The sequence below is a fragment of the Pelophylax lessonae genome, assembly GCF_965119305.1.
Source record: "Pelophylax lessonae genome assembly, chromosome: 2".
NCBI lineage: Eukaryota > Metazoa > Chordata > Amphibia > Anura > Ranidae > Pelophylax > Pelophylax lessonae.
The window spans coordinates 266,505,916-266,650,094 of NC_138769.1; the positions used below are offsets into that span (position 1 = coordinate 266,505,916).

The 144,179-nt window shown below is 43.1% G+C and overlaps 1 protein-coding gene across 1 annotated transcript; it reads left to right on the plus strand.

Annotated features, from left to right (window-relative positions):
* The first annotated feature begins 44,639 nt into the window (after positions 1-44,639).
* Positions 44,640-109,355, plus strand: LRRN2 (leucine rich repeat neuronal 2). The gene is made up of 2 exons (XM_082247745.1): positions 44,640-44,885; positions 106,299-109,355. Exon 2 carries the CDS (start codon positions 106,465-106,467, stop codon positions 108,568-108,570), a length of 2,106 nt encoding a protein of 701 aa, XP_082103871.1. The 5' UTR covers positions 44,640-44,885; positions 106,299-106,464; the 3' UTR covers positions 108,571-109,355.
* The last annotated feature ends 34,824 nt before the right edge of the window (positions 109,356-144,179 follow it).

A 144,179-nucleotide genomic window follows, 5' to 3' on the forward strand; every position in this document is an offset into this window, starting at 1 on the left:
CGACTAGACTGAATGGTGTAATCACTTCCATTATACATGCAGACCAAGCAGGCATTATACTTAACAAGTCCACTGCAGTCAATTTGAGGTGTCTGTTCATAAACATGCAATGCTTTTTAAACTGGATATCTACTTTCGTGACTGCCTCACTGCCTGCCCCTGTTTTGTGAGGGGATTGTTTCTTTTATGTATGGGCTCACCTATGGGCGATCCTGGATACATCCGGCATAGACAGTAACGGGCTGGACTAGTGACCCATTCCTCTTTCTTATATCTAAGTTGTTATCGGGATACTAGGGTAAGACAGCTTGGGTCATGACATTTGATGGACGATGTATTATCTTATTTCCTCGAGTTTTGTTTTTAAACAACGGAGAATGTGATTATACACATCTACTTTGAGATACTACTGTTGGGTCCTTAGGAAGCTGTTTCTGCGAAACGCGTTTATCCACCAATAAACCTGACTATAGAATGTTTATATATATTTGTATATTTTGTACTATTTTTCGAATATCTTCAGTGTTTTTTTTTTTTTAATTAATAATTGAATGTCTATGTACTAATAAAATACTGTGACCTTTCAATATAAAATACTATTTTTTTGTGTTTGAATGAATATATGGCATAACTAAATCCCCTGCTGCCCAGGTGTGCTTGATCACCTTCCCATTCCATGCCCTTGTTCCCTTACCCTTCACATTCCACTTGCACACCATGACCCTATTTATTTGCTACTTTACATATTGGGGATGGTGCCATGCAGTTTTATCAGCTGACCCTTCTCCACACAAATTCTATTGACTATCTAAACGGGATAACTTTTCCTACACTTACCTCAAAAGTGCGAGGGGAGCTAGATTCACCAATTGCTATAGAGGAATTGCAGGCTGCTGTCACTTTGTTTTCTCAATTTTAATGCTCCAGGTGAGGACGGCCTCCCAGTTGAAATTTACAAACAATTTGCAGAGGTAATATTACCCAAACTACTAAGGGTATTTAATGCTGCTAGAGAACAGGCCATGTTGCCCTCCTTATGTCTAAAGCCAATATAGTTTTAATATTGAAACCCGGGTAAGGACCCACTGGACCCAAGCTCATATAGGCCGATATTGTTGCTCTAGAGTGATATCAAACTCTTGGAAAAAGTATTGGCGACTAAACTGAATGGTGTAATCACTTCCATTATATATACAGACCAAGCAGGCATTATGCCTAATAAGTCCACTGCAGTCAATTTGAGGTGTCTGTTCCTAAACATGCAGCACCGGGCAGACAATGTGGGCCACAGGACTTTGCTATTATTAGAAGCAATGAAAGCCTTCGATAGTGTAGAGTGGCCATTCTTGCGGCAGGTTCTTGAGAGATTTGGCTTTGGAGAGGTATACATTTCCTGGGTGAAGCTGCTGTATAGCCACCCGCAGGCAGCCATTAGGGCATCGGATAGGCTGTCCCATGCCTTTTCCTTGGGAAGAGGCACAAGGCAGGGATTTCCATTATCACCCCTGCTTTTTGCCCTAGCTATCGAGCCGCTGGCTATCAAGATTCGAGACAGCAAAGACATCACTGGTTTCTGCTATGGTGATAGACAGGAAAAGGTGATGCTATACGCTGAGAACACGATGATCCTTTTAGGTGACACAGATAGGTCTCTGAGGGAGACAATGGCCATAATTACAGAGTTTCAGAACGACTCGGGACTCAAAATCAATTGGTCTAAATTAGCCTTGATGCGAATTGATGTCAATGTTACAGGTCGAGATGACTCCGATAGCCCTATCCCAGTTGCCTCCTCCTTTAAATATCTGGGGGTACAAGTAACACCCAATATTCTGGATTATAGTCGGATTAATATGTCCCCGCTACTCCAAAGATTTAGAGACCGTATTAAAACATGGAACTCCCTTTGTATGTCTGTCGCGGGGAAGGTAAATTTAATCAAAATGATACTCATGCCCCAATTACTCTACTTCCTTCATAACTTCCCACAGGTGATCCCTTTGAAAACATTTAGAATTGTGAACTCAATATTTTGTACTCTGTTATGGAAAATTCTGACCCCTAGAATAAAGCTTGAACATTTACAGCGCCCTAGGGATGCGGGAGGACTGGCCTTGCCCATCCCTGGCTTTACTATATTTTTGCCCAATTGCAGCACCTTGTTGGAACGCTGCAGGGGGTAGACGGACAATTTCCATGTCCCTGTGGATCATCACATTATGTGTTGTTACATGCAGTACAGTCAAGGTCTCTCCCTATGGCCCTGGAAACTCGGGTGCTGGCTAAACCACATAAATTATATGCGACGTACAATCTTATTCAAAAGGTGTGGAATAAGGCTAAATATCTGCAGGGGATCACGGGATACACTGAATATAGCCCTATCTGGTCAAATGGGAACTGGAGCTAGCGTAGCTGCAACACATTGCTAAAAGAAGAAGGTATGGCATGCTTTACCTTAGCCAAATCTTTGGCGATGGCTCACTACTTACCTTCTCGGAGCTGAAAGATAAATTTAATCTACCAGACTCCATGCTCTTTTACTATGTGCAGTTGAGACACGCAGTGATGGTGCAGGATAGATCTTCAGAGTGGACCCTGTCTCGGACACCTATATTTACTTTAATTAGGGAGGCAGAGACTTCCAAGGGGTTTATATCCCAATGCTATGTTACGCTGTTACACTCTTTTCTAAAATCCTTTTACAGTTAGGAAGAAGTGACAGAGAGACATTGGGGAGATTACAGAAGACCAATGGAAAGAGGCCTTGCAATCGGTGCCAACATGCTCCCTAAATGTAACGCAGAGATTGACCCAACTAAATGTTGTTGAGGGTATACCTCACGCCACAGAGACTGCATGTTATGGGCTTATTGCCAGCTCCCACCTGTGCAAGATGTAAGAGAGATCATGGAGACCTAATACACCTATTATGGAGATGCCCCAAGCTGCATGTGTATTGGACAGGGGTGGTAGACACTCCAAACAGAGTAAATCAGGTATCTTTACCTATGGATCACAAGCACTGTCTACTTAATATACTAGATTTATTGGATTGGGAGAAATACACTAAAGAGGCAATTGTGAGAACCTGGTTTTTGGCATGCAACCTTATAATGGTGCATTGGAAATCTGATAGTCCACCTACTATAAAGGAGTGGATTACGGCAGTGGGTAATACCATACAAATAGAAAAGCTTGTCTACCAACACAGGGGATGCTCCGGAAAGTACATAAAGCTATGGGCTTCATGGTTGAATGTCCCTGGACTAGCACCAGTAGACTTGGTCATTGACCAGCTGCTGGGGTTGAATGTGAATGAATGTATCATTATTAATATTGTTGTTGGATATATACAATGGTGCTGGAAATGGGGGTATGGTTACTAATTCAATACACAGATCTTACGCGTATATATATATGTGGTGACATGGTGCTGCTGAAGTTGTGTTTGTATGTATATATATTTCATATGCATCTAATCTAATGGCTGTATTGTGCTGGCTCAATGCTAATAAAAATAATTTCTGGATAAAAAATAAATAAATACTTTCCGCTCAAAGTGTTCCACTGAACAAACAAGGAAGCAGCTATTACAGTAAAGGGGAAGTATGGGAATCTTTTTTTTTTTTTAATCATACTTACCTAGCTGTATGCAGCATCAGTCTGATGCTGCATCTGTACCCCGCCGGCTCTAGCACTGAGGTTCTCAAGGCTCTCTGAGCAGAGAGCTGGTGACTGTCAGTCAGCAGCTCTCTGGTCTGTCCCCTCACTGGAGCACTGGGCTGTAGATGGGGTGAAAGCAACCGGCTGGCTCAGGCCCTCAACAGCTCACTGAGAGGCTGAGCCTGGGTGCCAATCCACGCATGTGGGTGGATCCCGACTCCAATGACGCGATCTTGCCCATGCCTGGACCAACTCTGTAATGTCAGCTGACATCTGGCTGATCCACAGGAGAAGTACAGCCAAACGAGCTTTGGCTGTACTTCTCCTTTACGTCAGAAGCCGCTGAGGCACAGGCCAATGTAGCTGGGGTGCAGCATGATGCAGAGACAATAATTCACACAGGCAGGTGCAATGGACCTGTACTGAAGTAGTGCAGCAACAGTTCGCAGCAAGCCCAGTGGGAAAGCCTAAGTTTAGTATCGTGACAGGAGTAGATTCCAGCCAGAATGACAACATCGGTTGAGAGGGGACTGAATGCAGCCTGGCTGTCTGGTCCCAATCAGGAGTCAGTCCAGAGAAAAGAGACCCTACGCTTACCCTTCTCGATGGGAACCTTTCCTTTCCCTAGCGCTATTGCAGTCCTTCACAGATGGGGTACCTGTCCCTACTTTGTCCACTTCCCAAAATCCAAAAGCCAGGGCCTTAAGGATAAGTTCACCTTTTAGAAAAAAATAATAAATGCACATTTTTTGCATGTAAACAAAATGTGCATTTATTATTTTTTTCTTTTGGAGCATGTAAAGCATCACACCAGTGATCAGCAGATCGCTGGTGCCATGCAGGATTCCTTCAGATCTGTCAGTATATCAGTATACCCATACATCTCGTATGGGCAGGCAGATACTAAAGACACTGACAGGAAGAAATCAATGAACTACTACGTTGCTCCACAGCGCCGTGGTAGTTCATTGAGAACTAAAAGCCTACAACCTCAAATGATGTTGGGGCTTGTAGCTCATTTACATACAGAGTTGTGTGAATGAATGAAGCGGCCATGTAGGCAGAGCTGTGCTGATTTTAAAAAGTGACAGCTAGTATGAAAAAACTTCTTCCCGTACATCGGCTGCAGCATTGGAAACATTATCTGGCCCAACCTAAAAACAGGTGAACATATAACATGTTCCCAAAGGTGAACTTATCCTTTAAATAGGCTCTGTTTAATCCAGGATGGCTGCTTAGGTCACATGGGGTGGTAGCATCAAAAGGGATAGCTTCCCAAGTGACCCAATAAACTATAAAGGACCCTTGTTTCTCCTGAATTCCACTCCAGCAACAGTGCCAGTACGATTGAGCGCCATCTGCTGTGGAGAAAATATGAGAAAGAGGGGCTACTTCAGCCCCCACTTTCCTATGGGATGGCGGAAGGGGGCAATGTTAAAATTTTATTAGTCAGGTTTTAGCCATTTTATCACTGCTATTGATAGTGAAGGGTTGACCTTTTGACTTCTAGCTTCCCTGAGACCCACTTCCCGCTCAAATATCCCGCTCTTTTTGGTATCTGGGGAGCTTAGACTGAGTAAATGGGCAGTTTCTGGCCACCTCTATAATTATTATCGAATGGGATGCCTTCCCGCTTTTTATTCCCACTCTAAATGCCTGCCAGAACCTGATTTGGGGGCTATTTAGGCAGGGCTTGGTGACTGGAGAGCTCAATCTTCAGGATATCTCATCCCAGCATTCCCCTCCCTCTCTCCCCTTTGGTTTGTCGCAGCTACAATTATTATCTGGTTGGGTCACCTCTGCATTGCAGAGGGGGACAAGGAGTTGTGTGTTTTGAAGGATGGTTTTATTTATCTTAATATATTTATTGTACAACCTGTAAGAGACACTCAGTGCGCATGCCCAGGCACACAGGAAGGAATGTGCGAATGTGCGTACGCAATGTGCGCACGCAATTGGCGCCAAACGGCCTATTTATACCAAGCGGTGACAGGAGCACATTGCTGAGTGGTCTTTCAGCTTGTGTTCCTGTTTACCTGTGCCCTGACCTGCTCCTGGATTTCCCGTTATACTGACCCGGCTTGCCTTTGACTCTTCTTGGATTCCTGCCTGCCTACCTGTGACCTCAGCTTGTGCTTGACCCTGCCTTTGCCTTATGCCTTTGTACCTTGCTGCCAGACTGTGTACCGACTTTGGCTTGTATCCTGCATCTGTACCCCGCCGGCTCTAGCACTGAGGTTCTCAAGGCTCTCTGAGCAGAGAGCTGGTGACTGTCAGTCAGCAGCTCTCTGGTCTGTCCCCTCACTGGAGCACTGGGCTGTAGATGGGGTGAAAGCAACCGGCTGGCTCAGGCCCTCAACAGCTCACTGAGAGGCTGAGCCTGGGTGCCAATCCACGCATGTGGGTGGATCCCGACTCCAATGACGCCATCTTGCCCATGCCTGGACCAACTCTGTAATGTCAGCTGACATCTGGCTGATCCACAGGAGAAGTACAGCCAAACAAGCTTTGGCTGTACTTCTCCTTTACGTCAGAAGCCGCTGAGGCACAGGCCAATGTAGCTGGGGTGCAGCATGATGCAGAGACAATAATTCACACAGCCAGGTGCAATGGACCTGTACTGAAGTAGTGCAGCAACAGTTCGCAGCAAGCCCAGTGGGAAAGCCTAAGTTTAGTATCGTGACAGGAGTAGATTCCAGCCAGAATGACAACATCGGTTGAGAGGGGACTGAATGCAGCCTGGCTGTCTGGTCCCAATCAGGAGTCAGTCCAGAGAAAAGAGACCCTACGCTTACCCTTCTCGATGGGAACCTTTCCTTTCCCTAGCGCTATTGCAGTCCTTCACAGATGGGGTACCTGTCCCTACTTTGTCCACTTCCCAAAATCCAAAAGCCAGGGCCTTAAGGATAAGTTCACCTTTTAGAAAAAAATAATAAATGCACATTTTTTGCATGTAAACAAAATGTGCATTTATTATTTTTTTCTTTTGGAGCATGTAAAGCATCACACCAGTGATCAGAAGATCACTGGTGCCATGCAGGATTCCTTCAGAAAGACCATCCAAGTCCCAGTCATTATTGACTCCGGCGCTTGCAGCTGCTTCATGGACATTGACTTTGCTCAGCGTCACCAAATCCCTCTGCAAGCAAAAACCCGCCAACTATCTATCCATCTAGCTGACGGATCCCATCTCAAGTCCGGACCTATAACCCAAGAAACCTGCCCATTACTGGCTATCTCCAATAAAGGCCACCGAGAATACTTGTGCTTGGACATTATCCCATCTCCTCTGTTCCTTATCATTCTCGGTATTCCATGGCTACAAGCACACAATCCTCAGATAAACTGGAAGTCAGGAGAAGTGGCATTCCCATCCACCTATTGTCAGCAAAACTGCTTCCAGCCCAGTCCTGGGAAACCTGCATCACTTCTGGGCCTACAACCTGATTCCTCTGCATCCCAACTTGTGCCCGCAGCTTACCATGAGTTCTTGGAAGTCTTTGATAAACAGAAAGCAGATATCCTGCCACCTCACCGGCCGTATGACTGCCCAATTGAACTTTTACCAGGTGCTGAGATACCATTTGGGCGTATTTTCCCCCTCTCTGAACTGGAACTTGAGGCATTACGACTTTACATTGACGAAAACCCGAAAAAAGGCTTCATCCGGCCCTCTACGTCTCCTGCAGGGGCTGGTATTTTCTTCGTTGAAAAGGATCATTCTCTACGCCCCTGTGTTGATTATCGGGAGTTGAACAAGGTTACTGTCAAAAACAGATATCATCTGCCCTTGGTTCCTGAACTATTCCAACGTTTCAGGGCAGCCACGGTATTCACAAAACTTGACCTACGAGGAGCATACAATCTAGTACGGATCCGCGAGGGCGACGAGTGGAAGACCGCCTTTCGCACAAGATTTGGACACTTCGAGTATCTTGTCATGCCCTTTGGATTGTGCAATGCTTCAGCCACTTTTCAGCATTTTGTAAACAACATTTTCAGAGACTTTCTTGATCTATTTATGATTGTCTACCTTGATGACATTCTTATCTTTTCAGATTCCATTCAAGTACACCGTGAACATGTCAAGAAGGTTCTCGGCCGCCTAAAAGACCATGGATTATACGCGAAGGCCGAGAAATGCGAGTTCGAAAAGGAATCAATCCAATTCTTGGGACTCGTCATTTCCACTTCTGGGATCTCCATGGACCCCCAAAAGGTCAAATCGATCCTCGAATGGCCCACTCCCACAGACAGGAAGAGCACAGAGGTTCATTGGATTCGCTAATTTCTACCGCAAGTTTATCAAGAACTTCTCCGCTATTATCCTTCCGGTCACCCAGCTAACAAGGCAAGGTACCCGTTTCCAATGGACACCGGCAGCACAAGCTGCGTTTGACCAGTTAAAGGTCCTATTTACTACTGCACCTATCTTACAACACCCAAATCCCGCATTACCCTATGTTCTTGAGGTGGATGCTTCAGAAAATGCCGTTGGTGCGATCCTGTCACAGCGTTCAGGTACGAAATCTCTTCTTCACCCTGTTGCCTTCTTTTCCAGGAAGCTCAGCCCAGCAGAAAGGAACTACGATGTTGGAGACCGGGAACTACTGGCCATCAAGGTAGCCTTGGAAGAATGGCGCTACCTGTTAGAAGGAGCATCTCACCCTATCCTGATCTTTACCGATCACAAAAATCTGGAGTTCCTCCGAACAGCTAAGAGACTGAAACCACGTCAAGCCAGGTGGGCACTGTTCTTTTCTCGTTTTATCTTCCATATCACCTACAGGCCAGGCTCCAAGAATGGCAAACCTGATGCGCTATCCCGCTTGTACCCAGAGGACGAAGAGTGTAGTCAAGTAGACACAATCCTGACGGCCCAAAGTTTTCTACTGTTGCAAACAGATCTGTTAACACAGCTGAAGCAGGCGTCCACAAGGGATGTTCTACCATCAGGTATGTGCCTTCAGGAACAAGAGGGACTGTTTTTTTACAACCAAAAAGTGTTCGTACCCCCAAGTCTACGTGCCAAGGTCCTCGGCCTGTGCCATGATCACCCCTTGGCAGGGCACTTTGGAATATCTAAGACGGTTGACCTGGTACAACGGTCCTTTTGGTGGCCTGGTCTGAGGTCTGACTGCCGTAATTATGTTAGCACTTGTGGAATCTGCATTCGGAACAAGAATGACAAGGCCAAAGCCTGGGGTCTACTAAGGCCCTTGCCCATTCCCAAGAGACTTTGGGAGATGATAAACGTGGATTTTATAGTTGAGCTTCCTCCTTCTGAAGGATTCACGACCATCTTTGTGGTGGTCGACAGATTAACAAAGATGGCCCACTTTATCCCTATGTCAGGAACTCCCTCAGCAATGGAAACCGCCCAAACTTTTATCAAGGAAGTGGTTCAGCTCCACGGGGTACCTAGCAACATCACCTCAGACCGGGGGGTGCAATTTACTTCCAGATTCTGGAGAGACCTCTGCAGAACTTTGAAAATCGACACGTACTTTTCCTCTGCCTATCATCCACAAACGAATGGGCAAACGGAGCGTACAAACCAGACCCTGGAGCAGTATCCCCCGTGTTTTTCATCATTCTCACAGGATGACTGGTTATCACTTTTACCCCTGGCAGAGTTTGCATATAATGACGCAGTGCATTCGGCCACGGGTCAAGCCCCGTTTTTTGCAAACTATGGGTACTTCCCAGCTTTTATACCTGATGTGATGCCTGATTCCTTGGTTCCTGCAGTCCAGGAAAGAGACACATTTTTGCAAACCAACAACAAGCTATTGCAAGACGCCATTGTCAAAGCACAGCAAGACAACAAAATTTTTTGATAGGAAGAGAAGGGGAGATCTGAACCTCAGACCGGGAGACAAGGTTTGGTTATCCACCATTAATTTGAAACTGTCATGTCCATCTAAAAAATTGGGACCTAGATATATCGGTCCATTCTCTATTAAGAGACAGATCAATCCTGCTGCCTACGAACTTTCACTCCCGGAAACATACAAAATTCACCCTGTCTTCCATGTATCCTTACTGAAGCCTACCAGACCCAATCCATTTCCTGACCGTGAGTCGGATCCACCCCCGCCTGAAATTATTGATGGCAACGAAGAATACGAGGTTGAAGCAATATTGGACTGTAGGAAAAGAGGAGGTGCTGTCCAGTACCTGATTAAATGGAAGGGCTATGGCCCGGAAGAAAATTCATGGGAACCAGAAGCCAACCTCCATGCTACGGATCTAATACAAACCTTTTTTCAGTTTCATCCTGAGAAGATGTTGCAGATGGGCATCCGGAGGCCGCCCATTGGGGGGGGGGGGCAATGTAAGAGATGCTCAGTGCGCATGCCCAGGCACACGGGAAGGAATGTGCGAATGCGCATGCACCAATGCGCGAACGTGCGTACGCAACGTGCGCACGCAATTGGCGCCAAACGGCCTATTTATACCAAGCGGTGACAGGAGCACATTGCTGAGCGATCTTTCAGCTTGTGTTCCTGTTTACCTGTGCCCTGACCTGCTCCTGGATTTCCCGTTATACCGACCCGGCTTGCCTTTGACTCTTCTTGGATTCCTGCCTGCCTACCTGTGACCTCAGCTTGTGGTTGACCCTGCCTTTGCCTTATGCCTTTGTACCTTGCTGCCAGACTGTGTACCGACTTCGGCTTGTATCCTGACTCCGCTTCTGTCTCACGTTCCTGTACCCGTGCTGTCCGGCTGTTGACAACTCCTTGGCTTGTGTTCCGACTTCGCTCCTGCCTTCTCATCCAGCATCACCGAGTTCCAGTTCCAGGTGTTCATCCGGTGATCCACGGTCATCAGTCTTCTGCCAAGACATCACCTGCTATACCGGCCCTCGTGCCACTCTGTGTCCTACACCGCCTGTCATCTCTATCAGGGGTGTTGGACAGGAGGTGCAAGAGAAGCCCCCTCTACAGCTTGGTCTCCACCAGGTACGTGATACAACCTGAGTTGTTCATGAATGGGTTGTGGTTTTTAATGTTATGTATATTTGGTATTTTTATTAGTATTTTGTTAAACCAGTAATAAACGGCCGCGGCCTTATTATTTCCAAACCATTCGTCTGTGTTGCCTTTTTTATTTCATTAAAGGTATTTTTTAAGCTGGGTAGACAAGTCACTCTTTCCATAGACTGAACCTGCCTATACCCAAGCACATAAAACATAGGCACATGCAGAGATGCAGGCAAAGTAGGGTTTTGGAAATCCAAATTTGAGACCGCACTCAGGGTATATGATGAAATCAAAAAGTTCCTTTATTCCTCATAAATAAAGTAGACAGACAGTGTGCAAACAGACGTGTCGGGTTGACGCTTTTTACGACGCTGTAGGTCGCTTACTCATAACCTCATCGTGTGGTTATGAGTAAGCGACCTACAGCGTCGTGAAACGCGTCAACCCGACACGTCTGTTTGCACACTGTCTGTCTACTTTATTTATGAGGAATAAAGGAACTTTTTGATTTCATCATATACCCTGAGTGCGGTCTCAAATTTGGACTTCCTCTGTTCTCGGATGACGGATCTGACCTGCACCGGGTCTGGAGCACACACCTGAGCGGCTTCCCCCCTCCTCATTGCTTCACAGTAGGGTTTTGCATACTCAGAAGATTTCATAAAACGCAAGACAAATAATGTCTTAAGCCAGAGCAGAAGATTTTTAGTAGACTCTGATGATACCAGCATTCCTTCAGAGTTTCAGCCCCCTGAGACTACACATACATGTGACAGACCTGTTCTTTTTATCCATCAAGATGAGCTTACACTATCATAGATCAGATGATCTATGATAGCACAGAAAGGCAGGCAGTCAACCTAGGTTTTAGCACTCAAGCCAAACCTGCTCCTCAATGCATCATTGTCTCATGAGCCTTAGGCATTCCCATAAATCTGCAGAGCCCTAACCTTGCAAATATGGTAAATCACAAGGCTCTGCAAAAGAGTGGGGAGTTGACATGAATGTGGATCAGAGGATGGGATAAAGAGGACCTAGGAGCCACCATCATGCATGTGCATTGCAGACTTAGGAGTCTGCATTGAGTGCCAGAACTGGAAACTGGCCTGCAACTTAGTTTCAGGTTGACATTTTTGTTGTATGTTCCCAGCTGGGAGGTTCAGTCACGTGGAAAAGCTAGGGGGTTCCTACAACCTTCTGAAAACAACAATACTCCAGAGTCACATACTGCCATAGCAATAAACTGCAAGCCTGTCTCAGATATGTAAAACTTGACAGATTCATGGTACATCATCAATTTTCAAGCACTGGGCTTATAAAGTTTGACAACCAGCTTGAGAAGACTTGGAAGTCTAACTTTAAGGCTGCCATCAGTGACCTGAAGATTTTGAAAAGTTAATAAAATGGCTAGGCCCCCAATCCTCTAATCCTGAGCATATTAAGAGCTGTTCACATCAGCAACCCAGCTGTAAATCTTCACACTGCTTGGAAGAAACTGGATCAGAGCTACGGCAGTCCTGGAGCTATTGAAGATGCTCTGCTCAAAAGATTACACAATCTTTAATCAAACTACAATCTGTAGTAAGAAAAATGAGTTTTCAAGAACTGAATGCTCTTTTGCTTGAATTACAACTTGCTAAGGCAGATTCCTCATCTTCTGGGCCTCAGCTTTTTAGACATTGCCTGTGGTGTGAATCTTTTCTTTTCAAAACGACTGTAGCCCTCTTGGGGGAGGAAGGGGCGGGGATATAACAAAAGGCTTTCTTCAAACAGAGTATTGTGCTAAACCTTTAGGTAAATTGGAAAACTAGAACCTTCGCTAAGTGAAACAGTGGGTTTGATAATAAAGTTAGCACTGCCTTCACCCGGACAGGGCTTCTGTGAACAGACGGGATTCCCTTCCAGGAAAATTAAATAGTAATCTAATCAAAGTAATTGGGAGCAGAGGAACTACTGCAACCAGCGTATAACATTAACCATAAGTATATACAGTAGATGCACACCACTCTGGAAATAATACAAGCTTTGTACAACAAAATATTAAAAATAGTACATACATCCCCCATCTCTCCCTCTCTCAGCTCTTTGATAGGTACTGTACGTTGATCACAAATACAAACAGTAGAGGGCAGCAGATCACTACACTATACACATTTCTGTGAATATATCAAGAACATTGCAAAAACCAAAAATGACCAAAGTTTTACTGACTGAGCCTATCACCAAGGGTTTATCCTCACAATACATTCAGAGACTCCAGGTTTCCTGTGTCTGTGAATAACACAACTATGCTACCAAGGCTTTACACAAAACATGCTACCTGATCCTGACACAAACTCTGACAGAGACGATTAGAATGAGAAGATATAAAATCCCATTCATCTATGTCCAATTCATAAGAAACCACATCCCTTTAAAGAATGCATTTGGTTCTGCAACAAACCCCTGCCATATGTGTGCGCAGCCTATTGCATTAGGGTGTGCACCCAAATGTATTAAAACATAGAAGGTGTTAGTAGGGCAGTGGATGGTGTCAATGTTTTTTTTTAATTTTTTTATTTATTTTTTTTACAATTTTTTTAATAGCCCTGTTGGAGGGAATCTGCGCTGCACGAGGTGCACACCCAGCACACCCCCCCCCCCCCCTCTGCATATGCCTATGACCCCTGCATAATTGCAAAGTAGTAAAACAAATTTGGATTTGTTTTAAAGGATAAGTTCACATTTGAGAACATGTTACAGGTTCACCAGTTTATAGGATGGAGCATGTAACATGTTCCCAATGCTGCCCGACCCCCCCCCCCCCTTCCTTCTGACAGCAGCATGGGAAGAAGTTCCCCATACTAGGTGTCACTTTTTTAAATCAATGTGCACATACAGAGCATTATCTACATGGCCGCATCATTCATTCACACAGCTTTGTGTGTGAATGAACTAGAAGCCCCGACATCCTTTGCGGCTATCCGCTTGTAGTTCTCAATTAAGTTTATTGATTCTTCCTGTCAGTGTATCTGCTGTATCACACAGTTACTCAGACAGATATGCAGAAGATTTGCATGGCACCAGCGATCTGCTGATTGCTGGTGCAATGCTTTACATGTTCCGAGAAAAATGTTTTTTTTAGGAAAGTGAACTTATCCTTTAAGTGCTTTCACAGAATAACTTACAAATTACTGTAAAGTCAAATTGTAACTGCAAAATGTGGGTGTGGCCAAAGTCTTAATGGTAGGAGGGGTGTGGCTAAACAAAACCCAGCTCTCTCATCAATGCCCCCCAGCTCTCACTAATGCCCCCCGCCTCTCTCACCTCTCACAAATGCCCCCCCCCCCAGCTCTTTCACCGATGCCCCCAGCTCTCACCAATGCACCCCTCCCCCGCCTCTCTCACCAATGCCTCCCTCCTCTCCCAGTATTCTCAGCAATACCCCCCCAGCTCTCTCACTAATGCCCCCGCTCTCTTACCAATCCCCATCCTTATGTCTTACTAAGGCCCCCTAGCTCTCTCACCAATTCCCCCTCCTCTTATACTAATGCCCACCCCAGCTCTCTCACCAATTCCCCTCTCCTCTTTTACTAATGCCCCCCAAACTCTCTCAACAATTCCCCCTCCTCTCTTACTAATGCCCCCCTGCCCTTAGCTCTCTCACCAATTCCCCCCTCCTCTCTTACAAATGCCCCCCCCCGCCCTTAGCTCTCTCACCACCCGCCCTTAGCTCTCTCACCAATCCCCCCTCCTCTCTTACTAACCCCCCCAGCTCTCTCAACAATTCCCCTTTCTCTCTTATTAATGCCCCCCCAGCTCTCTCACCAATTCATCCCTCCTCTCTTACTAGTGCCCCCGAAGCTCTCTCACCATTCCCCCCTCCTCTCTTACTAGTGCCCAACCCCCCCCCGCTCTTAGCTCCTACCAATTCCCCCCTCCTCACTTACTAATACCCCCCCCTGCCCTTAGTTCTCTGACCAATTTACCCTCCTCTTTTACTAATGCTCCCCATGCTCTCACGCCAATACCCCCCTCCTCTCTTACTAGTGCCCCCCCAACTCTCTCACTAAGTTCCCCCTCCTCTCTTACTAGTGCCTCCCTAGCTCTCTCACCAATTCCCCCACCTCTCCTACTAATGCCCCCCTCCCCAAGCTCTCTCAGCAATTCCCCCCGCCTCTCTTACTAAGCCACCCCCCCAAAGTTCTCTCACCTATTCCCCCCTCAAGTTCTCCCACCAATTCTCCCCTCCTCTCTTACTAGTGCCCCCCCCCCCCCAGCTCTTTCACAAATGCAGAATATGTATCCCTGTGCTTTGTCAAGAATGTAGCATGGAACCGAGGAGGAGTTTCACAGCACTTCCCTTGGCTCCATACTACAGTCCTGACAGGAGGGGAAACAAGACAATTCAGGTTTCCCCAATAAAACAGGCAGTTGTGGCGCTGGGACCCAGGGCACACACCAGCAAATGTGGGTCATGTCCCCCTGGGTGCCTGACACAAACACACAGAAGTAGGTGAAGGTGGGCTCCAGGACTTCAGCCCAGATACGCGGGAACCTGGGACTTACTTCAAATCGCATGGACGTTCCCGCGGAATCTGGGACAGTTGGGAGGTATGCTCTTCTCCTGCAGATTCTATTCCTACTACATCAGACCATGGTGAGGAGAGCCACCAACAATCGCCTGCAACGGTCACGTCCAAATGCAATGAACTATGTTGTCTAGGAAAAGCAGATAGGATAATGGGACTTTTAAGGTGCTAATAATTATTGAATGATGGAGAAAAAATCATTTTTTTATAAAAATAATTAAACATAATTTTATTAAAGACAATGGTACAAACATGAACATGGATTCTTTTAAAACATATAAAAGAAAGGAGAAAGCACTTGATTATGTCTGCCCAACATGTTTCACCATCTTGTAATGGCTTCTTCAGGAGACTGACAAACATCTTTCACAAGTAAGCATTCTATGTGTAATGAGAAATATTATGAAAATATCAAAGAATATATATATATATATATATATATATATATATATATATATATATATATATATATATATATATATTAAATGACAACTATCAATAAATATGGTAGTCACAGTATTCAAAATCCATAAAGTTTACACAAGCCAAGGAAAGGCATACCTCAAACAACTGAACTTTAGCCCATATATGGAGGAAGCTGTAGATGGATAATGCCCTTGGATAGGAGGAGAGATAGAGTCGACCGCTAAGCATGCATCACACCAAAGAGGAGGAATGAGCCAAGCCACAGGGAAAAGTTGATACTGAAAAACAAAGAAATTATTTTAATTCATATAGGACAATGCTTGGAAAGGGCTCAGATACCACATAACATAGAAATATTTGCAACTAGTTATATTTACCCTCCAATTCAGGAATATGAATTAGAAGGACAGCATTAAATGCCCGAAGGACGTGCAACTGGTGTACTATTTCCTGGAGATCATCCCAATTTGACTGGAGATCATCTCAAAGAGATTCTATTGTGCTTTAAATAAAATACAAGAAATAAAAAAAGAAAACATTTAGCAAGCAATTAATAATGCTGTGCTGAAGGAGAAATAGGGAAAAGATGAAACCCTTTTTACCTTGCCCCTGGCTAGCTTGACAAGCCAAGCATGCGTAATTTGGTCAAGATAGGGTTAAACTCCTGAGATGGAACTCGTCCAAAGGCACCAGGTCCCAGGCATATATCCTGTAGATGAATGCATGTTTTCAATAGACTATCTTAATTTTAATGCTGGAAACAGAGAGCAGAAGCAAAAGGCAAACCATGGAGATCCCACATAAGAGGATTCAGATACTTAGGTCGGCTCAACAGACTGTAGCAAAGTCCAGATAAAAAATATATATTAGGAAACATAGGTTACCTTTATACAGTCTCCCTCCTGGATCGCCAAACAGTAAAGACTGACTGTTGGCACATTGCTGGCATTTTATAGACCTCCTCCACTCCGGCGGCGTCTGACGTCACCGCCGGAGTGAGAGCTGAAATCAAGCAGCTGCCTCAGCTGGCCCCTACGAAAATGAAGCGACGCCATTGGATAGCGGCGTCACATGATCCGCCTGAACCTGGAAGTAAAGCCGCGATAGCGCGGTGTGACAGGAAGTCAGGTAAATCTGGGAATGTAGTCACAGAGAGGAGACACATTCCCACCTGGTTTGGGAAGTTCACCAATTACTATAGGGTGTCGGCTGCCAAAGGCAGGAGGAAGGTGTAAAGAAGTTGAAAGGCCTTCAGCTGTTCGGAATGAGGAAATGAAGGCCTCTATAATTTGTCCAGAGGAAGTCTATGGATTGCTGCCTCTGGAAGCTGTCTCCTGAAGCCGTGTGGGCTGGGAGAGGAGGACAGACAGATGAGTGCCTCCCGACAAGCTGGTGAGCATGGGAGAAGACCCCCTGAAGTGATGTGTGCTAAGGAGGGTAAACCGCTGTGAAGACTTCACAAGGTGAGGACATGGATTGTTTTTCTATGTGGAAAGAAAACAAAGGAAAGTTCTCTAGCTGGAGAGAAAACAAAGGGACATGTTTTCTATGTGAAAGGAAAGTCCAATGAACATGTGCTGTGAGAAGATAAAACATAGACTATTGATTGTCTGCTGTATGATCAGCCAAGTCTGCCCAACAGTAGGTTGGGGACAGACTCTTAGGTAGGTTCCAGTGTGTGAAGGTAGCCGCCCACCGTGGCAAGGATTTATTTTGTTTTATTTTATTTTGGCTGTTTTGATGCTTGCACTGGTATGAAGAAAAATTGCAAGAATAAAACTCATACACTGTTTTTGCAACCACTTCTCGGCTATCTTAATGTGTAAATGCACCCCCCCAAGGGGTCATCCACGCCTACCACCGAGCTAATCCCTCACAGCGGATAGTACTGCCGATACTGTGGATTCCATATTAACTGAGGGAAACAGAGCACTATATAAAGAGAAAGTGACAAATTTTAGACATGCTGAAGGCAAAGCACCCTTCTAAATTTAACTAAGATACATCAAAGAAGTATCCAAGAGTCCCCATTTGATTTTAAAACCAGATTATAAATCGGAAATATAGATTCCCAAGGAATATAGATTCCCAAAAAGTAACTCTAATGAGGGTTTGTTTTGAAATCCCGAATTATCACTCTATCTATGGATAGACCACATCTTCAGAGGAGCATGCTCTACCAAAATGTAATTATTAGTATGTTAATAGAAGTATATATATTAAGTAACAAAAATAATTTATATTTTTATTTTTATCCAGAAGGGGGCGCCTCAAATTGTCTATCAATAAAAATTGGGTCAGAAAAATGAGCAGCAGATTAGAGACGGTCCCCCCTGTCCGGATCATGGGGAAAGATCAGGGCAGGAGGCACCGTGGATGCTCATATGGAGTCACAATTGCAGCAGAAAGGCTCAAAAATCTCCGACCATCAGTAGGGCCAAACAACCTCATCCATCATGGGCAAAGTATGAAAATGTACAATTCAACAATTTGTTAAGCTGTTCAGTGCAACAATTTTTTAGAAAACGAAAATATACAATTTCCACATCTATACATAAAGAGGACATTTACAAAGAAAAATTATTTTATCCCCTATCACAGGAATGGTTTAAAACTTATAGTATCATTGATACCCAGGTATCGTGTGGCGGACAGATTGAAGATCCTTGTTTCTCGCTGTAGTAGGTTTTTATCTACACTTCCACCCCTCTCGTTGAGAGGGATGTGCTCAGGGGCAAAGAATTTCATCTTATCATCGTCAAATCCATGGTACAACCCCATGTGACGACTAATCGGACTCTCAAATTTTTTGTTTAGGACTAATTTGACGTGATCTCAGATGCGGTGGAAAAATGGTCTTTTTGTCTTTCCAATGTAAAAGGCCTTGCAGGCGCATTGCATGATGTAAACAACTCCCACCGTTTGGCAATTTGCATGGAACATTGGTTTGTAAGTGTTCCCGTTAGGGAGAATCAATTCACTGGCATTTAACATGTACTTACAAAAGCTACACCTTTTGCAAGGGTAAATACCTGTCAACTGCCTGTGTTATCTATTTTAGAATGTGGCATGATGGCTATAGACCAATTGGTCCTTTAGAGACCTAGATCTCCTGAAGGTGATCTGCGGGCGATTTCCTATATGTTTAGCCACTTTGTCATCGGCCTCAAGAAGAAACCAAAATTTACTGAGAATCGACCGTACCTGGCTGTGTTGGCCAGAATATCGCGTAATTAAACGTACATTTCCGATATCCTTTTTCTTTTTATTTCTGTAGATTAAAGCATTTCTATCTTGATCTTTGGCCTTATGGTAAGACTTTTTTAGGCATGACTTGCTATATCCTCTAGACAATAGGCGACTCTGTAGGCCTTTTGCCTCCGTCTCAAAATCTTCTAACCTGGTGCAATTGCACCTCAGGCGAAGATATTGACTATACGGTATGCTGGATATAAGAGGCATAGGATGAGAGCTGCCTGCATTTAAAATGGTGTTTCCAGCTGTGATTTTGCGGAATAAAGTAGAACCAATAGTACCATTTTTATCAATGTAAATCTTTATATCCAAAAAATCTAAGCTTGTTTGGCTGTACGTGGTGGTAAACTTGAGATTGAAATCATTCTCCTTTAAAACATTGAGAAATTCCAATAAAGAGGTCAGAGAATTGGTCCAAATCATAAAAATATCGTCTATAAATCTTCTCCAAAGGAGGACCCCAGAGAGAATATCTCTGAGGTCCTCCCTGGAGAAGAGGTCGCGCTCCCACCCCCCCAGGTGCAGGTTGGCGTAGGACGGGGCACACTTGGTCCCCATTGCCACCCCCTGCACCTGGAGGTAGTGGGAGCCCTTGAACACAAAGACGTTATTGGTCAAAATAAAGCGCAAAAGAGATACAATGAAGGCATTGTATCTTTCAGAGGAATTTCCCCATTCCGAAATGAAGCCCTCTACAACTCTGACCCCACAATGATGTGGGATGGAGTTGTAGAGGGCTTCAACGTCTATGCCCACTAACCAAGCTTCTTTTGGGACAAGGACCCCATTAATTGCCTTGATGAGGTCACTCGTATCCTGAAAATGGGAAGGTAGGGCAGTAACATAAGATCGCAAGTAGTCATCCACCAATTGACTGGCCGGTTCGGTGAGACTACCATTGCCCGAGACTATAGGTCGTCCCGGTGGTCTTAACAAATTTTGTCTAGGAATTTGGGGCAAAACGTGTGAAAATAAGTCGATGTGTGCTGTCTTAGATGACCAAAGCAGTCAGTCACTTACAACTTTAGAATTCTTTAATTTGTTCAACATAAAGGAAAATATCTTGTCCTATACGCCAGTGGTTCTCAACTCCGGTCCTCGGGACCCACCAACAGGCCAGGTTTGCAAGATAACTAAATTACATCACAGGTGATCTCATTTGCTGCTCAGTGATTGTGGTATTCTAGTCTGCATCCCCCAAGGTAATACTTAAAATCTGGCCTGTTAGTGGGTCCCGAGGACCGGAATTGAGAACCACTGCTATACGCTACATACATGTGCTGGTTCCAAACAAATTTGTAAGTAAAACAATGAGGATTTTTTTAAATGTTGTGCTTCACAAGACTGTAAGGCCAAAATCAAATGCCTAGTTTGCAACAGGGATACTCAAGCGCTTCTTTCAATTTAGCACAATTGTTCTCCTGCAGATTCTCTTCCTACCACATCAGCCATAGTGGGGAGAGCCACCAACAATCACCTGCAATAGTAAGGCCCAAATGCAGTTAACTATGTTGTCAAGGATTTTGGGACAAAATGTGTCAAAATACTGTATATCTTGTAAAGATGTTTTCTTAAGGGCATTCTAAGAAAGCAGGTAAAGGATAAGTTCACATTTTTGGGCAGAATTTCTGGCCCAGCCATCCCAATATGCTTTTCTCTCACTTGCCTTATCCAAAGCAGTTTTAAAATCTTGTCAGTTTCAAACATGGGAGTAAGTCACACATGTGCTAGTCACAAGCAAGTCTCAAGTCTTAACCAGTGGCGGCTGGTGCTCAAAATTTTCTGGGGGGGGGGGGGGCGCAAACAGAAAAATGTAATAAGCATTGCTTTGTGGCAAAAAACGCTGTAAAAAATTGTGTGACTTTGAGGTCGCAAAAGTGTGAAAGGGGCCTTCAGTAATTAAGGTATAGTGTGCCCCCTTCCAATGCAGAGAGACCAGCGTGCCCCCTTTCAATGCAGAGAGACCAGCGTGCCCCCTTTCAATACACAGTGACCAGCGTGCCCCCTTTCAATGCAGTGACCAGTGTACATGCCCCCTTCAATGCAGTGACCAGCGTACATGCCCCCTTAAATGCAGTGACCAGTGTACATGCCCCCTTCAATGCAGTGACCAGCGTACATGCCCCCTACAATGCAGAGATCAGCGTACATGCCCCCAATGCAGAGGCCAGCATACATGCCCCCTTCAATGTAGTGACCAGCATACCATTCCCCCAATGCAGAGATCAGCGTACATGCCCCCAATGCAGTGACCAGCGTACATGCCCCCAATGCAGTGACCAGCGTACATGCCCCCAATGCAGTGACCAGCATACATGCCCCCAATGCAGTGACCAGCGTACATGACCCCAATGCAGTGACCAGCATACATGCCCTCAATGTAGTGACCAGCATACATGCCCCCAATGCAGTGACCAGCATACATGCCCCCAAAGTAGTGACCAGCATACATGCCCCCAATGCAGTGACCAGCGTACATGACCCCAATGCAGAGATCAACGTGCGTGCCCCCAATGTAGTGACCAGCATACATGCCCCCAATGCAGAGATCAGCGTGCGTGCCCCCAATGTAGTGACCAGCATACATTCCCCCAATGCAGAGATCAACGTGCGTGCCCCCTTACTTACCTGGAGCAGCAGCGACGGCGATCGGCTTCTCCTTAGTCCCCCGAAAGGCGGCGCGTCTCCTCCAGTCCTTCCGCTCCCACCTCCTCCTCGGCCAATGGCATGGGGTTTGCCTTGCGGGCAATCAGGAACCGCGTATCGGTCACGCTTCCTGATTGGCCAGGAGGAGGATCGGTGTGACAATAGCGAATTTTCATTCGCTATTGTCACACAATGGGTAGGCTCGGGACGCACTGCTCTGCGCCCCGGGTCCACCCTTTGCATCGAACTATTAGAGCCTCTGGCTCTAATCAGGTGATGCAAAAAAAAAATCCCCATCTAACTCCATGCGTCCGGCGCCTCTGCATGCAGATTAGGGGGGCCGGACACATGGATGGGGGGGCGGCCGCTACGGGTCTTAACCTTCAAGTCTCAAGCAAGTCTCACATTACTGTGGCGAAAAACAAGCAAGTCAAGTCGAGTCCCTGCTAGAAGTCAAGCAAGTCAAGTCAAGTCATTTATTTTGGTCAAGTCACAAATCAAGTCAAAATACTGATCTACCCCATTTCCACCTTTAAATGATCCGATGGAGCATCCGATCAGGTCCGCCTGATCGGATCGCCCGTGTGAAAGGACCCGGGGGGCCTAATTCACTATAAGTTTGGAGTAGAGCTGCTCACTTCTCCAGAAATAACTCCAGCCTAAACTCATTAGCATCCTAATTAGGTAAGTGGCTGGAGTTAAACCTTCAACTAGGTGCTTTAGTGAAATCGGAGTTGGAGTTAACTAAGACTGAATTCGGGTTTGGACTTAACCAAAATCCCTTTGCGTTTTTCATAAAAGGAAATTTGTCTATTCTGAATCACTATTACACAGCAATGTCATCTATTATGGTTTATTTTAATTTTAAGGTATAGTTATGTATCTTATGTGTTAAAACCACTTGCCGACCGCTCACTGGAGCTCTAGTGCGGCAAAGTGGTTAGTTCCCGTCAGGCGACGTAGACCTATGTCGCTGGACTCCTCCCCTCGTGGGCGGAGGCTCGCTCCCGCTGTATTCAGTCACAGCGGGAGTCGGGCCAGGGGAGGAGCGGCGGTGATCACCGCCGCTCTTCCCCGATCGTTGGGGAATCGAGTTTGGAGATCCGCCCGCTTGTGTAAAGAAAGCGGGCGGATCTCCTAAGTGACAGACAGTGACAGATTGCAGGGTTCAACATAGCTGAACCTGCGATCTGTCCCTGTGTCACTCAGTCACCTCCCCCCACACACGTTAGTAAGCACCAGGCATACATTAACCCCTCCCTCTCCAATAAAATTAACCCCTTCCCTGCCAGTGTCATTTTTACAGTAAAAGTGCATATTTATAGCACTGATTACTGTAGTAATGTCACTGGTACCCCCAAAAGTGTCAAAAATGTCAGTCAAGGGTCCATTCTGTCCGCCGCAATGTCGAAGTCCCGCAAAAAAAATCGCAGATCGCCGCCATTACTCGTTAAAAAAAAAACAACAAACAACCAAATAACTTTTGCGCAAACCAATCAAAATACGCTTATTGTGATTTTTTTTTACCAAACATAGGTAGCAGAAAACAAATTGGCCAAAAATTTAAAAAAATTTTGATTTTTACATTTTTTTTGGGGGGGGGGGGGGGATTTCATATAAAAAATGTGAAAAATATTGTTATTTTTTCGAAATTTACGCTCTTTTTTTGTCTATAGCGCAAAAAATCACACAGGTGATCAAATACCACCAAAAGAAAGCTCTGTTTGTGGGAAAAAAAGGACATAAATTTCGTTTGGGTACAGCGTTGTACGACCGCGCAATTGTCAGTTAAAGTCGCACAGTGCCAAATCGCAAAAAGTGGCCTGGACGTAAGACAGCAAAATCCTCCGGTGGTAAAGTGGTTAACCTTTAGATTTACTAATAGCAGACTACACAGCTGTCTAATTAGCAATCTTCATTCTTTATTCATCTTAAAAAGGCATATCTGATTGTATTCAGCACTTTGGTGTAGTGGTCTATGCTCATAGACAAAGATTGCTAGGTCATGAGTTCAAGGCCCAACCATGATAACACCCTGTGTGCTCACAGTTGTGTGTCATTATTTTTTTGGCCACATAGTAATGCATTGGCTACATCACCTAAAATTGCATGTCAATGGCCATGTATATTCAAGAAACAGACATGCATATGTGCAGGGTGCAATTATGCATTTGCCAAGTTTCAGTATTTATTTACAGCTGTCTAAAATTTAAGGAGGTGATGGAAAACTTGGGATTTGAACTCATGCTCTCAGTGTTCATAAACAGGAACACTAACCACTAAACCATTGAGCTGAGCATGATTACCCATGGAATATTTATTCCCATGTTTCAATAGTTAACCACTTCCTTACAGGGCAGTTACACCCCTTCCTGCCCAGGCCAATTTTCAGCTTTTTATACTGTTGCATTTTGAATGACAATAGCGCAGTCATGCAACCCTGTACCTAACACAAATGTATGACATTATTTTCACACAAATATTGCTTTCTTTTGGTGGTATTTGATCACTGCAATGTTTTTTTTTATTGGCAAAAAGAAGACCTATGTGTGACCCCTAAAAAAAATGTGTTTTTGTTTATGTAATAAAATTTGGTAAATCAATATGTTTTTGCTTGCACTGACGAGCATTGATGAGGCTGCGCTGGCAGGCACTGATGAGATACTAATATGCAGCACTGATGGACACTGATAGGCGGCACTGATATGCAGCACTGATGGGCATTGATAGGTGGCACTGATGGGCAATGATTGGCACTGGTGGGCAGCACTGATAGATGGTAATGATGGGCAGCACTGATGAGGAGGGCACTAACAGGTTCCCTGAGCACTGATTGGCATCAATGGTGGCATGGGTGGGCATCCCTGGTGGCCATGGGTCAGCAATCCCTGGTGGCTCTATTGACATCCCCCAAGGGTCTGCACTGGTAATCAATGCTCTGATTACAAGCACAGCCCCCCCACACCAACACACACACACTTACTTTGCATACGAATGCCATTTCTTCACAGCTGAAAGTGGCCCTCACCATGATTAGCCAGTTGATTGTGACCACTTGCTGGAATGTGTGCAAGCCAATTTCGTGTCATTTCTGGTCCAGGGCGAACGCCAATGTGCCATTTGCAATTTATTGTAGAGATTTTGCTTTATTTTAAAAATGGCGCACACAGACAACTAAAATGTATTGTAAATGTTTTACCTAGGCCAGTGATGGTAACCCTTAACCCCCCCCTGAATGTTTTTGCCCTACATTTCCCATAATGCTCATGTACTCTGTAGTGTAGGTGAGCACCATGGGAAATGTTACAAAACACCTGTGTTGCCAAGGTTCATCATCACTGACCTAGGCCAACTAAAAAGGTGAGTGAGCGCTGTAGCAATCTTTTATTTAGTAATCATTTTTAGTGATTTTTTATTAAATGTTTTGGTTACATTCATCCACAGAAGCTGAATGGAAATTTTGTATTATTCCTTAATTTATATATATTTTTAGCTAAATATATACATACACACTTTAATTATTCTTACAATTTAGCCCCCCCCACACACTCCCCCTCCCCCCACCCACACACTCCTCCCCCCCACACACACACACCCCTCCCCCCCCACACACACTCCTCCCCCCCACACACCCCCTCCCCACACACACACACTCCTCCCCCCCCCACACACAGCCTATGGGGAGCACCCCCAAACGTGTTAGCTTTACAGATCCTGAATCGGAGTCTATGGACTACACTACAGCTAACACGGACTCTGATTCATCTCCATCGGGGTCAACTACTAGAGGTGAATTGGCAGGCCCAGCTACAATTACTACTTCAAAAAATGGGGTAGGCAAACGCAGACCCCGCAGGAGGGACAGGAACAGGAACGCAAAAGGACACGGCGGGGCCGCAAGAGATACGGAGGAAGAAAAACGCTATCCATCCCACAGGCCAACACGCAAGTTTTGAATATGAATATCAATACTAATAATTTTTCTAATGTTTTAAATCTGTCTAGCAGGACTCTTTCTGTCAGTGAAATGTCTTTATTGTCTAAAGGGTTAAATGTTTGCCCTCAAAGACATCTTAACCTTTTTGAAACAATTCTTGATGTTAATAAATTTGTTAGGAATTTAACAATTAGAAAACATTTTTTTACAATTGACGGTGAACAAGGTAACCAGATCCCTGATTGCACGATCCCAGAGGAGGACTCACTCTCCTTTAGGGAACTCTGTGCAATCCGAGATCTGGAAGATTTACGTGTGAAGGGGCCATAGACACTTCTAACTCCGGTGATTTTGAAGCTCTCAGATCCGTTCCACTAAATATCAAGTCAGATTTTTATCCTGTTAACTCTCGTAGCCCTGAAATGATTGGGTTCCAACGAGCTGTGGAACGTGATCTGCAGCCCTATCCACCAGAGCCATTAATGGTTGTACACAATGGTCAGATAATTTAACAAAGGAAGAAAGATCAGCATGGGAGAATTTGCAGCGTGATGATACAATTATCATCCGCAATTCAGATAAGGGGGGTCTAATAGTGGTCATGAACGCTGACATATATGTGAGTGAGGCTATTCGCCAGTTAACGGATATTCATACCTATTTACCACTTAAAAATAACCCCACTAAGCATTATAAATTTATTCTGACCAGCATCATTAACAGGGGAGTGAAAATAGGTGTATTCAGTGAAAAGGAATCCATAAAAAATGATCCCAGAAAATCCTGTCATTCCCACATTTTACCATCTACCTAAAACCCATAAGGGGTTAGACCCCCTCTATGGCCGTCCTATAATCTCAGGAATCAATTCCCTTAATGAAAGACTAGGACAGTGGTTAGACAGGCAGTTACAGCCATTAGTACAGCAACTACCTGGTTATCTTAAAGACACCAACCACTTATTGGAAATGGTAGAAAACTTTGAATGGAATATTGACCATGCATGGATTACATGCGATGTGGTTAATTTATATTCGTCTATTCCACACAATCTGGCTGTTATAGCGGTGTCATTTTTCCTAGACTCACTAACATCTCTACCAGTTGAGCAAAAAGATTACATTTTGGAAGTCCTTGAATACCTTTTGTCACACAACTATTTTTGTTTTGATGGGGTTTTTTACCTCCAAAGGTGCGGGGCTGCGATGGGCGCTAAATTTTCGCCCTCACTCGCCAAACTATACATGGGCTGGTGGGAGAGGCCCCGCATGTTTGGGGGTGAGAACCCCTTCAGACCTTTTATTAAATTTTACTTTCGATTTATAGATGACCTACTGTTTATCATGGAGGATGGAGTTGAAAGGTTAAACTCATTCCTTGACTTCCTAAATTGTAACAATAAAAACTTAAAATTTACAGGAGAAGCCAACGCTAGAGAAATACACTATTTGGATGTGTTGTTAAAAGGTATTGATGGACAAATCATAACTACACTATACAGAAAACCCCTGTCAGGTAATTCACTCCTGTCAGCACAATCTGGACACCCCAAACACACGATAAAAGGCATTCCGGTTGGACAATTTATACGTGTTAGACGGATATGTAAAAATGATGCCGACTTTGACAGAGAAGCCTCCTCCCTTTTTCATAGGTTTTTAGACAGAGGCTACCCAAAGTGGATGATCAATAGGGCTTGGAATATAGCGAAAAACAAAAATAGATCAGATCTTATAAGGTTAAAAAGATCACACAGCAGGAGCATGCACCAAACCAAACTTACCTTTTCTACCCCATACAGTTCTGAATTTAGAGAAATTCGGGACATTATTAATCGACACCTCCCTATGTTAGGTACCGATGAAACCTGTGCAAAATTACTTAAGGGAGGCATTAATGTAGTCCCAAGACGTGCCCCTACCCTTGGCCAATCACTCTCCCCTAGTTTTTTCCGTAGAAATACTCCAAAAACCCCTACTTGGCTACATTTTAAAGGGAACTATAGATGTGGCAGTACTGGATGCCCATGTTGTAGCCACATACTCAGGGGAGACCAATTTGTCTCCACATGTACAGGCAAACGATATAACATAAGTGAATTCTTTAACTGTAACACCAACTATATCATATATTTGTTAACATGTAAAATCTGCCATGTACAATATGTGGGTAGAACGATTAGGCGACTACGAGATCGCTTCAATGAACACCTATATAGCGTCAATAAAAAATCAAAAACGAATGTAGCCAAACACTTTAACTTGTGCCACAATGGAGACACCACAGCTATGAACATACAAGTTATTGAAAAAATTAAAACACCACCACGGGGGGTGACATATTTCGGCTTCTATGCAAGAGAGAGGTCTTTTGGATCTTCCACTTGCGAACTAGGTTGCCACAAGGCATGAACTTTGAATGGGATGTAACCCATTTTTATGAATAGGTGCCTTCTTACATCTCCAAACATCAGCTACATGTGTGCATATCCAAAAGATAATGATCCATAGCGACCTATATCTAGGAAGTCAGTATTCTGTATCCTTATGTACAATAAACCGACGATTTACCATTATAATCTCTTTTGTTCATACATCAGGAGATGTCGGCGATCATTGACATGATTCATTTGGATCTGCACACATACGGCACAATGGGTCGGGCCAAACCATAATTTCCTTATTTGTAGATACAACATCCATTAGGTCTTGTGGAAACATATATCTTCATGATATTATATATAATTTCTGGCCCTATTCGCAGACTACGTATGTGTGTTCGGTATGTTATATAGAAAATGGTTCATATGGATATTCACAAATATTGAGGGTATTTTTCTCCTTCGCATAAAATAGATTTAAACCATTTATGATTGGAATCCTCCATATCCAGTGTCCGTCCAATGTAACACATTGGAGAATTCATCTCCAGTGTTGTTACAGTTCCCATGTCAATCTGCTAATAGTGTTGATACGATATAACAATAAATATACTGTATACTATATGATTTATTTCACACATTGCTTGGGATTGGATGTTGACATCGGGTAATAAATCCAGATACATAATTGCCTCCAAACTTGTTGCATTTCCACATTCAATTACAACAGGAATTGCCCATATACATAGCCGCATGTTTTTTCACAATTGGGGGCCAGGATCTCTGGATCTTTTGATTAACTGATCCTTTGTTCCTCAGATCCCTTGAATTCTGGCTGGATCTCGATATCCATTCCTGGGAGTTCATAGCATGACGTGGCCAACACTAAAGAGTTCATATTATATTACTTTCACTTTACATTTTATTTATATAATGAGCTTAGAGGTTGGGCCATCATCCTACATAATATTAACGATAATTTGCATAGTTAATTATCTCCCATATTTATGTCATTTTATGTGCGGATTCTGCGCAGTTGGATCTTACCATGTATGGACCCCCTGTCTTGCACGATATCTAGTGTTGTAGTCTGGTGTATTTAGCTTTGTCCCTCGGATCCTTTGAACTCTGACTAGATCTCGACGTCCGTCCCTAAGAGTTATAGCATGATATGGCCAACACTGCAGAGTTTATATTATTACATATACTTTATATTCTATTTATATAATGAGCTTAAATGTTTGGCCATCATCCTGCATAATATCAAATATACTCTGTGTAGTTGTTCATCTTCCAGGCCTATATTCCTCCATATATCCTTCCAATTATGGATTCTCTACAATCAGATCTTACCATGTGTGGATCCCTTATCCTTACAATTATGGATTCTTTACAATTAGATCTTACCATGTATGGATCCCCTATCCCTCCATATATCCTTCCAATCATGGATTCTCTACAATTAGATCTTACCATGTATGGATCCTCTATCTTGTTCAGTATCTAATGTTATAATTTGATGTATGTAGTCTTGATCTCCTCGAACTATATATCTCTCTCCGGTCACCCCGATATGATTGTAATTGTTTTTACGGGTGACCGGTTGATGCATATATACACAGGATCATATGTGTTTATTTTGTTTTAAAAACGATATTGTTCAAAATTGTTTTTATTGTACATATATCGTTTGGTCTGTGTATGTCATACGATCGATTTTCTTCTGACCCATACAACTAATATGCACGAATAGATTTATATATTTGACAAAAAACATTTTTAAAATTTAATAACAAACTATTTCATAGTTTTATATTTACATAATCGGATTATACAGATATCAATATATATTCACTATTCCTTGTATTTTTGTATATTTTTTGTGCATTTTTTTTGAGTTTTTATTCTCATTTTATAATTGACACATATTATTAAACAATGGTAATTTTATCCATATCTTTAATCACAATACATTTAATTTTCACATATAGTTTATACATATTTAGATTTTATCAGATTTTTTGCACTTATATATTTTTTCATACACAATTGTGTCACAGCATTCACATTTGATTTTTCACTGGTTTCACATAGATGTTTTATGGGTCTATCAGTGTCCTCGGTAATTAGGAAAATGGTTTACCCCTTATTTGCATCACCTGTTTTTTAATTGATGATTGAATTTTTGTGTGTGTATATATTGAGATGTTATATCCATTTTTCTTTGTAATGATTAAGCACACAGTCAGTGTGTGAAACGCGTCTACCTTGTCACGATTGTCATATTTGGATGTCCAGTCAATAAACCTGGATTTTGACTCAACCTGGAGTGCTGCCAATTCCTTTTCTTTTATCAAAACACCTGTGTTGCCAAGGTTCATCATCACTGACCTAGGCCAACTAAAAAGGTGAGTGAGCGCTGTAGCAATCTTTTATTTAGTAATCATTTTTAGTGATTTTTTATTAAATGTTTTGGTTACATTCATCCACAGAAGCTGAATGGAAATTTTGTATTATTCCTTAATTTATATATATTTTTAGCTAAATATATACATACACAATTTAATTATTCTTACAATTTAGCCCCCCCCACACACTCCCCCTCCCCCCACCCACACACTCCTCCCCCCCACACACACACACCCCTCCCCCCCACACACACACTCCTCCCCCCACACACACTCCCCCCCCACACACACTCCTCCCCCCCCCACACACACACACACACTCCCCCCCACACACACACACACACACTCCTCCCCCCACACACACACACACTCCCCCCCACCCACACACACACACACTCTCCCCCACCCACACACACACTCCTCCCCCCACACACACACACACTCCTCCCCTCCACACACACACACACACTCCTCCCCCCCACACACACACACACACACTCCTCCCCCCCCACACACACACACACACTCCCCCCCACAGACACACACACACTCCCCCCCACACACACACACACACTCCCCCCCCACACACACACACACTCCTCCCCCCACACACACGCACTCCCCCCACACACACACTCCTCCTCCCCCCCCCACACACCCCCCACACTCCCCCCCCCACACACACACACTCCTCCCCCCACACACACACTCCTCCCCCCCCACACACACACACTCCTCCCCCCCACACACACTCCTCCTCCCCCCCCACACACACACTTCACCCCCCACACACCTCCCCCCCACACACCCCCCTGGAGTAAAGGGAGAAACCCTACCCATGTTCATACTGTACTGCCATTGCACACACACAAAAAATACAAGAAATGGATTACATTCAATAGACACAAAGATATCAGAATTACATCCAGACAAATATGAAGAAAAGAAAACAAAAAAAACAGGAGCTGTGTACAAATGAATAAGCTTTATTGAACATGTATAAAACATCAGTAATCACTCAAGCAGGCATGTGAAATGTGAAATGTCCCCCCCCCCCAAAACCCCCAAATCAAGTAATTTTTATTCAAATTACAGTGCAAAGATACAAAATATGATGGATAGAGCTTACAATATCCAAAAGTCAAGCAAAATAAGTTGTATAGTTAGTATTAAGCATAAAACATACCCAACATACTTTTATGTTTATTGTTTGCAAGAGCCTGCCTTTCCATTTAAATACCATCAAATCAGTAGAACATACAGCTACACAGAGGCATGAAAATAAAAAAAACACATGTATAGAGTACATAAAGACACACTTTGCAAAAACTATACAAAACATTGAGAGCATGAAAAGTATTCATCCAACAAAATACACTTACTGCAATATGGGTCCTTAGGCATGCCAGCAAACCCCCCACCCCCAAAAGCAAATTTGGACATAAAGACATGTGGCCCTGCTGCCAGAAGCCAAAGGAGCTGCTCTTAGTCATCCCTTTATATAACCTTGGTTAAACTACACCCACCAGGTATAGGAAATGCCCAGCAAAGTAATAAATTGAGTCTGTTGGTTCCTAAACCAAAATCACCAGTTCACTAATGAATGAGTGTTTGGCTGGCCATACATGATCCAAGTTTCTTACAAGTCAAAACACATAAGAAATGCTTTCAATAATCTCAGCATGAGCACAAAGTGGCTTTTTCATTTAGACTAAGGCTGGCCATACATGATTCAATTTTCTTACAATTTTCTGTCCAATTTTCTTGAAATTTACCTTCAAGTATGTATTATGAAGGCCTGCCTAATTAGATACAAGTGCATGTGTTGTTTAGCTTTAAACTCACATTATGTGGTTTGTGGTAGATCTACCAGAAAATTGTACAACAAAAGTTGAACATGTATGGCCAGCCTAATGGGCCATACACACTATAAGATTTTCTAAAGACTTTTTCCTTTAGATTTACCAAAACCAGATAATATGGAAAAAGGGATACCGGAGGTATCAACCCCCAACGGGTTTTTAGGCAGCAAGTATAAACCAAATCATGGAATGAAAGATTTCAAAAAGATTTCTAAAAGTATGCTTTATTAGACAACAAATAGAAAAAGTGACAAGTGGTAAAATAAATATTAAAAACAACCCCTAAAGGGGAAGTATGTTATGAGCTCCTGGTTGCTGATACATATAGAAAGCAATAGGTTACATTTCATAATGATAATCACAAAAATAAAATGCAAAACAACACCCCAAACACTAAGTGGTGGAGGGGCATTAACCCCGACGCGTTTCGACCTAATGGCGGTCTTCTTCAAGGGGATTGTGATATCTAAAGAAAGCATATCATCATTAACAATATGTTCACATCGTAGGAAAACAACACCTTTTAAGCATTTTTATAATGAGTTTTACCATTGATGCAATAAACGGCTGAGAGCCAAGGAGCATATTGGATAATTAAGACATCCTCAAAGGTTGGAGGGGCATACCCTCTTCCACCATGCAGGGCGGAGTGGGCGTAGAGGTCTACAAGGAGTCACCGACAAACGGTCGCCAAATAGGGGCATGAAACACCTGATGAAAAATGTATATTATGATATAACTATCTAAGCACAATGACATATTGGTTTATGAGGCTGAAATTGCGAAAAGGAGCGGGGCAGTGGGTGAGACTGGATGAAATGGAGAGAGAAGAAGGAAAAGGAGTGACTCTGAAAGGGAAAGATAGAAGAGACAAGAAGCCTGTGGAAAGTATGTGAAGGAAGACCAGACTGGAGAGAACAAGAAATGTAGGGCAGAAATCCAGTCACCCATAAAGAAGGGAATCAAAGACACATGCTGGTAATGAAAGAGTGTGAGACATAGGGAGCCCAAACACATAAATCAACATAGGAGAAGAGGGATGCAGAGCAGGGGACTGAGGGCACATGAGAAACATAAGGGAAAAGGAACACCAAAAGAGAAGGCTGTGTAAAAGATTAGTGGAAAGATTGGAATGTGAAAACAGACATGTAGCCCAGCACTCCACACTTACCCGTGTCCATTCACTAAGAGCCTACAGACGGTACTGCATAACCAAAGAGGAGGATCCTTGTGCCCTTACTCTAATGGTGGCTTAAATACCTGTGTGTGAAATTGCATCAGGTGTATGCGCTTGATGGCCGGCGGTTTCTGCCTCGTGGACCGGGTGGCTCCTTCGGCGTTCCGGAAGAGGAGGCGGAAGCCTCCCGCCGGCATCGGCCGTCTCCATGCCAACACTCCCCATCCAGTGCGCATGAGCGGAGAAAGCCGCGCACGCGCACCGGAGGAAGCGAGTGGACAGAGGTCCGGAACGGCGCCAGCATGGGGATGCTCCCATAGTGGACAAAGTCAGAAGGGGAAGCAGAGAAACGGTCACCGATGGATGGATAGATGGATGGAGACATGGATGGATGGAGGCATGGATGGATGGAGACATGGATAGATGGATAGATGGATGGAGACATGGATGGATGGGTGGAGACATGGATGGATGGATGGATGGATGGATACATGGATGGATGGATGGAGACATGGATGGATGGATACATGGATGGATGGATGGAGACATGGATGGATGGATACATGGATAGAGACATGAATGGATGGAGACATGGATGGATGGAGACATGGATGGATACATGGATGGATGGATGGAGACATGGATGGATGGAATGAGACATGGATGGAGACATGGATGGACACATGGATGGATGGATGGAGACATGGATGGATGGACACATGGATGGATGGACTCATGGATGGATGGATGGATACATGGTTTTGAAGAGCTGACGGTCAGCGGCAGAGATCAGAGCACACACAGCACAGCACAGTAGCACACTGAGACATGCAGCCTGCAGGTGGACTCGGTCACTCCTAGAGAACTGGAGGCTGTGGATCGGCTGCAGAGGGAGAGAGCTGCTTGTCAGCTGCCGGGCCCCACTGACTGTTAAACTGAAGGAAGATGAATGTTTTATGGAGCTGGCTGGATCGAGAGGTGACGTTTTGGGAGGGATCATGTGGTTTCACTTACCTGCTCTGGCTGGCACTCGACTCTATCTGTGAGACGTCCACGCTGCTCCTCCTCGCTGTGAGTCTGGCGGCGGGCGGGAACCGAGTGAGTCAGAGTGACTGACGCACATGCCCGCCCCCCATGACGTCAGATGGGTTGTCCTGAATGATTGGTCTAGGCTGGAGTCTGGACCAATCACAGGATTAGAATGTAGAAGTGGGGAGTGTCAGGGCACACTGCTCTGCGCCCCGATGACACCCAGAACGGCGGCCAGTCGGCACCTCTGCCTGGGCCACGTGGGATGCCAAACCCCACCCCCCCCATAGCCAGTAATAGGTCCGGCGCCCCATAGTGGCTTTAAATGGTAATTTTTTTTTAAGATGATTGGGGGGGGCGGCGCCCCTGCGCCCCCTATCGGCCGGCCGCCACTGGTAGTGTGCCTCATTTTCTTTCCACCACTGAAGAGGATCACTTCTTCTGTCAATTACTGGTTCTTTCAAATAGAGAAGAAGTTCATCATCCAGGCTCATTATTGCAGATTCTGAGGAATTCTCCACATGAGGCCCCAATAAAACACTGAACATGGCATCTATTTGACCACAATGAATTTTCTCTTCTGTGCGTTGTCTTTTTGGACATATTTCTCCTGCATCTCTCTTCCACATCAGAAACCTTCTCTTCTTGACTTTTCTTTTCTTTAGGAACCTCCTGCACCTTCTGTTGAATATCTTCTGTCAGCCATTGTTTGGCCTTGGCCAATACATCATCAGAAGGGAAAGGATGGTTCTTGTATCGAGGATCCAAAAGACATGCAAGCACAACATTTTTGTTTTCCTCATGCTTCTCAAAACGTTTGGCGAGGCTGTCCCTCATGGCCTACCTACATGTTTTAATGCCACGTGTGTTGGGTCCTTCATTCTGTTGAGGAAGCATCATCAGCACTCTCCCACATGGGGTGACAGGGGACACAGATGAGTCATAATGACTCACCTCTAGTGTCACTTCCTCAATGGGTAGGAGGGTCTCAATGATGTTGGCTGTTGATCAGCAGTAGGACAAGAATGTCCTCCAAGTCCATATTCACCAGAATATATTGTAAGAGCTCGCTTCTGCTCCAGCATCCTTTGCAGCGTGTGTAGAGTTGAGTTCCATGGTGTTGGAACAGCCTGTATCAAGTTGTTTTTGGGTAGGCCAAGGTCTTCCTGAATGCACCTCAGTCGCTGCTTGGCAAGGATAGAATGGTGGAAATGGCCTGCGCACTTCTTCTGCATGCTAATTATGTCAAGCAAAGCTTTCTGGTTTGACAGACCATCATTTACCACAAGTTGGAGGGTGTGTGCCATGCAACTGAGGTCTGACACTTCTCATTCCTTTCACCATGTTCGCTCCGCTGTCTCAAAGCACAAGCATCACTCGGTCTTTGGTGATTCCCCATTCTTCTAGTATGCCTAGAAACATTTCTCAAATGTACTCCCCAGTGTGGGATCCTTCAATCACTTTTGTATTTAACACCAAATGCCTTCTTGTCCATCCGCTGTCAATGAAGTGGCACGTAAGACTCATTAGTGATTCTGTTTGTCCTGACCAGCAGTCAGTAGTGAATGAAAGTTAGTTGCCAGCATTCTCTGGTTTCAGCATAGCCTTTACTTTCTCAACGACCTTTTGGTGAATCTTTTCCAACATTTCAGTGCTGGGTAAAACTTGCCACTCTTTAGTGTGTACCTTGGCTCAAGTATGGAGTCAGACACTATTGTAAATGGCTGGTTATCAGTGACCATCATCTCTGTGATTACTCTGTCCAGCAGTTGGGATCTTCCATCCGATTTTAGCCACCTGTTTTTTTCTCTGAAACATATCTGTTATTGTTGCCTGGGATAGTGATGGTTCACCTTGTGATTAATTTTGTTTTTTCTGTGCTGCATTATACAATTCAACATGATGAACTCTTAGATGGGCCCAAAGATTTGATGTATTTTTGGTTTTTGCAGTTATTGATCCCTTGCTTACATTGTTTTTGCAAGTGTTGCACAGTGCTGCTGCTTTTCCTGGAGATGGAGATGAGAAATAGTCCCAGACCACCCTTTTAATTTTTCTATCTACATCAATCTCCATTGAAACTTGAAAGACACTAATGAATATAGGCTTAAAAAAAATGGCTGGCTGGCACCCTTTGGTGGGGGTGTTGGCTGGCACCCTGTTGTGTGGGTGGCTGGCAACCCGTGGTGGGTGGCTGGCTGGCACCCTGTGGTGGGTGGCTGGCTGGCAACCTGTGGTGGGTGGCTGGCTGGCACCATTTGGTGGGTGACTGGATGGCTGGCACCCTTTGGTGGCTGGCTGGCACCCTTTTGTGGGTGGCTGGCTGGTACCCTGTGGTGGCTGGATGGCTGGCACCCTGTGGTGGGTGGCTGGCTGGCTGGCAGGCACCTTGTGGTGGGTGGCTGGCTGGCACCCTGTGGTGGATGGCTGACACCCTTTGGGGGCTGGCTGGCTGGCACCCTGTGGTGGGTGGCTGGCTGGCACCCTTTGGTGGCTGGCTGACTAGCACCCTGTGTGGTAGGTGGCTGGCTGGTACATGCCCAGGGCCTGTGGTTGGCTAGCTGGTACAGGCAGGGCCTGTGGCTGGCTGGCTGTTACAGGCCTATGATGTGTGGGGGTGGCTGGCTGGCACCAGGCAGCTTTGCGGCGGCTGTGTGTGTACTGTGACTGGTCACTGTACTGTATGATTGATTTGAGAATAATCACTCACTGTCCCAACTGTGCAGAGACTACACTGTGGCCGCGGCGGGTGTAAAACACACTGTTCGCACTGTGAGACTCCAAACAAAGCTGAGGGAGGGGGCCTAAGAAGGCCGCAGAAGCTGTCCCAGACTCCCAATGCGCGGAGGCGCGTGGCGCAACATAAGCAAAGACGTCACTGCAATATTGCCAATCTCGATAACTGCGAGGAAAGTGCATATCGGCCCTCGATATATCGGTGTTGCCGATAATCGGTCGATTCCTAGTGCATAATACAAAGATTATCATTGGTGTTTGTTATAGACCTCCCAGTATTAATGAGGAGGCGGAGACTCAGCTCCTGGCACAGATAGAAAGTGCTGCACGGGTTGGGACAGTGATAATAATGGGGGATTTTAACTACCCAGACATTGACTGGAGAAATGGCACTGCTGGAACAGTTAAAGGGCAAAAGTTTATAAACCTATTACAAGACAATTTTATGGTACAGTTTATTGAGGCCCCCACTAGAAATTATGCTCTGTTGGACCTAGTAATCTCAAACCATGCAGAGCTTATTAATAATGTTGGTGCCTGAACACTGTAACCAAGGCCTCGCAGTTACTCTTGCTTGGTGCAGAAATGGGACTTGCTGTAAAGAATGCCATGCAAATTTGAAATCGCATGTGCTACACATGTGGCAAAAATTGGGCCTTTGTGGAAGGTGGTGCCTGAACACCGTAACCAAGGCCTCGCAGTTACTCTTGCTTGGTGCAGGAATGGGACTTGCTGTAAAGAATGCCATGCAAATTTGAAATCGCATGTGCTACACAAGTGGCAAAAATTGGGCCTTTGTGGAAGGTGGTGCCTGAACACCGTAACCCCTCACAGTTAGCAGGGCACAGGGACAGGGCCTGCTGTTAAAAATGACATACGACATTTAAATTGTATGCCCCTGACATACAAGTGCAGAAAAATTAGGCCTTGGGGGTTGGTAGTGACCTAAACCAAAAACATTGTAGGAAGCTAGCAGAATCAAGGTAGAGGAAGAGGATAGGCAGGATATGCAGTCTTCAAGGGATTGCAGACCCCTAGCAAATTCAATCTGTTACATCAGCATCAGGGGCCTGATAGCTCTTGTTGATCCAGGACTGGTTTGTTTTGATGAAAGTCAGCTGATCAACAGAGTCTGTGGCCAGACGCACTCTTTTGTCCATCACAAAACCTCCAGCGGCACTGAACGTCCATTCGGAAAGCACGCTGGAAGCAGGACAGGCTAGTAGCTCCATTGCATATTGAGCAAGTTCTGGCCAGTGGTCCATCCTCAAGACCCAGTAAGCCAGTGGATGCGCAGCTGGAAAGGTCTCCAAGTCTGCTCTTACACCTAGATAATCATGCACCATATGATGGAGACGCTGGCAATGGTTGCTTAAACCTAACAGCCCTGAGGACTAAAGAACTGATTAAATGCATCGGTCAGCTGGCCACCTTCTCCACCGCTCCTCCTTTGGCTGAACGATGCTTCAGAAACACGTCCAGAGAATGTTAACTTTCCAGTGTCTGGAAAGGTGGTACACAATTTTTTTTTCAAGGCCTCCTCAAGATGTTTCATCCTCTGCTCCCTTTGCGCAGGCAGGATGAGCTCTGCAACTTTACCCTTGTAACGTGGATCAAGATGGGTTGCCAACCAGTAATTATCCCTCTCCTTGATAGCACGAATCTTTGGGTCCTTTCGCAGGCTTTGCAGAATCATGGAGCCTATACAACGTAAGTTGGAGGAGGCATTAACTTTTGAGTCCTCTGGGTCACTAAGGATGACATTGTCAGCAGGAGCAACCTCTCACCAACCACGTACAACTCCTGGGGTTTTTGGGGAATCAAAACCATCCCTTGAAGACTGCTGTATCCTATCCTCTTCCTCTACGTCCATGCTACCAAAATCCTCCTCCTCCTCCTCCACTTCCTCCTGTGTGTTTTGTGGGCCTGCAGGAATGATATCTGCAAAAAGGGGGCCTTGTGAGGAAAGGAAATCCTTCTCTTCCTGCCGCTGTTCTGCCTCAAGTGCCCTATCCAAGATTCCACGCAGTGTGTGCTCCAGCAGGTAGACTAGCAGGATAGTGCCACTGATGCACGCATCGTCCCGGCTCACCATCCTTGTGGCCTCCTCAAATGGTGACAGGATAGTGCATGCATCCTTAACCAAAAGCCACTGGCAAAAAAAAGAGCCAAGCTCCCCTGAGCCTGTCCTTGTGCCATACTCACACAGATACTCATTGATGGCCCTTTGCTGCGTGTGCAGCCGCTGCGGCATTGCCAAAGTTGAGTTCCACCTGGTGGGCATGTCACAAATGAGGCGGTTGGTGGGCAGATTGAATTGCCATTGAATGTCAGATAAGCGAGCACTGGCATTGTACAAACTGCGGAAATGGCCACAGACTTTTCTGGCCTGCCTCAGGAGATCTTGGAAGCCCGGATATCTGCTCAAGAAATGCTGCACCACCAGATTCAGAACATGTGCCAAGCATGGAACATGTGTCAAGTGTCCTTGTCGGAGGGCGAAGAGAAGGTTGGTGCTATTGTCGCATACAACCATTCCTGGCTCAAGTTGTCGTGGCAAAGTTACCCAGTGCGCCGTGAACTAAATGTAACGTCCCTGTCCATGCCTGCTGGACCAAGAGTCAGCAGTAATGTGCACCTTCCTGCTGACCGCTCTGTCCAACGAGGCCAAAACACTACCTTCCACATGACGATAGAGAGCCGGAATGGCCTTACGCGAAAAGAAATGCCTTTTCGGGACCTGCCACTGTGGTGCAGCACGCTCCACAAATTCGTGAAAGGGAGCAGAGTCTACCAAATGAAAAGGCAGCAATTGTAATGCTAGCAATTTGACCAAGCTAGCATTAAGATGCTGAGCATGTGGATGGCTGGGACAGTATTTCTTTCTACGGTTCAGCAACTGGGATAGTGAAATTTGCCTGCTGCTCAAATCAAGCGGTGGTGTACTGCGAGCAGATTGGGTGCAAGTCTCTGTGGCACTCATTGCTATACCATCATCCCTCTCAATGCTGGTATTTGAGAAGGCATGATGTATAGTAGGGTTAGAGATTGCAGATGAGGAGCAAGGTGATGCAAGCTTGTTTTGATCTGGTGGCTCTTTCAGGTGCTGTTGCCAATGGACTGCATGGCAGGTCATCATATGCCTTGTCAAGCATGTGGTGCCCAAGCGGCTGGTGTTCTGGCCACACTTGATCCGCTTCAGACGAATGTTGCAAACAGCAACGCTGCAGTCTACTGCACATGTGCTGAAAAAAGCCCACACTAATGAACTTTTGGGAGTCCGCAGCAGTTTGCAGCACCCTGCACCTGTGGAGTGCTGTGACGCAATAGGTTGGCTACTGCTATGGCGGCCCCTGGAGCACATTGTACCTCATTGGAGTTGTTCCTCCTCCTCCTCTATCCTGTCAGGCACCCAAGTACAGTCAGTGACCTAATCATCCCCTCCCTCCTCGTCACTGGAGCACACATGGCAGTATGCTTCAGCAGTGGCAACATGACTGCTGGTTTCTTGTCCGTCAATATCAACCCCTTTCTCTAGGCTCACGTTATTCCCTTCATCAACCTTCGAACCAACATCACAGCTTTCAAATTGCTGCGCTTCCTCCAGCAGCATGTCACTGACACTATGATCAAATAGAAAAAGGTGCATGATGGTGGGGCGACAGAAGGAGTAGCTGTGGAGAAGGAGCCTGTGGAACGGGCCGCTTTGGCAGATGCCGTGGAAGGCAAACTACTGTAAGCTTGGGTGTCAGAGGACGAGGAGGATGAGGCCGGCTTATTTATCCACGCCACAAACTATTCCGAATGTTGTGGCTGAATAACACGGGCAGCACCGGAAAAAAAGGACGGGCGTGCCCCGCCTGCAGAGGATGCACTATGTCGACTGTGACCACCACTTTTCACAATGGACACAGAGGCTGCTTGCCCTCTTTTCGTGGCCTGTGAGCGTCTGCCTCTCTGTTGGCCTTTTGTACATGATGTTGATAGAGATCAATATAGGGTATACGCAACTGACCGATACATACTCAATGACCTGATATGATGTAATTGATAACTCTATATATAGATAAAGATGTGATGGGTATATAGGGTATACGCAAGTGACCGATTAAAATACTCTATCACCTGATATGATGTAATCGATAGCCCTATATATATAGATAAAGATGTGATGGGTATATAGGGTATATGCAAGTGACCGATGAAAAAAATCTATCACCTGATATGATGTAATCGATAGCCCCATATATAGATAAAGATGTGATAGGTATATAGGGTATACGCAAGTGACCAATTAAAATACTCTATCACCTAATATGATGTAATCGATAGCCCTATATATAGATAAAGATGTGATGGGTATATAGGGTACACGCAAGTGACCAATTAAAATACTCTATCACCTAATATGATGTAATTGATAGCCCTATATACAGATAGAGATCTATGTTTGGTACTGTATCTCTTGGTGTCAGGATACATGTCAGACGTGACTCGTGCAGATAGCAGAGAGAAATGACACTTAGTGCTTTGGACTGAGACAAATACAGAGGTATGCTTTGTTCATATTTCATATCAGACAGAGTTTTACAACCACTTTAAGGTAAAGGTGTGTTCCCGCTTCCCTAACACTTACCTGACTCCTGTATCAATCCAGCGCTGTTCCCAGCTGCAGGTCTTTTCTCCCTCTCTTTTTAGCCTCACAGGCTTTGTTGAGAACAACAGGAGCCATTGGCTCCTGCTGCTGTCAGCCAAATCCAGCGAGCGGAGAGCTGGGGTGGGGCTAAGCTGCACTGTGTATGTGTATGAACACACACAGCCTAGCTTGGCAGCAAGCCTGCAAGTCTGCCCCCCATAGCAAGTGGCTTACTATGGGTGCAGACACAGAAGAGGAGGATCGCAGGTGAGGGACCCCAAAGAAGAGGAGGTAAGGAGCGCAATACTATTGCACAGAGCGGGTAAGTATAAACCTGTTTATTATTGTAATTTTAAAAAATTGACTTTACAATCACTTAAGCTTGTCATCACTTCAGCAACACTTTCTGTCACACTTCCCGCCACTGAACTTAAACAAGTTTATCATTTAAATTGAAAAAATTGACTTTACAATCACTTAAGCTTGTCATCACTTTAGCAACACCTTCTGCCACCGAACAAATACGCACAGCGCCCTATTGCTGATGTGCAATACCCCATTTGCTGATTTGACGCTGACGACAACTACCTCACTAATCACCACTGCGATGATGTGTACTTCCCCACTTGTGAAGTCACTGATGAATGCTTCTGAAATTCATCTCGTTGAGCCAATGGAAATACTTTTTCTAAACTAGTTGTATTACTATGTCCAAATACCAGGCTGTCGGCATCCCATTTAATTATTATGCTTTTTTTTGCTGACATCAACGTTATCCCTTGCCCATAACCCACAGATGGACCTCACTCTTTACTTCCTGCTTCAACTAAATTTAATTAGACAGTGCCCTTCAATCATCAGTTGACAGTGCACCTGACTGGCATTCTCCAGCTATAAACATAATATCATCAATATAGCAAGCACAACCCAAGTATTGTTTACTTCTGACAGAGAGTTATGCGTGATATACAGCAGGCTAAGCAAGGGTATGGTTAGTGTGCTGCCTGTCAACTGAATGTGTTCTTCAGATCTTTTATCATCTCAAACCCAAATTGTCACTGGGTTTCCTAGCAACCATCCTGAAAAGAAACATGGAAGGATGTAAGGGAACCACAAGCTTATGACTGATGAAGGGAAACTGGTTATTGAGGCACTGTAATAAACCCTAAAAAAAAAAAAAAAAAAAAGACAGGTAGAGGACAGGTCCACTTACATGCACAGATTAATACAGCAGCAGTCTGCACATCTTGGATTGCTTACATATATAGCATAATAAATTACAGGAAAAAGGATATACAAATATAGCATCTTGTAGTTAATAGACATTATATATATATTATATCATCCACTTTAAGACCAGAAGGATTTGCCCCCTTAATGACCAGGCCCTATTTTGCGATTCGGCACTGCGTTACAATTGCGCGGTCGTGCGACACTGTACATACAACATTTATGTCCTTTTTTTTCCCACAAATAGAGTTTTATATAGAGTCCAATTTGTTTTTTTTTGCGCTATAAACAAAAAAAGAGCGCAAATTTTGAAAAAACAAAATACAATATTTTTCACATTCTGCTATATGACATTCTCAAAAAAAAAAAATTAAAAATCAAAAATTTTTAACATTTATGTGTTTTCTGCTACATATTTTTGGTAAACAAAATAGCAATTAGCGTATTTCGATTGGTTTGCGCAAAAGTTATCGCGCCTACTAACTACAGGAAAGATTTATGTCATTTTTATAGTTTTTTTTTTTTTACTAGTTATGGCGGCGATCTGCGATTTTTTTTGCGGGACTGCGACATTGCGGCGGACAGATCGGGCCCCTGACATTTTTGACACTTTTGGGGGGACCAGTGACATTACTACAGTAATCAGGGCTAAAAATATGCACTGTTACTGTAATAATGCCATTGGCAGGGAAGGGGTTAACCACGTGAGTGATCAAGGGGTTAAGTGTGAGCCTAGGCAAGTGACTCTCACTGTGGGGGGGGGGGGGGGGGGGCTTGTGAAATGAACATAGAGACATGTGATCCTATATAGCAGGATCACATGAGCTCTGTGATCATTCCAGGGAGAAGGACGGTTGGCTGTGTTTACAACAGCCGACCTTCCTTCTCTCTCAGCGGGGAGCGATCGCGGGTGTCAGGCGGCAATCGGAGCCGCCTGACACCCGCATTGGCTTCCCCGCTGACGATCAGGGGTGGGAGTGTGCCGGCGGCGGCGCGCGCTCGCCCCCTAGCTGCCCCCAGACGAGCGTTTTGCCTGAACGAGCCAGCCTGCCGCAGTAAATATACAGTAAGCGGTCCGGAAGTGGTAAAATTATATTATATATATTATATTAGGAGTTGTTCTCATGTAAGGGTATCCCCCCTCCCGTTTGAAAAGCGATCTGCAATGTTGCCTCCTCACCGCCTAATTTAACCCTGAACCACGGCACAGCACCCTGTGTACACAGTTACAGGGCAGTTGCGGAATGGCCCTATACACCTAAACAGTTTAAGGTTTGCCGCAAAGCATTGCATCTGCATTTGCACCATGGTATGTGTACAGCCCTGAGCAGCTGCATGCCCTTCTTTAGGAAGGTGGTAAATCCATGGCTCAACTGCCTGATTTTACTACCCCCTGTGTGAACAAGCCTTTTGTTTTTGTTTTTTAGATTTGTCATATTCGTTTATATTAAGTGCTTAGAGATAAAATATAGATTTATTTCAGCCACTTGCATAATAACACAGAAATGTGTCCACTATATTCGCTACAGGTTGGCATACAAAGCTCCCAGCACAGCCTCTTCAGAAGCAGTTATGCCCTACTGTCTGCTTGCCACTGGCTGCTGGCACTGCCCCTACCTTTACCCTGCCTTTTGTGTATATGATTGCAAATCAGTAGGTTTGGAGATGGAACCTGCCCCTCCTCCATTTCTTCCCTCCTTCTATTCACTGCTTCAGCATCCCACTCACATCTTCCAGAGAGAGGAGAGGAGAGGGAGAGTACAGCCTGCAGTGCCAATGAAGGAGGGCAGTGTGGGTGTCAATGAGGGATTGGACTTGGCATCAGGATATAAAAGACTGAAGGTATAATGGTTTCACACATCCACCTGCACACATAACACAGCCTTCCTATGTTGCAAGCAGAAGAGAGAAGGATTGCAGCTGTAAGGAGAGCCCTGAAGGTACTGTATACTGTTAGGGGTATATTTAATGGCTTAGTGAATAGGATGTTGTTTATTATATGGACTATCTACAGCAAATGGTTAACAAGGTCTATGAAATAGATGTTTTACGGAAGAAGCCAATCAGGCCTTGTCTATAGCAGGATATTGGATCTCTGTACACTAATATGCAACAGAGGAAATCTTTGGCTTTAAAGCAAGAAATATATTTTTACTGTTGTTGTCAGAAGCGGCATTATGTTTAAAAAATATTTCACTTGGCAATCCAACAATCTGTGCATAAAAAGATTCATTTTAGCCATAATTAGTCATTTTTTTTCTGTACAAAGCTTAATGTTACAGAATGCATCTAAAGGAGCTTCATTATCAGCTTATGTTGAATTATAAGGAGAAGATCCATGCACAGAGCTGCACATTGCTGTGTGGCTGACATTTTCTGTAAATGGTTTACAAATCCACGACGAATATTTACCCAATTACAATGTAAAAATGCATTTGATTTGCCTTATATATAAAGCGATACTCATGCGTTTTTGTGTGGTTGAATCGTCTTTTCTCATTTTCCTTTGTGTTGCTAATGTGGAAGTATCTCACCTTTAACCGAGACTGGGAAAATACAGACTCCTATATATATTTTAAATTGGTATTACATTTTACAGATTTCTTTCCTCTGTAACGCTGAAGGTCTCACCTTGCATGCATTTGCCTGTCCCTGTCAAATGTTCGAGGCATAATTTGGTGCCACATGTTGCAGGCCTCCATAATCATCACCAGACATTCACAGCAAATGATGGTGGGCTAATCATAGAAGGTATAAGATAGTGATGCATCATGCACATACCTCACATTCAAAAAGAAAATAAAAAAACAAAAAAAGCAGAAAATTCATCCCTGCAACTCACAATTGTGTTTCTAAAATTGCTACATGACATGCAAAAAGAAAAAAGTAGACATATCATCAATGTGCCTTTTTATTAAAAATAGATTTTTGATGAAGGTAGTATTTTTTTTGATCTATATCAACAAACCGCTATTGTTATTTTGTCACATATATATATTTTACTTGGGCATTGGCTCCTATTATTCCCCAATTCATAACATCATTCTGTACATTATGTTTTATTACATCCTATTATTCTTCCTTTACACATCAGGTCCTTGTCTTCATGCTGTACTGATTTCATATAAACCTTTTTCGTATGTAAAATGCAACATCTATGTCATGACAAAGGCTGTATAAGGCATATATACATATCTGTTTTACTGGCTCTCTGCCCTGACAGGCCTCATTTGATGGCTGTTTCCATGGAAACGGCACATTTTCTATCTTTTTGTGACAGGTCTGATGGTTTCTCACTGCTGTGTGAGACACATTCAGCACAAGATGGAGCTCCCCTCTCTTAGGTTCTCATGACTATGCTTGTATCTCTTTCTATTTTCCGTTAGTCTGCCACCTTCTTTTATTTCCTTTATATGCATTAGCTGATTAGCATTCGCAGCGACTTAGGAAAAAAATTGTCACATTTTAAAAAATGATATGCCGTGAGTAATGTATTCGATTTGCAAAATTTGCATTTGCAATGAAAGAATTGTAAGGTGAATTGAAAACTAAGCTACATGTAAAACATATAAGGCTGTGCTAAAAATAAAAGGGGTGTAGTCCATAATCAGCAATCTGTAAAAGCCCTTTGTACCATCACACAATATTGCCCCCACCATTCAGCATCATTTGTTTAAAACATAAACAGCAATCACAGGAAAGCACATCTACATTACTATATACAGCACAAGGAGGGCAAAAAAAAGAAAAAACCTTAAGCAATGAATTGGAGCCAGTCCATGAAATGGACAGCACCATGGTAAGGGTGGAGTCAAAACATAAACCTCTTGAATGGGAATGACACACACATGGCTAGTTTTTGTATTCAACAGTGATCTTTACTTTAAGTGTACTGTATGGAACTCCAACAATGAACGTCTCTGATTTGTTCCCTTTTGGTCTGATCAATATATCACTGAAAGTATTTTGTTATATTTGCAAAAAAATAGATGTTACTCCAGCGAGAAATCTTGTAAGCAAATAGCTTACTGTACTCTCAGCCTCTGGGCTGTTATCAATTAGCTTGGTTCTCTTTTATCTCTATGTACTACTAAATACTCCCCCCCCCCCCTGTTATGGGGAAGAAGGTGTTTTGTAGTCATACCAGTGTTATCTAGTAGTAATATACTTGCTTTCCTATGGAGGCCATGCTCCTCAGTTCAGTGGTCACCCTTGGACAGGAAGTACATTAATGGTAGGATTACCAGGTTAAAATATAGGAAAAAGATTGTGAAACAGAAAACTAATGTAGCCATCACATCTAAGGCCCGATAAGCTTTGATATCAATTTATTTGCTTTAAAATTAAGCAATATATAAACAGGTAAATTCCTTTTTTTAACTAAATTGTGAAGCATACAGTTGCCAACTGGCCACCACGATGAGAATAACTCCCAATATGAAAGTATATTCACTTTATTAAGTACGAAACACAATAAAAGTATTGAAAAAGCAATTCATCTGTCTGATGGAAAATGACTTAGCAACCATTGCTACAGGCATGTACAGTCTAGCTAAATTATGCTGTCAGCAACAGCTCCACCCCAATGGAAAAATGGCATCCAAGAGGCACAGGGCAACAAGGTAATGAGAGGGCAAAAAAACATTTTGAAGAGCCCACTGGCCCAGGGTAGGCTGCTCAAGCAAGGCTACCCTACTGTGGGTGCTCCAGCAGGTTGCCAGGAAAAGACATGCATAGATGGAAGGAGCACCAGACCAACAGATAATTCTTTTTTTTTTGATATTGTGATAAAAGATAAAAAAGGTGACAGACATATTGTGGTATCTGTTCTTAGGGAAGGATTATGGTAATTATGTTTACGTCAAGCCCAGAACTCTGGTAAGAGTGGGGAAGGATTAGAATTCTTCTTGGGTTTTACTGCTATCCAGTGCAATGTTAGGGAGATTTACCCTCACTTCCTGTCCTGCTGGCAATGCTTTTACCAGAGAGGAAGCGACAGGAAATCTGCTACAAGGAGACAAGTACAAATCTAAGATGTTGGGTTGCTGTTGCTTTTAGGGAGTTTCCCTCACTTTATGTCTAAAAGATCAGCATGACATGAAGTGAAGGTAAATCTCTGTAATAGAGACCAGGAAGAGCAGTAAAAAATGTGGCAGGGGTTCTAACCCTTCCCCATTCTATAGGCAAACAAAGAAAATGTTTTGGATAGACATACACTTCTAAGATTATATCTTTAATATATTTAATACAAAAGGTTAAAGCTATTAAGTTTAGACGACATGGGGCTGGGCGACATATATATTTTTAATACAAAAATTAAAAGAGCTACTCTGGCTCATAGATGTAGCACCCCCCCCCCCCTCATTTGGTGGTGCAGAAGGACTCCCTATGTATTAATACAGGCTAATATTTCCCTCTTAGGGTCTGGTCCTTTGTGTATGGTGAGGGGGCACCAGTCACTTTAGTCTTTTTTTTATTGCTGGACTCAAATCTCAAAATAGCACAACAATAGTCTAGGTATTTTATGAGCAGTAGACCTATTAGGAGCAACCTCATGGTACATCTTTGACCCTATAAGAGCTCTCATAGTTGGGCAACCACAGTCTCTTAGGTTGCAGTGCATCTCTAACAATTCTGGCTCTTGACCCTTTAAGGGCAATCTAGGATTGGCAGGTGATAAATACTTATCACAATTTCCAGGAATAGCTTCTATCCAGCTCCTCTGCCACATTTATCAGCAAAAAGATTCTTCACAAGCCCAGCTCTCTCCAGATATCCAGTGCATAAGGCTGCCCAAGTTCCTAAGCATCATGTCCCAGGCTGAGGCAGGGCCCAAGTGGAGAGACACTGCATTACACATCCTCCCCAGAGCAAAAGCCCAATAGGTAGAAAACACTCTGGAAAGTTGACCCAAATATTTATCATCTCCTAAACAATACCTTTGAACAAGGGCATCAGGCAGGAGAGACTCTAGGCTTTGTGAGGCCTTAGACATTACTTAGGCGTGAGTGCTGTCTCCTAAACTTGAGACTAGCTCCAGAAGTCTCAGGTTACACGAGAGGTGAGTGTGACCAGGCTTTTAAAGCTGCCTGTGCACAGCTGCGTTAAAGTGTCCTTTTATGGGTCTTATAGGCCATAGATTATATAGTCCTACATTTTTTTATGGGGATCCCGTACTCCCAGACTATCCTTAGCTATTCTGAAAATACCCAATGCCATAGGAGGACTTGCGCTTCCAGACTTGAGGTATTATTATTTTGCCTCTCAACTGATTTTTCTTCATTGACGTTTTTTTCCCAAGAATCCAAATGCGACAACTGCAATGGAGGCCACGTCACTTAAGGCCTTACTTAATATGCTCTATAGGGGAGGAGTCCCAGGTAGAGAGGTGGAAACAGTTATGTCTCTTCTGGGGAAGATTTTTTGTATATGCTCTCATATTATGGGTGACACCTCCTTATCAATGTCCCCTAACAACCCTCTATGGTTTAACCCATCCATAGCAGATTTTTTTTTTTAAGCTAGAGGGTGGCTTCTAATGGGCCCGTTATGGAATCAAGTATGTTCATCAATTATTCCAAGATGGGTAACTATGCACTTTTGAGCAGCTCTTTAGGTAGTTCGGGGTTCATAGGACATGGCACTTTAAATACGCACAACTCTGTCATGGCACGCCAGCGCAGTTTGGGAGCGTGGTTGTCCAGCTCAAAAATACTCCATTGGAAGCTATTTTACAAGATCCAGATCCTGTTAAGCAAGTCTCCAGGTATTACGTGGCTTTGGGATCCAGGGATTCAAAACGAATAGAAAAACTAATAGAAAGGCTGTTGTTGAAGGAGATGTGAAAGGAGGAGCTTGATACATACCTCACCACTGTTATTGCCTATGGGTAGGATGATTCAATTAAGATTCTTACATCAGATATAATACACCCCTGTACATTTGTTTTGTATGCATAAGAGAGATTCCACAATATGTCATAAATGTCAGCTGAGTGAGGGAACTTTCCTTCACATGGTGAGTGTTCCAATGTAAGGCCTTTATGGTCTATGATGACGGAGTTCATTGCTGACAAGTTTGGTCTCCCCAATACATGTACCCTCTTGCTATGTCTATTGGGAGTTATTGAAGATGAGGAGATGGATGAGGCTACAAAATGGTTTCTTAGACTGCTTCTCTTTTATGTCCGTAAACTCATAGCAAGGAGGTGGATATATGCTGAAAATCTGACGTTGAAGATGTGGCTAAATTTAGGTAAAGCAGACATACCGTTATATCAAATAACGTATGAGGCCTGGGGTTCTTCAAAAAAAATTCAGGAAGGTTTGGTTTGGATGGGTTGAGTCTACTGATATGCTAGAGGGGGAGGTGGATGTTTGAAGTTCTTTGAGACAAGATGTTAATTTCCGTGATGTCTTTGCAGAGGGCATTTTATTACACACTTGACGGACCAGGGGGTAGTGGGTTTTGATATTTTGTTAAAATTTGTTCTTGGGTTTTTTTGTTTTACATAGAGGTTATGGCCAGTTGCTGCCGCTTCTGGTGGGTAGGGATAAAATGAAAAAGAAAAATGGTATCGTTATCAGACTCTGAAGTGCACTTTTGCTTCGCAATAGATGTTGAGAGAGTACAATTGGTGATTATAACTTGTATAATATAGGTTTCAGTAAATGTATACTGTATACCTGATGTCACTGTACTGTATACTTATGATGTATTGCTTTGATACTGATACTGCTGTGTGGTAATAAAAAAACTAAATAGAATAGAAAAAAGGGTCCTGTCACCTCTAAAATAAAGTCACACTGCAAATCAAATGTTCAGCCGCCGCAGGGGCCGGCTTAAGTGAGACAGGGCTCTTAACACTGAGCACAGCAGCGTTAAGTTCCCCTGTCCCTCAAAACTGGGGTAACTTGTTAGGCAAATTAGGTGGCCGTGAGGCCTTAGGTGACTGCCTAATTTGCCTAATTAAAGAGCCACCTCTGACCTCGGGGGTTGATGGGGTCAAATACATATTCTTAACTCAGCGGTTTTACTTCTGACACTGATTTGTGGAACCTCCTCACAGGAGCAAACAACCCAATGAGCTTACAAAAAACCTGCCTAATCTATAGTCTAAAATTTAGAAAACATTGATAGATGCTTAGGCTGGATACAGCCTAGCAACAAACACAGTGAATTGAATTAGGGACACAACAGCTTAGAGTAGTGTCCCTTCATACACAGCCTCTCATACTTTAACATAAGTGTGCAATGTGCTGTCTAATGACGCTTTCACACTGATGCAGTGCAGTGTTCCTGCAGCTCACTGTACCCACTGTTTCCGTGCAGGTTACCTGAGCTTTGCCACAGAAGATCGGGCAGCTTTGGTGTGTTTTTTGATCACTTCTCCCACAAAGTCACAGTTTACTGTATAAAGGTAAGCAAATTTTGGTTGGTGCTGTCACTGATATAGTCATTACATTGGCGGCAGCAAAAGGGTAAACCATGTCTTCATGAGTTGATGGGCCTTAAAATGCAACTCTGAGTACAATACAATATACATCCATTCTTCAAAATGTGTATTTAAAGTGGAACTACACTGCATCTGAGCACCACAAACCAAAAATGCTATTTAACCACTTGCCGGCCAGCCGCCGCAGTTATACGGCGGCAGGTCGGAAGGTTCCCACGAATCGCTGTACCTGCCCGGCGGTCCGCGGGAGCGATCCTGGGAGGGCCCCCCGGAGGCACACGTGCGCGCCCACTTGCCAGTGGAGAAGCCAATCACTGGGCCGGCGCCAGCAATCGCTCCCCGTGAAGAGAGAACGGCGGTCTGCTGTTGTAAACACAGCACACCGTTGTCCTCACAGGAATCAATACAGAGCTCCTGTGTTCCTCCTATTTAGGAACACAAGTCTCTGTGTTGATTTCACAAGCCCATCGCCCCCAAGGTTAGAAAACACTCCCTAGGCTCACACTTAACCCTTTGCTCGCTCCTGGGTTAACCCCTTCCCTGCCAGTGTCATTATTACAGTAACTGCATTTTTTAGCACTGATGACTGCAGTAATGTCACTGGTCCCCCCAAAAGTGTAAAAAATGTCAGTTAGGGGTCCGATCTGTCTGACGCAATGTCGCAGTCCCGCTAAAAATCGGGGATTGCTGCCATTACTAGTATAAATAAATAAATAAATAAAAATGACTTAAATCTTTCCACTAATTTGTAGATGTGATAACTTTTGTGCAAACCAGCCAAAATACGTTTATTGGGATTTTTGTTACCAAAAATATGTAGCAGAATACAAATTGACCTAAAATTATGAAAAAATTAGATTTTTACATTTTTTTTCTTTTTTTGGAATGTTCTATAGCAGAAAGTGAAAAATGTTGCTGTTTTTTTTTTTTTCAGAATTGACGCTCTTTTTTTGTTTATAGCACAAAAAATAAAAAACGCACAGGTGATCAAATACCACCAAGAAAGCTCTATTTGTGGGAAACAGGGTCGCACAACTGTGCAATTGTCCGTTAAAGTAACGCAGTGGCGAATCGCAAAAAATGGCCTGGTAATTAAACACTTTTGGACTGGAAGGATTTGCCTCATTAATGACCAGGCCATATTTTGCGATTCGGCACTGCATTACTTTAACGGACAAATGCGCGGTCGTGCAATGCTGTACCTAAATAAAATTAATGTCCTTTTTTTTCCCACAAATATAGCTTTCTTTTGGTGGTGTATAGAAATAATAGTAGCGCTGAAACAATCTAGAAAAGTTCCTAAAATGCAATAAACCATGGATATCCCCTAAAGTGACAGTGCGGAAAGTAATTCAGTCCTCATAATCATTAGTTGATTATTCACATAAGTCTATTGACCAATAAATCTGAACATCAATTCCCTTCTCCAGTTCAGAAACTTAAAAAGTCCCATATATTGCTAACAGCAATCATTGGATATATACAGCAGAAACGCCAAAGCTTCGTGTCGTCTGGGAGGGTCACCACATATCCACCACCAAGTGCAGGGGGTCAATTAGAAATGGCCACTCACCGGATATATATGCTCGCTTACTCTCATAAATGAGCACACTTCGCATGTATGTAACAACTCCACATAGGAAAAGTCAAACCGAGCCAGGGATGGTCCCAAATCCAGTGAGGTAGTCCTCTTGCACAGTTCCTCCCAAATATGTGGAAAACAAAAAGATATCCCCACTAGTGCAATATGTCTGAAATAATTTTATTGCCAATAAACCATCATACATTGCACTCACTTGTCATGGTGTAACAAAAAGCTCATTCTCATAAAAGGCAGTATCGGGGCCTCCACTTCTATTCCGATGTGGCTCCACGCCAGATCGGGTAGTCCCGGAAGTCCTTCGCTGCCGTCAATCACGATTGGGTGCGTCGTCTGGCCACGCCCCGACGCGTTTCGTCACTTCCTGACTTCAACTGGGGGCGCGGCCAGAACAGCGCACCCGACCTCTTTATGCTCCGCATTGTAAGCGGCGCACCCAATCACAAAGCGAACAGGTCAACCGGAAGGACCTCTTTGTCAGCTTCCGCCGGAACGTAAACATATACTAGAGGTTTCCCCCGGATGTTCCTTCCCTACCACCTTTGCAGACACCGAACCAAATGGAAACTACGCCCCTTGGTCTAATCCTCTAAGCCGTCCTATAGAGGCGTATAATCGGGTGGTCTGTTCGCTTGTGCTCGACCGGGCCTTACTGGTGGTAATTAAACCAGCAGCTGATGCCTCGATCGATAGTGTACCATACACAGTGCCCCTTTTTTTTGATCACCTGTGTGATTTTTATTTTTTGTGCTATAAACAAAAAAAAGCGACAATTCTGAAAAAATCAACATTCTGCTATATAACATCCCCCCCCCCCCCAAAAAAAAATGTAAAAATCCAAATTTTTTTAACATTTTAGGCCATATTTTTTTCTGCTACATATTTTTGATAAAAAAATTGCAATAAGCGTATATTGATTGGTTTGCGTAAAAGTTATCGCGTCTACTAACTACTGGAAAGAATTATGTAATTTTTATTGTTTTTTTTACTAGTAATGGCGGCAATCTGTGATTTTTTGTGGGACTGCAACATTGTGGCGTACAGATCGGACCCATGACTGACATTTTTGACACTTTTGGGGGGACCAGTGACATTACTACAGTAATCAGTGCTTAAAAATATACACTGTTACTGTAATAATGACACTGGCAGGGAAGGTGTTAACACTGTGGGTGATCAAGGGGTTAAATGTGTACCTAGGGGCGTGTTTCTAACTGTGGGGGGGTGGGCGTGACTTGTGAAATGATCACAGAGACCTGTGTTCCTATATAGAAGGATCACAGGAGCTCTGTGATCATTCCAGGGAGAAGAGCGGTCAGCTGTGTTTACAACAGCTGAAAATTCTTCTCTCTCAGCGGGGAACGATCACAGGTGTCAGGCGGCAATCAGAGTCGCCTGCCCCCTAGCCGCCTGCCCCGTAGCTGCCTGCGCGCGACCGACGTATACCTATTGCGGTTCGCGCAATAGCGGCTGCCTGCCGCAATATAACTGCTGTGGGTGGTCGTAAATTTGTTAAGGGGGAAAACCTACTGGTCCTGAATTGGTTAAATCATTTTTAATATTCAAAGCAAATGCACCAATCCATCCATGTGTCCATACTTTATTTTGCTGATAAAACGCTTTGAAAAACACCCCCTAACATTTCTGGCCATGGCCATCTTGAGAAGGGCAGATGACTCAGATAGCATTTATTTTCTGGAATCCATCTGCCCTTCGCTCATGCATGCAGGCAGGAGGAAGGGCTTAGCTGACAAAGCCCCTCCTTCCCCCTGAAGACTCCTGGGCTGTGTGACATCATTTGCTTAGGCATGGAAACCAGAAAGCAACCGAAGAAATGTAAAAAAAAAAAAACACAAGTAAATATGATATACTTTTCTATCTATTTACTAATGCTAGCAGCAAAAGGATTCAAAATGGTCATTGTTGATTAAGAGAGTGAAGTCACACTTTAGGCAACTTTGTCATCAAGTGCTCACCTTCCCTGATATGTAGAGGCCAATCTGCTGACAGCCTAAAGATTTAATGCTGCTTGTGGTCCTAGGCTTCAACAAAATGGCAACCTCCAGCAAGATGAAACAGGAGCAATGCTGGAGGTAATTTACAGCACACGCTAATTTTGGTAGCATAATTATTAATGTGGGATGTAGTTTTCTTGCTAAAGAACATTATTTTTTATCAAGTAGTTATGGTTAAGTTCCACTAAACTTTAATCTTAGATTTTTCTTCAGTGGACTGTACTATTCAGTGGAATAGGTGGCAGTAGAAGTATACTTGTAGATTTACCTTTTTCTTGTACAGGGAGTGCTTTAAATTGCTAATTGAGATAAAAACAGAACATCGGGATCTCACTGGTAGGGTTAACACTATACCAAGTGGTAAGGAGTACCGACTCCCCTAGAATGAGAGGTGGGGAACCTCCCTGATTCACTTGAACATATCAATACAGTAACAAGAGAAAATAGGAAAGACCTATAAGTAGTTCAAAAAGTGTGAAGAGGGAATAAGGAAGCCAGTGGTTTCTCCCTGAAAAAAAACTTTATTAATCAGCATAAGGAGTCCCAGGTAACCGCTGTGCGGTCAGCCCTTACGACTCACAGTGGACATTTCGGCTTCTTAATTTCCCAAGAAGACTGGATGAGCTGGGCAAGGAACTGTATGTCACATCATACACTGATGTTCCTGCAGTTGTCGGATATAGTGCATGGAAAGCGTGGGCAGTAGCTAAGATTAATCAGATTTAGCAGCTATAAACCAGTAGATGCAAATCACAGGTGTAGGTATAGACAATCCTGTGCGGTGTAAGTCAAAGTTTTTTGGTCTAGCCTATGGCAGTCTATGTTTGTGCATCTAAACACATGCAAGTCCTGGTGGATTGAGGCTAAACTCATGCAGTACCGTTACTGGATGGGCACTGCCTTTCGGATGTGGCAAGTGTCCTGACCAGGTTCACACTAGCAGTGTTTGTGACCATCAAATCACATCAGTCTGACATGTGAATAAGTGGGGCTTCTCCCCGCTGGGGACAATTCATGGTTCCTGGAGCAGCCACAGGTGGGTACAAACACTCGATCTGCATGGGTTTGTCCTTCCGGCGACGTTGTTTCCCAGAGTTAGAAAGTGCGGAAGTGGGAGCCTCGGGTCAGTGTGGTAGCCTCAGTGGGAGCCTCATAATAGTGTGGTAGCCTCAGTGAGAGCCTCAGGTTAGTGTGGTAGCCTTGGTGGGAGCCTCAGGTCAGTGTGGTAGCCTCTGTATTTGGATCACAGGTTCCTGCATATGCATGCACTTCCAAGTAAAGTGGTTGTGCTGAGCGACGAGATTTTATCAGCCGCAAAGGGTGGTCATGTCCTCGGGCATGTGGGGGCAATCAGACCTACCTTTATTGGCACTTTAAGTTTGGCAACTGAGTCACTTTAAGTAAGCTGGATGCCCATTGTAGCATTATTAAACTATTGTGTTCTTGTGTGTGTTCTTGTGTGTCTATGTCTATTGGTTCTGAATTTTTGAGTGTTTTAGATACACTAAAATGTAGTAAAACACATTTAATATGCTACAGTGTGAAATCAGCCGCTGGATGTGGTATATAGTGCATCCGGAAAGTTTTCACAGCACTTCACTTTTTCCACATTTTGTTTGTTTCAGCCTTATTCCAAAATGGATTAACTTCATTATTTTCTTCAATATTCTACAAACAATATCCCATAACAATAATGTAAGTCCCAGTTCACACTACCGCGACTTGTCAGGTGACTGTTCAGCCTGACAAGTCGCGGTCCATTCAGTGCTACGGGAACCGCTCCGACTTAGAAAATAGTTCCTGTACTACTTTGGGGCGACATCGGAGTGACTTGCATTGACTTCCATTATGTGAAGTCCGTGCAAGTCGTGCCGAAGTCGCAGTGCATGTGACTTCACAGGTTGCCCCCGAAGTCGGATCGCCATAGTGTGAACCAACACTAAAAGAAGTTTGTTTGAAATCTGTGCACATTTTTTAAAAATAAAAAATGAAAAGCAACAAAAAGCAACCTTTGGCACCAATTACAGCCTCAAGTATTTTTGAGTATGATGTTACAAGCTTGGCACACCTATTTTTGGACAGTTTCTACCATTCTTCTTTGCAGGACCTCTCAAGCTCCATCAAGTTGGATGGGGAGCATCGGTGCACAGCCATTTTCATATCTCTCCAGAGATATTCAATCTGGTTCAAGTCTGGGCTCTGGCTGGGCCACTCAAGGACATTCACAGAGTTGTCCCATAGCCACTGCTTTGTTATCTTGGCTGTGTGCTTAGGGTCGTTGTCCTGTTGGAAGATGAACTATCACCCTAGTCTGCGGTCCAGAGTGCATGGTATTGCCCAAAATGATAAGCAGTGCCTGGCTTCCTCCAAGCCAATTCAGACCAAAGAGTTTAATCTTTTCATTTTATCAGATCAGAGAATTTTGTTTCTCATGGACTGAGAGTCCTTCAGGTGCCTTTTGGCAAACTCCAGGCGGGCTTTTATGTGCATTTTACTGAGGAGCGGATTCCGTCTGGCCACTCTACCATACAGGCCTGATTGGTGGAGTGCTGCAGAGATGGTTTTTCTTCTAGAAGGTTCTCCACCCTCCACAGAGAAACGCTGGAGCTCTGTCAGAGTGACCATCAGGTTCTTGGCCACCTCCCTCACTAAAGCCCTTCTCCCCTAATCCCTCAGTTTGGCCAGGCAGCCTGCTCTAGGAAGAGTCCTGTTGGTTACAAACTCCTTTCATTTAAAGATAATAGAGGCCACTGTGCTCATTGGGACTTTCAATGCTGCAGAAATTTCTGTACCCTTCCTCAGATTTGTGCCTCAATAAAATCCTGTCTCCCGGAGGTCTACAGACAATTCCTTGGACCTCAAGGCTTGGTTTGTGCTCTTACATGCACTGTTAACTGTGGGACCTTAAATAAACAGGTGCGTGCCATTCCAAATCATGTCCAATCAACTGAATTTAGTAGACTCTAATCAAGTTGTAGAAACATCTCAAGGATGATCAGTGGTCATTGCAAAGGCTGTGAATACTTATGTACAAAGATTTCAAACTTCTTTTATGTTGTCATTATGGAGTATTGTGTGTAGAATTTTGAAGAAAATAATGAACTGAATCCATTTTGGAATAGGGCTGTAACATAACAAAATATGCAAAAAGTGAAGCGCTGTGAATACTTTCCGGAAGCAATGTATATCTGAGTAACTGCAGCCTCCTTGATCTGCTTCCTGTGGTGAATAAAACTATTTAAAATTCCCTTCTCCCAATATTTAAAGTAGAGGTCCAGCTTCCTACACCAGTCACATAACAAAGAAAAAGCTTATTGGAGCTTATTGGAGCGGGACGGATGCTAACAAGAGTCAGGAAAATAAAAGAAATGACTCCCAACATTTAGGCTTTGTTCACATGTGTTTCAACTTGCATAAAAGCGGTTTGTACAGAAAACTTTAAGCATCTTTGTCTTAACAAAAAAAAAAAACCCTCAGTCGCAATATGGGAATGGTAAACATACTGACGTTCTGACATTCAACAAGGCTACATTGTTGAAGTGATCTGGACAGCTGTAACACAGCCTTTAAAACAATAACCTATAATAAATTATTTGGGAAAAACAAAATAAAATAAAGAAACGCTGCCCCCCCAAAACACGCACTTTCACACAAAAATGCAAACCTTGAACACATATTCTTTCATAAACTACAATTGCATTCTACACTTTAGGTCTTGTGGTTGGAATAATTCTGGTTCCAACCATTACTGTTAACTCTAAACTGAGGATCTCTAAAGTGGCTCCTAAGGACAATTTCAGGTACTCTATTATCCTACTACAGTTTGGTACAGTACAGGGCTAATATTCATAGAATCTGGGTTTTACACTTAGGTGGTTGGACACTGGCAAATATCTGAAGGCCCCACACCCTTGGGCATCCTATTACAAGCTTACCTCACTTCATGTGTCCTCAGTTTTTTGCTATGTCTAAGTCTTTACAATTTTACTTTAGCTAATTGCAGTACAGAGGATATTTTTACAGTCCTTTGATGCGTAAGAAGACAATGACTTTCCTAAGCCTTATTTCTGTGAAACACTAACACTGACTGAGGGAACATAGAATAAATGGGGAGTCTCTAGCTAAGACTAAACTAACAAGCACTATACAGGAGGGGTGGACAAAGGTAGATACCAAAGTCAAGATAGTAAATAAGCTGGATTGGCTATAAACTGTCACCAGATGTCAGAATACTACAGAAAAATGATAACCTAATGTAGATCAATACACAACATAAAAATACATAAAAGTTGGGCAGAACACCTATGCATTGTGATACTTTGTGTACTTTTAGCTAGCTGCAAGATGGTATCCAGATCCAGAGCCATGGCACAACCCCTGGTGTGACCCATTCCCTGAAGACTCACTTAGTGAGTAAAGCCTGTCAGGGTCAAATATTGGTAGTGACTTCACTGTCAGTTGTGAACTTTTTTTTTTCTTCTTGTGCAATAATTTTTAATTATTTTATTTAAAAGGAAACAATCATGACACAATGGGCATGAAGGGGAAAGAATTAGCAGCAAAAATACCAGTATCGAGAGTTACATTTTTTGTATACTACAATTTAAACCACCTGCCTAGACCAACAGGGCTAGAGGTGGTCTCAAATGACGGGCCAACTCATAAAAGAAAAGGAAGAGGAGAGGGGTGGGAGATGGGCCTCATCAGAGAGAGAGGGCTCCCATCCAGGATGGGGTTTTAAAAGAAAAAAAAAAGGGGGGGAGGGAGGGGGAGGGGAAGGGGACGTAGGGAGGATAGGGGGGAAAAGATCATAAGGAAAAGAAAAGAAGAAGGAGATAAGTAGGATAAAGAGCAGAAGGTCCTATAGGCTAACAAGCAACAGGTCGGTTGGGGGTGCCCATGCTAGCCGAGGGCAGGGTCGGAAGGGCATATGACCACCACAGGTCCCACACTTTAAGGCTTTGGAGTGAGTATCGTGATGGACACTAGACATTTTGCTCATGGACCATTATAGTGGTCAAAATGCTCCTGTACTGAGCATTATTAAACTGTACTAAACTCTACTGAGGGTTTTTTCCATGCCCTGGCTATAGCTCGTTTGGGGTCTATAAATAGGTATGTGGCCAGTTTCTGTTGATGTGAAAAAAGTCCCAGGATTTGACAATAAATGAGCGCCTGTCTAGCAACTTTGTGGAAGGGGTATGGAAAAGGGTTGACAGGAGACCAAAGACCCTCGACCTAAAACCCACCAATCGGGGACAGGTCCACCAGGTGTGGATCTCATCTCCAAGTTGGCCACAGCCCCGGAATCAACTATCACTGTGAGATGTAAAGAAAAAGATACCCCCTTTGTAAAAGGACTATTTAAAATTTGAAGTTCAGAAAAATGTGCTCCAACTTATATAGAAAAATATTGATAATCTTTATTGTATCAAACAACGAACAAACAAAGAACAAAGAATTAAAAACATGCCGTGATCACAGCATAGGTGTATGAACATGACTTTCATTTAGCAAAAACAGAGCTACAGAGACAGTCAATGCGTTTCGAATACTGCAGTGTTATATATCTTCTTCAGGGATGCTCTTATGTAGAGAGAAGGAAGATGTTCTACAAACAAAGGAAAGAGATACACTGCTCAAGATAATAGGAAGCTTGATGACCAACAGCGGTGCTCGCCCCGGCTCACCTCCGTAGACAGTCAATAATGAAAAGAAATGGCTGCACTCAGATGTGGTCAAAATCCAGGTTTATTGGACATCCCAATGTGGCAAAAAAGTGGCAAGGTAGACGCGTTTCACACACTAAGATGTGTGCTTAATCATAGATGTTCTACAAAGTAAGCAATTAAGTATGTTTCTAAGTTGACATGATAAGCATACAGTAGTATCCAAGTCACATAAAATAATAGATAGATAGATTAAAAGCAGAAGCGAGGATGCAAAGCTGTCCCTCATTAAACACCACAGGGGGCGCAGTGGGCCAGTAAGGCCAAAGCACTAGGCTAGCTGGGGTACCCAAAAGGTTGGAATCTGCAAACGGTCAAATCACTGTTGGAGATCCAAAGACACACACATATTATATATAAATATATATATATATATATACACACATATATACACACACATGCAAGCATATGTATACACACACACACATATATATGTATGTGCAAATCAAATAAAGAAATATGTATACAATGACATGTACATCTATAGCCTATATTAAACTACAAATTGCAAATTTACCTTTCCCTATGACTAACATAGAGAGAAAGATCGTTGGGGATTGTTGGTGCAATCTAGCAAGATGTTAAGCCATTATGGATCAGTGCTGGAGTAGCTGCTAACAGAAAATGTATTTATTTTGGATTACAGCTGCCAGTCTGTAATGGTAAGTGAAACCCCCCCATAAGTATCAATGCAAACAAAGTAGCATTGTGGGAAAAGCAATAGTAACTGGCAAAGCCATAGAGTATCAAAAGAAAAAACACTAAAAGTTCAATCATTACATACCAAGAGCAGGTCTCCACTGCACATGGAGCAAGCTGGACACCTGTGGTGACAATTAGGCTGCACTTGCTGCAGAGTTTAAATAGGGAGTCAGGAATCAGGGAAGGGCCAATCAAAATAAAGCAGACCAGACCCAGCAAAATTGATCACCAATCCTGTATGTTGCTGTACTCCTAACCAATAGCACCCCCAAGGCACCCCTCCAACACACATAGAAGCTGGGAAGTATAGGAAGTGAGAGCAAAGAACAACCAAGCCTCGCTCTCAAATCACTGCATCACCAGCTCAAAAGAGGGCCAACCCCATTCACAGAACAGAGGCAGCCCAAATGCGCCAGACAGCCCAGCCAGGCCAAACATGATACCACCAGTGAGCCATCTAGTGGGGAAGAAGCAAGAAGACATACAAGTAGTGTTAATATAGTAATAGAAAAAATACAATAATTACAAGATTGACATTTTTTTGGCATTAAGTGGAATAACCCCACTTTTTAGGAAAGAGTATATTGGAATACCAGTTGATATTGGAGAAAGTTATATATTGTCTAATTATAAATATACAAATAGACCAGAAAGCAAAGTCTAGATATTAGGAGAATCATATAGGAGAACCGGTGACAGAAACATCATGATATCAGTCATAAGGTGTAAAATAGTGATTTTTAATCCTCCCATCCCCCCGAAGAGAAGCTCGCCATAAATTATTTGAAAGAAATTGTTTCATTAGGACCCAGTGGTGTGGTGGCGTTTAGTCTAAAAAAACACCTGGACTCACATTGAAGAAGTTGTTTGTTCCAGTCACCACCACGGGTTCCTGGTGAAATGTTATCAAGAATTAGAAATTTGATTTTAAGGGAATATTCCCCGTGTTTATGGGCAACATGTTGCCCAAGAGGGAGCTTCTCATTGAATGTTTGCATAGCAGAAATGTGTCTATAGGCCCTTCGCCATAGTTCTAACTTGGTTTTTCCCACATAAAAGCCATTGCATTCACACGTAAGGAGAAACACAATTCCCTTAGTTTTACAGTTGGTGTAGTGTCTAGGTACAAATTTCTTCCCATTTGGTAAAATAAAAAGTTTTGTAGTATTAATATAGCGACAATATTTACATTTACCACATGTAAAGGACCTGTATATTTACAGGGCTCATCCTGCTTGTCCCCCCTAAATTCGCTCTGTATCAGACTACCCTTTAATGATTTTACCTGTTTATATGTAAAAGATGGTTTATCCGGAACAAATGGGCCTACCTTAGGGTCAGCTTTTAAAAGGTGCCAATTTTTGTGGACAATCCTTTGGATTTGTGAGTGTTGATTGGAAAAACTGGTAATGATTCATGCAGGATTGCTGTTATTTATAAGTTTTGTATTATATAGAAGTTCATTACGAGTCTTATCCTTGGCTCTTTAAATGCCATTTTTAAATAAGAAGATGAATAGCCACATAGGCGCAATCTTTCTCTTAGTTTGTTAGCATCTAATTGAAAAGAATTATCATCAGAGAAATTACGCCTAAAACAGGTATTAACTGTAAGGTATAGATGGGATAAGTGGTCTGGAATTTGAAGCTCCTGGCATGAAGGATAAAATTTCCCTTCTGTCGGTTTGCCATAAAGCATACTGAATAGATAACCCCTTTCATCCTTGTGGATTTGGACATTCAAAAATGACAATGATTCCACATCACTGATCATGGTAAATGTTAGATTAAAATAATTTACATTGAGGATCTCCAGAAATTTGAGTAGTTTGGATTGGGAGTCATCTCAAATTGCAAATACATCATCGATGTATCTGTACCATATAAGTATGGTCGATGTAGTTGGCTAGATCCTCGGACGCCAGGAGCATTAATTTCCATTCCCCCAGGTACAGATTGACAAAGGATAGGGCACAACAGGTCCCCATCGCTGCACCCTGTACCTGGAGGAAGTGGAAACAATTGAAGCTGAAATAATTATGATGAAGGATAATGAAGGATATCACTGTAAGATGGGTTAGCATGTGCAATGTGAGTCAGAACCCAGTTGTGCAGTTTTTTATATTTCCCACCAACTACAAAATTAACTGTGGTAAGGGTAAAGGCTGAGGAACTCAAGTGCTGACATTATCAGTTAGGTGGAGCTCTGTCCTCTGGATTTTCCTGACATTCAGCCTAGAGGAATCACCATCCCACTGCTGCTCCTGCTTCTGAAGCATCTCTTGGATTAATGGGTCTCAATTCATTACTCACCTACAATGATGTTGTCACTTTTGGCTGCTTGTGACCGTCATCAACATCAGTTGCTTAGGCTTATAAGTATGAAATGCCTTGCCATAATTTGAGAATGGTTGTTTTCCGCTACATGGTGCAACATGTCTTTTCAAAGAGGACACTCCCACTGCAACAGGTAAAGTTAGCCCATACTCCCCCTACTGCTTCTAGGGGGTATTTTTTCGTATTCCCAGAAGGTACCAGCTGTTGAAACTTAAATAATAAATAAATAAACAAAAATAATTAGGGGAATGGAGGACATCGGCTATGAGGAAAGACTACAAGCACTGAACCTATTCTCTCTGGAGAAGAGACGCTTGAGGGGGGATATGATATCAATGTACAAATACTGTACTGGCGACCCTAGCATAAGGAACAAACTATTTAGAGTAAGGGAATACAATAAGACACGTGGCCACTCACTAAAACTAGAGGAAAGGCGGTTTAACCTTAAAGTGCGTAAGGGGTTCTTCACTGTAAGAGCGGTAAGGATGTGGAATTCTCTTCCGCAAGCAGTCGTATCAGCGGGGAGCATTGATAGTTTCAAAAAACTATTGGATGGACACCTTAAAGACCACAACATACAGGGGTATACAATGTACGGTTAAAAGCAAACACACACACATAGGTTGAACTGGATGGACTTGTGTCTTTTTTCAGCCTCACTAACTATGTAACTATGTAACTATGTAACTATGTAACTTAGATCTTGGGACCCCTATTATTTTAGGATTGTCCTCAGAGTCTTCTTCAGCTTTGTTGGGTAAGGCAGAGACCTCCTTCGTATCCACAAGGGCCATTATTTAATACTTTAGATTTTTGTTGGTTTGTGTTCAAAAGGGTAATTTGTGCTTAAAATGGTTCTAAACCCTTACATATACCCAGCAGTTCAAAGTCCAGAATTTATAAAGCTTGTCTGAGCTGTTGGAAAAAAAGGGGCGGGGAACTAAAGTTACACTCTTGAGAGCTGTCAGAGCAAATTGGAGGGAAGGCTCCCCCTTCACACAGCACACAAGAACAGAGCTGAGGCTGTCAATCAGCTGGAGATCCTTCCCCTGTCACTTTTTTCTCTTGGTGTCAGGAAAACATGTCAGAAGGGACTCATGCTGATAGCTGAGAAACAAAGCAGCAGACAGAAATTACACTTAGTGCTCTGGATATAGACAAGTACATGCTTGTCCATATTTAATGTCTGAGGTTTACAGGTCTCTGACAGGTATTTGAGCCTTAGCAGAGACCAAGTGACATGTCTGTACACACACGGGAATCTGGCACAGGTGCGCGGATGTCGCTTGTTTCTGGTATCAGTGCATTGTACAAACCCAAAGCATCTGTGATGCAGTACATACTACTATGAATTTGTAGGATCAGCCTGCTGTTTAGGCCTAGGGTCCTTTAAAACCCTTATGGCTACAAAGACCGTTAACTAACACATGTTAGTTAAAACATTCCTGTACAAGGATTGGAAACAACCTAAAGCATCCTGGACTTCTGGCAATGTGGAGGAGCTTTTTTTTCTTTGAAAAGGAGCTTATAGCTAAGTGACATCTGCCCCCTGTAGACTCATCAGTGATCCACTTTAACAAATATGCATCCAAACAGGCTGATGGTTTTCTTATCTTTCAGGATATCACTGATGGACAGTTAGACTCTCTACTTGCATCTCAGTTTGCATTAACTAGTGTCACTCCTCTGTTGGCTTAATGCAGACCACTACATTTCAAGGAAAAACCCACATGCTCTGGAGATTTTGGAAAAAATGCCTGGATCTGTGCTTAAGCTTGTGTCTTGCAGGGGAGTGATGTAAATTTATATGCATAGGGCAATTTGGCTAGGTGCTTAGGATGCCAAGGATACAGCCAAGGGACATCTGATTCACTTGCTCTTTAAGGGAAGTCATCTCTTTGGACTTGTCCTTGACACCAATATTCCCAAAACCACTTCAGTGCAGGAGATCTGTGTATGCAGTGGAGGAACACAAACATTTACCTACTACTGCAGTGGTACAGTACCTCGTAGATGACCTCTCACTCAAGCTGTAGACCTCATGGGTACTGTTCCTCTATGAAAAAAGAACAACCACCTGCACTCAAGAGATTAGTGAACCACCAATCTTCAGCTACTCCAATATTTGCAATACTTTGCAACCCTCTGAGGACTGGGGAAGTTCAAGAGACAAACTGAAAACACAAGAACAGAAGGTACACTAGCCTTGTGCATTACCTTTGTGAAACTATTTTATGACATAATAAAGTAGATGTATACTCACAAACAACATAACATCTTAAAGCTCATCAATATCCACAGTGTCTTGCATGATCTGGTCCACTGCATGAGTCCCAACCATGAGAAGGACACTCAAAACAGCTGACGTGTTTCGAGAGGAGATCCATTCTTCCTCAGAACCAAATTTTTGTCATGCATTGTTTGCCATTATATACCTTTTGGGTTAAGTTGATTTTACCCAAACTCTAGTAAACAATGTAAAACACAGTGGACAAGATGTATTATTACACATACCATATTATACCATGGCCAGTGAACCCTTGCTCTAACTCATGTCTTATGTGTATGCCTGACGGGTAACCAAAAGAAAATGAGGGGGATGAATTCCACAGTAAAAATATTATTATTAGTGGTAATGATGTAGATTTAAAATGGCACTAGGCCCGCCCTGTAACACATGCTGACCAGTGCAACCTGAAGAGCGGCATTGTGATGTGTTCCTGCCGCTACTTACGGTTTTGGCAATACGTTACTTTTGGTTTATGAAGTATTGCCGAAACTGGAACTAGCGGCAGGAACGCATCACCATACCGCTATGGGAGCAGAGTCTGGTAATAAAGAAAAGGTTTTCAGAAAAAAGGATATACCAGTCAGCTTATCAATGAAGCCTGTGATAAGTATAGAAAGGAATATGCTGAGGGAAGTAAGTCTGAAAAATCCAGAGAGCAAACAAACACTGGTGTGATCAGGCTGGGCAGGACAGACAGTGAAAATTTGCCAGGTAGCCTCCTGTGCCAGATAAAATCAGAAGGCATTTGTTATCAGGAAAGTCCTCCAACAGTATTTAGGTATTCTTGAACAGGATCCTCTGTTGTCTGGGATTATTGCAAATTGGCCAAATGTTATCTTTCACAAACCCAGAAGCTACATTGTCCTCAGTAGTGTAAAACCTCCCTTTAGGAGATTATCTCCACTTTAGAGTCCTATTTTTGATCTAAAAGGGGGGTATAGGTGTGTCTTGTCTTGATTTGGGAGCAGTGTATGTCATATGTTGACCTAGTTCTTTTGTGTCTGAGGGGGATCCATCCGTCATGGTAGCTCATTTCAGTGCATTTATTGCTCATGCTCTATCTCAAGTCATGTTTTTGGTGCACATTTTCTATGCAAGGCTGGTCTTGGCAATTTAAGACCAGACTACTATACAAATATGTTGTGTATGGTTCTTTTATAGGTAGTTGGTTAACTCCTAATTTTTCAAATATGTGGTTATTTTCAGTGTTTTTTTTAATTTAGTGTAACAAAATAATTACATTCTATTGATTTTAATATTCATGGTATAGATATATACATTTTCTATATACCTATAGTGGTGGTTCTGTAGATTTCTATAGATTCTTTTATTGTGATTTGTACTGATTCAGCTATATGCATATACAGTAACATTTATTTGTTTATGAAGATTTTTTTAAATTCATGGTATTTCATGATGAATAAAGGGGAGGAATGGCATTACCAGGTATTTGAAAAAGTGCCTAAAGTGTGTTTGAAAAGCTGCCTTTCCTTTATTCTCGGATTCTAATTAAATTGTATGCACCCCCTCAAGACAGGTTTAGAGAATACACGTGCTCCCTGTAATCTCTGGAAAAGTTCAGGGATCAGAAGCAGGCCACAGCGATTGAATTTATTAGGTTCTCGACAGTCCACACACGTTAGAAAGCTATGATCCTTATTTTGGATTGGAAAAATATGCCAGTACTTGCAGGAGAGGTGGAAGGTAGAATAAATCAATTTTCAAGGTTCTTATCAATATATTTACATAAGGCTTCCAGTTCTGGTTCAGAAAAACGATATATCTGACCAAAAGGAATCTCTGCTCCCAGAAACAGTTCTAGCTGCATCTCTCTTGTTAAAGAGAATACATGAAAATATGAATATATATTCACAATAAGCGATAGGAAGCAGCTTGATTGCTTCTGAATCTGGATGAATACTGAGAAGAGGAGTAATCGAGATGGATATAGGCGGAATACAGTATGTCTGGCAGTATGAATGTGACCTTCACAGTAGACCAGTCAATGCAAGGATTATGTGCATGCCAAGGATAACAGGGAACAAGGGGGACAGTATGACATCTAAGTGCAGAAACTTCTGGTGTCCAACGAGGTATGGCAGGAAATGGGAGGTGTCTCTTGAGTAACTGGGTCCTACTATCATGGTATCAGAGTCATGGTTCCATGGTATCAGAACCATCAGCCAGAGACTGAGAATTCCTGTTTCTCTTTACACAAAGAGAAAGTCCATAATGTAAAACAAATGTAGTCCACAAAACAGCTGCAGGCTCCGGAGGCTTTTTTTGCAGAAACAGAGACAGTCTTTTCAGGAAGGTGCAGAGAAACAGAAGAGTGGGGTGTGCTTGATTTATCCCAACAGAGTGCCTCATATGAAGAAGGAGAAAGCTTACAAGGTTTCTCAGGACAGGTTTCACAGAACAGATCTGTATGTAATGACCAGCTTCTCCACAGTAGAAACATAGGCTGGAGTGTTGAAGATAAAGGTGGCCCCCATAAACTTGCGCAAATGACTTAAGTTTGTGCAGGATTATGCACATGTGCTTGCACATTTTTCCAAGCGAGCTGGCTAATAGACATTCCCAGATAATGAAGCCCGTAGGAAAGGAGCAAATCTAGGACCAAGGCGAACACCTTCATCAACACCCAGGGTGCTGTGTGTGGACAGGCCAAAGGGAAAAGTGACAAAAATAGTGCAGCACGATAAATATTACAAATACCCGCATACCAAATCAGAAAAATAGATAAAAGTGCACCCTCCAGTGTGTTACAAATTATAATGAAGGAATGTGTAATTGTCCCAAAAAACTGGTTTATGTAAAGGTTTATGTAATACACATGTATTGTCTAAATTAATCAAAACGAAAATACACTAGTATGGTCAAAATCATTTATATCCTCATCAACGGTTAGAAAGATGCCTCAAGTTCTTCCCATATATCTCAGAAAATGAATACAGAGCAGCAAATAATGTAAAACCACGCAAATATTTTAATAAAAATGACAATTGAATTGCACTAGCACATTCTTGTTCACCCACAATGTGCATACAATCACATGAGTTCTGAATCCCCCTCTCTTATTAGGCCCAGCCAGCCACCATGACCATGTTTTTTGGTTTCTGTTCAGCCACTTCCAGGTGTATGTATGTGTATCACTAAGCTCTGCTTTATGTGTTACATCATCATGGACTTTACCAGGCCATTCACTTAGATATTTAAGGCCATTGATAAAAGCTTTATTTGTTGGTGAAAGGTCATGAGCTTAGTCCAGACAGTAAGGGCTTGTCAAACAGCTATGGAAGCAACCACATAACATCAGACATTGTGGCAGAAAAATCCTCACACTGCGCTGTCACTGAAACGCAACAGTGGCACTCTCAGACTCACCCTGCACAAAGATTTTCTAGCTCGCAAGACCACAATCTAAGTGCCAGCTGACTTATGCCCCATACACACTTGCAGATTATCTGCAGACTTTTGTCTGCAGACTTACCTTTTCTATGTAGTGCAAGGGCCTGCCGGATTGCATACAAATTGAAAGTGTTTAGGTTTGACCTCATATTATATGGTTTTGGTAAGTCTGCAGACAAAAGTCTTCAGATAATCTGCACGTGTGTATGGGGCATTAGAGCGATAGTCGCTGGGTTTTGTTAATTCTTTACTCTGCCACCAGGTATTTTTATTATAAAATATCAAACATTCACAAAATTAGTGGTAACCATTAGGACTTTAAATAAATATCTGTAATACACACTGTCACCACAGACAGATATACCAAGATAGTTACCATACAGTAGTGCTCTTTGAAGAGCTTAAAGGGATTCTTTAAGCTCTGAGTTAGTGCATTAGAGATAATAGTAACACTTTTCAAAATATTGTTTTTTAATAGAAAAGGTAAAACGGTGAAAAAAATATTTTCATACAAAGGGTATTATACATGAACAAATAAACAATAATGCAACAGAGAAATAAAAATCCAGAGACATATATACCAGCAATTCAGTCATAGTTCTTCAAGAATTCTGCAAACACCTCTACAAACTATATACAGTCATGGGAACTTTTTCCCAATCACAGACAGATACCCTTTTCAATTGCCCACCCATACCTACCCTCTTTTTAACCCATAAATGTCTCCTAGATCAGCCTTTGCCAGAAGACAAGGTCCTCCAAGCTATAAAGTCACAGAAACCCCACAAAAAGCAGGCTCTGACAGCATCTTGGTGACATACTTTAATTGAACTCTTGGCCCCACTTCTTACAAAATCCTTTAATAGCCTCCTGTATCATCTCTTTTCAATGAACCACATGCATAATTAAAAGTCCAAACCTGACTATTTCCCATAATAAGTAGAACTTGGGTTGCCCTCTCTCCTTTCTTTTATTTGCTCTAGCAATCAAACCCCTTGTCTGCCAGTACAATATAAGGCAACCCAAACATAAAGGGCATCAAAATTACAGTACATCGCCACAAAATCAGCCAATTTGCTGATGCTGTTCTCTTTTTATATTGTCCCCACGTTTCTACTCCTGATCTCCTCTGAGCCCTTGACCTTTCACACAAATCTCTGGCCTTGAGGTAAAACAAACAAAATTCAAACCTACTAACTTCTCTTTCCCCCCCACAGTATCCCTTTTCTCTACAAAAAACAATATTTTATTAGATTATAACAAATTACTAACCTAATGGTTTCAAGCCATTTTCTGGTCCTACAAGAGAAATTCAAACATTTGTGGTCAAGTATCTTTAGATAATCACTTTTTTATTGTATGCACCCTCTGAACATGAGCTTCTACTGATCATTTCTCTTTCTTCAAACACAAATGCTCTAAAGTCGCCCATTCTGCAGAAATAATCTCAGTGCTCTACTCCACAATATTTCTCAAACCTACATCTCACCCCCCTATTTACACCATAGCCTCTGTGGCTCCTTTTGCAGCTTCCAGATGAGTTGACTTTGCAGCTCAGCCTTGGGGAACCGTAACCAGACCCTCCCTGGTATGAAGATGAAGGCCTGGTCTGTACTGTTGCTTCAGGCATTGAATTCTGCATCAACGTTTACCTTGGCATGTGGTGCATCATCCACATTATGTGCAGAGCCACACCCTTTAACTCTGCCCTGATGTGCTGGTACTCCTTTGCTGGGCATTTAACATTTGGCACCATGTTTTGCCTATAGTCTGGTTCCAGTTTGCTGTGTCTGGTGCTTCTTCATCTGTGCAGTCCCACTAAGCATGTGCACATCATTTTTCATCTCTGGCCACCTTTTCTTGACCAGCAATAGCAACTGCATGGCTGCCTCCACAGTACAGCAATCCCTGGACACCTACTTGTTTGCAGAAGCCTATAGTGCCTGGCACAGCAAGGCTTAACCCTTCCCTCTCCATAGCGGTGGAGTTCATGAGTACCCGCCCTGGGGACACTGCATATGGCAGATCACAAGCCCAGGGCTGAGGTCTGATTACCTCACCAGCTCAGACTCAGCACATAGACTCCCCTCCCACCCAGAGTTATACCTGCTGGACCCTAGTACCCTTTCTGCCGATAGTTTGCTCTGTGTGCGTTCCTAACTTCCTCTAGACCAGCCTTTTTTAACCGGGGTGCCCAGGAACCCTGGGGTGCCTTGAGGTTTCTTCAGAGGTGCATAGGCAAAATGCCTAAAAATTGCCCAGATGGGGGATCAAGCCAGCCTTTTAGTTGCACAAAGCCACAGGTTTTTTTTATTGTGCACCATTTCAACCTTCCAGCCTTCGGCATCCTAACAACCAGTGATTCCATATGTGTTGATAGGAAGTGTTGATGTCCTGCACAGCATCCTTGTTTGACCTTCCCTTGCCTCTTTCCGTGGTCACATTAGCTGAGTGATGGAGAAAAACTGAGGGGGAGAAGAAACACTGGAATACTAGTCGGTACTAGTGTGCAAAAGTGTATTTGCTTTGTAAGAATAAATCTCCTCTAATTTTGGATGTCCTATGTGTGCCGATGCTGCCGCATTATGTAAAACTATTAGAATAGTTTTTTATGGAGGGGAGTGGTTTGGTGCCATTCGGCGATGGCTGCCTGATGATTAGGTCACTGACTGTACTTGGGTGTCTGACAGGATAGAGGAGGAAAGTGAGGGGGAGGAGGAGGAGGAGGAACAACTCCAAAGAGGCAGGGTGTGCTCTAGGGGCCGCCATAAGAGTAGCCAACCTATTGCATCACAGCACAGAGCTCCACAGGTGCAGGGTGCTGCAAACTCCCCGCAGACTTCCAAAAGTTCATTAGTGTGGGCTTTTTTCAGATCATGTGCAGTAGACTGCAGCATTGCTGTTTGCAACATCTGTCTGAAGCGGATCAAGCGTGGCCAGAACACCACCCGCTTGGGCACCACATGCTTGACAAGACATATGAAGACCTGCCATGCAGTACGTTGGCAACAGCACCTGAAAGAGCCACATGATAAAAACAAGCAGAGTTCACCTTGCTCCTCATCTAGGATCTCTAACCCTTCTATACCTCATGTCTTCTCAAATACCAGCATCGAGAGGGATCATGGTATAGCAATGAGTGCCACAGAGACTTGCACCCAATCTGCTAGCAGTACACCACCGCTTGATTTGAGCAGCAGCCAAATTTCACTACCCCAGTTACTGAACCATAGAAAGAAATACTGTCCCAGCCATCCACATGCTCAGCGTCTTAATGCTAGCTTGGCCAAATTGCTAGCATTACAATTGCTGCCTTTTCATCTGCTAGACTCTGCTCCCTTTCGTGAATTTGTGGAATGTCCTGTACAACAGTGGCAGGTACCAAAAAGGCATTTCGTTTCACGTAAGACCATTCCGGCTCTCTACTATTATGTGGAAGGTAGTGTTTTGGCCTTGTTGGACAGAGCAGTCAGCAGGAAGGTTCACATTACTGTTGACTCTTGGTCCAGCAGGCATGGACAGGGACGTTACACTTCCTTCACAGCGCACTGGGTTACTCTGCTGGCAGCTGGGAAGGATGCAGGACAGGGCTCAGTGTTTCAGCTTGTTTTGCCACCACACCTCCAAAAAGCTGTGTCAGGGCCCAGATTCAAACCCAGGTCCTCGGTTGCTTCTGGCAGTTCTTCTTCTTGCTGAGCTATCCAGTAGCTGATATCTATGCATTCTAGATCTATGTGGTGACCTAGACCTTGTCCAGTTTCCTGTCTAGTTCCTTGCCCAGCTTCCTGTGAACTCTGAACCTTTGGCCACTCCTTTGAACTTCCTATTTAAGCCTGATCTGGAAACTTCCTGATGCCAGATTATTGTGCTTTTGCCAAGATCTAGCTTAGTGTGCTTCATCCTCCCGAATCTTCTACTTGTGTACCCACCTCCAGCTACGTTCCAGGACTACGCCTCTGCCTGCTGCCATTTTGCTCTTCACTGCTTGTGTACCGATCTTTGGCTAAGAGTACGACTACTCTTCTGCTTGTTCCCTCACTCCGGCTGATCTCTTGTTTACCAGATCCTGCTTGTTGACCATGGTTGTGCTGCTTCCTGCGACTGGACTCTGAGCCTGACCCAGTAATCATGACAAGCTGGTTCTGGTTCTGCCACATCTGGCTGCGCCACCACCTCCTCCTCCTCTTCTTCTTCCTCCATGTCCTCTTCTGCTCAATTGTCCTCTGAAGCAGCAGTGCTCCCTAAGCGTTCAAGGGGCTACGCAAGCAGGTTGCTAAAAGATGCCATGCCGTGCTTTGGTTGGTCTGTCTAGGGGATAGGAGTCACACCGGGGCAAAGATTCTGTCAGCTCTGCAGGGGCAGGCTCAGAGATGGTTGACGCCATGACAGCTTGAGCCACGAATGATTGTATATGACAATGGCACCAACCTTCTCTCTGCCCTCTGACAGGGACACTTGACCCATGTTCAATGCTTGGCGCATGTTCTGAATCTGGTGGTGCAGCGTTTCTTGACCAGATACCCGGGCTTCCAAGATCTCCTGAGGCAGGCCAGAAAAGTCTGTTGCCATGTCTGGCATTTATACAATGCCAGTGCTCGCTTATCTGACATTCAACAGGAATTCAACCTGCCCACCAACCGCCTCATTTGTTACATGCCCAGCAGAGAGTCATCAATGAGTAACTGTGTGAGTATGGCACAAGGACAGGGTCAGGGGAGCTTGGCTTTTTTTCACCCTGCCAGTGGCTTTTGATAAAGAATGCATGCATCGTCCTGTCACCATTTGAGGAGGCCACAAGGATGGTGAGCTGGGACGATGCATGCATCAGTGACACTATCCCTCTAGTCTACCTGCTGGAGCACACACTTTGTGGAATCATGGACAGGGCACTTGAACCAGAACAGCGGGAGGAAGAGGAGGACTTCCTTTCCTCACAAGGCCCCATTTATGCAGATATCATGCCTGTAGGGACACAAAACACACAGGAGGAAGAGGTAGAGGAGGAGGAGGATTGTGGCAGCATGGATGTAGAGGATAGCATAGTCTTCAAGGGATGGTTTTGATTCCCCAGAAACCCCAGGAGTTGTAAGTGGTTGGGGAGAGGCTGCTCCTGACAATGTCATCCTTAGTGACCCATAGGACTCAGAAGCTCATGCCTCCTCAAACTTAGGCTGCATGGGCTCCCCGATTCTGCAAAGCCTGCGAAAGGACCCAAGGATTCGTGCTATCAAGGAGAGGGATAATTACTGGTTGGCAACCCTTCTTGATCCACATTGCAAGGGTAAAGTTGCAGAGCTCATCCTGCCTTCGCAGAGGGAGCAGAGAATAAAACATATTGAGGAGGACTTGAAAAAAAAATTGTGTAACACCTTTCCAGACACTGGGAGGTTAACATTCTCTGGACATGTTTCTGAGGCATCGTTCAGCCAAAAGAGGAGCGGTGGAGAATGGCGGCCGGCCGACTGATGCCTTTAAACTAGTGATCGACCGATTATCGGCAAAGATGATATATCGAGGGCCGATATGCACTTTGCCGATATATCGGAATCGGCCTTTTGATTTACCGATATTGTCGATATTTCCGGAAAGTGCTTGTACCGGGGTGATGCCTGCAGCTAGAGGCATCACCCCGATACCGGTGTCCATAGCCGACGGTCGGCTGTCTTGTAATGACAACCAATGCGGCTGAGAAGTTGCTCGGCTGTCATTCCAAGGAGCGGGAGGGGACGTCCCCCCTCCTGCCTCCTTCCACAGCTCGTCCGTGTTTCCTGTCCCACCGGGAGACCCAGGCATCCGCCGCCGTCTGACCGAGTCTCCATCTGCACCGCCGCAGTCTGAACGGGTCTTCATTTCTTTGAATTCGGTGCTGCCGAGTACCCGGAAGTGATGTCATGACATGACATCACTTCCAGGTACTGGCGGCGCCGAATTAAAAAAACTTACAACATTCAAAACAGCCAAACTTGGCGTTTTGAATGCTTTTAAGTGCAGAGGAGGGTCATTTAGACCTTTTAGGCTTTTAGACCCCCAGATCCCTTCACCACAGTACCTGTAGACATTAAAAAAAAAAAAAAAAAAAAATGTAATGTCCAAAAATATCGGCCGATATCAATATCCGATGACCAAAATATCAGTATCGGTATCGGCGGTAAAAAAACGATATCGGTATCAATACTTTAAACAGTTCTTTAGTCCTCAGCAGCACCCAGGGCTGTTCGGTTTAAGCAGTGTCTCCATCATATAATAGAATAAATAGTGTTGCGCAATATTTAAATATATTACTAAACAGTGAATATGATCAAATAAATAGCATATAAACAGTGCCAAAATGTCATGTATAAAATGCAAAAAACTTGTGCAAATCCTAAAACAGATACAATGATAAATCAATAAATATATACAAAATAAATAAAAATATATGCCTCATAGAACTTGATGTATGAACTAATACCAAAACACTGTGATTGTAATTATCCATATTTAGCAAATGTAGCATATAATATAATATAGTACTATATTGAAAATATTATATGTAAAAGGACAGACATTTGCTAAATATGGATAATTACAATCACAGTGTTTTGGTATTAGTTCATACATCAAGTGGTGTCTGTGAACCCTATATAAATCCTTTGGTAGTCCGCCGTCCAATCATATCCCCCTGAGGAAGACACGTGGTCCCTTGTGTCGTCACGCGTAGGGGAGGGGCAAGGACGGACGGAGCGCTTTGCTAGTACCTGGTGAGACTGCCATCATTATAGCAGGCAGATGTACACGGCGTCTCTCACTATACCACCACGATTCTCATCTATTTGCCGTTTGGATTGTTCATTGTTATGGCCAGTTGAAGGTGCATATATGCACCTACACATGTGAGTGTATATTGTTTACCTTTTCATTTAATAAAAGCTTTTATGGATTTCATGCACTATTGTGAGCTTTCTATTATATATGACACTGCATTGAGAGACGGAATCTACCAACCTAAAGGTGTTTCGGATGAGAGGAATCATAGGGATCCGGATGGATTCGTATTGAGTTATCCTGCATATACGCTTTAATGTATATGCTCTGAGGTGAGCATTCAATCACAAGGGGGTGCACGGTTGTTTGCCTACTGTGACACTCTGGTCATTCACCTTTGGGAAGCACTAGCCACTTTAGTTGGCCGTCTCACTGCTATAGGACTGTTTTTTTCAGCACTAATATTTCACGGGAATTTTTATCACTGGGCTCTTTTTTGCAATTTTGCACATTCTATTGACCTGCACCTTTATATGTATTTTTATTTATTGATTTATTGATTTATCATTGTAGCTGTTTTAGGATTTGCACTTCAAGTTTTTTGCATTTTATACATTATATTTTGGCACTGTTTATATGCTATTTACTTGATCATATTCACTGTTTAGTAATATATTTAAATATTGCGCAACACTATTTATTCTATTATTGTCTACACTGGTATGAGAAGTGGAGTGTCTGCAGCAATTTATCTAATTATTTAATATTCTATTTATCACTAGTAGGTTGCTCACAGGATTTTTTCTGTCTCCATCATATGATGCATGATTATCTAGAGGCAAGAGCAGACTTGGAGACCTTTCCAATTGAGCATCCACTGGGTTACTGGGTCTTGAGGATGGATCACTGGTCAGAACTTGCTCAATATGCAATGGAGCTACTGGCCTGACCTGCTTCCAGCGTGCTTTCTGAATGGACGTTCAGTGCTGCTGGAGGTTTTGTGACGGACAAAAGAGTGCGTCTGTCCACAGACTCTGTTGACCAGCTGACTTTTATCAAAATGAATCAGTCCTGGATCAACAGCAACTATCAAGCCCCTGATGCTGATGTAACTGATTCAATTTGCCAGGGGTCTACCATCCCTTGAAGACTGCATATGCTGCCTATCCTATTCCTCAACCTTGATTCTACTAGCTTCCAACAATGTTTTTGGTTTAGGTCACCACCAACCCCCAAGGACTAATTTTTCCGCACTTGTATGACAGGTGCATACAATTTAAATTTTGTATGTAATTTTTAACAGCAGGCCCTGTCCCTGCACCCTTCACCCAGCAAGAGTAGCTGTGAGGAGTTACAGTGTTGAGCACCACTAACACCAAAGGCCCAATTTTTGGCACCTGTATGGCAAGTACATGCGATTTCAAATTTGTATGGAATTCTTACCAGCATGTCCCATTCCTGCGCCCAGCAAGAGTAACTGTGAGGAGTTACAGTTTTGAGCACCACCAACACCAGAGGCCCAACTTTTGTCACCTGTATGACAAGTACATGCGATTTTAAATTTGTATGGAATTCTTACCAGCAGGTCCTGTTCGTGCGCCCAGTGTTCAGGGACCACCAACACCAAAGGCCTAATTTCAGTTTCAGTTCCTGCCGATATTAACCTTCCAGGTCAGATGACAGCACAGCACCCCCACTTGATCACTGATAAGAACACATACAACACTTGATCTTTGCCAATTACAATCTGGTATGGAATTTTTACCAGCAGGGCCCGTTCCTGCGCCCAGCAAGTGTAACTGCAATGGGTTGCAGTGTTCAGGCACCACCAACAACCAAGGCCCAATCTTTCTGTACCTGTATGCCAAGTACATGCAATTCTAAATTTGTATGGAATTTTTAGCAGCAGGGCCCATTCCTGCACCCAGCAAGAGTAACTGCAAGGGGTTGCTGTGTTCAGGCACCACCAACAATCAAGGCCCAATTTTTCTGCACCTGTATAACAAGTACATGCAATATCAAAATTTGTATGGAATTTTTAGCAGCAGGGCCTGTTCCTGCGTCCAGCAAGAGTAACTGTGAGGGGTTGTGCTGTTTAGGCACCACCAACAACCAAGGCCCAATTTATGTGCACCTGTATGATAAGTACATGCGATTTCAAAATTTGTATGGAATTTTTAGCAGCAGGGCCCGTTCCTGCACCCAGCAAAAGTAACTGAGAGGGGCTACGGTGTCCAGGCACCACCAACAACCAAGGCCCAATTTTTCTGCACCTCTATGACAAGTACATACGATTTGAAATTTGTATGTATATTTGTTTATGACATTTTTTCCTTTAGAAATGTCAGTATTGCTGCAGCAGGCTATATACATTGTACAGATGCGCTACTTTACAGGCACATTAAGGGGACCCCCCAGGCACGATATTTGAAGACATTTTCATTTCTTATATATTCACTTTAAGCCTCATAAAATCAGTAAATCACTGCTCCTTTAACCACTTAAGCACCGGAAGATTTTACCCCCTTCCTGACCAGGGTTTTTTTTTTTTGCGATTCGGCACTGCGTGATTTAACGGACAATTGCGCGGTCGTGCGACACTGTACCTAAACGAATTTGCCGTCCTTTTTTTCCCACAAACAGAGCTTTCTTTTGGTGGTATTTGATCACCTGTGTGATTTTTACTTTTTGCGCTATAAACAAAAAAAAACAATATTTTTCACATTTTTTATATGAAATTCCCCGCTATAAACAAAAAAAAACAATATTTTTCACATTTTTTATATGAAATTCCCCCCAAAAAAATTTAAAAATCAAATTTTTTTAACATTTTAGGCCAATTTGTTTTATGCTACATATGTTTGGTAAAAAAAAATCGCAAAAAGCGTATTTTGATTGGTTTGCGCAAAAGTTATCGCGTTTACTAACTAAGGGAAAGATTTTTGTCATTTTTGGTGTTTTTTTTTAATGGCGGCGATCTGCGATTTTTTTTGTGGTACTGCGACATTGCGGCCGACAGATCGGACCCTTGACTGACATTTTTGACACTTTTGGGGCTACCAGTGACATTACTACAGTAATCAGTGCTATATATATGCACTGTTACTGCAAAATGACACTGGCAGGGAAGGGGTTAACTTTATTGGGGAAGGAGGGGTTAAGTGTGTCCCTAGGGGTGTGCTTCTAACTGTGATTGGACATGGCTACTGGTGTAGGAACAGTGATCAACGGTCCTACATAGTAGAACCGTATGATCACTATTCCTACACAGGGGAGAATGACAGGCGGCTTGTTTACATTAGCCGCCTGCCTTTCTCCATCTCCACCGACGATCGCCGAGTGACCGGCGGACATCGGGTCCACCGGTCACATGCATGGACTTCCTAGTGAACGAGCCGGGGCATTGTTACATTGCTACATGTTCCCCGGGTCAGTACCCGGACCCCCATACACTTTTTTTGGGCAATAACTTGTATTTAAGCCTTCAAAATGAGGCTGTTTGATTTTTGACATTCGAGTCCCATAGACTTCAATGGAGTTTGTTTGTTTGACTGAACTTTTCCCCTGTTTGCGGTGTTCTGGTGCAAACCGAACAGGGGGGTGTTTGGCTCATCACTAGTGGAGATTATTTAATGCCCCGCAAAGCCATATCCAATGAGGTTTAGCTACATTTCTAAGATGTCCACCCTTTGTTACTCAGTTGAGGTATATGTGGTTCATTGTTTACACACTATGCAATGCTATTCCTTCTATGTCTCACCTGAACTCTTTTTCCATGTGTTAAGATTACAGGCTCTCTTTTACCTCTACTGACCTCCTGTGGACTGTAATTCCCAGATTCACACACACCAATCCCTTTCACTCCTCCTCCCAACAGGATAGTTTATACCACTGTTGACACACACCTGACGCACTCAGCGTTCCCGAAGGAGAACCCCGACTCCGACCCTGGTTGGGGGTTCTCCTCCTGGAACGCCGAGGGAGCCACGCGGTGTCCGTGGGTGTGGACTTGGACCCTTGTGGGACATGAAGGACACCTGCACTGCATTCCTCTTAAATGATCTAATCTATGGGGGGGGGGATATATAAACCACATTAGAGCAGTAGTGTTGAGCGAACACGGACTGTATTATTCGTGTTCGTACCGAATAATTGGATTTTTTGTACCCGAACACGGACACGGACACTTTACTGTATGTTCGGGTAAAAATCCGTGTTCGGTCGTTTTATTTCCGAGTTTTGCATGCTTTGGCGCTCTTTTCATGGCGGGCTTTCAACAGCCAATCAACAATCGTTTAACTGGTGTGCCTTAAGCCATCCCAGCCATGCCTGCAAATGTCTCAGTAGCTGTGATTGGCCGTCTGAAGCATGTGACCAAGTCTTTATAAGTTCGAGGCAGCCGCAGCGGCGTCATTATGCTGCTTAGATTCAGGGACAGAGCACACATCAACGTGCTGGCTGCTGATTAGGGAAAGATAGGCAGGAAAAAACCATTTGTGTCCGGATAGAATTGAGGGACAGGTCGGAGTGTTTAGGCAGGGCGAGTTGTAGGCATTTTAGGGATAGAGTCTGCTGAATTATATAGGGTCAGTGTCTTCTACAAACTACAATCGATATTGCTGTGTGGGGGGTGGGGTGAATCTGCACTCAATCCTGATCTACGATCTCTTCTCAATCCTGTTAGGGACAGAGTCTGCTGAATTTTAGGGAAACTGTGTTCTACAAACTACAATCGATATTGCTGTGTGGGGGGTGGGGTGAATCTGCACTCAATCCTGATCTACGATCTCTTCTCAATCCTGTTAGGGACAGAGTCTGCTGAATTTTAGGGAAACTGTGTTCTACAAACTACAATCGATATTGCTGTGTGGGGGGTGGGGTGAATCTGCACTCAATCCTGATCTACGATCTCTTCTCAATCCTGTTAGGGACAGAGTCTGCTGAATTTTAGGGAAACTGTGTTCTACAAACTACAATCGATATTGCTGTGTGGTGTGGGATTGGAGATAGGCAGGTGTCAGTGATCCACATCCATTTTTCTGTGTGTGAGCTGCAGTGAACACAATCTTTTTGGGCTGCAGTGAACACAATCTTTTTGGGCTGCAGTGAACACAATCTTTTTGGGCTGCAGTGAACACAATCTTTTTGGGCTGCAGTGAACACAATCTTTTTGGGGTGCAGTGAACAAAATCTTTTTGGGGTGCAGTGAACACAATCCTTTTTGGTGTGCAGTGAACACAATCTTTGTGGGGTGCAGTGAACAAAATCCTTTGTGGGGTGCAGTGAACACAATCTTTTTGGGGTGCAGTGAACAAAATCCTTTTTGGGGTGCAGTGAACAACATCCTTTTTGGGGTGCAGTGAACACAATCTTTTTGGGGTGCAGTGAACAAAATCCTTTGTGGGGTGCAGTGAACACAATCTTTTTGGGGTGCAGTGAACACAATCTTTTTGGGGTGGAGTGAACAACATCCTTTTTGGGGTGCAGTGAACAAAATCCTTTTTGGGGTGCAGTGAACAAAATCATTTTTGGGGTGCAGTGAACACAATCTTTTTGGGGTGCAGTGAACACAATCTTTGTGGGGTGCAGTGAACACAATCTTTTTGGGGTGGAGTGAACAACATCCTTTTTGGGGTGCAGTGAACAACATCCTTTTTGGGGTGCAGTGAACACAATCTTTTTGGGGTGCAGTGAACACAATCTTTGTGGGGTACAGTGAACAGAATCTTTGTGGGGTGCAGTGAACACAATCTTTGGGGGGTACAGTGAACACAATCTTTGTGAGGTGCAGTGAACACAATCTTTGTGGGGTGCAGTGAACACAATCATTGTGGGGTGCAGTGAACTCAATCTTTGTGGGGTACAGTGAACACAATCTCATACTGAAGGTTTGAGGGTGCTGCCTGTTCCATACTCCCCCTACTCCTCATCTAGCCTTTTAGGGGTACAAACAATAGTAATTGGGGCCTAGTGTGGTTGTGTACGTGTGATATACATACACTTTTTTGGGATCATATTTTCTATTCCGCTATTTAATCAAAAACCTTTGGGGATCAGTTAAATTGGGGGATAGTCTGTGTTGGTACGTGTGAGAGAGATCCACCTTTCCAAGTTGTTGGGGTTCATCTCATACTTCTGAAGGTTTGAGGGTGCTGCCTGTTCCATACTCCCCCTACTCCTAGCCTTTTAGGGGTACAAACAATAGTAATTGGGGCCTAGTGTGGTTGTGTACGTGTGATATACATACACTTTTTTGGGATCATATTTTCTATTCCGCTATTTAATCAAAAACCTTTGGGGATCAGTTAAATTGGGGGATAGTCTGTGTTGGTACGTGTGAGAGAGATCCACCTTTCCAAGTTGTTGGGGTTCATCTCATACTTCTGAAGGTTTGAGGGTGCTGCCTGTTCCATACTCCCCCTACTCCTAGCCTTTTAGGGGTACAAACAATAGTAATTGGGGCCTAGTGTGGTTGTGTACGTGTGATATACATACACTTTTTTGGGATCATATTTTCTATTCCGCTATTTAATCAAAAACCTTTGGGGATCAGTTAAATTGGGGGATAGTCTGTGTTGGTACGTGTGAGAGAGATCCACCTTTCCAAGTTGTTGGGGTTCATCTCATACTTCTGAAGGTTTGAGGGTGCTGCCTGTTCCATACTCCCCCTACTCCTAGCCTTTTAGGGGTACAAACAATAGTAATTGGGGCCTAGTGTGGTTGTGTACGTGTGATATACATACACTTTTTTGGGATCATATTTTCTATTCCGCTATTTAATCAAAAACCTTTGGGGATCAGTTAAATTGGGGGATAGTCTGTGTTGGTACGTGTGAGAGAGATCCACCTTTCCAAGTTGTTGGGGTTCATCTCATACTTCTGAAGGTTTGAGGGTGCTGCCTGTTCCATACTCCCCCTACTCCTAGCCTTTTAGGGGTACAAACAATAGTAATTGGGGCCTAGTGTGGTTGTGTACGTGTGATATACATACACTTTTTTGGGATCATATTTTCTATTCCGCTATTTAATCAAAAACCTCTGGGGATCAGTTAAATTGGGGGATAGTCTGTGTTGGTACGTGTGAGAGAGATCCACCTTTCCAAGTTGTTGGGGTTCATCTCATACTTCTGAAGGTTTGAGGGTGCTGCCTGTTCCATACTCCCCCTACTCCTAGCCTTTTAGGGGTACAAACAATAGTAATTGGGGCCTAGTGTGGTTGTGTACGTGTGATATACATACACTTTTTTGGGATCATATTTTCTATTCCGCTATTTAATCAAAAACCTTTGGGGATCAGTTAAATTGGGGGATAGTCTGTGTTGGTACGTGTGAGAGAGATCCACCTTTCCAAGTTGTTGGGGTTCATCTCATACTTCTGAAGGTTTGAGGGTGCTGCCTGTTCCATACTCCCCCTACTCCTAGCCTTTTAGGGGTACAAACAATAGTAATTGGGGCCTAGTGTGGTTGTGTACGTGTGATATACATACACTTTTTTGGGATCATATTTTCTATTCCGCTATTTAATCAAAAACCTTTGGGGATCAGTTAAATTGGGGGATAGTCTGTGTCGGTACGTGTGAGAGAGATCCACCTTTCCAAGTTGTTGGGGTTCATCTCATACTTCTGAAGGTTTGAGGGTGCTGCCTGTTCCATACCCCCCCTACTCCTCATCTAGCCTTTTAGGGGTACAAACAATAGTAATTGGGGCCTAGTGTGGTTGTGTACGTGCGAGATACATACACTTTTTTTGATCATATTTCCTACTCCGCTATTCAATAAAAACCTTTGAGGATCAATTGAATTGCGGGATAGTCTGTGTCGGTACGTGTGAGAGAGATCCACCTTTCCAAGTTGTTGGGGTTCATCTCATACTTCTGAAGGTTTGAGGGTGCTGCCTGTTCCATACTCCCCCTACTCCTCATCTAGCCTTTTAGGGGTACAAACAATAGTAATTGGGGCCCAGTGTGGTTGTGTACGTGTGATATACATACACTTTTTTGGGATCATATTTTCTATTCCGCTATTTAATCAAAAACCTTTGGGGATCAGTTAAATTGGGGGATAGTCTGTGTCGGTACGTGTGAGAGAGATCCACCTTTCCAAGTTGTTGGGGTTCATCTCATACTTCTGAAGGTTTGAGGGTGCTGCCTGTTCCATACCCCCCCTACTCCTCATCTAGCCTTTTAGGGGTACAAACAATAGTAATTGGGGCCTAGTGTGGTTGTGTACGTGTGATATACATACACTTTTTTGGGATCATATTTTCTATTCCGCTATTTAATCAAAAACCTCTGGGGATCAGTTAAATTGGGGGATAGTCTGTGTCGGTACGTGTGAGAGAGATCCACCTTTCCAAGTTGTTGGGGTTCATCTCATACTTCTGAAGGTTTGAGGGTGCTGCCTGTTCCATACTCCCCCTACTCCTCATCTAGCCTTTTAGGGGTACAAACAATAGTAATTGGGGCCCAGTGTGGTTGTGTACGTGTGATATACATACACTTTTTTGGGATCATATTTTCTATTCCGCTATTTAATCAAAAACCTTTGGGGATCAGTTAAATTGGGGGATAGTCTGTGTCGGTACGTGTGAGAGAGATCCACCTTTCCAAGTTGTTGGGGTTCATCTCATACTTCTGAAGGTTTGAGGGTGCTGCCTGTTCCATACCCCCCCTACTCCTCATCTAGCCTTTTAGGGGTACAAACAATAGTAATTGGGGCCTAGTGTGGTTGTGTACGTGCGAGATACATACACTTTTTTTGATCATATTTCCTATTCCGCTATTCAATAAAAACCTTTGAGGATCAATTGAATTGCGGGATAGTCTGTGTCGGTACGTGTGAGAGAGATCCACCTTTCCAAGTTGTTGGGGTTCATCTCATACTTCTGAAGGTTTGAGGGTGCTGCCTGTTCCATACTCCCCCTACTCCTCATCTAGCCTTTTAGGGGTACAAACAATAGTAATTGGGGCCCAGTGTGGTTGTGTACGTGTGATATACATACACTTTTTTTGGATCATATTTTCTATTCCGCTATTTAATTTAACTGGGCCTCCATGCGAGACCTGTGTGCCTTGTTGCGCTGTTTTGAGTACTCCACCAACATGGCCAGTGGCAATGACGCCGTTCTCAGCTTAACTATCCCACTTCCATGCCTCCTTGAAAAAACAATTCGGGCGATGATGGAAGAGGATGTGGCACAGGATGAGGAGGAGGAGGAGGATGAAGAGGTAACATTTCCAAGGCTTTCAGGGCAGTCATTCGCAAGGGGCTCCGAGGGTGGGTTCCTGCACACGCAAACGCCAGGGACGCAATTGTCCAGCAGGGGCACAGTTCTGGAGGATGAGGAGGATGAGGAGGAGGAGGAGCTGGAGGAGGAGATGGAACCATGTTCACAGCAGGGTGGCACCCAGGCCAGCTCATGGCCATCACTGGTGCGTGGCTGGGGGGATACAGAGGACACGGACGATACACCTCCCACAGAGGACAGCCCTTCGTTGCCTCTGGGCAGCCTGGCACACATGAGCGATTACATGCTGCAGTGTCTCCACAACGACCGCCGAGTTGCCCACATTCTAACTTGTGCTGATTACTGGGTGGCCACGCTGCTGGATCCCCGTTACAAGGACAACGTACCGTCCTTAATTCACTCACTGGAGCGCGATCGCAAGATGCGCGAGTACAAGCGCACGCTGGTAGACGCCATGCTGCTGGCATTCCCATCTGACAGCGGGGCCACAGTGGAAGCACAAGGCAGAGGAGGAGGAGGAGGAGGTCGCCAACGCAACCAGGGCACCGCCAGCACCTCAGAAGGCAGGGTTAGCATGGCCGAAATGTGGAAAAGCTTTGTCAGCACGCCACAACAAACAGCAGCACCAGCAGCTCAGATGGAACGTCTTAGCAGGAGGCAGCATTTTACCAACATGGTGGAGCAGTATGTGTGCACACGCCTACATGTAGTGAATGACGGGTCTGCCCCCTTCAACTTCTGGGTCTCCAAATTGGGCACATGGCTTGAGCTTGCCCTTTACGCCTTGGAGGTGCTGGCGTGCCCTGCAGCCAGTGTATTATCTGAACGGGTATTTAGCACGGCTGGGGGCGTTATAACAGACAAGCGCAGCCGCCTGTCCAGAGACAATGTGGACAAGCTCACGTTCATTAAAATGAACCAGGCATGGATCCCACGGGACTTTTCCGTACCTTATGCAGAATAGCAATGGATACCGACCTTACCCACCCATTGTTCCATTTTTGCTCTTTCTCACTCTTTTGGGGTGTACCCTCATTTAAAATTTTTGAAAAGAAGCAGTGTTGGCTACCTCGTCCTCCTCCTCAGGGCCAGATTAATGTAGGGGCTATTGGAGCTGCAGCTCCAGGCCCCTACCTTTTATATAGGCCCCGGGTTGGCCATATTCACTGTTACCGCTCTTCTGTCACTTGTAAACACAGAAGTCTGGCTTCTATGCTCGCTTCCCCAGGCAGCACCCTCAGAACCTCCCCACACAGCGTGAAGGCCGGACAAGGAGGGACAGTTGGCGATGCATGGATGTGTTTATGGGCTTCAGAGACAGCATCCCATGTTGAATTAGGCATGCATGGCTGCACCCTTCCTCCTCTGGGTGCATGGCAAGGCACGGCCCTTAAGGCCCTTCAAAATCCTCAGCACCAAGCCCATGATGCTGTTAATCCGGCCCTGGTCCTCCTCCACCGCCGCTTCCACCTACACCGCCCATAGGTGTGCGCAGCCTATTGCATTAAGGTGTGCACCCCAAAGTTGAAATACACATGCATGTGTTTGCCAGCAGGGAGAGTAATGTATCGGGGCCATGTACCTGTAGGCAAGGAGAAATAGAGCAGAGCAGGTCCCAGGGAGATCTTTCCCATCTCCTCACTGGCAATGCTATGTGCCCTAGGTGATTAGGGTGTGCCCAGGCACACCCAGCACACCCTGTGCGCACGCCTATGTCACCGCTAGGCTTGTGACGGTATCAGATTTTCATGCTGCGATTAATTGATTAAGGTTTTGCCACGGTATACGGTATTATCACGGTATTCTATTATTAAATTTAAATTATTAAATTTCCACCTCACTTCAATTTCATTGCTGAATTTAGGGGCTTTGGTTCACTTATGCACATTATTATATAGTCAGTCAGTACAGACTCTGTGAACCAGGCCTAAAATAGGTCATCAAGCAGTGTCTGGCCTAACTGGTGATAACTGGTTCTGGCGCTCGGCTCCGATCCGATGGCCTGGTCATTAAGAGGGCAAATCCTTTTGGTCAAGAAGTGGTTAAACCTGAAGGAGGTGTTGTTTATAAATTACTTTACTATTGCTTTAGGCCTGGTTCACATGTATGCGGGTTGGTGGTTCACATTTGCACAGGCATAGCAGCCCATTGATTTGAATGGGCTGCTATGCCCTCATTTTCCGCAGAAAAAAGGTGCATGCAGCATTTTTTTAAAATTCAGTGGCCTTGAAATCCATCCTGCTTTTGCACCATGCGACTAACCTGCAGTTCCTGCTCTGGCAAGCTTTCTGCATTTTTTGTATACGTGGGCACGGCATTTAAAAATAAACAGTTTGCGTGTGCAGCAACGGCAGGTAAGTCGCATGGTGCAAAAGAAGGATGGATTTCATGGCCACTGCATTTTTTTAAATTCTGCATGCACCTTTTTTCAGCTGAAAATGCAGGCATAGCAGCTCAAGCCCATTCACATCAATGGGCTGCTATGCCTGTGCAAATGTGGGCCCCCAACCCGCATACATGTGAACCAGGCCTAAAGCAATAGTAAAGTCATTAATTGGTTAAACCTGCAGGAGGACCGGTGTTTTTATCTATTAATGACTTTACTATTGCTTTAGGCCTGGTTCACATGTATGCGGGTTGGGGGCCCACATTTGCACAGGCATAGCAGCCCATTGATGTGAATGGGCTTGAGCTGCTATGCCTGCGTTTTCAGCTGAAAAAAGGTGCATGCAGAATTTAAAAAAATGCAGTGGCCATGAAATCCATCCTTCTTTTGCACCATGCGACTTACCTGCCGTTGCTGCACACGCAAACTGTTTATTTTTAAATGCCGTGCCCACGTATACAAAAAATGCAGAAAGCTTGCCAGAGCAGGAACTGCAGGTTAGTCGCATGGTGCAAAAGCAGGATGGATTTCAAGGCCACTGAATTTAAAAAAAATGCTGCATGCACCTTTTTTCTGCGGAAAATGAGGGCATAGCAGCCCGTTCAAATCAATGGGCTGCTATGCCTGTGCAAATGTGGGCCGCCAACCCGCATACATGTGAACCGCCAACCCGCATACATGTGAACCACCAACCCGCATACATGTGAACCAGGCCTAAAGCAATAGTAAAGTCATTAATAGATAAAAACACCGGTCCTCCTGCAGGTTTAACCACTTCTGGATCGCAAGGATTTGCCCCTTTAAAGACCAGGCCATCGGATCAGAGCGCCAGGACCAGTCATCACCAGGTAGGCCAGACACTGCTTGATGGCTATATAATAATGTAATGTGGGCTGCTAGGCGTGTGTGTGTGTATATATATATTTATTAGAGCTGCACGATTCTGGCCAAAATGAGAATCACGATTTTTTAGCTTGGAATAAAGATCACGATTCTCTCACGATTCTCTGTGTAACAAAAAAAAAAAAAATTGGGATAACTTTACTGTTACGTTTTTTTTTTTTTTTTTATTCATTAAAGTCTAATCATTGCGTTTGAAAGACTGCTGCGCAAATACAGTGTGACATAAAATATTACAACAATCGCCATTTTATTCTGTAGGGTCTCTGCTAAAAAAATATATAAAATGTTTGGGGGTTCTAAGTACTTTTCTAGCAAAAAAAAAACTGATTTTAACTTGCAAACAGCAAGTGTCAGAAAAAGATCCAGTCTTTAAGAGGTTAAACTTCCTTTCTCCCTGGCAGAGGGAAGGAAAAGATACAAATGTAATCATTTTTGTTTATAGTTAGGAGACTTAATGCTGAAAGGTGTTAGCTGAGTGAGTGAATGAGTCATCCAGCTCACTGAAATGTATCAATTCACAAGTCAGGCAGACTTGACAGAGAAACTCGGTATTTTAAAAATGCCACAATAACAATACCGTGGCTATGCAATACCGCGATATATCGAATTACCGAAAACCGGCATATGTCTAGTCACCGCCACATCCACCACCACCTCAACCTCCCTCCTACTCCATATGGGCCTCGTCCTTCAGAGATGAAGAAGAACATTGTTTTATTTTTCTGTTTTTTTTTGTTGTTTTAAGTTATTTCCCTATCCACATTTGTTTGCAGAGCACTTGCCATGCTCTTAATTACGTTTTGCTGCCATTTGCAGCACTCTAGCCCTTTCCTTTGGTGTTTTAGAGCCATTTTAGTGCCTTAAAGTTCGGGTCCCCATTGACTTCAATGGGGTTCGGTGTCCGGGAAAAGTTCGGTAAAAGTCCGGGACACGGACCCGGACTTTTTTTTAAAGTTCGGCCGAACCCGTCGAACACGGACATCTAGGTGTTCGCTCAACCCTATAGAGCAGACATTTGCCAAATATTCCTTCTTGGATCCAACATAGAGGGTTGTAGATGAACATTTTCTGTGGTGGTACATTATACATTATGCCAGTTGGGATCCACACATATAGATCTGTGACACTAGTTGTCTGTAAGTCCCCACAGTTTTTCTTCTGATACAACACGATACAGTCATTTGTCACCTTGCAACGGTTTCACTTTATAGGCAGGTCTTCCACTGTCTCATGAGGTGTCCCAAACGTGACCCCCTGCAAGTTAGTTTATCCTTTGGTTCTGGTATGGATTTGAAGGGAAACCCCACGCCAAAATTAAAAAACAAATTGACGCAGGGTCCCCCCCCTCCCCCAAAATTTATACCAGACCCTTATCCGAGCACGCAGCCTGGCAGGTCAGGAAAGGGGAGGGGACGAGCAAGCACCCACCTCCTGAACCATACCAGGCCACATGCCCTCAACATGGGGGTTGGGTGCTCTTGAGGGCAGGGGGCCCCACCCATTCCCTATATAAGAACTGTCAAAACGCGAATAGGCAGTCTGCGGGAAGCATTCACCTGTTTTCGAGTCGGCGGCTGGCGTGATTGACGATGGATTTACATCGGGGGACACAATTTTTTTATTTTTAAATAGAGGATTTGTCAAAAACTTGTCTTGTATGTTTATTTTTTTTTTGTACACTTTTTTGGTGAATGGGTAGCGGTAGGATGTACCTGATACCAATTCACATGGGGGGAGGGGGGCAGAATCTGGTGGCCCTCTTGCTGAGGGGGGCTTCCAGATTCAGATAAGCCCCCCACCTGCAGACCCCCCACAACCATAGTCCAGGGTTTGACGGGAAGAGGCCCTTGTCCCCATCAACATGGGGACAAGAAGCTTTTGCGCTTTGACAGTTCTTTTATAGGGAATGGGTGGGGCCCCCTGCTCTCAAGCACCCACCCCCCCATGTTGAGGGCATGCGGCCTGGTATGGTTCAGGAGATGGGCTCTCGCTCGTCCCGTCCCCCCCTGCTATCCTGGATAAGGATCTGGTATGGATTTTGCAGGGACATCAAGCCCTTTTTTTTTCTTAAATTTTGGCGTGGACTTCCCCTTCAAATCTATACCAGACCCGAAGGGCCTGGTATAGATTTTAGGGGGGACCCCCCTGCCTTTTTTTTTCTTATTTCTGTCATGGGGTTCCCCTTAAAAGCCATACAAAACCCAAAGGGTCTCCCAAGCTGTTTTTACAACAATTTTTTTAAATTAACATTTTCTTTATACAATTATTTTTTAAATTCAGCTCTCAGCAGGGAAGCCTTAACAACCTATTGACTGTACGCTCGGCGGGGGAACATCCCGCTAAGTGCCGAGAAAGTTCAGGAGTACCTGAATGGGCGATGTTTAGGCCAAACCTATGCTCGGCTCAAACTGTTTACCCATCCCTAGTGGTAACTGAACACCGTAACCCTCACATTTACTCTTGCTGGGCGCAGGAACAGGCCCTGCTGTTAAAAATTAGAAACAAAAATTGAAATTACATGTACTTGTCATACAGGTGCAGAAAAAATTGGGCCTTGGGTGTTGGTGGTGCCTGAACACAGTAACCCCTCACAGTTACTCTTGCTGGGTTCAGGAACAGACCCTGCTGTTAAAAATTAGAAACAAAAATTTAAACTACATGTACTTGGCATACAGGTGCAGAAAAATTGGGCATTGGGTGTTGGTGGTGCCGTAAACCAAAAATATTGTTGGAAGCTAGCATAATCAAGATTCAGGAATAGGATAGGTAGCATAGGCAGTTTCAAGGGATCCCAGATCCCTAGCAAATTCAATCAGTTACATCAGTATCAGGGGCTTGATAGCTGCTGTTGATCCAGGACTGATTCATTTTGATACATGTCAGCCGGTCAATGGAGTCTGTGGACAGACGCACTCTTTTATCACAAATCCTCCAGCAGCACTGAATGTCTGTTCAGAAAGCACCCTGGATGCAGGACAGGCCAGTAGCCTGATTGCATATTGAGCAAGTACTGGTCAGTGGTCCATCTTCAAGACCCAGTAACCCAGTGGATGCTCAGTTGGAAAGGTGTCCAAGTCTGCTCTTGCCCCTAGAAAATCCTGCACAATATGCTGCAGACGCTGCCAATGGTTGCCTAAAATAACAGGCCTGAGCGCTGAGGACTAAAGAATTGTTTAAGGCATTGGTCAGCCGGCTGCCTTCTCCACCGCTCCTCCTTTGACAGAACGAAGCCTCAGAAACACGTTGTGCAGGAAATGGTAACCTCCCAGTATCTGGAAAGGTGTATCTGGAAAGCCACGTACAACTCCTGGGGTTTCTTGGGAATGAAAACCATCCAATGAAGACTGCTGTAGGTTATCCTCTACATCCATGCTGCCACGATCTTTCTTCTCCTCCTCCTGTGTGTTTTGTGGAATGTTATGTGCATAAGGGGGGCCTTGTGAAGAAATTAAGTCCTCCTGTTCCTCCCACTGTTCTGCCTCAAATGCCCTGTCTATGATTCCACAAAGCATGTGCTCCAGCAAGAAGACTAGAGGGACAGTGTCACTGATGCAGCTCACCATCCTTGTGGCCTCTTCAAATGGTGACAGGACAGTGCATGAATCCTTTCTCAGCAGCCACTGGTGTGGCGAAAAGAAGCCTAGCTCCCCTGAGCCTGTCCTTGTGCCATACTCACAGAGGTACTCATTGATGGCCCTCTGCTGCGTGTGCAGCTGCTGCATCATTGCCAATGTTGAGTTCCACCTGGTGGGCATGTCACAAATGAGGCAATCGGTGGGCAGGTTAAATTCCCGTTGAATGTCAGCTAGTCAAGCACTGGCATTGTAGGACCGCCAGAAATGGCCACAGACTTATCTGGCCTGCCTCAGAAGATCTTGTAAACCCAACTACCTGTTCAAGAAACGCTGCACCACCAAATTCAGGACATGTGCCAAGCATGGTACATGTGTCAAGTGTCCCTGTCGGAGGGCGGAGAGCAGGTTGGTGACATTGTCGCATATCTATTTCTGGCTCAAGCTACAGTGGCGTCAACCACCTCTGAGCCTGCCCCTGCAGAGCTGACAGAATCTCTACCCCAGTGTGGCTCCTGTCCCCTAGACAGATCAACTGAAGCACTGCATGACATCTTTTAGCCTAATTGCTTGCGTAGCCCCTTGAACGCTTAGGGAACACTGCTGGTTCAGAGGACAATTCAGAAGAAGAGGCCATAGAGGAAGAAGAACAGGAGGGGGTGGAGCAGACAGATGTGGCAGAATCAGCACCAATGTTTTGGAGGCATGGTGGCGGAACAAGCTCCAGCACTGAATCCTGTCCTGCATCCTTCCCAGATGCCAGCAGAGTTACCCAGTGCGCCATGAAGGAAATGTAATGTCCCTGACCATGCCTGCTGGACCATGAGTCAACAGTAATGTAAACCTTCCTGCTAAACACTCTGTCCAATGAGGCCACAATATTGCCTTCCACATGCTGGTACAGAGCTGGAATGGCCTTACGTTAAAAGAAATTTCTTTTTGGAACCTTCCACTGGGGTACAGCACATTCTGCAAATTTATGAAAGGGGGCAGAGTCTACCAGATAAAAAGGTGCTAGCAATTTGGCCAAGCTAGCATTTAGATGCTGAACATGTGGATGGCTGGGACAGTATTTTTTGGGGTAGCGAAATTTGTCTGCTGGTCAAATCAACAGGTGTTGTACTGCTAGCAGATTGGGTGCAGATGAGGAGCAGATGATCCCAGATGAGGAGCAAGGAGAAGTCTCCATTTTATCATGATGTGGGTCAGGTGCTGTTTCCAACAGACTGCATGGCAGGTCGTCAGTTGTCTTGTCAAGCATGTGGTGCCCAAGCGGCTGGTGTTCTGGTCACGCTTGATCCACTTCAGACAGGGACTGCAAACAGCAACGCTGCGGTCTGCTGCACATGTGTTGAAAAAAGCCCACACCAATAAACTTTTAGTTTAGTTAGCAGCGCCCTGCACCTGTGGAGCTCTGTGGTGTTATGCAATAGGGTGGCTGCCCTTAAGCTGGCCCCTGGAGGGCATCCTGCCTCGTTGGAGTTCCACCTCCTTCTCATCACTTTGCTCCTCTATTTTCTCAGGCACCCAAGTATGGTCAGTGACTTCATCATCACCTCCCTCCTCATCATTGGAGCAAACTTGGCAGTATGCTGCAGGTGGGGGAACATGACTACTAGTTTCTTGTTCATCATTGGCACCCCTCTTTCTAGTCTCATGTTATTCTTTTCCTCAACCTGAGAACCAATATCGGAGCATTCAAATTGCTGTGCATCCTCCAGCATCATGTAACTGACACTATGATGAATAATTCAGGTGACTCCTCCGTGCATGATGGTGAGGCTACGGAAGGAGTAGCTGTGAACAAGGAGCCCATGGAATAGGCCACTTTGGCAGCTGCAGTGGAAGGCATACTAGTATGAGCCTGGGTGACAGAGGATGAGGAGGATGAGGACGGCTTAATTATCCACTCCACCAACTCTTCTGCATGTTGCGGCTCAATAACACGGCCAGCACCGAAAAAAAAAAGGACAGGCGTGCCCCGCCTGCAGAGGATTCAACATGTCCGTGACCACCAATTTTCACTGTGGACATAGAGGCTGCTTGCCCTCTTTTAGTGGCCTGTGAGCATCTGCTTCTCCTAGTTGGCCTTTCAGACATGATGGGGAATTTTGGGGGGAGGGGGGTTTATAACTTTTTATTATAGAATGTGGGATGGACATATGATGCTTGGGTGCAATACTTTTGTGTTTTGTGCACTATAAACCGCTTTATTATTATTTTTTATTTTTTAGGGGGGATTTTTATAACTTTTTATTATAAAGTGTGTGAAGGGAATATGGTGCATGGGTGCAATACTTTTGTACATGGTGCGCTATAAACTGTTTTATTATAGTTTTTTTTAATAAAGAAAAATGTAATAAAGCCAAAAAAAAAAAAGAAAACCCCTGCTGATGCAAAAGGAATAGCACCTACCACGCAAAAGGGGGACAGCAATTATGCCCTAAATAAATCTAGTGCTGCTGCGCCACAAAAAAAACCCCCTGCTGATACAGAAGGAATAGCACCTGCGATGCATAAGGCGGGATAGCAATTATGCCCTAAATATTTTTGTGCTGCTGTGCCACTAAAAAAATTCAAAATAAAAAAAACACTGCTAATGCAGAAGGAATAGCACCAACATTACAAAAGGGGGGACAGCAATTATGCTCTAAATAAAATTAGTGCTGCTGCGCCACAAAAAAAAACCCTGCTGATGCAGAAGGAACAGCACCTGCGATGCAGAAGGGGGACAGCAATTATGCCCTAAATATTATAAGTCCTGCTGTGCCACGAAATAAAAAAAAACCCCACTGCTGACGCAGAAGGAATAGCACCTATGACACAAAAGGGGGGACAGCAACTATGCCCTAAATAAAATGAGTAATGCTGCGCCACAAAAAAAAATCACTGCTGAAGCAGAAGTAATAGCACCTGCGCCACAGAAGGGGAAGTACTAATACTGCTGCAACAGAACCTGATGCTACAAAAAAATATATCAATGAAAAAAAAATGGGATCAGTGGAGTGACACAGACGTGTTGTATACACCAACACTTCAGTGGCCCCAGTACACTGTGTTACACAAGAATCACAGCACAGCACTACACTGACTGCACTACCCTGTATTACACAAGAATCAGCACAGTACTTGACTAAACTGACTGCAGTACATTGTGCTACACAAGATGAATCAGCACAGCACTACACTACACTGACTGCAGTACACTGTCTTACACATGATGAATCAGCCCTACACTACACTGCACTAACTGCATTAAACATCAAAGCACAATCCACTAACTACCCTGCCTAATCTCTACTCCTAACACACTACACACAGCTGCCATGTAAACAGCTTTATATAGTGTGGGGCGTGGACTTAGCCCCTGAGCTATGATTGGCTAAAGGCACCCTGTCTTTGGCCAATCATGGCTCTGACAGGACATTGTACTGTGATTGGCCGAAGCATACAGGTCAGGTGCATGCTTTGGCTAATCACAAGCACTTAATGCACTGCAATTGCGCAGTGCATTATGGGACGCACATTAGCGGGTGAACTTCCCGCCGAGTGTCCCATTTGTTTGTGTGTTCGGCGAACACACGAACCACCCGATGTTCAAGTAAAACTTAACTTGACTTGAACATTAAGCCCATCACTAATGTGATGTATCTAGATATTGCAAAGGCATTTGATACAGTTCCCCACAAACATTTACTTTAATAACTGAGGTCTGTTGGCATGGACCATAGGGTATGTACCTGGATTGAAAACTGGCTACAGGGGCAGGTCCAAAGGGTGGTGATAAATAGCAAGTACTCAGAATGGTCAGGTGTGGTAAGTGGGGTCCACCAGGGATCTGTCCTGGAACCAATTCTGTTTAATTTATTCATAAATGATAAAGAGGATGGGCTAAATAGCTCAAGCTCAGTATTTGTGGATGATACAAAGCTAAGCAGAGCAATAACTTCTGCGCAGGATGTAGAAACCTTACAAGGAGACCTAAATAAAAAAAAAAAATGGGGAGGGCAACTACATGGAAAATGAGGTTTAATGTTGAGAAATATAAGAATTAATTTGGGTGCTAAAAATACGAAATCAAGTTACTTGGTAGGGGGGAAAACCTCTGGGGGAATCCAGGATGGAAAAGGACTCGGGGGTCCTAATAGATGACAGGCTCAGCAATGGCATGCAATGCCAAGCTGCAGCAAGCAAAGCCAACAGAATATTAGCATGCATTAAACAAGACTCTGGTCCAGCGGCTTCTTCAGTATGCCGTCCAGTTCTGGGCACCAGTCTTCAAGAAGGCAACAAAGCTAATAAAGAGACTAGAGGATCTTAACTATGGGGAAAAACTACAAGCATTGAACCTATTCTCTCTGGAGAGGAGACGCCCAAGAGGGGATATGATAGCAATATATAAATACCTTACTGGTGACCCTAGCATAAGGAGAAAACTTTTCAGTGAGAGGGAGTTTAAAAAGACACATGGACATTCACTGAAATTGGAAGAGAAGCGGTTTACTTTAAACTGCGTAGAGGGAACGTCAGAGCGGTAAGAATTTGGAATTCAAGCAGTGGTATCAGCAGGCAGCATCAATAGTTAAAAAAAAAACGATTAGATGGGCATCTTAACGATCACAACATACAGGGATATATGATTTACTATTGACAAACACATGCACAGTCCATCTTGTTCTACCACAGGTTGAACTGGATGAACTGGTGTCTTTATTCAACCTTACCGACTATGTAACTATGTGTGACTTCAAACATAAGCAAAAATGGCCACCCTTCTACTGCCTGCCTCCAATGCACAAGAGTGGGCTATACCAAGCAACTCCATGCCCTCTAGTGGCTGAAGGAGAAAACTAAGACACACAAGAGCACTACCTGGCCAGACCAAACAGTACACTGCCCCCAGTGGCCACCGGGAGAATGACCAGACAGACCTTTTTTTTTTCAAGAAATACTGCAAATGAAAACTTAACATTTCTGCCGCAGGACTCTGTATCATAACAGCAGTCCAGCCTTTACCATCACGGCTGGCTATGTGAAAAAAGACCTTCAAGGACTCAGTCCCCCTTACATCTGGGGTCCACTCCAATGGCTCTGTATAACACCTTGCTGGTCAGAACAAACATTGAATAGGCTTCCGTTACGCAGGGTCCAGCGCTGTAAGCTGCATTACAGGCAAAACCCTGAGAATTCTTCTCCTTATCCAGCAAGGCTTGGGTACCATCCATTTTGGCTGACAGCTTTTTGAATGGAGCCGATTGAAGTCCATGTTTCTCAGCAGAACCGTTTCTGACCTCCAAGCATGCTACAAGAGCAACTGTAGCACATCAGTGTCCATCCACCTTACAGACACTGACACTGAGGCACTTCCTGTATAGGAGGGGTTATATAGGGGAGGACTTCCAGTTTGATTGATCTGCCAATGTCCATTCACCGATAGGTGACGCATAGCCCAGATAGTATAATTATAACCTGTGTTTTGTGATGTATGATAAAGAAAGAGGTGACTTGCAATTATATCCACCTCACGAAACAATACAAAAGTAAGGTTTCCAGTACAGGCTATGAAGCAAGTCAAGATAAGGGATGAGGTTAGGTTTGCCAATATCATGGGTTTGTAGCAGGTCCTTGCATATTGCAAACTTTTGGCCAAAAACTTCACAGGTTCACCTGCAGAAATAAGGAACAACTTATAATGTAGTGCAAATAAGCTGGATATAATAGAAAGGAAATAGGCCATGCAATAAATATCCAGGAGGCTGATACACATTTGTTTTTATTGTTATGCTCAACAATCCCTGTGAGGGTGTTAAGTTGGTCATAGATGGACAGAAATTTGGCTGGTTCAGCAGGGACTGGCAGAATTTCCATCCATCCATGGACGTTCTCACTTGACAGAAGTCTATAGAACAATTGTCTTCTGTTGAACAGGAATGTTGGAAAATTTTCATTCAATCAACATCTGCAACCAATCTTGTAGAAATAGAAAAGGGCAAGAAGCGCCTTGAATCTCCTCTGCTGGATCTACTGAATCCCTGAAAAACTCTCTATTTGAAGTTAAATCTTACAACTCCTAGACAAACTATTGTCACCCAAATAGATCTTTAGCAATATAAAAAAATAAAATCTATAAAGATTTGGGGGGTCTACTAAAGCTGTACCTGATATCATGGAACCATTATGGTTTTCAGGGGCAGGCTTAGTGATGGCTTACTTTGTGCATTTTTGCCAGCCGCAGCATGTAGTGTCATTGTGCGGCGATCAGACAAGGACAGGCACACGATTCAGGCAGGGAGAGAGTTGTTTTTTTGGAGTCAGACATTGCAGAGAGACATTTCTAGCAGTGTAGGGAGGGCGAGGTTCTTGTGTCAGGTAGGGATAGATTGATTTCCTTTTTTTTGTTTTTTTTTTGTTTTTGATTTCTTTACATCATATCAGACAGTATAGCGCCAGTGAGTGAGTAGCAGTGTAGGGAGGGCCAAGGTTCCTGTGTGAGGTAGGGATACATTGATTTCTTTACATCATATCAGACGGTATAGCGCCAGTGAGTGAGTAGCAGTGTAGGGAGGGATACATTGATTTCTTTACATCAGATACCAGTACCAGTATTGTTCATCGGTCAGTTTCTGCAACATTCTAAAATCTTTATAGAACTGTAGGAATAGAGATCACTACAGATATCAGCCACAGTAACCTTTGCTCAGTTGTGGATTATTCTATAGGGGTCACATACTTGTGGGAATAGAGATCACTACAGATATCAGCCACTGGGTAACTCTGCTGGCAGCTGGGAAGGATGCAGGACAGGGTTCGGTCTTGCAGCTTGTTTTGCCACCACGCCTCCAAATAGCTGGTGCTGGTTCTGCCACATCTGGCTACTCCACCACCACCTCCTCCTCCTCTTCCTCCATGTTCTCTTCTGCACAATTCTCCTCTGCAGCAGCAGTGCTCCCTAAGCGTTCAAGGGACTACGCAAGAAGTCAGGCTAAAAGATGCAATGCTGTGCTTCAGTTGGTCTGTCTAGCGGATAGGAGTTACACCGATGCAGAGATTCTGTCAGCTCTTCAGGGGCAGGCTCAGAGATGGTTGACGCCACGACAGCTTGAGCCAGGAATGGTTGTATGCAACAATGGCACCAACCTTCTCTCCACCCTCCGACAGGGCCACTTGACACATGTTCCATGCATGGCACATGTTCTGAATCTGGTGGTGCAGCGTTTCTTGAGCAGATACCCAGGCTTCCAAGATCTCCTGAGGCAGGCCAGGAAAGTCTGTGGCCCTTTCCGCTGTTCATTCAATGCCAGTGCTCGCTTATCTGACATTCAATGGGAATTCAACCTGTCCACCAACCTCCTCATTTTTGACATGCCCACCAGGTGGAACTCAACCTTGGCAATGCTGCAGCAGTTGCACACGCAGCAGAGGGCCATCAATGAGTACCAGTGTGAGTATGGCGCAAGGACAGGGTCAGGGGAGCTTGGCTTTTTTTTTTTTTTGCCATGCCAGTGGCTTTTGATTAAGGATACATGCATCATCCTGTTACCATTTGAAGAGGCCACTCGGATGGTGAGCCGGGACAATGCATGCATCAGTGACACTATCCCGCTAGTCTACATGCTGCAGAACACACTGGTGGAATCATGGACAGGGCACTTGAGGCAGAAAGTGGCAGGAAGAGGAGGACTTCCTTTCCTCACAAGGCCCCCTTTATGCAGATATCATTCCTGCAGGGCCACAAAACACACAGGAGGAGGATGAGTATTTCGGCAGCATGAATGTAGAGGAAGAGGTTAGGATACAGCAGTCTTCAAGGGATGGTTTTGATTCCCCTGAAACCCCAGGAGTTGTACGTGGTTGGGGAGAGGTTGCTCCTGCTGACAATGTCATCCTTAGTGACCCAGAGGACTCAGAAGCTCATGCCTCCTCCAACTTATGTTGCATGGGCTCCCTGATTCTGCAAAGCCTGCGAAAGGACCTGAGGATTCATGCTATCAAGGAGAGGGATAATTACTGGTTGGAAACCCTTCTTGATTCATGTTACAAGGGTAAAGTTGCAGAGCTCATCCTGCCTTCCCAGAGGGAGCAGAGGATGAAACATCTTGAAGAGGCCTTGAAAAAAAAATTGTGTACCGCCTTTCCAGACACTGGGAGGTCAACATTCTCCGGACGTGTTTCTGAGGCATCGTTCAGCCAAAAGAGGAGCGGTGGAGAAGGCGGCAGGCTGACCGATGCCTTTAAACAGTTCTTTTTTCCTCAGCAGCACCCAGGGCTGTTAGGTTTAAGAAACCATCGCCAGCGTCTCCATCATATGGTGCATGATTATCTAGGCGCAAGAGCAGACTTGGAGACCTTTTCAGCTGCGCATCCACTGGCTTACTGGGTCTTGAGGATGGACCACTGGCCAGAACTTGCTCAATATGCAATGGAGCTACTGGCCTGTCCTGTTTCCAGCGTGCTTTCTGAACGGACGTTCAGTGCTGCTGGAGGTTTTGTGACGGACAAAAGAGTGCGTCTGTCCACAGACTCTGTTGATCAGCTGACTTTCATCAAAATTAACCAGTCCTGGGTCAACAAGAGCTATAAGGCCCCTGATGCTGTAACAGATTGAATTTGCTAGGGGTCTGCCATCCTTGAAGACTGCATATGCTGCCTATCCTATTTCTCTACCTTGATTCTGCTAGCTTCCAACAATGTTTTTGGTTTAGGTCACTTCCAACCCCCAAGGCCTAATTTTTCTGCACTTGTATGACAGGTGCATACAATTTAAATGTCATATGTCACTTTTAACAGCAGGCCCTGTCCCTGTGCCCTGCTAACTGTGAGGGGTTACGGTGTTCAGGCACCACCTTCCACAAAGGCCCAATTTTTGGCACTTGTGTTACACATGCGGTTTCAAATTTGCATGTCATTCTTACCAGCAGGTCCCATTCCTGCACCAAGCAAGAGTAACTGCAAGGCCTTGGTTACGGTGTTCAGGCACCACATACGGCAAAGGCCCAATTTTTGGCACTTGTATAGCACATGCGATTTCAAATTTGCATGGCATTCTTGCCAGCAGGTTCCATTCCTGCACCAAGCAAGAGTAACTGCGAGGCCTTGGTTACAGTGTTCAGGCACCACATACGGCAAAGGCCCAATTTTTGGCACTTGTATAGCACATGCGATTTCAAATTTGCATGGAATTCTTACCAGCAGGTCCCGTTCCTGCACCCACCAAGAGTAACTGTGAGAGGATGGTTACGGTGTTCAGGCACCAGGAACACCAAAGGCCCAATTTATGGCATCTTATGACAAGTACTTGCGATTTCATATTTCTATGGATTTTCAGGGCCCATTCCTGCACCCAGCAAGAGTAACTGCGAGGGGTTACGGTGTTCAGGCACCATCAACAACCAAGGCCCAATTTTTCTGCACCTGTATGACAAGTACATGTGATTTTAAATTTGTATGTTTATTTGTATATGACATTTTTTGCTTTAGAAATGTTAGTATAGCTGCAGCAGGCTACATACATCATAGAGATGCACTACTTTACAGGCACATTCAGGGGACCCCCCAGGCACGATATTTGAAGGAATTTTTCATTTTTATAGTTTCACTTTAAGCCTCATTAAATTCAGTAAATCAGTGCTCCTTTAAAAACAATCATTTTTAAAAACTTGTTTTTCATTGCTACATGATCCCCAGGTCAGTACCCGGACCCCATACACTTTTTGGGGCAATAACTTGCATTTAAGCCTTCAAAATTAGGCCGTTTGATAGACTTCAATGGGGTTTGTTTGTTCGAACAAACTTTTCCTCTGGTCGGGGTGTTCTGGTGCGAACCGAACCGGGGGTGTTCGGCTCATCACTAGCCCCAACCAAGTATTGAGTGCATACTATACTGTACATGGACATACTTTTCAGTAAGCCAACATTTCTGTATTAAAAATCCTTTGGTCTTTTGTAATATTCAAATTTTCTGAGATACTAATTTTGTTTTTGTTTTTTACTAGCTGTAAGCCACAATCATCTAAATTAAAAGAAAGAAATGCTTGAAATATATCACTGTGTGTAATGAATCTATATATTGTAGATGACACTGACCCTAGCCAAATGCAAAAACTAGTGAAAAAAAGTCAGAAAACATGGGTAGGGAAAAAAAAATGTCAGTGGCCTCCACCTGTAAAACTATTTGTGTTTTGGAGGTCGTCTCATTGTTGCCCATCTAGTACACCTATCTAGTACAATTATCTTACCTTTATTGTGCAAAAACTGAACCTACACAAATAGAGCTCATGCATATTTGTTAAAGCTTTTAAATTACAGTTTTGTTTGTGCAACATATATCATTAGAACCATAAACTTTTAGGCTGGGTTCACACTGGTGCGAATTGGATGCGAATTTCCCAGCATCCAATTCGCATGTCAGGAGACTGTGACCGGCTCTCAATGGAGTCGGTTCACATAGCTCCGGGATGGCTGCTGAGCGGTCTGAGGTCTAAATTTAGCCAAAAATTATCAGGGACACACCGGACCCCCTGCTGCAAGCTCCGCACACAGTGTGAACCCAGCCTTACAAAATTACTTAATAGGTGAAGGTTAACCATGCAACACTGAGAAACTCTGCTTTACAGTAATGGAGTCCCATGACTTTCCCTACTTTCTGGAACCAAAAACAGGGTACAGGTGAAAACATTTCATATTTACATATTCCTTAATTTTCAAATAATACCCATAAATGTTACATTTTAGAAACTGTAAATGTACTATTTTAGAAACAGATGTAATCAAAAAATGGTAAAAATTATTATATATGATATATGAAGCTAGGCAGTTACACGATCTAAAAAACTCTCTCCTCTCAGCACTATCCTTTTGAGATTTGAACAGCATCTCTGGCCAAGCTGAACATGTCTGTTGCTTGCTGGTCCATCTCCATGACGACAAATGCGAGGCTCTCTGGAAAAAATGGGCCAGAGAAGAAAAGGATTAGCTTGTGGGGGCGATGTGGAGAGTTCAAGTGAAGAAGAATGCAAACACACACACTTGGAACAGAGGGAAACTGAAAATTAAAAAAGAATAGAAAGAAAAAGACATGAGAGTGAAACGGGAATAAAACAGCAAAAGTGCAGGTAGACAAAAAAAAAAAATGTAGAGTCCCCATCACCAACTTAACAGTTTGTAAGTATAGGTACAGAAGAAAAAAAGTATTTTAAACACTTAGTTGTAGTGTTTTTCTTTTCTTCAAACATTTTTATTCACCTGCAATTTGTCTTGGAACTTTTGACTACTTTAGGTGATATCAGTTCCCTAGCACAAGCCCCCTCTTTCAATGCACCAAGTCCTCTACTCTCCTGGGAGAGCCTAATTACTCTTTACTGGCTTAACTTTTCCTCCCCACCCCTCATCTCCTTACATAAACTCTTATGTAGCTGCAGGGAGAAGTAATAAAGGGTAATACTTTAGAGCAGGGGGTCTTCAAACTTTGGCCCTCCAGTTGTTCAGAAACTACAATTCCCATCATGCCTAGTCATGTCTGTGATTATCAGAGTTCTACAATGCCTCATGGGGCAAGTAATTCCGCAACAGCTGGAGGGCCGTAGTTTGAGGACCTGTGCTTTAGAGTATCACTTGAGTGACAGCTCTGAGTCTGCTGACATCAGATCCAAGGTGACACCAGCGGTCTGAGGATTGCTGGAAAACTATACTTTTACAGGTAAACACACATATAATAAGGTATCTTACAAAAGTGTGTACACCCCTCACATTTTTGTAAATATTTTATTATAGCTTTTCATGTGACAACACTTTAGAAATGGCACTTTGCTACAATGTAAATTAGTGAGTATAAAGCTTGTATAAGAGTGTAAATTTGCTGTCCCCTCAAAATAACTCAACACACAGCCATTATTGTCTAAACCGCTGGCAACAAAAGTGAGTACTCCTCAAAGTGAAAATGCCCAAATCGGGCCCAATCAGCCATTTTCCCTCCCCGGTGTCATGTGACTTGTTAGTGTTACAAGTTCTCAGGTGTGAATGGAGAACAGGTGTGGTAAATTTGGTGTTATCGCTCTCACTCTCTCATACTGGTAGCTGGAATTTCAACATGGCACCTCATGGCTAAGAACTCTCTGGAGGCATTGGTACGCTGGTTCTGTGGTAGCGTACTCGCCTACCACTAGGGGAGCCCCGGGTTTGATTCCTGGCCAATGCAAAAAAAAAAAAAGAACTCTCTGGAGATCTGAAAAAAAGAATTGTTGCTCTACATAAAGATGGCCTAGGCTATAAGAAGATTGCACAGACCCTGAAACTGAGCTGAAGCATGGTGGCCAAGACCATACAGCGGCTTAACAGGACAGGTTACACTCAGAACAGGGCTCACCATGCTCAACCAAATTAGGTGAGTGCGCATGCTCAGCATCAAATCCAGAGGTTGTCTTTGTGAAATTTCTGCAGAGGTAGAAGGGGTGGGGGATCAGCCTGTCAGTGCTCAGACCATATGCTCAGACACACTGCATCAAATTGGACTGCATGGCTGTCGTCCCAGAAGGAAGCCTCTTCTAAAGAAGATGTACAAGAAAGCCGAAAACAGTTTGCTGAAGACAAGCAGACTAAGGACATGGATTACTGGAACCATGTCCTGTGGTCTGATGAGACCAAGATAAACGTATTTGGTTCAGTTGGTGTCAAGCGTGTTTGGCGGCAACCAGAGGAGTACAAAGACAAGTGTGTCTTGCCTACAGTCAAGCATGGTGGTGGGAGTGTCATGGTCTGGGGCTGCATGAGTGCTGCTAGCACTGGGGAGCTACAGTTCATTGAGATAACCATGAAGGCCAACATGTACTGTGACATACTGAAGCAGAGCATCATCCCCTCTCTTCGAAGATTGGGCCGCAGGGCAGTATTACAACATGATAATGACCCCAAACACACCTCCAAAATGACCACTGCCTTTCTAAAGAAGCTGAGGGTAAAGGTGATTGACTGGCCAAGCATGTCTCCAGACCTAAACCCTATTGAGAATCTGTGGGGCATCCTCAAACAGAAGGTGGAGGAGCGCAAGGTCTCTAACAGCCACCAGCTCTGTGATGTCTTCATGGAGGGGTGGAAGAGGACTCCAGTGGCAACCTGTGAAGCTCTGGTGAACTCCATGTCCAAGAGGGTTAAGGTAGTGCTGGAAAATAATGGTGGCCACACAAAATATTGACACTTTGGGCCCAATTTGGACATTTTCACTTAGGGGTGTACTCACTTTTGTTGCCAGCGGTTGAGTTATTTTGAGGGGGCAGCAAATTTACACTGTTATCACTCACTACTTTACATTGTAGCAAAGTGTCATTTTTTCAGTGTTGTCACATGAAAGGATGTAATAAATTATTTATAAAAATGTGAGGGGTGTACTCATTTTTGTGAGATACTGTATATTAGGCTCACATATAGACCTCATGCACAGGGATGCCTGAGGCCATATTAAGTACATTTTGGGCTCTATTTCCATGCCTTTGATACACAGTTGCCTTGTAAAAGCCAACCAAAGTAACAAATAGCTGTGCTTGGCTGTACACTGGTCTACGCCACTACTTGCATAAACCTATTCATGCATACAGGTGTACAACCCTGGAAAGTTTGCATCCAGGGGTATATGGCTTTGCCCATGTCTGGGTTTATGCAAGCAGTGGTGTAACCCTGTGTACAGCCATATACGGCCATCTGTTATTATAATCAGCTTTATGCAGCAGCTATGCAGCCTGGGCATGGAAATATTCCTGCAGTTTACGCTATGCGGCCACATGTGCCCCTGTGCATTAGGGCCACAATCCTATGGAAAGATTGTTGTTGAAACAAATGTTCTTGATGATAGGCTACCTTTAAGTGCTGAAAACTGAAGCCATGGAAAGGAAAACTTGCTGGAATGTGGGTAAAAAAGGAGAAATGTGATTTCTGAGAACACTATACTAATAATAATGCTTTGTCTCCACAGATTACATCAACAGTTGGAGGAGCTAATGATGCTTTTCAAGATACAGAAAGAAAGAGACCACTGGACTGTAAGAAGGCATTTGCTGACAAAGATAGCTGCTGATCAGCTGTTCAGGATTAGCCATTTGCTATATTTTAAGTAGTTTAAGTCTCCGTTCACTTGATTTATGTGGAAGATTATTTTTAACAATCATTTTGGCTGCAGAATGAGACTTCTTGTGGTGGAATTAATCCTAATTTGGGCCTACTCAGCTCAAGGAGGAATTCCAGCTGTGCCATGGAAGGTGCAGTGCCCATCACAGTGTGTGTGCCAGATACGTCCTTGGTACACTCCAAGATCAGCCTACAGAGAGGCCAATACTGTAGACTGTAATGACCTTTTTGTTTCATCGGTTCCAAGTGCCCTGCCAGCTGGAACACATACACTTCTTCTGCAGAGCAACAATATTGCACACTTGGAGCTGCAAGACTTGGATTATCTGGAAAACCTGACAGAGCTGGACTTGTCTCAAAACAGCTTCTCTCACATTAGAGACTTTAAAGCAAGAGACCTACCAAATCTTGTAAGCCTTCACCTTGAAGAAAATCAACTGGAAAGCCTACCTGAAAATAGTTTTTTCGGACTTGAGAGTCTGGAAGAATTATACCTGAACCATAACCAGTTGTCTGTGATACATCCTCAAGCTTTTTTAGGATTACAGCGCCTATTGCGCCTGCATTTGAACTCCAATTTATTGACAAGCTTAGACAGTCAGTGGTTTAAAGAATTGCCAGCTCTAGAGGTATTGATGGTTGGTGGCAATATGGTGAGCTCAATTCTGGATATGAATTTTAAGCCACTGTCCAACTTAAGAAGTCTTGTTTTGGCAGGCATGGATCTTAAGGACATATCAGACTTTGCCCTAGAAGGTTTGCAGAAGTTAGAAAGTCTCTCTTTTTATGACAACAAACTTATTGGAGTACCTAAGGAAGCCCTGCAAAGGGTGCCCAACTTGAAGTTTCTGGATCTCAATAAGAACCCATTGAGTAGAATTAAACAAAAAGATTTTGAAAATATGGCTCAGCTAAAAGAACTGGGGTTAAACAGCATGGAAGAATTAGTATCGATTGATGAAATGGCTCTTGTAAATCTGCCAGAACTGACCAAGCTGGAAGTCACCAACAATCCTAAACTGTCTTTCATTCATCCTCGAGCCTTCCAGAAACTTCCTCGCATGGAAACTTTGATGCTTAATAATAATGCTCTAAGTTCTTTGCACAGAGAGACTGTTGAATCATTACCAAATCTGCAGGAGATTGCTATGCATGGTAATCCACTGAGATGTGATTGCGTTATTCGTTGGGTAAATGCAACAGCACCCCATGTTCGTTTTATGGAGCCTCAGTCAACATTATGTGCTGAACCCCCAGAGTTAAGGCGCACACAATTACGATTAGTCCCATTTCGAGAGATGAGTGATCATTGTCTGCCCCTAATTCCTGTACCAAGTTTTTCTCCACGTGTACGTGCATCTAGTGGTCAGAGTATCACATTACACTGCCGAGCCCTTGCTGAACCAGAACCACAAATTTACTGGGTCACACCCTCTGGGGAAAGGCTTACAGTGTCTGCAGATTGGGGTGGCTACAAAGTACAAGAGGAAGGAACACTGGAAATACAGGTAGTGTCATCAGCGCATGCAGGTGTATATACATGTGTAGCTCAAAATCTGGTGGGAACAGATTACAAGAGCGTATATCTTATGGTCAACCAGATATCTCCAACTAGTGATGACCGAGTACAGCTTCAAGTGGGAGAAGTGGGCGAGCGTCATTTATTACTCTCCTGGATTCCACCTCTCAATGCACTTGGATGCAGCCTCCGCTGGAGTTGCTTAACACCTGGTGCCAGCGTGGAGCGGGCAAGACTCCCTGTTGGTTTAAATTCATACAATGTCACAAGATTACTTCCAGGAGAGGAATGCAGAGTGTGTCTTCGAGTTTCCATTCTTGGAGGCAGAGTGAGAACAGCTTGTGCTAGTGCTAGAACAAGGGACACTGGTACAGGTTATAAGCACAGAGGACAAAAAGCTCTCACTGCACTAGCCTTCTGCTTACTTCTGGCTGTGATTGGGTTACTTGCACGCTATCGTCCTGGTAGTAGAACAGATCCTACATCAACATGGTCTCTCAGTGGAAGAGTTATTTACCCACCCATCATACATCAGTGGGACAAAGACAAAAAAGAAGAATGTATCTCAGGCATCAATGTGCCAGCAACCCCTCTGTGGTAATACGTTTCACTAGAGTAATCTCTGACACTTTCCCAGAGAACAAACTATGGAGAGTAGTGCCTTGGAAGGAAAGTCAACAAATTGCCCAGGAATGGATATCAGGCAGACAGATAATGGGGCAAAATCACTATAGGGATAGAGAAATGTACAGAAACTAGCAGAAAGGCAAGTACAAATACAATTTTACATACCAGGAAACCTACAAACCTAATGAAAACTTACAGTGTGTAAATCTGATATAGAGAACAAAGACCCTGCTGTACACCTACAAAGAAATCAAATTGAAAAATGCATGAAAGACTACTTTCTCAATGCAGACACACATTTAATAAAAAAAAAACCACCATGCATTTTATAAAGCTTCTGTCATTGTAAGTGATATAATTACAAAAGAGGTGTATATGCTACAGAATGCTGTGATTCCGTTGCTGTGCAGTGTTTTCTTGGATTCCAAATGCCTTGGAACTACAAATGCAAAGGGTTATCTCCCTATTAGTTTCGTGAATCAAATAGAAATAATGCAGAAATATTAAGAACAGCTCAGAATAGGCCTGCTCTATTACCTAGTGGGAAAACATTGCAGAAATATAACCTAGAAGCAAGCCATCATGGCTCCCCACATGTCAGTTTCAAGGTAGGGGAAGGGGTGGATGTTCCATGTATTTGGACTGTATGAAGTTGAAACAAATTTGAACTTTGCAGAAGCAGGCAGCAAGACTCAACTTGAAATTTGTTTCTAACTAATATGTACAAGTGTGGTTGTTATAATAAAGCTGTAAACAGCAGTGCTGTCGGTGGTTCTATTAGAGATGGTGACAAAGTGCCACATGTTGACATAAGGAGTCCAAGACAATGTGCAAAATATATGAAAAAGTAATTTTGTAGCAGATTGTCTATGGGAGCAACTATAGTTATTTCTCTACTACTACCATGCAGATTCCAAATGTAATTTTCCAGGGGAGGTTTGAATTGCATTGTTGACTGTAGGTAAATATTAGTTTTTGATATCAACACTTTGCATCAAACATAATACAGCATATTTTAAAGGCATAATGAAGAAGCCCCATAGCTGTCACTGTTACTTCTGCACAGTTCACCTCCTCAACACATATTTCATATGTAATTTACCTTAGCTGATAAAAGTACAGCTAACATGAACAACTAACCTCAAATTATATAAGAAATATGAAAACTTTAACACAGGCTACATGTGTTTATTATCTGTTTATAAACTTACAAAAAGTAAGTTAGTACCTACAAAAGGTACTAAGAAAATATAAAGGTTGCCATTGCTGACCAATTTCTTAAGATGCTATTACTCTAGCAACTATCCACATTTTGGGACCTTAAAGTGTTTGTTACCCTAGGAAAAAAAACGGATCCTGTTCCCTTAAAGCATATAATGCAGCACAGTGCTTGTGCTGTGTAATTTGGCCCCCCATATCACCTGAAATACCTGGCTGATCCTGCCTGGCTATACCCAACCCCCCTGACACCGTGGTCAGTTTACGTGCCTCCGTCATCCGCAGCTCTCCTCTCTGCTCTCCTGTGTCCTCCTCCCCCCTCCCTGTCAGCTCTCACTAGTGCCGATCTGCTCCCCTCCCTACTGCATCAAAACTATCTGATCTTTATACCATCCCCATTCTTAGATAACAAGCTGTGTCCTAGTGCCTGTGCTTAATTTAAAAAAAAAAAAAAAAGCCGATTTCTACCTGTTTTTACAGCGCCTTCCAGCACTCATGTGACTCCCATCTCTCTCCTCCTCCCTGGCTGACATCAGCGGGAGTTCTCGGCCCTTCCCACTGGAGATGTCAGACAGGGAGAGGAGAGGGCCAAGAGTCGCGTGAGCGCCAGGAGGCATTGTGAAAACAGGTAGACATCTGCTTTTTTTTTTAAAAGTACAGACACTAGGACACAGGTTGTTATCTAACAGAGGGGATGGTATAAAGATCAGATAGTGGCTTAACAACCACTTTAAAGACTTTCAGAATAGGAAAATGGGAGCTGCTACTTCAAACTTGTGTGGAAGGTGCAGGGTCGGGAATTGCTATCATTACCTTTTCTTCACTACTTAAAGTTAAACTTTATAAACAAAAGCAAAATGGGCAAACAGGCAGGATTTGTATTGCAGAAGAGACATGATTTGTCTCTTCTGCATTAAAATGACCCACTTGAGAAGCTGGTTGTTAAGAAGCAGGCCGCTGCCACATCCTTAGCAACCAGCTTTTCAATGCATCCGAATGCATCTGAGTTTCATTACAACTTTTCTCAGATTCATATCGATTTGTTACTATGTCCATTCAGAAATTCTGATACATCCAAACCTCTGAAATTGGAAATGTATTTTACCTATAGATGACCAGGTGTTACATCACACCACAGGGCACACACTTTACTGCCCCTTCCACCTAGTGCCCTTATGAGGTACTGAGGTGCTTCCTCCCACCCTTTTGCTTGGCTTAGAAGAGGTGGACATACTCTAGAAGGGAATCAAGAGGACCTGGGAATGATGTTAGAAGATACTATGGAAGATTTTTCACTCCCAAATCACTATACACATAAAGTTGCGGCTTCACGCAATATTTTTGCCAATGTTGATATGCTCACTTCTGTGGTGAGCAGGCCTCAGCATTATCACAATTAAATCTCCTCTGTCTTGCCATGCCCCTTTGGGTAAAAGGAGACCTGCTAAATCTAAAAATATATTTCCTATTCATGAACATATAGAATGGGCAATGTATCATAATGTGGTCAATCCACAAAATATTTTTTCTCCTCCAAAGATCATTGTCAAGCTCTACCCATTGGAAAAAGGGTTCACCAAAAAGAGATCTGTTCTAGTAGTCGATCCTGCAATTTTAGTCTTAAAGTGGTTTTAAAGACTGAAGGTTTTTTTACCTATATGCATTTTATGCATGAAGGTAAAAAAAACCTTCTGTGTCACAGACCCCCCCCTCCCCCCAATCAAAGTTACCTGAGACAGATTACGATCCAGCGCTATGCATGAGAGCTGCAGTTCTCCTGGCTTTGTCCCTCCTCACTGGGCAGATCAATAGCTCCCGTTCCTGTCAGTCAACTCCAGTGATGGGGGCGGGGCAACGTTCCACTGTGTGTGTCAATGGGCGCAGCAGTGGGTCTCAAGAGCGAGCATGCACGAGTTCCTCATGGGCATTGGCTTCCTATTGGAGACATCAGCAAGTGTAAGGTATCTGTGAAAGGTTTACCTTTATAAATTATATAAGATCTGGGATTAAAAGTTCTATTTCAGTCTTTGCAGAGGACACCAAACTATGCAGGGGAATAACATCCTTACAGGATGTCTCCAATTTACAAGCCAACCTCAATGCACTGCTTAATTGGGAAACTAGATGATAAATGAGGTTTAATGTTGATAAATGTAAAGTTATGCACTTGGGGGTCTAATAATATACATGCATCATACATATTAGGGGAAGTACTGTACAACTGGGGAAATCAATGGTGGAGAAGGATCTGGGATATTGGTAGATCATAAGCTTAATAACAGCATGCAATGCCAAGCTGCGGTTTCCAAAGTAAGCAAAGTCCTTCCTTACATTAGGAGAGGTATGGACTCCAGAGAGAAAGATATGATTTTGCCCCTGTACAAATCATTAATAAGCCCTCATCTAAAATATGCAGTTTAGTTTTGGGCACCAGTTCTCAAAAAGGATATCGGGGGAACAGGAAAAAGTGCAAAGAAGGGAAACCAAACTGATAAGGGGCATGGAGGAGCTCAGCTATAAGAAAAGATTAGAGGAACTGAATGCATTCTCTTGAGAAGAGGAGATTAAGGGGGGATATGATCAACATGTACAAATACATAAGGGGTCCATATAGTGAACTTGGTGTTGAGTTATTCACTTTAAGAGCATTACAGAGGACAAGGGGCACTCTTTACATCTGGAGGAAAAGAGATTTTATCTCCAAATACAAAAAGGCTTCTTCACAGTAAGGGCTGTGAAAATGTGATATAGACTCCCTCAAGAGGTGGTTCTGGCCAGCTCAGTAGATTGCATTAAAAAAGGCCTGGATTCTTTCCTAAATGTACATAATATAACTGAGTACTAATATTTATAGGTAAAGTTGATCCAGGAAATATTAGGTTGCCTCTCTGGGGATCAGGAAGATTTTTTTCCCCCTGCTGTAGCAAATTGGATCATGCTTTGCTGGGGTTTTTCGCCTTCCCCTGGATCAACTGTGGGTATAGGATTGTATAATTTAATTTTTTCTCTTTTCTTGATTGAACTAAATAGACTTGTGTCTTTTTTCAATCTGACTAACTATGTTTAGTCCAGAGGGGAGCTTTGGCTGGGGATTGAGGCATTAGCATAGATAGGCAGGCCAGGTCAGCAACAAATCTTGACAGCAATGTACAAAGTCAGAATCCAGAAGTGTGGACAGAGGCAGGCAGGGTCATACAGTACACAGACTGGCATAGTAATTTAGAATCATCAGGCAAAGAGAGTAATCTGGGAAACATGTAGAGGTCAAAGTCCAGAAGTTCAGTAAGTCTGCAGGATAACACACCCAGGGAAACAAATCTAACAAACAGACACATAGCACAGGAAGTCCTGCTGTTTAAAGGCTTACCTAAATACAGATTGAGTGCAGTTGGAAAATAGGTGGAGCCATAGTCCTAGGGGTAGAAGCACTAAGCAGAGTGTATGATGCAGAGACTTAGACCCTCAGGTGGCAGAGTGGACAGAGCCGCAGCACAGAATTGGAAGGTAGCAGGTTTAAAACCAGGCAAGCACATGACCGCAAGAGAGGAGGATACAGGAGCGCCGACAGGGGGACCCGAGAAGAGGAGGATTAGGGGCGCTCTCTTCAAATCTAGTGCACAGAGCAGATGAGTATAGACATTTATTTTGTTTTTTGTTTTTTTAAAAGAAAAATTTCCCTTACAACCACTCCAAAGCTAAATTCCAACTTTTTTTTCACTAGCACTAAATGGAATGATCAACCCGAGCATAGATCATACCTCTGTACTATATTGCTCTGTTGTCTACAGATCTCCTGATGTTCTGGGTTTGGTTGTGGCTTTGTATCATGTGACACTCTATATATCCTGCTAATAGACTCTGTCCCTTCTACAGCAGCTAGAGTCTTTAACAGTCTCCTTTGTAGTCATTCAAACTCTGCAAATTATGTAACTTCCTTCACAGCTCTGATGGTGGGTGGGATTGAATACACCCTAATTAGCATTCAATCCCACCCAGTCACACCTATAGAAAAAGTCCAAACCTCCCAAGTCCCACCTCACAGATTACAGCCTTAATCAAGAAGGAAACCCCTTCATATACAGCATGTTCTAAAAGCTAGCTGTGCTCCTGCTGGGCAGAAGTGAATGGATCACAATTAGAATTCAGTCCTGCTTGCCCAGTTAAATATGCCGACCAGATTGAACAGGCAGAGTCCCACCCCCGGGTATCTGCACTCCCAGAGTCCTGCTCCCTGTGAAGTGATTCCTTTACATATGAAGGAAACACCTTTATAATAACCTTCCATAGACTTTCCTCTGTAGTCTTGCAGTAAGACATTATTCTTTGGAATGCTGCAAGACATGAATGACACAGTAGGAGATATGACACATTTACACCTTTCACCACCCATATGAGGACCCAGAAACACCTACAGTAACCCACCCGCAACAACTTTCAGAACAAGTGACTCCCATAGCCTGCCCGGAAACTACAGAGGCTCAAAGGATTATGGAACATGTAGTATCAGTACTGGCATAGGAAGGAAACAGGAAGTCAGAACTTTGACATTCAGCAAGGAGGAGTGACATCACAGACACAGAAACCTGCTCTATACAGCTAAAGGAGGTAAGTTACACACAAACTGACAGTGGGGTTTTGATTCTGTTGTTTTGAGAAGGAAAAGCTGGAGTTCTTCTTTTACCAAACAACTCATTGTGGCAAACGATGATCTTCCTTCATTCAAATATCTGCAGAGATCTGCCCTAGAACAAGTAAAGACACTCTTATTTCCAATCACATGTACAAAATCTTGTGGCATTTTTTGGTGAGGCATTTGAAAAGTTAATCAAAGATAAAACAGGAGGAAAGATTCTTCTTCCAAAGTGGAAAATTTAAAAAATGCCCTCCCACGGGAGCCTCTACCTCTTTCAAAACACACAGTACCTCAATCGCCGTAAGTTCAGCCTTCCTTTTAGCGTAAGACTTGGCCCATAAAGCTTATTAAGTCTTCACCAGAGCCCTCTTCCAACTGAAGGGACACCCTCAGTCCTAAAAGTGGGATGAGATTGGTTACAGTTTACTTCTCTATCAGATGTGCCAGACCTGTGGATTCAATTCATAGTTGCAAAGGGGTAGAGAATAGAGTTCAAATCTCCATTCCATCACTGCTTCCTTCTTTCAAATCAACCAAAATCTGCCCAAGGACAGTTTTGAATTTGAAGTCCTTAACCATCTCTTGTCTTGGGGAGTAGTTGTGCCAAAACACTCAAAAGACAGGTTCAAAGGATTCTATTCAAACCCGTTCCCGGGAACCAAAGCCCAGTGGGGTTTTTCTTATTCTGGCCCCAAAATAACTCAACAAATACCTTAGAATGTAAAAATTTTGCATTGAATCTGCAAGATCAGTTACTGCCTCTCTTATATACACACTTGGGTGATCCACTTACAAAAACCTACATTCAGCATTCTCTTCACCTGGAACATTTGGGTCTGATACCAAATACATCCCAGTCAAAGGTTTTCCTTCTAGAAAATATACTGCTTTGTGTTAATGAGGAGGTGGAGACTCAGCTACTTGCACAGATGAAAAGGGCTGCAAAAGCTTTGACAGTGATGACAATTTGGGATTTTGAAATGGCACTGCTTAAAGGGCAGAAATGTATAAACGTATTACAAGACAATTTTATAGTACAGTTGATAGAAACCTCAGGCGTCATGCACACTAGGCATTTTTACAGCTGCTGTTTTGGGAATCAGGCATTTTTTTTCTACAGCCAGTAAACTCCCCAGCATGTTATCCTATGTGTCCATATACAAATAAGCTTTTATCAGCATTAAAGAGGAGTTTTTCAGCTGTAGATACGCACTAACGCTGAAAAAAGGCTATTTGGCGTTTACAAGCGTTTTTGAGCCTCAAGCTTTTGTGAGAGTATAGTTTTGCTAAAAAACGCAAACATGGCAAACCGCTAACAATACGCTAATTCAAAAATGCTGAAAAATGCATCAAAAATCACATTTTTAATCCAGCATTCTACAGCTAATGCTACTGGCATTTTTATAATGTCCAGTGTGCATGAAGCCGCAATGATGCGCTGCTGGACCTGGTAATCTCAAACAATACTGGGCTTATCAGTGGCGGCTGGTGCTCTATGGGCCGGGGGCAGCAGGCAGACCACACCATACTCCCCCCCGGACCACACCAGCTCACACACCATACCCCACCCCAAGTCGCAGGCTCACTCACCCTGGACATGTGGAGGGCAGGCAGGCAGCAGCGGCGGCAGCTTCTCCCTCAGTCTTCTGCATCTCCTCCCTCCTCCTCCTCCTTGGCCAATGGCATGGCTTTTTTCGGCCAATCAGGAAATGGGTCTCAGGACCCGCTTCCTGATTGGCCAGGAGGAGGATCCGTGTGACAATAGCGAATATTCATTCGCTGTTGTCACACAACTGGGTGGGCTCAGGGCAGAGTGCTCTGCGCCCTGAGCCTACCCTTTTTTGAAGCCTATTAGAGCCTCTGGTTCTAATCACGAGCTTAAAAAAAAAAAACCCCATTGGAATCCATGCGTCCGGCTCCCTGCATGTGGATTAGGGGGCCGGACGCATGGATAGGGGATGGCACCCCTGTGCCCCCAATGGACAGGCCACCACTGGGGCTTATTAAAGTTGATATAAAAGAACATCTGGGCAACAGACCATAACATGATTTTATTTATTGTTAGCTGTAAGCAACAAGCACATACTGGGAAGAAAAAACACTTAACTTTAAAAGAGCACATTTTCCAAGGATAAGGGATACTCTCCAAGGTTTAGACTGGGAGGGAATATTGTCATTGGAGAATACAGAAGAGAAATGCGAAAGCTTCAAATTGACTGTACGCAAGCACACTGCAAATTACATTCTCACGGGCAATACGTTTAAAAGGCTAAAAGCATCATGTCTGAGTATGTAGGTCCTTTACAAAATCATTAAAGTTGGTGACTGGGGACAAAGACAAGACAAATGTATTAATTACCTTCTTCAGCTCTGTGTATACAAAGGAACATAGGGAGCTCAAGTCTATATTGGGGATAGTATTGACACAGCCCAAAATGAACCACTGCGGCTCAAAATTGACATGGTCCAGAAATATTTAGACAAAATAAAGGTAAATAAAGCACCTGGATAAGATGGCTTACACCCACATGTCCTAAAAGAGTTGAGCTCTGTTAATTCAATCCTATTGTTTCTAATTTTTAGAGACTTTTTTTTAATGACTGACATAGTGCCACTGGATTGTTGTAAGGCCAATGTGGTACCTATATTTAAAAAGTAATGAAAGTCTTTACAGACCAGTTAGAGTTAGTTTAATTACTATTAGGTTAAAAAAGAAAAGGGTGCACTTATAAATGTAAGATGGCAGCAACTAGGATTCCAAAAAAACCTTATTGGAATAAATACATAATGTAAATAAATGTGTCTAGTGCGCTCAAAAAATAAAATAAATTGAAAAGACAAAAATCTCTTCCAATGAATAACACAAAATCATAAAGAATCTATATAAATATAGATATACATGAATATCTAAAAGATAATTTAATAAAGTTCAGTGTGCAACACCACCCGTGCACAAAAATACGATACAATACAATAAAATATAAGTGAGCAAGTCCACAAATAAGAGATGACAAGTGTGAGTCCACTAGAAAAGTGATGATTATCTCATTCTAGGGATGCAGTGATTCAAACAATCCTTGCAGTGCAGCGTGTCCTCAGAGTTTTGAGGTGAAATGGCTCTTTACCAGATATCAACTGGTCAGTCACAAAAGACATGCATCCAGTTAGTAAGACCCAAGCTGTAATTTCACCACGGCACACACTGTGACACCAAGTGCAGATAGATGGAATGGTCTTTTACCAAATGTTTATGGAAAATCAGCCAAAAACTCTATCCTGAATAAGAACCACCAAAGACCAACAGGGGTAGGTGCTTGGGGCTGAAAGGCTGTTTGCCACATAAACGATATCCAGGTACTCTCTCGCAATGCAGATGCTGCTTCATATAAACCTTCCCCGACACAAGGCAGATGACTCATACAAGAAAAAGGGAAGACCGATCGTGCATTACCCCAAATAGAGTTTATTGAGCATAAGGTAGAACACTTACATGTAGCCAGATAAAAAAAATGTTTCCAGTGAAGGTGAGTGCTGTGGTGAAAATACAGCTTGGGTCTTACTAATTGGATGCATGTCTTTTTCTTGTATGATCGTATGATCTTGTATGGTCGTGCGACGCTGTACCTAAATAAATTTGATGTCCTTTTTTTCCCACAAATAGAGCTTTCTTTTAGTGGTATTTGATCATCTCTGCGATTTTAATTTTTTGCGCTATAAACAAAAAAAGAGCAACAATTCTGAAAAAAAAAAAAACAATATTTTTCACTTTCTGCTATATAACATTCCCAAAAAAAATGTAAAAATCTAAATTTTTTAACATTTTAGGCCAATTTGTTTTCTGCTATATATTTTTGGTAAAAAAAACCGCAATAAGCATATTTTGATTGGTTTGCGCAAGCACACAGTCAGTGTGTGAAACGCGTCTACCTTGTCACGATTGTCATAATTTGGATGTCCAGTCAATAAATCTGGATTTTGACTCAACCTGGAGTGCTGCCAATTCCTTTTCCTCTATTGCGCAAAAGTTATCGCATCTACTAACTACAGAAAATATTTATGTCATTTTTATAGTTTTTTTTTGTTTTTTACTAGTGATGGTGGTCTGCGATTTTTTGCAGGACTGCGACATTGCGATGGACAGATCGGACTCCTAACTGACATTTTTGACACTTTTGGGAGGACCAGTGACATTACTACAGTACTCAGTGCTAAAAATATGCACCGTTACTGTAATAATGACATTGGCAGGGAAGGGGTTAACACTGTGGGTGATCAAGGGGTTAAATGTGAGCCTAGGGGAATGATTCTAACTGTTGGGGGGTGTGGCTTGTGAAATGATCACAAAGACCTGTGATCCTATATAGCAGGATTACAGGGGCTCTGTGATCATTCCAGAGAGAAGAATGGTCAGCTGTGTTTACAAATATGATTTCCTTTTATGAGGAAGTAAGCAAAAACTTAGTCAATTGAGTGGCTGTGGATATAGTTTTGTTGGATTTTGCAAAAGCGTTGGACACAGTTCCCCACAAATGGCAAATATGTAAAGTAAAGTCTACAGGCTTGGAAAATACAGTTTGTAAGTGGATAGAAAACTGGCTAAAAGTCCATATTCAGAGAGTAAGAATGGTCTAACGTTATAAATCGTGTACCTCAAGGTTCAGTGTTGGGACTCTTACTTTTGTAATATAATATATTATTAATTTATATTATTATATAGAGTTTGGGATCAAAATTACTAGTATTTGCAGAGGACACCAAACTATGTAGTGGAAAAAAACGGTGATACAGTATGTCTCAACTTACAAGCAGACCTTGGCCCCCCACATGCTTGTATGCATGCCTGACAATGCAGAGGTATGCTCCTAATGAGACAATGGATGGTGTCCTGGAGTATTTCCTCCCAGATCTGGACTAGGGCATCACTGTGCTCCTGGACAGACTGAGGTGCAACCTGGCGGTGTCAGATGGACCGAAACATAATTTCTCAGAGGTGTTCTATTTGGATTTGGGTCAGGCGAGCGTGGGGGCCATTCAATGGTATCAATTCCTTCATCCTCTAGGAATTGGCTGCATACTTTTGCCACATGAGGCTGGGCATTGTCGTGCATCAGGGGGAACCCAGGGCCCACTGCACCAGCGTAGGGTTTGACAATTTCATCCCGTTACCTAATGGCAGTCAGGGTGCCATTGTCTCGCCTGTAGAGGTCTGTGCATCCCTCTATGAATATGCCTCCCCAGACCATCACTGACCCACCACCAAACGCGTTATGCTGAACAATGTTACAGGCAGCATAACATTCTCCATGGCTTCTCCAGACCCTATAACGTCTGTCACAGGTGCTCAGGGTGAACCTGCTTTCACCTGTGAAAAGCACAGCCTGCCAATTCTGGTGTTTAATAGCAAATGCCAATCGAATTCCACAGTGCCAGGGTAGTGAGCACAGGGCCCACTAGAGGACGTCGGGCCCTCAGGCCACCCTCATGAAGTCTGTTTCTGATTTAGTCAGAGACAGTCACACCAGTAGCCTGCTGAAGGGCATTTTGTGGGGCTCTAAGGAGCAGATATCAGTCCTGCTGATGGTTTAAAGACCTTCTACGAACCTGTCCAGCTCTCCTAGAGTAACTGCCTGTCTCCTGGAATCTCTTCCATGCTCTTGAGACACAGCAAACCTTCTGGCAATGGCACGTATTGCTGTGCCATCCTGGAAGAGTTGGGCTGCCAGTGCAACCTCTATAGGGTCCAGGTATCGCCAGTAGTGACACTGACCCTAGAAAATGCAAAACTAGTGAAAAACATCTAAATCACCTCAATTAAAAGAAAGAAATGCTTGAAATATATCACTCTGTGTGTAATGAATCTATATATTGTAGATGACACTGACCCTAGCCAAATGAAAAGATGAGTAGGGAAAATAAAAACTCAGCGGCCTCCACCTGTAAAATATTCCAGTTTTGGAAGTCATCTCATTGTTGCCCATCTAGAGCACCTGTTGTTAATTTCAGCTGAAACTGATTAACAACCCCCTCTGCTACTTAATTGACCAGGTCCATATCCCAGGAGTTTAATTGACTTGATGCTATACTCTGATTAAAAAGGGTTCCTTTTTTTGAGTAGTGTACTTTCTTGTATTACATAGTTACATAGTTAGTCAGGTTGAAAAAAGACACAAGTCCATCTAGCTCAACCAATTAAAAAAAACAAAATAGAAAACACAACCATACAATCCCATATGCACTATCCTATACCCACAGTTGATCAGTCACTGTTAAGCCCGCCCTGTGTTTCTCACTCTCTGTGAATGGAAAGGAAAGATACATTGTGTGTAAAAAAATAAATAATAATTATTAAAAGAGGCATAACTCCAGAGATATCATTTTGGACCTGTACACAAATCTTTAGTAAGGCATTATCTAAAATAGGCAGTTCAGGTTTGGGCACCAGTTCACAAAAAAGATATTGGAGAACAGGAGAAAGTGCAAAGAAGGGCAATCAAACTGATAGGAGGCATGGAGGAAAGATTAGCTGAACTGAATATATTCTCTTTTGAAAAGAGGCTATTAGGGGGGGATCACTCACTGTAACGGACCGTTTCAGCAGACAAGGGGTTAAAATCCGTTTAGGCGATATGCCCCTTTCTGAGAGACAGGCACAGCTACTGCAGAACACCAAACTCCCGAACTGGATACAAAATAGCACTCCAACCTGGAACCTCACGAATAGCTGCTAGCAGACAAACAGGAAAAGCATATATCAGCTTACACTCCTAGCAATCAGTCTCCAACAGCATACAGTGAATCCCCCCAAGAACGAGACAAAGCTCCGAGTTAAAACAGGAACAACAACAACATTTATTGGAAGAACACAGCACACTTTTATACAGAAGTTGGAACATCCTTCCCCCAACAACCGCTTTCCCATTGGTCAATTGCACAGTACCTGCAGTTCCCTATAAGGTCCTCTACTAGCTATGCAAATGAGGGCTTGAAAATGAGTCAGCAGTGATTGGTCAGATAACTTGACCAGAAGGACTGCCATGCAAATGAGGACTTGAAAATGAGTCAACAGGGATTGGTCAGATACAGAACAATGGTTCCCTAACGAGCCCTCAATACACATTACTCTGAGTGTCAATACATCCCTTAGCAGACAACAGGTGAGGTCATTAGCACACCTGACAATAGGTGAATGGAGAGCCACCTCAGACAGCCCGTCTCCTCAGAACTTCCTGTAATGACCATATTAGGAGTTGACTTCCTGTTCAGAGACCTCATGGCAAATGGGAACAAAAATCTTCATTTTACAAGGGAGACATTTTTCCTGAATATGACTGTCCCATTTGTAGTAGTCCAAATCATATTTTCAGTGTTCAACACCCTCCTGGTCACCCTGCATTCACCAAATCCATACGGATTAGAACCAGGGGCTGTTTGTTAGGTAGATAGAATCTACCGAACGGCTGTGCAGAAAGGGAGAAATAAATCCTTCTGCACTGTAAAATTAACCCTTTAGCTGCCGGTCCATAATCCAAAGGCAGCAGGCGGGCAACCAGGCTCCTCCAATGCAATGTGGCGAGGTTGGTCTCGTCACACTCACCATGTAAAAAAATACATAAGTGGTCCATATTGTGAACTTGGTGTAGAGTTATTCACCTAAAGGTCATCATGAAGGACAAGGAGCATGCTTTTAGTCTGGAGGAAATCCAATTTTTCTTCCAAACATGGAAAGGCTTCTTCACAGTAAGAGCTGTGAACATGTGGAATAGACTCCCTCAAGAGTCGGTTCTGGCCAGCTCAGTAGAATGTTTTTAAAAAGGCCTAGATTCTTTCCTAAATACACATAACATAAATAGATACTTATATTTATTGGTATTAGCACCAGGGATAGTTGATCCTGGGAATATCTTTTTTTCTTTGCTTGAGCAAATGGATCATGCCTTATTGATTTTTTTTTTGTTTTCCTCTGGATGAACCATGAGTATAGGTAATGTATATGAAGGGTGTGTGTGTCTGTGTGTGTTTTTCTGTTTGTTGAACTAGACTGACTTGTGTCTATTTTCAACCTGACTAACTATGTACACTAACTATACTCAGGAATTGAGGTCAATGATGGTAAGATTCTCCATGAAAATTTTAGGGCCTCATGGTGGCATCCTTCATAGCTGTTCAATTCACCCAATTTCATATGAGACCTGTCCAGCACAACATACACTATATTACCAAAAGTGTTGGGACACCCGTCTTTGCACATGAACTTTAATGGCATGCCAGCCTTAGTCTGTAGAGTACAATATTTATTTCTCCCTCCCTTTGCAGCTATAACAGCTTAAACGTTTCTGGGAAAGCTGTCAACAAGGTTTAGGAATGTTTGACCATTTATCCAAAAGCGCATTTGTGAGGTCAGGCATTGATGTGGACGAGAAGGCCTGGCTCAGTGTTTCTGCTCTAATTTATCCCAAAAATGTTACATCTGGTTGAGGTCAGGACTTTGTGCAGGCCAGTCAAGTCCCTCCACCCCAAACTCATTCTTCCATGTCTTTATGGACCTTGCTTTGGACACTGGACATATGGTGTGGTGTTGTTTTTCAGGGATTGACCTTGGCCCCTTAGTTCCACTGAAGGGAAATCTTAGGGCATCAGCATACCAAGACATTTTGGACAATTTCATGCTCCCAACTTTGTGGGAACAGTTTGGAGAAGGCCCCTTCCTGCTCCAACATGACTGTGCATCAGTGCACAAACAAGGTCCATATATACTGTAAAGACATATATGAGCGAGTTTGGGGTGGAGGAACTTGACTGACCTCAACCCAAGAGAAGGCCTTCTCTTCCATCATCAGTGCCTGACCTCACAAATGCGCTTCTCGAAGAATGTTCAAACATTCCCATAGACACACTCCTAAACCTTGTGGACAGCCTTTGCCAGAAGAGTTGAAGCTGTTATAGCTGCAAAGGGTGGGCCAACTCAAAATTGAACCCTACAAACTAAGAACTGGGATGCCAATAAAGTTCTTGTGCATCCCAATACTTTTGTTAATAATTACACAGGTTGAACTGGATGATCCATTGTCTTTATTCAACCTTACCAACTATGTAACTATGTATTATAGTGTATTTTTAACCTATAACTAGCATGCTCCTTCTTTTGACCTATCCATGCTCTCATCCAGTCAAGCATAGAATTTCCAAGCTTAATAATCTCAAGGCTAGCCGTAGCAATGTCCTTCCTTTCTAACAATGAGAAGTGATGAGAGGTCTGTCTTTCAGGCTGGGGAGGAATATTCCAGTCAATATATGAACCCCACTTCCTCAAGAACACCCAATCAGGGTGAAATCAGACAAGGTCATGGCTGTGGCACCACCAAGGGGGCACCAAGGGTCATACAGCCTTAAAGGAAGCAAGCCAGATCATTTCAAGGAAGGAAACTCACTGTCCAGAGATCTCTTTACCGCAACATCTTCAACCTGATATGTCAGTGATGAGGGACCTTGGATGTGGATATCCCGGCCTCCAGATTCAACAACATTCTACCTCTGTTTGTGGCCAGGACCAAAGATCCTCTAGCACTGGCAAAGGATATCTTTATTATCCCCTGGTTTCAGTTAATCTATGCCTTCTCTCTAGTGGGAATTCTACCTCGTCTGCTTCACAAAATACAGAACATACCAAAACCAGTGGATTCTCATTGTGCCAAACTGTTCCAGAAGAATCTGGTACACCGACATACTCAGACTACTAGGAAATGACCAATGGCCTCTCCCCAACAGGCCAGACCTTCTACCCAGGCTTCTGTCTCAAGGCCCTTTATTCCATTCTGCTTTTCAATCACTAGGTATGGTTCCTAGGTATGCTCTAAATCAGTGCAAATAATATGAAACACAATGTGCAAATCACAATATCGCAGTATAATTGCATAAACTGAAAAAGTCCCCAAAAGTGCAACATGTATAAACAATTCATAAGTCAATCCATAATAATCCTTAATCAGAAAAGTGCTGGTGCTTCGATGATCCCCACCACCTCTCAATTCTATGTTTGACCTTTCTAACCAGTTTAAATTTCACCTTCCCCTATATACTGGGATATGCACGGTGAGCTCCTCCTGCATCCTCCTCCTCCTTGTTCCACTGTATATCCAGGAAACCTATCCTTAGTGGGGTGTGTGGCCTTTTAGAACTGCCTTTTTCTCTTCATATCAAGATTCATGTACAAAATGGTGTAGTAATTCCTAAGTAGGTATTTATTTAAAAGTAGTAACTTACATTTAAGTTTAAAACAAACAGCTCCTGTAATGGACAGCAGGATGCAAAAGTTCTCACATCCCTTCCTGTGTGCAGTAGTGTCACTTGACTCACCCTACACCCTACGTGACTTCATCAGTGGTATGGAGTCAAGTGCACATGGCAAGTTTATATAATGGTGACTGACAGGCTGCCTTAATTGCATAATGACAAAGATCATATGTAAATTCTTAAAATATATGTAAAACACATAAAAAAACAGGCTTTGTGGTGCAAAGCATAACATCCACTTGAATAGTTCTTCAAAATAAATTGCTTTGAAAATATCTTAAAACATTAAAAATAAACGGTGTTGGTTCCTTTAAAAGACTCCATCTAGTGGTTAAGTAGAAAAATAGCGTCTAAAATCTAGTTTCTTCCATCTAGTTGTCATAAAAGCATATTGCATATCCTAAAAAGGGACTACATGGTAGGAACACCTTTAATCAAGTATGACCTCCCATCTAGTGGTCAAAACAAGTAAAGGGAATGACAAGCCATTAGGGGGAAATTACTAAATAGTGTTCTAAAATAGTGTACTAAATATTATGCAGTAATCCCCTTGGATGTTTTTATTAAAAATCACTGAGAAAACAGCTCAGATCAAATTCAATATTCATTCCTCTTGGATGCATGGTCTGTATTTCATAAATCTATCTGGATTCCTGTTGGCACAATACTCTGGTTTTATTGCCCACTCGTCAATATTTTTTATAATTTTCAATTGCCCAGAATTGTAACCATGAGGGATCTCTGTTGTGATGTAGCCAAAATTGATTAGATAAAGGAAGGTGAGGTAAATGGCGCTGCCATAGGTAAGTAATATGACTTAAATAAATAATTGATGGGTAATAGAAGGAAATTAATAGATGGTAATGATATAATAAAGTATAGAGTGGCGCAACAACAAATGTGACCAAATGAATGTGCAATAAAGTGCAAACGAGCACTAAATGATATAAAGCAGATAGGAGTCAATAAATAGAAATAAATAAACAATAGTAAAATTGTACAATGAAAAAATGGCACAACAATAAATGACCACAAATATGTAAAAAAAAGTGCAAAAGAATAAATGTAAAGTGCAAAGTGAACACTAAAATAATATTTTAGCAGATAAGTCAGTGGATAAAGTGACTGACATAAATAAATAGAGAATAAAATAGTGCGTGAAAATATATGAATCGGTCCTAAAATGAAACTTACCATAAAAGTTCAACTAATAAGGTGCAAAGTGGACACCAATTGGACTAGTTGATTAGGTGATGCTGGTAGGTGGGTGAATCTAATAATTAGAGACACTATAAAGTAGTGGCTGTGATAATAATATATAGAAATCAATAATTATATAAATTAACCACTTTACCTCTGGCCACTGTGCCTCTACTGTGGCACAGTGGCTCGTTATCGTCCAGCGACGTAGACCTATGTCGCTGGACTCCTCCCCCTGTAGGCGGCCCTCACGCGCTGCCGGAGGCGCGCTCCCGCTGTTTTCATTCACAGCGTGAGTCGGGCCAGGGGAGGAGCGGCGGCGATCGCCGCCGCTCTTCCCCGATCGTTGGGGAATCTAGTTTGGAGATCCGCCCGCCTGTGTAAACAGAGCGGCGGATCTCCTAAGTGACAGGGAGTGACAGATCGGAGTGTTCAACATAGCTGAACATCCGATCTGTCCCTGACTCACTCAGTCACCTCCCCCCCCACACGTTAGTAAGCACCAGGCATACATTAACCCCTCCCTCTCCAATAAAATTAACCCCTTCCCTGCCAGTGTCATTTTTACAGTAACAGTGCATATATATAGCACTGATTACTGCAGTAATGTCACTGATACCCCCAAAAGTGTCAAAAATGTCAGTCAAGGGTCCGATCTGTCCGCCGCAATGTCGCAGTCCCGCAAAAAAAAACGCAGATCGCCGCCATTACTCGTTAAAAAAAAAAAACACCAAAAATGACAAAAATCTTTCCCTTAGGTAGTAAACGCAATAACTTTTGCGCAAACCAATCAAAATATGCTTATTGTGATTTTTTTTACCAAACATAGGTAGCAAAAAACAAATTGGCCAAAAATTTAAAAAAAAATTGATTTTTACATATTTTTTGGGAGGAATTTCATATAAAAAAATGTTAAAAATATTGTTATTTTTTCAAAATAAACGCTCTTTTTTTGTTTATAGCGCAAAAAGTAAAAATCGCACAGGTGATCAAATACCACCAAAAGAAAGCTCTATTTGTGGGACGTAAATTTCGTTTGGGTACGGCGTCGCACGACCCCGCAATTGTCAGTTAAAGTCGCACAGCGCCGAATCGCAAAAAGTGGCCTGGACGTAAGACAGCAAAATCCTCTGGTGGTAAAGTGGTTAACAGGTGATCAATGCAATAAATAAACCAGGTGATCATTCATAAGCAATGTGGATTTACCAGCTGGAATCTCTCCAGCCAGGAGGCCTTCATTTAGATATAGATTTAAATTGTTACATCTCTAACTACTAGGCCCATAATTGAATATCACTGTTAATCCCGATCCACTCTAGCATGTACCACTCCAGTTAATTTTTAGATATTTTTAGATATATTTATATGGGTGTTTTTTAAAAAAAACTCTCTTATATAGATATATATATATTCATAGGTACCATGACCAACATATTCTCCTATATACCTTTTTTAGCTACTTCTGCACATTTTTTATACTTCTATTTACATATTTTGTTATTTAAATTTTTCAATTTTTATCTTTTTTTACCTTCACATATATATACATGCACTAGGTAATTGAATTCATAAAAATATATCTTTTATCTGTGGTAATAATTATGTAATTTGTATGTAATTTTATTGTACAAGTGGCTACCAGTTCATAGGATCTCTGGCCTGGCGTATGAGTTTTTAGCACTGTCCAACTACTAATTTTCATATCAATATTTTGCTATTATTATTTTTATTCATATTATTATTCCCAATTTTCAAATTTAATCACACATTTTTCCATAAATATTTCTACTGCCCTTAATATTTTTATATTGCCATTCTTCATTTTAAATACATTTTAAAGCTATTTAAATATATCCACAGTAAAGTTATATAAGCTTCTTTATTTATTTCTATTTTATTTTCTACCCGGCAACAAAGATGTTATTTGTCATTTATTTCCATTGGCTCCCATTCGTTGCCACCTTTAACACTATTCCCACTTCAAATTTCTGCCTAGCAACAACTGACTATCTACAGTATACACCACTATCCAACTGGATATAGTCAGTTTGTAGTACTACGGCTTTATTCCGGTTGCCTGGTAACCACTTTATTATTTACTATTTATACGGCGGAGATGGCGTACTGGCTACCGCCTCTGATGACGTCCTATGACGAAACGCGTAAGACATAACCACGTCACATCCGCTGTCCATTGGAACGCATTTCTGGAGGTTGAAGCGCACGGCGTCCCGGAAGCCCCGCTGCACAACCCTGATCTATTGTGGTTCCATGTTTTTATGCACCTTTAATCTATAAAATTGTGAGTACTTTTTTGGCTATTTAATAAATACAATATTTGTCAATACTTCACTATGTGAGGTTTTTTCCTACATATGGTCTGGCATTTCTCCTTTCCCTGATCCAACATTGATGTCCCCTGGAACCATTTGAGGAACACTTTATTTGGAGAGGTGTCCCTGACTTGGAAATCCTACACTGATTGTTCTACTGGAAAGAGGCTCCCATAATTTCCCCCTAAGAGGGTTAAACGCTTTATACCCCAGCAGGGGTAAGGAATTCTGGTGAGTGACGGCTAGATTGTGAGGGGAGCACATCGTATTCCTCACATGCACCCCCAGAAACGGATCACCTAAGATCGATTCAGTTGTTGGAGAATTCCATCCCCAACATTGAATGGACTTTTCACCTATCACCTAGTCACTACCAATTATTTGTATATGTTTGGTTCACCTTATCTACAGTGCCTTGCGAAAATATTCGGCCCCCTTGAACTTTGACCTTTTGCCACATTTCAGGCTTCAAACATAAAGATATAAAACTGTAATTTTTTGTGAAGAATCAACAACAAGTGGGACACAATCATGAAGTGGAACAAAATTTATTGGATATTTCAAACTTTGTTAATAAATAAAAAATGGAAAAATTGGGTGTGCAAAATTATTCAGCCCCCTTAAGTTAATACTTTGTAGCGCCACCTTTTGCTGCGATTACAGCTGTAAGTCGCTTGGGGTATGTCTCTATCAGTTTTGCACATCGAGAGACCATTTCTCCTTGCAAAACAGCTCGAGCTCAGTGAGGTTGGATGGAGAGCGTTTGTGAACAGCAGTTTTCAGTTCTTTCCACAGATTCTCGATTGGATTCAGGTCTGGACTTTGACTTGGCCATTCTAACACCTGGATATGTTTATTTGTGAACCATTCCATTGTAGATTTTGCTTTATGTTTTGGATCATTGTCTTGTTGGAAGACAAATCTCCGTCCCAGTCTTAGGTCTTTTTCAGACTCCATCAGGTTTTCTTCCAGAATGGTCCTGTATTTGGCTCCATCCATCTTCCCATCAATTTTAACCATCTTCCCTGTCCCTGCTGAAGAAAAGCAGGCCCATACCATGATGCTGCCACCACCATGTTTGACAGTGGGGATGGTGTGTTCAGGGTGATGAGCTGTGTTGCTTTTACGCCAAACATAAAGTTTTGCATTGTTGCCAAAAAGTTTGATTTTGGTTTCATCTGACCAGAGCACCTTCTTCCACATGTTTGGTGTGTCTCCCAGGTGGCTTGTGGCAAACTTTAAACAACACGTTTTATGGATATCTTTAAGAAATGTCTTTCTTCTTGCCACTCTTCCATAAAGGCCAGATTTGTTCAGTATATGACTGATTGTTGTACTATGGACAGAGTCTCCCACTTCAGCTGTAGATCTCTGCAGTTCATCCAGAGTGATCATGGGCCTCTTGGCTGCATCTCTGATCAGTCTTCTCCTTGTATGAGCTGAAAGTTTAGAGGGACGGCCAGGTCTTCGTAGATTTGCAGTGGTCTGATATTCCTTCCATTTCAATATTATAGCTTGCACAGTGCTCCTTGGGATGTTTAAAGCTTGGGAAATCTTTTTGTATCCAAATCTGGCTTTTAACTTCTCCACAACAGTATCTCGGACCTGCCTGGTGTGTTCCTTGTTCTTCATGATGCTCTCTACGCTTTAAACGGACCTCTGAGACTATCGCAGTGCAGGTGCATTTATACGGAGACTTGATTACACACAGGTGGATTCTATTTATTATCATTAGTCATTTAGGTCAACATTGGATCATTCAGAAATCCTCACTGAACTTCTGGAGAGAGTTTGCTGCACTGAAAGTAAAGGGGCTGAATAATTTTGCACGCCCAATTTTTCAGTTTTTTATTTACAGTTCTATTCAAAATTATTCAACCCCCACTGAAATGGATTGTTTTGGCCAGTTTGACATTGATTTTGATCATTCAGTCATCCTGCTTACAATCAAATCAAAGACGCATGTGTAGGTCAGACAAATATAACATAACATTTATAATGAAATAACCACAAATGTCTTTTCTGTGCTCACATCATTATCAGTTTTATTCAACCCCCAAGTGACATTCAATCTTAGTACTTAGTACAACATCCTTTTACAGTTATAACAGCTTTTAAACGTGAAGCATAGCTTGACACAAGTGTCTTGCAGCGATCTATGGGTATCTTCGCCCATTCGTCATGGGCAAAAGCCTCCAGTTCAGTCACATTCTTAGGCTTGTGCACTGCAACTGCTTTCTTTAAGTCCCACCAGAGGTTCTCAATCGGATTTAAGTCTGGCGACTGTGATGGCCACTCCAAAATGTTCCAGCCTTTAAACTGCAACCATGCTCTAGTGGACTTGGAGGTATGCTTGGGATCATTGTTCTGTTGAAAGGTCCAACGTCTCCCAAGCCTCAGATTTGTGACAGACTGCATCACATTGTCATCCAATATCTCCTGGTACTGAAGAGAATTCATGGTACCTTGCACACGCTGAAGCTTCCCTGTACCTGCAGAAGCAAAACAGCCCCAAAGCATGATTGACCCCCCGCCATGCTTCACAGTAGTCACACGGGGACTTTTCTCCACTCGACGCTTCAGGTAGCGCACAGTAGTCGAAGTCAGCATCTTCTTTCTGCCACGACCAGGTAGCGTTTCAACAGTGCCCTTTGCCTTGAATTTGCGAATGATGCTTCCTATGGTGTCTCTGTAACGCTCCTGCGTTTCTGAAACAAGATGGATTTGCAGCTGCAGAAAAACTCCACTCAGCAGTCATGTAGAGATACGTTGAAATACCAATTCCAACTTCCAAGACTCATCACTGTGGTCTGTCTGATTCAGCATACAAATATACACACTCAATAAGATGTTCCTGGAGTGATAGATGTATATAGCAGTATAGTGGTGATGAGCTGAAGAGACAGGTATGAACAGTGACAATAGGTGAACAGCACTTGAGAGAAATGTTCATGAGAGTATAGATGGTAAAAGGTAGGATGCAGATAGGTTAGCAATCATGTATGGTAGTAGGTGGTAGGATAGCAGATGACATACAGGAGAGACTAACCCAGTGCAAGGATAGATGTTAGTAGGCTCAAGAGCTAGCAATCTAAACAACAGTGCAGATGATAGTAACAGTCCTTAATATGCAGAGCTAGATAGTGTAAGCTTGGTAGGAAGGTTATGGAGGATAATCACTAATAGCAAGCAGTAGTAGAGAGGTTCGGTATGAGCGAGTGATCCAGTAGCGGGATACAGGGATCAGCAGCGAGGTTCCGACAGCGAGGTACGCTTGTAAGCATATGAGCTTCAAGGCAGGTTGAACGAACATGTGAGTGAGAACGCCGGCGGTTGAAATAGCCGCTCTGCGGCGCTCAGTGATGACAGCATCGATCTTAAAGGTGTTTGCGCACTCACCAGAAGAGAATGGTGGGACGCATACACTGGAATAAGGGTACCAGAACATTACAGTACCTCCCCATTAAGGCCGGCTCCGGAAGGCCTCTAGAACTGGTTTTTCCGGGTATTTCGCGTGAAAATTGCGAATCAGCCTAGGGGCATGTATATCAGAGGTATCCAGCCAGGTGTCGTCTTGGGGCCCATAGTTCTTCCATCATACTAGATATTGGAGTTTTCTTCTGTGGATACGAGAATCCAGAATCTCCTTTATCTCATATTCCTCTCCGCCTTCAACTTGTACAGGAGGTGGAGGTGGGATGGTAGGCCTTATTCCTTGGTCAGGAACATGGGGCTTCAGTAGCGACACATGGAAGATGAGATGTATCTTGAGGTCTGTTGGTAATGTGAGCTGTACTGCAGCTTTTCCAATAAGTTTCCTGATTGGGAAGGGTCCCAAGAATAGAGGCCCAAGCTTTTTGCTAGGGATCTTTAATCTTAAGTTTTTTGTTGATAGCCAAACGAGGTCCCCAATAGCATACTGAGGAGAAGGTCTTCTACGAAGGTCATAGTACTTTTTTTGTTGACTATGAGCGTGTGAGATGGTAGTATTAAGTAAACCCAGAGAGTCTTTTATTTGGGTAAGATAGTCTGAGGCTACTGGGTTACTTGATGGAAGGATGCGTGGTGGAAGAATAGTGGGATGAAACCCATAGTTCAAGTAGAACGGACTCTGTTTGGTCGTACTGTGGGTTGCGTTGTTGTAGGCAAATTCTGCCAGAGGGAGGAGATCCACCCAATCATCCTGTAGGTATGATGTGTAGCAACGTAAATATTGCTCGATGCACTGGTTGACTCTTTCAGTCTGTCCGTTGGTCTGAGGATGGTAGGGAGAAGTGAGCTTTCGCTCAATTCGTAGTATGTGACATAGTTCTTGCCAAAACTTGGAGATGAATTGTGATCCACAGTCAGACAAAAGAGTTTTTGGAATACCATGTAACTTAAAGACATGTTTCATCAGTAGTTCCACTGTTTGTTTGGACGAAGGTAGTCTGCGAATAGCAACGAAATGTGCCATCTTTGTCAGATGGTCCACTGACACTAAAATGGTATTAAATCCTTTGGAAGGTGGTAGTTCTACTATAAAGTCCAAGGACACAACTTCCCATGGAGTCTGGGGTATTGGTAGACTGCATAGTAGACTGGATGGTTTTGTAGTGTCAATTTTGGACCTGGCACAGACGTTGCATGAAGAGACAAATTTTTGTATAGATGTCTTCATATCAGGCCACCAAAACTGCCTGGTAATCAAATTAAGGGTCTTTGTCATACCCATATGTCCTGCCATAGGCACATCATGTGACAATTCCAAGATCTTGGTGCGCATAGTAGGGGGTATGTAGAGTTTGTCGTTGTAGTAGAGGAAGCCTTCTGCATCAGCACTTAGTTGTGGTGGAGGTGAATCCAAACCTATACTGTGCAGAATCTCTTCCTTCAAGGAACGGACAACCCCAATAATACGCTTGTAGGGTATTATAGGAACGGAAGGGATTTCGGAGCAATTATCTTCAGTTAATCGTGATAGCGCATCCGCTTTTTTATTCTTGTCTGCAGGTGTGTAGGTCACTAGGAAGTTAAATCTTAGGAAGAATAGTGACCATCGTACCTGCCGGTGGGAGAGGGTTTTGTTAGTCTGAAGATATTGAAGATTTTTATGATCTGTATATATGAGTATTGGTAATCGGGTGCCTTCAAGTAGATGTCGCCAATTCTCCAGAGCCAGTTTTATAGCAAGCAGTTCCTTTTCACCCACTGGGTAATTCACCTCTTGGCTGCTTAGAGATTTAGAGAAGAAGGCGACTGGATGGAGTGGTGAAGTATTCGTTGGTCGTTGGGAGAGTACTGCTCCTACTGCCATATTTGACGCATCTACTTCCAGAATGTATTGGAGGGATGGGTCTGGATGGCGTAGTATGGGAGCAGAGGTAAAGCTTGTTTTTAACAAGCGAAAAGCTTCATTTGCTTCATCTGACCATTTAAATGGTTTCTTAATACTTGTGAGTTGTGTGAGAGGTCTCACAATGGCAGAGAAGTTCTTGATGAACTTCCTATAGAAGTTTGAAAATCCAAGGAATCGCTGTAGTGCTTTGCGGGTGGTTGGTATAGGCCAATCCTGAATACAGGATATCTTACTCATATCCATCTTTATTCCTGTTTTGGATATGATGTATCCTAGGAATAATACTTCTTCTTTATGAAATAAGCATTTTTTTAGTTTCACGTATAGATTGTGTGTGAGTAATCTGGATAACACAAGTCTTACGTGTTTTATATGTTCAGACAAGGATCGTGAATAAATAAGTATATCGTCCAGATATACCACAACACAGACATCAAGTAAGTCTCTAAAGATATCGTTTATGAATCGTTGGAAGGCTGCAGGAGCGTTACATAGCCCAAATGGCATTACAAGATATTCGAACAATCCGTATCTGGTTCTGAATGCTGTCTTCCACTCATCTCCATCACGGATTCGGGTTAGATTGTATGCCCCTTTCAGGTCCAATTTTGAAAAGTAGGTAGCTCCATGCACTTGTTCAATGAGTTCAGGGATAAGCGGCAAAGGATAGCGATCTTTTACTGTAATGGCGTTCAATTGCCTATAGTCGATAATAGGCCTGAGACTTGAGTCTTTATTGCGGACAAAAAAAAGTCCTGCAGCTGTGGAAGAAGTGGAAGGTCTAATAAAACCTTTTGTCAAATTCTCATGCAAGTATTCTTTGAGATGGGAAAGTTCATCCTGCGAAAGAGGATAAACATGACCAAAAGGCAATTTACTATTTGGGAGTAGATCAATAGTGCAATCATAATCCCTATGGGGAGGCAGTACCTGAGCATTTTTCTCAAGAAAAACTTCGGACAATTCCTGATAGCATAGTGGTGCAATCTCATCTGACACCACAGACAGGATCTTTCCATAAGACGGGAGGTTACACGTACTCTCGCAATAGTAAGAGAGGAAGGTTAGGGTCCGTTTCTTCCAATCTATGGTTGGTTGATGTGTGTGTAACCAGGGAAGTCCCAAAACAATGGGAAAGTGGGGCGAAGATAATAGGTCGAAGGTAGTGGTCTCCGTATGAGACTCGTTAGTGGTGACTAGGAGTGCTTGTGTCTGATTAGTGATTGGGCCAGAAGATAACGGAATACCGTTAATAAGACTCACAGAGACAGGCTTAGGTTTTGAAATAATAGGTACTTTATTTAAAGTAGCAAAACGTATATCGATATAATTTCCGCGAGATCCTGTGTCGATCATGGCCTTAGTGGTAATCTTAGTCTGGTCCCACTGCAATGTCAAACGAACAAAAAGATAAGGGTTAGTAAATGAAGTTGAAATCAATCCCCCTAGGAGGACATGTGAACACTCACCCTCTTTTTTGCGGACAAGGGGACAGACGCTTATCATGTGATCCGGGGATGCGCAGTACAAGCAAAGATTACTGGATCGTCTCCTGGCTCTTTCAGTAGTTGATAAAGGTGGGCGTATGGTTCCTACCTCCATAGGAGTAGGGTCAACGGCCGAAATCCGAGAAGGACTGGACAATGGCATTCCCATTTTTTCAGCCTTTCTTTCTCGCAGCCTCCTGTCTATGTTGATACTGAGTTGTATCAAAGCATCCAGGGTGTCCGGTAAATCCGCTCGGGCGAGCTCGTCTTTAACGGCTTCTGATAGGCCGAGTCTAAATTGAGTTCTCAGAGATGTATCATTCCACCCTGAATCAAGGGTCCATCTTTTGAACTCTGCTACAAAGTCTTCTACAGGTCTCCTACCTTGTTTCAAGGACCTCAATTGAATATCGGCAGTACTCTGCCTATTGGGGTCATCATATAGACTAGCGAGTTCCGCTAGGAATAAAGCATAGGAGTTGAGAAGCTGATCATTTTTCTCAAAGAGAGAGTCTGCCCAGGCCCGTGAATCACCCGTTAGGTATGAAATAATAGTACAGACTTTGATATGATCAGTAAGGTAGGTACGAGGTTTTAGCAAGAAAAGTAACTGACAGGCATTTTTGAATTCACTAAATTTTTTGCGATCACCTGTAAACACTAGAGGAGGATTTATTTTGGGTTCAGGGGGCTGAGCAGCGGCAAGTTGTGATAGACGGGTTACCTGCTGCTTCAGAGCCTGATTGTCTTCTTTTAATTCAGTAAGAGCGTGTATTAACGCAGTCACTTGTTGTTTTAATTGTGTTACTTGAGTGGGTAAATCTGCTGAATCCATTTTAGGTTCGTTCAATCTGTAACGCTCCTGCGTTTCTGAAACAAGATGGATTTGCAGCTGCAGAAAAACTCCACTCAGCAGTCATGTAGAGATACGTTGAAATACCAATTCCAACTCCCAAGACTCATCACTGTGGTCTGTCTGATTCAGCATACAAATATACACACTCAATAAGATGTTCCTGGAGTGATAGATGTATATAGCAGTATAGTGGTGATGAGCTGAAGAGACAGGTATGAACAGTGACAATAGGTGAACAGCACTTGAGAGAAATGTTCATGAGAGTATAGATGGTAACAGGTAGGATGCAGATAGGTTAGCAATCATGTATGGTAGTAGGTGGTAGGATAGCAGATGACATACAGGAGAGACTAACCCAGTGCAAGGATAGATGTTAGTAGGCTCAAGAGCTAGCAATCTAAACAACAGTGCAGATGATAGTAACAGTCCTTAATATGCAGAGCTAGATAGTGTAAGCTTGGTAGGAAGGTTATGGAGGATTCCCCTGCGGGGTACTTATCACTAATAGCAAGCAGTAGCAGAGAGGTTCGGTATGAGCGAATGATCTGGTAGTGGGATACAGGGATCAGCAGCGAGGTTCCGACAGCGAGGTATGCTTGTAAGCATATGAGCTTCAAGGCAGGTTGAACGAACATGTGAGTGAGAACGCCGGCGGTTGAAATAGCCGCTCTGCGGCGCTCAGTGATGACAGCATCGGTCTTAAAGGTGTATGCGCACTCACCAGAAGAGAATGGTGGGACGCATACACTGAATTGGAAATTGGAATAAGGGTACCAGAGGTACCAGAACATTACAGTCTCTTGGTATGTTTAACATCTTTGCAATCTTCTTATAGCCATTGCCCTTCCTGTGAAGAGTAATCACCTCTTCTCTTGTCTTCCTGGACCATTCTCTTGACTTCACCATGTTTGTAACCACACCAGTAAATGTCTAGAAGGAGCTGAGTATCACAGTCATTTTTAAAGCTGTCTAATTGGTACTTATTAGGCTTTATTGCTGCTCCTTGACATCCACAGGTGTTTTCAATACCTGATTGAAAACACTTCAATGAACCTCTGTTCTTCAGAGTGGTAGTCTTTAAGGGGTTGAATAATTGTGTCAATGAAGAATTCACAAAAGAAACATTTACTACTGTATTACAAAACCAACTGATGTCATTTAAGTTGCATATGGTTCTTTAAGAAGTCCTTGTAGGATTTCATTCTGAATACAATTACAAATGTACACTAAATTCCCTAAAACCCTTTACAGCATTGGGGGGGGGGGGGGTTGAATGATTTTGAATACAACTGTATTAACAAAGTTTGAAATATCCAATAAATTTAGTTCCACTTCATGATTGCGTCCCACTTGTTGATTCTTCACAAAAAATTACAGTTTTATATCTTTATGTTTGAAGCCTGAAATGTGGCAAAAGGTCGAAAAGTTCAAGGGGGCCGAATACTTTCGCAAGGCACTGTATATTCACATTGCTTATGGATGATCACCTGTTAATTTATATACATTATTGATTTTTATATATTAGTATCACAGCCACTACTTTATAGTGTCTCTAATTATTAGATTCACCCACCTACCGGCATCACCTAATCAACTAGTCCAATTGGTGTCCACTTTGCACCTTATTAGTTGTACTTTTATGGTCAATTTAATTTTAGGATCTATTCATATATTTTCACTCACTATTTTATTCTCTTTTTTTTATGTCAGTCACTTTATTCACTGACTCTTATCTGCTAAAATATTATTTTAGCGTTCACTTTGCACTTTACATTTATTCTTTTGCACTTTTGCACATATTTGTGGTCATATTTATTGCTGTGCCATTTTTCATTGTACAATTTTACTATTGTTTATTTATTTCTATTTATTGACTCCTATATGCTTTATATCATTTAGCGCTCGTTTGCACTTTATTGCACATTTTTTTGGTCACATTTGTTGTTGCACCACTCTATACTTTATTATATCATTACCATCTATTAATTTCCGTCTATTACCCATCAATTATTTATTTAAGTCATATTACTTACCTGTGGCAGCACTCTTTACCTCACCTTCCTTTATCCTATTTCAGTATATCTATCTTAGCTATACTTTTGAGGTGGGCAGCAGCCTTTTTTAATATTTATCCTAAGCGCGGATTCTTTCCTCCTTTAAAATTGATTAGATACACTGTGATTTTTTAATTCTATGGATATATTATGTATTGTACATTCTTTTTGAAAAGTTTCCCTTAGTTCTTCCTATGTACTGGTAGCCACATGTACATTGGAGGGCATACACTATACCCCCCTGTATTACACGTAATCAGGTCCCTGGTTTTATATTTCTTCTGCGTGGAAGATGATGTGAACTCAATTCTTTTTCTTGGGTTAGCTTTTGTATGTGTACATGCAAAACATCTGCCACATCTGAAGAAAACAGGTGTTTCAAAAAATAAACTTTTATCTTCTTTGGTGGATCTGATATATTCTTAACTATTTGGTTTTTCAGGTTAGGGACTCTTTTATACGTAAATTTTGGTGGCTCTGGTAATATCTGTCCCAATGTTCTATCTACTTTTAATATAAGCCAGTGTTTCTTTATGATTAAACATTTTTTATATTGGATGTTGTAATTAGGTATTAGTGCTGCCTCATTGTTGTTTTCATCTTGTTTGATGAAGCAACCACGAGTTGTGGTGGCAGCTGTCTTGGGTAATAGAACTGTTGTGATCGGTTTTCTTGAAATATGTTTTGGTTATAAATTTCTAGTTTTCTTGTCTTATATTCAAGTCAAGGAACTGGATTTCTTTTTTATAGATGTTCCAGGTTGGTTTGATGTTTTTATCATTTCTATCCAGGTTAGTGGTAAATTCCTCCAGTGTGTCAGTATCTCCCTGCCAAATAATTATGATGTCATCAATAAACCTTTTGTATAGTTTCAGTTGGCTTGGTCTAGACTTTCTCTTCCTCCCACTTACTCATGAATAAGTTAGCAACATTTGCCCCTATGGCTATGCCAGTGTCCTCTTTGTAATAGGTCTGATTGTATCAGAAGTAGTTGTGTTTAAGGGCATTATCCAGGCATTCCAACAGGTATTTCCTCTGACCTCTTCCTATGTCGCTATATTTTTTGGTTTGCCACGCTGTTGCTTCTTTTGCATCTTTATGATCTATAATTGTATATAGTGAGCTTACATCCGCTGTTATAAGTGTTTTCTTTCTTCATTATTCAGGGCTTGCAAGATTCTAACAGGTGTTTCGTGTCTCTTAGATAGGATTCAGTTTTTGTGACTACTGGTTGAAAGAACCAGTGAAAATATTCCCCCCAGTCTAACTCCCAATCCATCAATTTAATTTACTATGGGCCTTCAAGGAGGGTTATTTTCATTCTTATTTATCTTTGGTACGCTGCAAATATTCTTAGATAGGATTCCGTTTCTGTGACTACTGGTTGTCAGAACCAGTCAATATTTCCCCCCAGTCTTGCTCCCAATCTATCAATTCCATTTACTATGGGCCTTCCAGGAGGGTTATTTTCATCTTTATGTATCTTTGGTACGCTGTAAAAACATATGATCTTTGTCATTATGCAATTAAGGCAGCCTGTCAATCACCATTATATAAACTTGCCATGTGCACTTGACTGCATACCCCTGACGAAGTCACGTGTGTGATGACACATGTAGGGTGAGTCAGGTGACACTGTTGCACACAGGAAGAGATGTGAGAACCTTTGTATTCCGCTGTTTCATTACAGGAGCCGTTTGTTTTGAACTTAAATGTAAGTTACTACTTTTAAATAAATACCTACTTAGAAATTACTACACCATGAGGACCCCTTATTTGCATGAATCCTTATATGGAGGAAAAAACACAGTACTAAAGGGCCGCACACCCCACTAAAGAAAGGGTATCTGGACAAACATTGGAATAAAGAATAGAAGGAGGATGCAAGAGGAGCCCACTGTGCATACCTCAGCATACAGGGGGAAGGCAAAATTTGACCTAGTTAGAGAGGTCAAACTTGGAGGTAAGCGCATTAATTGAGAGGTGGTGGGGGATCACTGAAACACCAGCACTTTTCTGATTATGGATTAATATGAATTGTGTGAATTGTATTCACTTATGAATTGTATATACATGCTGCACTTTTAAGGACTTATTGTGATTTAGCATTTTTTCACATTACACGTGTTTCACATTTATTTGCACTGTTTTAGAGCATATCTAGGAACCATAGTTACATAGTAGTTGAGGTTGAATAAAGACGATAGTCTATCCAGTTCAACCTGTGTAGGTGTGTTTGGATGTAATCATTTCCCATACCCCTGAATGTTTTGATATTTGAGATGTACGTCCAAGAGTCTTTTAAAAGTAGCCATACTCCCCGCAGTTACTACCATTTGTGGTAGAGAGTTCCACAATCTGGTAGCTCTTACAATAAAAAAAAACCCTGCGTAGCCTGAGGTTAAATCGCTTCTCCTCTAATCGCATTGTATGACCTTGTGTCCTCTTGCATTCGTTGCGACTGAATCGTTTTTTTTTTCTATGTTGAGATCATTGTTGAGGTATTTGTAAATCGCTATCATATCCCCTCTTAGGCGTCTCTTTTTCAGGGAGAATAAATCAAGCGCTTGTAAGCGCTCTTCATAATTAAAGTCCTCCAATCCCCTAATTCTTTTAGTTGCCCTTCTCTGGACTCTCTCCAGCTCCAACACATCCCTCCTGAGGACTGGCAAGCAGAACTGGACAGAATACTCCAGATGTGGTTGGACCAGTGTTTTATAAAATGGTAGGATTATAGTTTTATCTCTGAAATATATCCCATTCCTTATGCATGCTAATATTCTGCCGGCTTTGGCAGCTGCAGCTTGACATTGCATGCTATTGCTTAGTCTATCTTCTACTATGACTCCCGGATCTTTCTCCATTATTGATTCCCCCAGAGGTCCCCCCCCCCCCAAAGTGTATTGTGCGTTTATGTTTTTTTTAAGTTCCCAAGTGCAATACCTTACACTTCTCCACATTAAACCTCATTTGCCATGTAGTTGCCCACTCTGTTATTTTGTTCAGGTCATTCTGTAAGATTTCTGCATCATGATTTGAAGTTATTGCCCCGCTTAATTTTGTGTCATCTGCAAAAATTGAGATTGAGCTAATGATCCTGTCCTCAAAACCATGGTTTGAATTTATGATATCGATTTATATTTGTGTATTCACCAATAATATTTATGGAGGAGGAAGGAGGAAAGTTTCAGACTTTGGTTGCACTTGTTCTTGGTAATATTATTTATTTATTTATTTCAGGTACTTATATAGCGTTGTCAATTTACGCAGCGCTTTACATATACATTGTACATTCACATAATATAGATTCACTTATAACCTGCATATACATGTTGCATTTTTAAGAATTTTTTTTGTTTCAGTTTCAGATTCAGTTGCAATTTTTCTTTTTTCCAGTACATATTTGCGTTTCACATTTATAATCACTGTATTAGAGTTTACCTAGGAACCAGTGTTTGATTTTATGATGTTGATGTTTATATATGACCCACTTACTATTTACCAAGGACACTAAGGAGGAAGATATTAGACTTTGTTTGCACTTTACAACACAATTCTTTTACTGACACTACTAAGGGCATTAGGTGCAACAACACACATTCTCATTATTTGATTCACATTGTGGGAACACAATTCGGTTGTATGCAGCCACCCATCACAAGAAAAGACATATATTATTATCTATAAGATAGCGTGGAATATCCCACATTTTTTGTCATACTGATTTTATTCAAAAATACTCCTACAGCAACCATGGAGATCTTTAGCTTCCTTGATTGCAGGGAAATCAACCTATAGGAGTTATTCAATAGGGAGGATGCAAGTAAAGCAGGAGATTTAGAAAGTGTATTCTGCAAATTGGGACATGCGATGGTGTGGTGGAAATTAACGGGGTTTAAAGCATAGAAATATGCTCGGTGCGCTGAAAAGCGCACTTGTGGATATTAACCACTTTAGCCCTGGAGGATTTTCCTGCTTAACGTCCAGGCCACTTTTTTCAACTTGGCACTGCGCAAATTTAACTGACAATTTCGCAGTCATGCAACGCTGTACCCAAACACAATTTGTGTTGTTTTTTTCCCCACAAACATAGCTTTCTTTTGGTGGTATTTGATCACCTCTGCGCTTTTCATTTTTTACGATATTAATAACAAAAGAGCGAAAATTTTGCAAAAAAATTGACATTTTCTATTTTGACAGTTAAACAATATCCAATACATTCAATTTTTGTCATATATTTAGGCCAAAATGTATTTAGCTACATGTCTTTGACAAAAAAATTCTCAATGAGCATATTTTTAACCACTTTAAGACCGGAAGATTTTACCCTCTTCCTGACAGGCCATATTTTGTGATTCAGCACTGCGTTACTTTAACTGACAATTGCGCGGTTGTGTGACGCTTTACCCAAATTACATTTATGTCCTTTTTTTTCACCACAAATAGAGCTTTCTTTTGGTGGTATTTGATCACCTGTGCAATTTTTAATTTTTGAAAAAAAGAGCGACAATTTTGAAAACAAAAAACAATATTTTTCACACATCTGATATATAACATTCCCCCCCAAAAATTTACAAATCAAAATTTTTTTAACATTTTAGGCCAATTTGTTTTCTGCTACATATTTTTGGTAAATAAAAAATCACAATAAGTATATTTTGATTGGTTTGCGCAAAAGTTATCACATTTACTAACTACGGGAAATATTTATGTAATTTTTATTGTTTATTTTCTTTTTACTAGTAATGGCGGCGTTCTGCAATTTTTTTGCGGGACTGCGACATTGCAGCGGACAGATCGGACCCCTAACTGACATTTTTGACACTTTTGGGGGGACCAGTGACATTACTACAGTAATCAGTGCTATAAATATGCACTGTTATTGTAATAATGACACTGGCAGGGAAGGGCATAACACTGTTGGTGATCAAGGGGTTAAATGTGTACCTCATGCTTACTGACGTGTGTGAGGGGAGGGGGTTGTGTGACACAGATCGCAGGTTCAGCTATGCTGAATCCTGTGATCTGTCCCTGCCTGTCACAGAAGAGATCCGCCCGCTTTGTTTACACAAGCGGCCGGATTTAATCACTCTTTCCCCAACGATCGGGGAAGAGTGGCGGTGATCACCACCTCTCCTCCCCTGGCTCGACTCCCGCTGTGCCGCCGAGAGAGGGAGGAACCCAGCGATGTAGGCCTACGTTGCTGGACCCAGCCGAGCCGCTCTGCTGCAGTAGCAGCAATGTAAGCAGTTGGCTAGTGGTTAATACGGGCCAAGCGCCATTAATCTCTCGTACTGAAAAAATACAATGTACAGCTCTTTTTTATAAAGAAATCCTAGCGTGCTCACCATCCCCAGAGATACAGACACACAGGCTGTTTCAGTTTGAATGCTCCCAATTTGTCCTGTGAGGAATAGTGGGCTTTGTTTATTTATAGGGCAACAAAAGAACAGAGACAGGAAGTGATGGCTACACCACATCAGCCAATGGCACACTTGTATACATTCAAATGTGCAATAGAAATGGGAGTGCATGTAAATGAACTGAGCTGTGTGCAGGAGTCTCCAGCTGTTCTGTGACAATAGAACTAGCATGGATTCTCATGAACATGGCCATATCAGCACATACGCATGTACTCCCGTCATAACCGGTTAGAGTGAATCCTATATAATATAGTTTATAAAAAACACATTTGATAGTGATTATGCTACTGTTCCAGTAAATGAGACTATATCTGCAAAGGAAAATAGCAGCAGTATTTCTGATCAGCGGATCAAGCATAATAGAAAGCTACCAGCCATTATTCCACCAAAAGGGCAGTTATTTATTAAAATGATAATTCCACATCACAAACATATCTCCGCCAGTGAATACCGGGGCCCCAGCAGGCTGATATACATTAGCGCAGCAGAGTCTGCATCTCACTGCCATAGATCCGGACCGTTATTCACTCTAGCGGTAGCCGCTCAGAGCGCCCTCCGTTCAGGAGATCAGGTGAGTGATATGCAGTCTCTATTTAATGAAAGGTTTCAACTACAGGTCTTTCCTCAATGCCAGTTAAAGCCATATTCGCTGTGCATAGCAAATACCGGTAAACTGACACTGGGAGACATACTGGCAATTTAAATAAAACCCTTCCTGAAAAATGTCCACACAATTATTAATAACATTTTC

Bases quoted from the DNA above. Each gene is read 5' to 3' on its own strand.
- LRRN2 (XM_082247745.1), top strand. From the start codon at position 106,465: ATGTGGAAGATTATTTTTAACAATCATTTTGGCTGCAGAATGAGACTT.